This window comes from Equus asinus, chromosome 7 (assembly GCF_041296235.1).
Source record: "Equus asinus isolate D_3611 breed Donkey chromosome 7, EquAss-T2T_v2, whole genome shotgun sequence".
NCBI classification, from domain to species: Eukaryota; Metazoa; Chordata; class Mammalia; order Perissodactyla; family Equidae; genus Equus; species Equus asinus.
This window is the reverse complement of record NC_091796.1, coordinates 82,887,889-83,027,564: the sequence shown is the minus strand read 5'-3', so window position 1 is coordinate 83,027,564 and position 139,676 is coordinate 82,887,889. Positions and strand designations below refer to the sequence as shown.

General features: G+C 51.6%; 3 protein-coding genes across 14 annotated transcripts; 2 read left to right on the top strand and 1 right to left on the bottom strand.

Annotated features, from left to right (window-relative positions):
• Positions 1–23,094: 23,094 nt before the first annotated feature.
• On the top strand, positions 23,095–123,115 carry LTBP2 (latent transforming growth factor beta binding protein 2). 4 transcript variants are annotated; one of them, XM_044774011.2, is made up of 36 exons: positions 23,095–23,726; positions 30,228–30,298; positions 45,078–45,324; positions 70,163–70,353; positions 73,069–73,239; positions 73,772–73,978; positions 74,847–75,133; positions 76,197–76,299; positions 86,748–86,822; positions 89,897–90,019; positions 92,990–93,154; positions 93,407–93,622; positions 94,746–94,765; positions 95,963–96,002; positions 96,899–97,012; positions 99,251–99,379; positions 100,093–100,221; positions 104,450–104,569; positions 109,425–109,544; positions 110,632–110,754; positions 110,977–111,102; positions 111,436–111,561; positions 112,425–112,547; positions 112,647–112,772; positions 113,186–113,308; positions 113,931–114,062; positions 114,343–114,468; positions 115,041–115,184; positions 116,064–116,255; positions 116,377–116,460; positions 117,171–117,299; positions 117,659–117,796; positions 117,882–118,049; positions 118,357–118,638; positions 119,598–119,747; positions 120,206–123,115. In XM_044774011.2, the coding sequence occupies exons 1-36, from the start codon at positions 23,233–23,235 to the stop codon at positions 120,349–120,351; spliced, it is 5,460 nt and encodes a 1,819-aa protein (XP_044629946.1). In that variant the 5' UTR covers positions 23,095–23,232; the 3' UTR covers positions 120,352–123,115. The 4 variants fall into 4 exon arrangements, with proteins under 4 accessions (XP_044629946.1, XP_044629944.1, XP_070370167.1 ...); XM_044774009.2 differs by having other exon boundaries at positions 118,357–118,725; XM_070514066.1 differs by lacking the exon at positions 113,931–114,062.
• On the bottom strand, positions 121,534–126,271 carry ISCA2 (iron-sulfur cluster assembly 2). Of its 7 annotated transcripts, none has more exons than XR_011504677.1 (5): positions 126,141–126,271; positions 125,837–125,939; positions 125,586–125,715; positions 125,026–125,171; positions 121,534–124,066 (listed from the first exon to the last, which is right to left on the bottom strand). XR_011504677.1 is itself a non-coding variant. In XM_070514068.1 (5 exons), exons 1-5 carry the CDS (start codon positions 126,209–126,211, stop codon positions 124,056–124,058), a joined length of 447 nt encoding a protein of 148 aa, XP_070370169.1. In that variant the 5' UTR covers positions 126,212–126,270; the 3' UTR covers positions 121,534–124,055. The 7 variants fall into 7 exon arrangements, 6 of the variants coding, with proteins under 6 accessions (XP_070370169.1, XP_014691185.1, XP_070370171.1 ...); XM_070514068.1 differs by having other exon boundaries at positions 125,600–125,715; positions 126,141–126,270; XM_014835699.3 differs by having other exon boundaries at positions 125,600–125,715; positions 125,837–125,942; positions 126,141–126,266.
• A 134-nt stretch (positions 126,272–126,405) lies between these two features.
• Positions 126,406–134,445, top strand: NPC2 (NPC intracellular cholesterol transporter 2). 3 transcript variants are annotated; one of them, XM_014835759.3, is made up of 5 exons: positions 126,417–126,753; positions 129,917–130,024; positions 132,166–132,338; positions 133,711–133,811; positions 134,184–134,445. In XM_014835759.3, the coding sequence occupies exons 1-4, from the start codon at positions 126,672–126,674 to the stop codon at positions 133,795–133,797; spliced, it is 450 nt and encodes a 149-aa protein (XP_014691245.1). In that variant the 5' UTR covers positions 126,417–126,671; the 3' UTR covers positions 133,798–133,811; positions 134,184–134,445. The 3 variants fall into 3 exon arrangements, with proteins under 3 accessions (XP_014691243.1, XP_014691245.1, XP_014691246.1); XM_014835760.3 differs by having other exon boundaries at positions 126,435–126,753; positions 133,711–133,827; XM_014835757.3 differs by having other exon boundaries at positions 126,406–126,753; positions 133,711–134,445.
• Positions 134,446–139,676: the final 5,231 nt, after the last annotated feature.

Below are 139,676 nucleotides of genomic sequence, written 5' to 3'. Positions count from 1 at the left end.
ACTTCTCTCTCTCTTGCTTTACTCATCTTGTCCTTCCTTCAGAGTCCAGCAGGGCCCACCCCCTCCAGCAAGCTTTCCCCAACTACCCTAGTACACAATGACATCTTCCTTCTTCGACCCTCTGTGATCTTATTGGCAGACTCATCGTCAGAGCCTGTAGAACACAGAGGTTACCAGTGCTGGTTCTGGACTTAGCTCTCTGGGTTCAAATCCCAGTCCTGCCATTTGGGACTTGTGTGACCTTGGGCAGGTTACTTATTATTTCCAGGCCTCAGTTTCATCATCTGTAAAAGGGAGATAATAAAAATTCCTATGTCATTGAATTGTTATGAAGATTAAAAGAGAGAACGAATGTAAGCTACATAAACTAAAATCTGGGATGCAATAACTGCTCAGTAAATATTACTTATCAATAGCTATTGGTCTCAATTAGTAATTAATACTTTATTTTATACTGTTTTATACCAAGGGAGTCAAGGATAAGTTGCCGATGTGATCACAGGAAGAGGTCTCTCAATAATGATCACAACATTAATGTGTTGATGCTGATTATGTGTCCGGCACTGGGTTAAGGGCTTCACTCACATTACCTCTGGGCTTCAGGAACCATCAGCCCAATGATTAACCAATGAAATATTGTGGAAACTGTACAATGTCATGAGGATAGTTTGAAATGAAGGACAAGTGCAAATACTAAGGTTTTAATTTATTGGTTAGTTTTCGCATTTGCTTTGTTTTGTTTCGGTCTTCACAAGTGGGAACTTGGAAACAGAACTGGAAGGTACAGACTTGCCAAGGATTTCCGAGCCTTGTCCAGGAGGAAAAGGGTTGTGATTCTTTCCTGTGCGAGAGCTGAAAACCTATCAGATGGAGCAGTGGGGCCAAGCTGAAACCCTTTGGTTTAGGATCTGGATGGCTTAGTCAGATCCCTCCATTGGATCTAAATGAGGCCTGGAAGCAAGAGGCCTGTCAGCCAGGAGGGCAGTACCCACCATGCCCATAGCCTTTATGGTTAAGAGCAAAGGCTCGTTTGGCTCCCAGATCCACTCCTTACAAGCTGTGCGACCTGGACAAGTTGCTTAACCTCTCTGAACGTGTGTTTCCTTATTTGTGAAATGAGGATAATAATACTTGTCTCATCAGGCACCCTTGGGAATGAAAGAAAATAACATATATCAAAAGCATAGTGTAGTGTCTGATACTTGGCAAAACCAATAGCTATTATTACTTTCCTTATCTTAGGACATAAAAACTGCTTTATCAACACTTCTATTGCAAGATTCTTGGCTTTTTTATATTTTAATTTTGTTCTGTTTTCTCCTGTTTTCTAGATAAGCTCCTTTTGAAAGCCATCATGCCTTGGCTGAACTTTGGGAAAATGAGCACGTCCATCCCTAAAACAGTGAGTGAGGGCTGCCATTTGAGCCTGGCCACCACGGTGGCAGCTGGAAATCTGGGGAAACTGAGGCAGATGGTGACGCGAATCTGAGAAGCGGGCTACTTGGGATGCTGGGGAGCAGTTTGGATTCTGTTCTCTTCTCACCTAGAGTATTAACCCATAGTCTTGCCTCTCCAACAAATTATAAGCCCCTTCCTGAAGATTCTTAATTACCCCATGCCTCAGTTTCTCCATCTGTACAATGGGAATAATAATGGTATCAACTTCATAATGCTGTTATGGGGATTAAATGAGATAATGCATAAATGCTTAGCCCAAAGCCTGGGAAATAGTATGTGCTTAACAAATAGTAGCTTTTTCTGTTTTATAGTGTCCATGATGCTTAGCATTGCTCAGCACACAGTGAGTTTGCTGGGTCCCGATTTCCACTCGCAGGAGTTAGTGCTCTCTGCCCTGACTCCCTGCGGTCTATCCTAAGTTCAGCCCCACCTTGTTGATCCAGTCAAGAGGTGATGTTGAAAGCAGCTGATGCTGTCTTTTTGGGAACTGAATTGTTTCTGGACCTTGTATCAGCAGTGTAAAGGGGGCCAGGTTACAGCTACACTTAACGAGGAAAACAGGACCTAAGAGGCTGCCAGAGGGCAAGAGAGTGGAGAACACCAGCCCTTCCTCCAGAGGAGATGCTGTCTGCCCAGGCTATTGGCTGACATGTGCTATGAGATCTGACTTCCCTCTTTCTGTTTTCTTCTTAATAGGGAATAACTTTCTCTACCTCGGGCCCTCACCACCCGCTATCCAGCCCAGCCTCTAGGTTGCAAACGGGGTTTGAAACTTTTGGAAGCGACCCCGCTCATCAAGCACCCCATCTTGAAAATTCAGAGTCCCCCCAGTCTTCCCCATTTCCTCCTCTCCTCTCTCCCTGTCCCATTAGGAGTATCCATGGATAACTAAATAAGAGCTAAGATCTTTACTTTCATTTTCTCATTCAATCATTTTTACAGTCTTACAAGGTAGGTCTTATTCATCCCATTTTTACAGAAGGGGAAGCAGAGTCTCAAAGAGGTTGACTTCTTTGCTGAAGATGACACAGCTACAATGGGGAGCAGCTAGGACCTGAATTCAGGCCTTCTGACACTGGCTCCCTTGTTCCTCTATACCGGTCTTCCTCTGGGGGAGGATGGCAGGATGGCAGTGTCCCATGCTCACAGAGCAGTGTGCCCAGATGAGTGGCAGCGGGGAGAAGTGGCAAGGAAGGAGGCTATTGTAGCACAGTGTAGCCCCAGGCCAGCCTTGGCTGATGAAACCACCTTCCAGGCCCCAAGAGACTTCTCTCCCCGCAGCTACTCCTGATCTGGCCCAGAGGCAACTGCCTCTGCCTCCTCCTTCATCTTCAGAACCTTCCCACCAGCCTGACCTGTTTAGCCTTTGACCCCTTGCAGGGCTGCAAAGGGGTCTGCAATTCCTGCAATGCCTGCCCCTGCTGGGGGCTTTTGGTCTGGCTGCTGTCTCTAGGCTGGTGGCTGCCTTTGGCTTCTACCCAGGAGCTGCAGACAGGCCAGTGAGGTCTCCAGAGAGGCCAGACCCCGGGGTTAGTTAGATGAGGACCAGCGGGGTTAGGCAGGGAAACCCCAGCCTCAGCTCAGACTCCTGCCACACACCCCCTTTTCCCATCACCAGCTTCTACTTCTACTTTGCGGGGCTGAAGCTAGTATATTTCATGCCCCTCCACCCTACGCCCCTTCCCCTTTCAGCTATGCTTCCAGAGCCAGCTGGCTGCTTCCTCTCCAGCCTGTCTTCCCTGGTAGCTACACTTCTAGCCGGGGGCAGTAGCTATAGATGTCAGGAGGCGCCTCTGTTCCCCAGGGCTTGGGAAAATACCCCACACTTGACCCTGACCCCCGGGTGGAGAGGAATGTTGAGGCCAGAGCTTGAGTGGGATCTGCCGTCCTGGCAGGCAGCCTTCCTGTGTTTTAGGATGAGTGATGAGGGGAGGCCAAGGGGGTCAGGGACTCTCCCAGCACAGGGGTAAAGACTGAGGGCCCAGAGCAGTCAAGGGGCAAAATCCCATCCTTCGGGCCCATCCCTCATGCTGAACACTGGCTCTTGAGACTGCCCCCCTCCTTGAAACATTAAGATGTACAGTGTCCTTGGAGCTTGTCCCCAGATCACACCGGGCCAGCCTTCTCTCCAGGGAGGCTGGGTTAGGTGCTCAGAGTTAATAGAGCGCTAGGAGTGGATAGCCATCACGTCTCACTCTTGGCATCTGAAAATGAAAACCAGGGCCAGTTTAGTGGTTTCCAAGCTGTGTTCTGATGAACCCTGTGGATGTCTTGAGATGTCTCAGATGGTACAAGGCAAGGAGATGTGTGTGTGTGTGTCAGGGGGAGTCAGGGATGGACCCCTTTTCAGCCACAGCATCTCCCGTTTCCTGTTTTCATCCTTGAGCTGGTCCATGAGTCCTTGGCGGTCTGGTCCCTGCATCCTGTCACCATCAGCCTCCACCACCCTGCTTGCCTGGCTTCACCACAGCCAGCTTCTGCAATTTCCTCCAACACAAGGGCTTTCCTGCCTTGGAGATTTTTCCCATGATATCTCCTGCCTAGACCATCCTTCCCCCATCTCTTTTCTTATTTCCTACTCACCCTTTGGATCTCAGCTCAAATGTCATTTCTATGGGAATGCCTTCCCCTCTACCCCCAAGTCTATATTAGGCTACCTAGCTGCATACATCTTTTTCATAGCTCTACTTCAATTTAACTCATTATTGATCTACTTACCTAATTATTTGTTCAATGTCTGCCTACCCCACGAGACTGTAAGCTCATGAAGGCAGGAATCAGGTCTGTATTGCTGCTGCTCTGTCCCCTAGCACAGCACCTGGCACACAGTAGATATTCAATAAATATTTGTTGAATGCTGAAATACTGCACAAAGATTTCTGCTACATTTTTTGAAAGGTTTGGAAACCACTGGCCTAGAGGCTGTCTCAGGCCCGTCCAGTTCTGCACTCACATCTTTAAAACTTGGATGCAGTTACTTTCACCACCAAAATGTTTCTGGTCTTCCTCATTAAAATCTTGCCTGGGCTTTTCTTAACTTCCAGGGTGCTCAGAAGGGAGTAATGTGGATAGTAGTGGGAAGAGAAAGGAATTACAAGAAAGGCAGGGCAATAGCCCCTCCCTACAATAGGAGAAGCGGGTGGGAGTAGGGGGGACAGCCATGTGCTGGAGGAATTGGATAGTGCCCAATATTGAGTCCCAGGGGTTTTTCAGGTCCCAGGGCACGCCTGTCCCACGTCCATCAAGCTGCCTGGCACAGGAGGGGTGGGCAACCGCTCAGGCCACAGTGACCACAGCTCTCAGGCCAGCTGTTTCCTTGCCTTTGAATTGGTGGCTGACCCCATGCTGTCCCCAGCCGGTTCCAAGCAGCCTGGGAGACTTCCAAGCATGTCTTTTGCAGGCCAGATGTGTGTCCACTGGCTGTGAATTCTTGCATGGGGAACAGGTGGGTGGTAATTACTCTAGCAGGAGCCGAGCGTGACTAGAAGCTAAGGAGACAATTCTATCGAGCTGTCAAGAACAGAAAAACAGCGTTCTTTCCCTGAGCTTGCTTTTATAGGGAGAGAGGAAGAGGGACAGAGAATCGAGGGCTGGAGCAAGAGCCTGGCCCCCAGGGCAGATTCTGGAGTGTCCTGGAAATTCCCATACCCCACCCCACTCATCCTCCTTCTCTCTAAATTGACATGCCATGTGTAGTGAACATCTGTTGTGTGCATATACCCAGCACTCCTTCCCTACAACAGAAACTCAATTTTCCTTTGGGGAACTCCACCTCACCAATTCCAGGCATTTCTGGTGGGGCTGTCAGCCATGGGGACCCTCCCGCCCCTCTATCCCCAAAGAGTAGGCACAGGACCCCAGGTAAGTCTATCAAACTCTCTCTTGGGGAATTTTAATCTGGGGTGGAGTGACTACTGACCACAGAAAGCGGTTGGCTTGGAATCATCCAGAACCAGCCAGCCCATGAGTTCCATCCGCCCAGAATCCCAGATCAGCCTGGGGCCCCTGGCTTCCCAGGCCTGGTTGTTGAACACCTCCTTTAGTACCCTGTATCTTTCCAATAAATTCTTTTTCCCCACTTAAGTTTGCCAGAGCCAGCTTCTAGAACCTGCAGCCAAAGCTAATGTGTATCCCATACGCTTGTACTGCTTTCTTCTTCAGCCCTTCCTCTCATTCCACCTGCAAACCTATGTTCATTTTCCACACCCTGAAAACCATTATGCTCCCAGCCCCTTTCCTCCTATCCAGGTCTACCCTCAGGAAAGGGTCTACACCCATCATTTACACTTCAGAGTGAATGAAAACTTTGTCTTGCTCTCCTAGATGCATTTCCAGGCCTACGTCTAACTGTTAACTGAGTGCTTTTGCCTCTTTTTTCAGGGATTAGAAGTATTCGTGAAGAGATGGAAGAGCTATTTTTTTTCCTTCTTCTCCCCAAATCCCCCCAGTACATAGTTGTGTATTTTAGTTGTGAGTCCTTCTCTAGTTGTGGCATGTGGGACGCCGCCTCAGCATGGCCTGATGAACAGTGCCATGTCGGCGCCCAGGATCCGAACCAGCAAAACCCTGGGCCGCCCAAGCAGAGCACACAAACTTAACCACTCGGCCCCAGGCCGACCCCTGGAAGAGCTATTTTAGGGACAGAGCGGGCCTTCCCCAAAACACCCTGAAATGAATGGTGACCACTTCTCCCTAACACTTATCACTTGCTTGTATTGGGAATTGCCTTGGCCCAGCACTGGTGCGTTCAGTAGCTGTTTATATCTGCCCTCCATGTATTATCCCCTGATGCTTGTTAAGTTTTGTCCCCACTGGAGTTGCCTGCTTCAAGCTGTGAGATCTTGATTCGATGTAACTGAGCACTATGGTGTACAAGACCCTGAAACATCTGTATCTGGGCTACAATTCTGCTCATTTGTTGACATGCAGTCTTGTGGAGCAAACAGACTCTACCCCACCATGTCTCTGACATGAGCCAAGTGCTGTTGGAGAGCTGAGCCAATTGCCCTGGGTCCCGAAAGGAGAGAGGGCTGCAGAGAGGAGGGGCCCAGCATTTCATCCACCTGGCCTCTCTCTCTTGGTTTGTATATAAATTAGGGTTTTTTGGTTGCAAGTAACAAGGACTCTGACTAATTTGTACATAATAAAAGAATGGGGTTACCAGAGAGATTTTAGGAGCAAACAGAATAGAAATAAGAACTTAACAGGTAGCTATCAAGAAGGTCAGGAATCTAGGCAGAGATGGGGCTCTCAGCCCCAGGAACTCCTTGGAGTAGGTATGTATGGGGAGCTGCCTTTGGATGGTCCAGTTATAACTGTGTGTCTCTGCTTTAGGGTCAAATCATGGAAGAGAATGTGATTGGCCAATTTCAATCATGTGCCCCATGACAGGTATTGCAATTGGCTGCCCCATCAGAATGATCTAGAAAATGGAAGGACAGTTCCCTAAAGGAACAGGGATGCTATTACTAGAATAAGAAAGAGGAGGCCCAGTGGCGCAGCGGTTAAGTTGGCATGTTGCGCTTCGGCGGCCTGGGGTCCACTGGTTCAGATCCTGGGTGCAGACATGGTACCACTCATCAAGCCATCCTGTGGAGGTGTACCACATATAAAGTAGAGGAAGATGGGCATGGATGTTAGCTCAGGGCCGGTCTTCCTCAGCAAAAAGAGGAGGATTGACAACAGATGTTAGCTCAGGGCTGATCTTCCTAAATAAAAAAGAAAGAAGAGGGATGCTGAGCAGACAAAATGACAAAGCCCACCTTAGTCAGAGGCTAGAGGGTGACACCCCTGCCTGCCGGGTCTGCTTTTGATTTGGGCTGTTCCCATGGCAATCACAGGCTGAGCAAAAGGCTATAACCAATGAAAATCACTGTGTACAGAGCAGGCTCAGTCTCCTCATGTTGCAGGTAGATAAACTGAAGCCCCAAGACAGGACGTGACTTATCCCTGGTCACAGCATCAGTTCTAACCTGCAGCCAGTGCTAAAGGAGGAGCACACAGGAGGTCAGACTGCACCCACAGGCTTCTGCTTCTGGTAGAAAATTTCCATACCAAAAATGGAGCAGGGGAGAGAGTCCCTGTGGAAACCACTGAGAGGGGTCCTAGCATCCTGCACGTGGAAGGTTAACACAGATGCTCCATAAATATTTGTCCAACTTCCCTGGCCCCACCCTGGTGCTGGGAGGCAGAGTTGGCTCCCTCATACTTCTGGTGCCACACCCAGGATCCAAACCTGGATGTTGTGATCGAGTCCCTGGATCCTGGGCCCTGGTGGGAGTGACCTGTCTGGAGCTGTGTCCAGCTCCTGGCTCTGGTGGGGCTTTCTGAGCTGGCCCTGGTGCTCCTAAAGTGACCCTTCCTCCAGGGCCTCAGGACAGTCCATTGCAGAGAATGCCAGGCTCAGGCTCCCATCTCAGCCCTGCCCCTCCCCTGCCAGGCCTAGCCAGATCCCTGCAGACCCAGACAAGCCCCATCCCTCTTGGTGTTTACAGTCTGTGAATACTTGTGGCCATTTCTGCCGCCCTGGCAGGGCTGGGAGGACTCATCCATTCTGCCTGCCCTTATTAAGTCAGCCGACCGTCCAGACTTTGCCTCTGTTCAGTTTCTGCAGGGCCTGTGGGTACAGCTGACGACCCCCCTGGGGCCTTTTCCCTCCCCAAGGTTGGCAGAGTGCCTTCGCAGCCCCTTGGCTCTCTCTCCCCCTATGGCACTGTCCCTTGGCCTCTTTCTAATCCTCTTTCCTCCAGGAGGTCTCATTTCAGCCTCAGCTGATCTCCCCTCACCTCCTAAGTTCCTTCTTCTGGAAGTTCCAGCCTCCAGCTTGAGAATTCAGGGTGTGGAGAGGGGATGGGCCCTGTTCCCACCCTACTCAGTCCTCTGCTGTCCAGCTGGCATGGGGAGGGCCTTCCCTTTGCTGGCTTTTGCATGCTGGGCCACTTCCGCCCGCTTCCAGCTCATTAGTGCAGGTACGACAGGAGCCAGACCTGACTTCTGCCCAACACTGAGCTCACGGCCCCAGCTTGGGCGGGCCCCTTCCCGCTCCCCTGCTCAGCGCCCTGTGTTCCCACCCAGTCTAGAGCATTTGGCATGCAGCATGCAGCCCTCCTCCCCTTGCCCGCCCCCAAAGTTCCCGTCTCTCTGGCTTTCCCTGGCCTGGCTCTCTTTCCAGGGTCTAGAAATGGGGATGCCTTTCTGCCTGGGGACCCTATGGATCTAGCCAACCTTCCTCAGCCAACACTGAGCCAGCGTGAAAGTCCAAGGGCAGGTTTTGTTGGGGTGAACTGAAGAGGTCATAACTCCTAGGGCTGGACAGGATAACCTCAAGCCATCCAGCCCTTCCCCTGTCTTCTGGAAAAAACAAAACCATCCCAGATTGACAAGAATTTCACCAGCTTTTAGGGACAGCTGCCTTCCCCTTGTGTTTACTGGAGCAAGTGTCACATGAGCCTTTTTTTAATATGTAAAATCTCTCACTGTCCTTTCTCTTCACACATCCTCACCTTCAAATCCTGTGTTGAACTGGAATCTTCTCTACTGAAGTTTAGTCAACTCCTCTTCACACCGTCCTCAGCAGGCATGAAGAATACATGCTCACCATTTGCTACATTAAACAAAAAAACATCTTAATATATATGGAGAGCCGAAGGAATCTTCTTTTGCTTTCTTTTACTCTGAGCTGAGGGCTTTCAAGACCTTTCTGCTGTGGCATATACCCTGACCATCCCAGTTACTTCTTCTTGACTTGCCCTCCTGATTTACCCTGAGTTATCCAACCTCTTCAGAACCCCACTGGCAAAGCCTGTACCTCTAGCCTAGATGAGCACTGAAATACATTCGTGGGTTGTGAAATTGATGTAGTGAATCACAATCAGCATTAAAAAAAAAAAATAGAAGAGATGAAATAGGAAACATGAGAAGGCATTGCATGTAGCAAGGTAGGTCGTTCCACTTAGAGATGTACGCCCATGGCCAGCAAGTCATGTTGTAAGGTGTACTTCATACTGTGAGCTGTGGTTACAAAGTTTGAAAGCCAGTGCTCCCAGCTGACCTGTGCTGCTGGTGCCATTTGGTGTCGAAGTAGTGGGCACGGTCATCTGTGAGACTGCCAGGCCCTAGGACTCCGTTGGGGTCAGGGCATGTGGAAGGAGAGACCAGAGAAGGTGAACCTGGAACTCTCTGTCTAATGGAATCTGTGGGAGCAAGATCAGATGGTTGTTGGGGAGTGGATGGGCTAAAGGTTAGATGACCCCTGAGGTCCCTTTTGACTCTGAGATTCTGCTGAGGCCCCACCTTTACACTGTACACCTTCACACCCTTCCTTCACTCCTCCGGCGTGCTGGGGGAGTGAGCCAGGCCCCTTGGTTCTGATTTCTCGTGCCATGAGCTATGGTGTTAGGAACAGGGGTTCTGGTGACTTGTCACAGGGGATGCGGCTGTGGCTGGGCATGCAGCAATCTGGATATCAGTATTGTCATCCGTACAATGAGAAGCACAAACTGCTACAGTCTCCTCCTTCCTCCTCACCCCTCCAGCTGTGGTTCTTGTCCAGAGACAAGAAAAAAGACCGTTTGGTTTGACTTCATGAGGCAGACTCAGAAGCGTGCGCTTAGCTCTTCTTCCTCAGCTCGTCACCCACGTAGGTTGGCATATTCTTGGAACTCTGGGGCAGTTCTCCTTGTACCTCAGAATGAACAGACTCTGTGAGGGGCCTGGCACAAGGAAGATTCCCAACAAATGTTTTCTGGACAAATCAATTGCCTCTTGGATGTCTGTTTTGATGACCAGGCATCGCCATAGCTTGGGAGGTCCACTCTAGGGGCTGTTAAGAAGGATTCCTTCCGCTTTGCCATGGAATCAGAGTTCATGCTGGAGCAATGTCATCAGCTACTGTCATGACCACGGGCAACTCGGGCCGTGCAGAAGCTCCACACAGTTTTCCAAGTCCTTGAAAATAAGACTCTTTCAGCTCCTAGATGTTGGTTTTTATTTCTACACCATGGTGGCTATTCCTGGTGGGTGACTAAAATAGGGCATCAAACAAACAAGCAAACAAAGCCCCAAGTAAGAAAGCTGCATTAAATTCTTCTCGAACCCACTCACATGATGAGTCCCCAGCTCCATTTTGCCCTCAGGGGATGTGCAGATACATTGTGCTTCATCTCCTCCTCTTCTTCCTATCTCAGGACGCCTCCACATAGTTACCATGAACTTCATCTTGCATCCTCTCCTTCCCATGTCTTTTCTCTAGGGGGATGTTGAATGAGTGTGAGGCAGAGACACAAAGGGAGCTGCAGGATTGGCCTTTAGGCACATATTTAAAAATGAGCACTGGTTGTCTCATGCCGTCTCTCTGGCCCCTCAGCCTATTTTCCTCTGGTCTCCCAGGTTTACTCGCTTCTCTGCATTGACTTGGTGAAACTTGCTATTGTGTGACCACTGACCCCTTGGGCCAGCTCATGCCTCAAGGGAGCCTTCAGTGGTGGAAGGACTCCTGGACAACAGCAGCAAGGTCCCTGGGGTTTCCAGAGGCATAGCCACTCTGCCTTCCCAAAGGTCAACTCTCAATGTCTGAGATGAGGAGCCCAAGGCCAAGAGGGAAGAGGAAATCTTGGGCAAAGAGAGGTAATGAAATCTTAGGAAAACCCTAGGCCTTTTATAAACTCAGACATCCCTTAGAAGTCTTCCTCCCATGTAGAGATCCTTTCTACAATGCCCATCCAGCCTCTCTCTGAACGCTTCCACTGTCAGAGAGCTCGTTACTCAGGATTGGGATCTGTCCTATTGCTGGACAACTCCAAAAGTTGCATTTACTATAAATGGAAATCTGTATTCCCATGTTTTTTCTTCTTCCTGACCCTGGATGAAGAACAACATCATGAACCCTACTGTGGCAGAGACAATTTTTAGGTGATATCTCAGTAACTGTGACTAGAGTTGGCTATGCTTTTCTTCTTCAAATATTCTCTTTCCTTGGATTCTGTGCCACTTCCTCCTTCTACTTTGGATATTCCTCTATTATTTCCTTTGCAGGATCATTCTCCTGCCCCAAACCTCAAAGTACCAAACCCTTAACTCTTAAAAAAAATAGTGTTATTGAGGCATATTTTGTTTATCATATAGTTTACAATTTTCAAGTGTACAATTCAATTATTTTTTAGTAAATTTACCAAGTTGTGCAACCATCGCCATAAATCAGTTTTAGAACATTTTTATCACCTCAATAAGCTCTCTTGTGCCTATTTACTGTTAACTCCCCTCCCCCTACTCCCACCCCTGTCCCTTGAGTCTACTTTCTGTCTCTATAGCTTTGCCCTTTTTGTGTATTTCATATAAATGGAATCATACTATATAGTTGTCGTGACTGGCTTCTTTCACTGAGCACAGTGTTGTTGAGGTTCATCCATGTGGTAGCATATATTGGTAGTTCACTCCTTTTTATTGCTGAATAGTATTTCATTGTATGCATATATCAGATTTTGTCTGTCCACTCACCAGTCAATGGGCATTTGGCCAATAGCTAACCTTTGGTTTTTATGATAATACTGCTAAGTCTGCATTATTTGTGTGCAAATCTTTGTGCGAATCTATTAAACCCTTAACTCTTCTCACTCCTAAGGCAGTCTCTTCCATGTCCACAACTCTAAAGCCCACACCCACAGCCTTTTTCTCCTGGGCACACAGTTAGATTACATTTTTCTGCCTCCCTGGTTGTAAGGAATGGCCACAGGACTGGTCAATGGAATGTGGTTAGAGTGATGTTGCCTCTTCCAGGCATTGTCCTTAAAAAACCTGTGCAATATTCCACGTTTTTTTCTCTCTCCATCTATTGGTTGAATGAAAAGGAGGAAGAATCTCTATTTTGGAGCTCCTTGATGGAAGGATCCTAGGGCCTGCATGACTATGTGGATCAGAGCCCTGCTTGATGTGAGCAAAAACAACCTTACTGTTTTGGGGTTGTTTGTTACTGCAGTTAACCTGTTAGGACTAACGCAAACACAGAACAACTGAATCCCTCTCTTATCCAATAATCATGCAAACAATCAAAGATTGCCAGACTCTCCTCCACAAAGATTTCTCTTCTCCAGTATCTCAACTACTCCTCCTGGGTTGTATTTATCGTCATTCAGGTCACCTTCTCCTAGACATGCTTCAGGGTTGTAACAAGCCATTTAAAATATGGCAGCAGAATTAGGCACAAAACTGCTGTTGTGTCTTAACAGCTTAGAATACACTGTTACCCACCCTGTTCTGAACCTTGGATTCTATCCAAGATGGCACTAGACCTTTTAGAAGTTTGCATTGTTAGTTTATTTCAAACCAGTGGTTAACTAAGATCTCCCTTTTGAACAGTCTCTGTACCTCCCACCACCCCCAGCTCAAATAAGGTCATTTCACATGAACTAATATCAAAGCGAGTATTCCCTCATCTTTTAATTATTGCTTTTTTTGGACCACGATGCAAGACTTTTTCACTTATCTCTATTAAATCTCAACTTATCTAGATCAGTTTATATCTTGCTTCTATCATCCAGTTTTATCATTTATTCCTCCGGTTCTATGTCATGTGAAAATTTGATAAAAATGCCTTTTCTGACTTCGTCCAAATTGTGAGAAGTCTTGTACAGGCCACATTGTTGTCTCATGTGCTACCGTAGATCTCAGTGACCTCCATCCATTCTTCCATGTGGGGAATGGTTGTTTAAACATCTATCATGTATCTAACTGCATTACTCTAGGCTCCATATTTTCCCACCCTATCCATGTTGAATATCATTTGAATTTCTTTTGACTGTCATTCAAAAATCTAGCAAAATTTCTCTGATCAGGAACCCCATTGAAAAAGGAAAGGAAGTAGACTCAGGTATGGTTTAATTTTTGTGAACTGGGCTCTGGTAATCATTGGTGTGCCTCCTGCTCACCATCCTTTCCACCTTTTCTGGGCTGAGACTTGCCCTGCCTTCCAGACCCCACTCAGATAGCATCTTCTCTAGCATCTTCCCTGACCACTTGTCCCATATTCCTAGCCTGGAGTGCTCTGTCCTTATATTCACATTGCACCCTAAGCTTATCTCATTCACAGCACTTATCATGACAGATGTTGTTGCCTTTCCTACTACACTGGCAGCTGTTTGAGCATAGAGACTAAGCCTTATTCTTCTTGGCAAACTGGTGCCTGACAAAGGGGTGCTCAAACTGATGGCTGAAATGCACCAGGCACTTCCCAGCTATGTGTTTGACGTCAAGCACATATGGCTTATCTATCTATGGGGCAAAGCTATGCGGGAGGTTGCAGGGTGGGTGGGCTTGGAGAGGTATATATTATGACACCTAGGCATGACATAACTTCAACAACATGAGCTTGTGGGATTGGAGAGGAACCCGAGGCCAAAGAAGAGCGAGACTGGGGAACAGGAGCCTGACTAGGGAGCTGAGTCTCCAGGAGAACCCGGGCCCAGAGAGAGTGGGAACTTCAGACAGTGGAGGTACCTGGAGAAAGGGTTGGAAAAGAAGAGACAGTCGGGTTGGTGGGTCATGGCAGCAGGAGCCCGGGGACCAGGCCAGACCTGCTGCATCAGCAGCTCCACATTTTCTACAAAAGAAGAGCCGTGTCTGGGGACAGGCTGGCTGGAAGCAGGGCTGTTTTTAAGCAAGGCAAGCTCACTGGCTATATGTATATTGGTATTTATTTAGGTGGCTTTGGGTGGGTTGATGGAGATTAAGAGCATGGAGCTTTCTTCCCACAGAAATGACTCCTTGCTATTGACCAGAAGACATCAGTTTCAGAATTCCAGATAAATAGTCTGTCTCCTCCAGGGCCAGCTGGTGGCTTGGATGTGGGAAACAGGTCCATCTTTCTAAGAAAAGGAGCTGACCAGAGCTAAGCCTCCCATAAATTGACCTCAACATGCCCCTCTAGCCTCTTCCCCTTCCACAACCCCCATTCCTATCTAAACTCCAGCCACATAAGCTACTTGTAATTCCCCCCAATAGCCCAGGCTTTGTCTACATCCATTTTTTGTATATGCAAAAATGCATTTTTTTGCATATACAGTGCCTCTCCTTGGCACGTCCCCCTCCCCTATGCAGTGAAGTCTCTCTTAGCCTTCAAGATTCAAGTCAAAGTCAGGACGCTGAGAAGTGTTCCCTAGCCAACCGCCACCCTGCATGGTTAGCAGTTCCTCAGTGAGCCGAAAGACCGTGTTAACTCCCCTACTGAAGCACTTCCCATCACACGGGCAGTGAAGACGTCCTACCCATCCCCAGTGCCTAGGGCAGTGCCTGGCAGGTAGTAGGTGCTCAAAAATTGCTTGTGGATTGAGAGGGCATCAGGATCTCAGCCAAACAGGCAGAGCATTGGAAGGTAGGCAGGTGCTTAGAGGCATCTCAGGCAGTGAGAGGAATTCCAGGCCCCACCAAATGTACCTGAGAATGTCCATACACATCTTCAGACTGAGGCTGCAGGTGACAGGTCTCAGCAGCTAGGCAGGGGCAGAATATGTGTGTGCGTGTGTGTGAGAGGGAGAGAGGGAGAGAGAGGCCAGCCCTCCATGGAGCAGTGGCTCAGTCAGAAATGGGGACTGTTTCCCCTCAATCATCATGGACCCTTCTCTCTTTCTTCTTGCCAACTGGAAGGGGAGATGCTGACAGCTTATCTCCAGCACGCCCTCCCTGGCCCTGACCCCATCCCTCCCCAGCAGCAGCTTTGGCGCTTACACCTACCCTGTCGGAGATGTTCCCTGGCTCTGAGGCCCCGCTGCTGACATGCACAACCACTCTTGGCTTCCACAGCTGACACAGCCAAATGGCTCCCAGCTTCTTGGAGACGTTGAAAGAGACAGAGTTGAGAAGTCTGGGAGTCAGGAGACCCTGGTTCAAGTGCTGGTGCGTCTAATAACCAGTCATGTGACCTCCCCCTTTGGGCCTCAGTTTCCTCAGCCATAAGTTGAAGGACTGGGCTGGCTGGTCTCTCAGGGAGGTCCCATCCAGTGTTCACATTCTGTGGATCCTGCAGTTCTTGGATCCACGCCCACCCCTTGTCTGTCTGCTCCTCAAATCAAAATCTTAGTGTTGACAGGGAATTTGAGTTCCTCCAGTAAAAGCTTCTCTTTTTTATAGATAAGGAAACTGAGGTCCCAGGGGGGCAAGGGGCATGATCAGAGAGACCCTGGGGGCACATATAGCCTGGGAGCCGGTCTGTGCTCTCTGCCATGATCTGACCTTGTCCTAAATGACTGCCTTGACCTGTACTGCTGGAAAATGCAAGTGATTAGTTGTTTACAAGTCTGTTTCTCCTTCACTGTTGTCTTTGGGCAGAGGCCGGGAGGAGTGGAGTGCAGCTGAGGAGGTGCCCATGGCAGCACCATCTTCAGGCAAGGATCTGAGAGGGAGTGAGAAGAGAGTGGGCAGTGGCCAGGGCTTCACGACTGGATGTGGCGGGGAGGGGGAGGAGACGGAGACGCCTTTCCTTCCTCCCTTGGCCAACAGCCTCCTCCGGCCTGAGGTCTGGTCTGGTGAGGCAGAGCACAGAGCATGCCTCTGCTGTCTGTGTGAGTTCCTGAGGAGTGAGATCTTTAATTTTTGTCTGCTGAGCCCTGATGGGCGAGGGGCCAGCCTATGTTACAACCTCCCTGAGGCCCCTGGGCCAAGGCACTCAGACCAGAGTGGACGGAAACTAGGAATGAGTCATGCAGACGGGCTGGGGCCCACTGGGATCTGGCTGTACCTCCTCCCCCGTCGGCCTGGTGTCTGTGCCCTGTCCTGGGGAGTTTTAGGGTCTGGGCCTGTCCCTAAGGGCTTTGGGTCCTAGAGAGAGTATTGGGGGGCACCAGGGCAAACCTCATTGAGTGTCCTCATTCTCAACATTTGACCCAGGGAAATAAGGTCAGAAGATGATAGCAGAAGGTGCCATCCCCCTTTCTTTGCATTGATGATGGAGAGTGACAGGGAGTCGCTTATAAGCCTCTCTGGGAAGAGCTTATTCTAGGAAAAATCCTACAGCAGCCCCTGTTCTCTGTCCGCATGCCCCTATCCTTTGGGGTGTGAGGGATGCCACTGTGTCCCAGCAGGAAGCCAAGGTGGGGACAGGCTGGGAGACCCCAGTGACAGCCAAGGGAAGTTGCTTCTGCACACCTTGGCCTCAAATTCCTGCACAGACATTCCAGAACCCAGGATAGCTCTGCACAGTCCTTCAGCCCGCAGGGCTTTCTCTGTGGGGATTTTGAAAGGCTAATACAGTGTGTGATCCCTCCCCATCCAAATACCGGCTCCCTGCCACGGGGCACTTGAAGCCCCCATGTTCTTACTGGGGGGAATTAAAAGGAGGAGGACTTCCAGGCTGCTCACATTGTTTTCCTGCTCAGATCTTCAGAGATTCTGCTCAGGGAGAAGTTATGCTTCAGCCTCCAGGAGTTCTAGAAGATTCCACTCCAGCCAGAGGCTGAAGGAATTTATGCAGGTCAATAGGAAACGTCGTCTGAGCTTTAGCTAAATGCACAGAGCTTTAAGATCAGCCCACTCTTGTATCAGAGACTGGAAATGAAGGGAAATGGAGTGAAATCAGTTGTTTTGAAGAGCTGCCCATTTCACATCATTGCAGGACGTCCTGGAGCGAGTGCAGCGCGCTGTAGTGGAAACAGCACGGACTTTGGAGCGGTTCAGCCTTTTTAGTTGAATCCTGGCTGGACTCCTAGCTGTATGACCTTGAGCAAGAGACTTTACCCCTCTGGGTTTGTGAAATAGGAATTACAATGCCTACTACACAGGGCCATAGACGGTCTCTCTCTCACTTCTCTTTTCCAGAGAGAAAAGCTGAGGGCAGAGACAAGCCTTACTTAGCAATTGAAGATGACTTGATGTGGAGTAAGCTTGGTCTCTTTCCTTCTCCTTGGCCAGTGGGGATCAGAGTCACTGAAACTCACCATGATGACTTTTGTCTGCCCTTGACCTGAGGTGGACCTCTAGCTGTAAATGAGCCTGAGGAGGGTGGGATGTGCTTGGTGGGGGCTAACTTGTGACAGCTGTCCCACATGGCCATCAGCTCCCCCCACCACACCGCAAACAGCTGTGAATGCATCCGGCTCCCAGAGAAAAGCAGCCGGAGGTACATTTTCAGAGAAATGCTCCTCTGAAAGCTGGCATTGGGTTAGTGTCTGGAACCAGACAAACTGGGCGTGAATCTCAATGTGAATCCATACTACCTTTGCGATTGTGAGTAAGTCATTTTACCTCTCTGAGCGTCTTCATATTATGAAATAATAGTACTTCTTTCTAGATTATCATGAGGATTAAATGAGAAAATGCCTGTAAAACTCTTAGCACAGTGCCTGGTACATTTTAAATGCTCAAGAAATATCAGTTGGCAAGTGGAGTCACAGTAATTGATCCCCTCCCATCACAGGGTCGATGGGGCTGGTTATCTAATTCACCCTGAAGGTCAGGGTGGCAAGGAGAGCACCGTTATCTCTGTTTTCAGAAGAGAAAATAGAAGCTAAGTGTAGCTGAGAACTGAACTCAGATCATGGGAGACAGAAACATTCATGCTCACCCGGAGGAGACAGCACTGGCAGACCAGGGCAGAGTGGTTGTAAGCTCTGGGAGAATGCCAGGCCATGGTGTCTGAGGTGGAGTGGTCTTGGCAGCCCCTGTGGGCCTTGAAGGCCTCACACAGGAGGGAGCTGGGGCCTCCTCATACAGCGTCTACCTTCCAAACTGGAGGCTGAAGCTGCACAGGGCTGGGGTCCCAGCTGCCCAGCATCAGGACAGGAACATCCGAGCCTGTGAGCTGCTCCCATCTGGAAGGCTGGGGGCCCAATCAACCTTCCTTCAGCTTTTCTGCCCACTGATTAACCAGGAAATGTGTTATTTGTTCTGAGCAGGGGAACAAGCTCTCCTGGGGAGAGGAATTCAGGGCTGGAGGTCCAGTCACTTCCAAGGAAGAAAAATCCCTGGAATTCTGTCGGGAGTCTGGGTCTCAGCAAAGGGAGCAGAAATGCAGTCCTTGTTTTTGGTCCTTATTTACCAAATTAGTTCAGGTTCTGGTAGCTCTCTGGCTGCCAGCGTTATTCCAACAAGACATGGGAAAGCAATTAGGTTGCCCTGGGTATCCAGCAGACTGCCATCACCTCTCGTGGTGCACGCGTCCTGGCAAGGCCTTCCCTGCTGTAATCTTTTTATCAACCCTTTGGGGTTCTCTCTTCGAGGTTTCCAGAGATGAGTTCCTTCCCCAGACCCGAGAGATGGGTGAGTAGGCTTAGCAGCATTGTGTGCCTCATTAGAGAAGAAGCTAGGACCAAGAGTAAGGAAATGACACATGGTGAGTCAGGGGCCATGCTGGAAACATTTAGCCCCCCTTCTTTTACTGAGCAAGGAGGGTAGAGGGGGACAGAAAGTTCTGATAACTCCATGTCCCCAGGAAATTGAGTTGTGGGCTAGCAGGCAGGGAAGAGGACTGGGGAATGTGCAGTGGGGGTACTTGGGTGGCGACAGCAGCAGAGGTGGTCAGGAAAGGTACCACTTCAACTGTGAGGGGGGCTATCGAGGCACAAGCCCAGGGGGAAGGGAAGATGGTGGAAAGTTTGGGCTCGGGTGGGAAATGACCAAAGTTTGAATCCTGCATCTACTACTTAGCAGCTATGTGATATTGAGCAAGCCAGTAGCCATTCCCAGACTCACTTTCCTCCTTTGTAAATGTGGAAATCATAGCTCCTCCTTTATTTGGTTAAATGAGCCAATTTATGTAGCGTACCTAGCACAGTGCTTGGACCACAGTAGGCTCCATTAGTTTTGGCAACTTAAAAGAGAAAAACGAATAAAAAATTCAAGTGTTTATGGGATTGGAGATTCTGAAGAGCTGCATCCTCAGGTCCCAACAGTTGCAGGGAAAGGGAGCGATAGGGATTAAGTGAGAGGCAGGACAGGAGGATGGCACTAGGATTGAGGATTAGGAGATGCCAGTCTTAAAGTAGATTAGCCAGTCTGTGGGTCCCCAAGAGAACGAGGTGGGAATTTCCAAGGACCGCTTATCCTCACCAAGGAGTGGGAGAGGTGCCTAGTGGTGAGGGAAGTGTGTCTGCGTGAGGGTTTTGGCTGAGGCGGAGCGGTGAGAGGCTGAATGAGCAGCAGACTTCCAGAAGTGCAGACGGAGGAGACGGAGCAGTAATAATGACTTGGACACATGGGAGGAAAAAATAGCTCAGGGACGAAGATGATGCCAAGGTTTCTGGCCTTGGGAGTCTCTTGGGGATCTGAGGTGAGCATGGAGGGATTCAGTTCTGAAGGAACTGGGCAGGTAGTGCGGAGAGGAAGGGAGCCCGGAACTAAAGAGCTGGGTGGATAATGTGGCAAGGAGAGGGCAGAGTAGAGCCGAGGCTTCCCATAGCCGGGAAGGAGCAGTGTCTGAGGGAGAGAACTGAGCATTCTGGAAATTGAGATCACGTTCATCCCCAAACGCAAGGCACAAAATTCGAGAGAACCTTAGGGACAGCCCTAAAGGCAGCAAGCACATGAACTTGGATCAGTAACTGCTATCAGGAACTCAGTTTATCTCTCTTAAAATGGATCTAATGATACCAGTCCTCCCTACTTGAAGAGACTATTCTGTCATTCATTCAGTTAGCCATCCAGTGAATGCATATTTCTTGGCTGTCTATGAGAGGCAAGCACTGTTCTAGGTTCTGGGGAAACAGTGGTGATCCAGGCAGACAAGGCATCCACTCCTTTTGAGCTATCATTGTGTCTTGGGAAATCAGACAATAATGACTTTATAGATTGTTGAAGAGGATTTTTCCTTTGGTCTTTGAATTTCTGATGAGGCCAAAAAAGCTAGAACAGTAAGGACAAAATATTCTCAGATTCCAAAGAGAAGTACTAGATGCCTTACTGAAGGCAGAACAAGTTCAACCACTACTGAGCCACATCCCTCAGTTCCAGTCTACAAATGGAAGGGGCTGAAGAAAGTCTTGAGTTGGAGAATGTTGCATCAGTAGGCAGGGCTGAGATTTCCCCTGAGAGTACTCCCCAGTGCAAACCAAGTGAATGGGGCCCTAAGAAAACTAGTCCTAGAGATTGAGGGCCTCCAAGAAGAGGAAGCTAGCGTGACTCCCCATAACTCCCTCTCCACAGATGCTGGCTGAGTTGCTGGAAGCTCCAAGTACCCTAGTGCACCAAAGCACAGCAAGAAAGTTCTTGGGAGAATGCAGCATAGGTCTTTAGGAATTGGGGGTGTTCAGAAATGAAGAGACTTATGTGCACTTTCTGTTTAAAGAATTCTGACTGTGGGGCCTGGCTGGAGTGACCTCTATATGGCAGGATGAGGAGCCCACTCACCATTGGTTTGTGGTGGGAAAGCCCCACGGGGGATAGAGTATACAGGGGTCAGTGAGAGGTTGTCCAGAGGGTGCTTCAATAGAGCGGTGCAGGGTGGGGGGCCTGCAGAGCACCTCCAACGAACCCACAAATGTGCCCATGAAAGAGCTAGCGATGGCACCTGCCAGCCAAGGGCACCTGCCTCATAGCACTTTGTCACTTTTCCTCTAACACCTCTCCCCTAACCCTGATACCGAGGAGCCACAGCAGAAAAGGAAAGTCAGACAAACAGGCCACACCCCACTGTCCCCACTATAGGATCTGGAGCCAGGGCCAGGCCTGGCGGGGGGAGGAGTGGAGTATTAAGTTGGATACAAGATTGATTAAATTGGATGAGGTTCTGGTTTGGACAGGACCAGACTTTTTAGTGCCTGAAAATTGGTCTTAATTACAGAAATGAGACTGTTCATGTGATTGGTAGGGACTGACAAGCCAAGGACTCTGCTTGAGGTGTCATTAAGGGTGGGGAAGGGAAATTCACCATAAGATGGTTGAAGGCAGCCAGGTGAGAAAATTATAGCTGTTTCCTGATAGCTCCTCCTCAGGTTCAGCCCATTCAATAAATAAGTTACACAGGTAAACAAATAAGAGAATTTCAACTAATCAGAGCAACAAATGTAAAATAGGGTGTTGGGTTAGAAAGTGATGGCTTGGGAGATTAGGGGGTGGGAGATGGCCACTCCGGGAGGTGACATTTGAGCTGAGAGGAGAAGTGATGAGGAACTAGTCCCATAAACGTCTTGGAGATGAGTGTGCCAGGGAGAGGGAAGCGGGCATTCTCTCGGCTTGCTCAAGGAGCAGAGAGGAGCCACTGTAGCTGCCGTGTGGTGAGTGACCAGCGAGAGGTCAGACAGACCTGAGCGGGGCCAGTCCCCCAGGCCTTTGTAGGCCAAGGCCAGGAGTTGAGGCTGCATTCCAACATTGGGTATTGACTGTGCGGGTCCTTCGCGTAGGGTGGGAAGTTGTAAACCGGCGCCCTGCTGTCTGCTCCTTCCCCCGCCTCTCCAGGAAACAGTAGGCTGCAGAAATGCACCGCGGGCAGCCATGGTCGCCAGGCCTCTAGGCCTGCGGACAGGGGGACCTGGGTGTGAATGATGAGCTGATTGTTGGCGGCATTCCCATGGGTGGCAACTGGCATTCTTGCGGCCCTGCCCTCTCACTGCCAACGCAAGAAGATGTGGGCACACACACTCCAGATCAAAGGCTCATCGAATCCTCCTCGGGAAACTACCGAGAGAGTGAGGGGCTGGGCTGGGAGTCCAGGGAATGGAGCTCTGAGCCCGAGGCAGGAGGCCAGGATTTCGTTCCCCTCTTGGACACGTGCGGTCTCCTTGAGTGACCTTAGTCCAGATCCTCCATGTCAATGCCTCTGTGAGAAAGAGGGCACCTCTTCCAAGATCCGCCATCACCGCCTCAGCCTGGGCTCGACCTGACGCACCCAGAAGGGGATCAAGATCAAGGAGCCAAAGGCCGCTGGCGGCGGCAGGTCTCTCTACCAGCTGTAGGACAGCCAAGGACGGGGTCGGCTCCACTAGAGGGCGCGCGCCCCCAGGTGACCTGCCTGCGCTCCCGCGTCGGGCCGCGGCCGAGGGAGGCGAGCACCCCGCGGGGCCCCAGAGGCAGCAGACACCCCAGGCGGCCGCCCCTAGCGGCCGGGGTGGGAAGCGAAGGGGCTCGGCGCCGGTCCCTCGGGTCCTGTCTCTGTCACGTCGTTCTTGGTACCTCTACAGGCCTCCTTCAGACCTTCGAGGCTGCAGCCTTGGTCATCCAACCGGGAGTTTGTCCCCGAGGTCAGGGGCAGGAGATAAATTTGGGACAGGTCAGCAGTTCGAGCTTGCCCAGGACGGGAGGAAGGTGGCTCAGGTGTCCCTGTCCCAGCAGGCGTCACCTCCCCTACTAGCCCTCGGGTCAGCCCTGCGCCGTCCCTAGCTCCTCACGGGTTAACCCCCCTCGCCGCCCGCTCGCTTCCCGGTGCCAAAGTGGGTGTTGCTGGAATTCCTCTCTCCCTCTCCCGTAATGAGGGGGCTGAGCTGTCCCTCCGAGGAGGGGGCACGGTGGGGATAAAAGAGACGAAAGAACAGGGAGAGATTTCCAAAAATAAAACTGCGGTTCCCCTTCAGAAGGCTACGGGGCAGGGGAGAAGGCGCGAAGGTGCAACGGCGGTGCGCGCCCAGCTGGAGACCCAGCACGGACGGGAGGCGCAGGGCGCGCAGACCCGAGCCGCTCCCGCCGCCTGGCCCTCGCTCCCGGGAGAGCCCCGGCCCGCAGCCTGACTCCGGGGGCCCCTAGACCAGGCGAAGCGGACCGCCAGGAGGTGTCCGGAGCGCAGCCCGCCGGCGGCCAGGCGCACCGACTGCAAGCCCCGGTGCTGCTACCCGCGTGCACCGCTCTCCAGCCGCCCCCAGCGCCATGAGGCCACCGACCACCGTCCGCTGTCCTGGGCGCGCCCGGCGGAACCCCTGGAGGAGCTTCCTGCCGCTCACCCTGGCTCTCTTCGTGGGCTTGGGTCATGCTCAGAGGGAGCCGGTGGGAAGACAAGAGCCAGCGGGCAGGGACGCGAATCGGCTGCGGCGCCCCGGGGGCAGCCACCCCGCAGCGGCTGCAGCCAAGGTGTACAGTCTGTTCCGGGAGCAGGACGCGCCCCTCCCGGGCTTGCCGCCCACAGAGCGGGCCCAACTCGGCTGGGGGAGCCCCAGGAGGCCCACCGAGGCGGAGGCTAGGAGGCCGCCCCGCGCGCAGCAGCCGCGGCGAGTCCAGCCACCTGCGCAGACCCGGAGAAGCAGTCCCTCCGGCCAGCAGCAGCCCACACCTCGAGCCCGCGCCGCGCCGGTTCTCCCGCGCCTCGGGACCCTGCAGCGGCCCCGGGCTGCGCCCCCAACCCCGCCGCGAGGGCGGCTGACGGGGTGAGCACTGGAGAGGGAAGCGTGGGGGCTGGGGAAGCGAGGGCCGGGTCTCCGGTGTGCTCATTCGTGGTGGGATGTGCAGGGGAGAGGAGTGGGCGACAGGCTCGTGCCCTTCGTCTCTCTGGTCTCAGTACTGCAGGGAAACAGCACCGAGGTCCCGAAGCCGGGGCTCAGAGATCTGATGCGCTTTTGAAGAGATGAGGGGAAAGAGAAACACCATGCTCACCCTTTCGAACCCGCTCGCCGAGACCCGACGTTAAATCCTTTCCCAAGGCACCTCTGCCTTCGCCCGCCCTCCTGCCGCCCTCAGCTAACCGGTGCCCGAGGACGCCCGCGGCGCTGCCGGGATCCGAGAGGGAGCCGGGAGGGGGCAGCGGGGTGAGCGTTCCAGGCGCTGGAGGCCCAAGCGAGTTTGAGCGGGCGCAGGGCGCGGGTAGGTGGAGGATGTCTGAGGCTCTAGAATGCAAAAGCAGCTGCATCTGCGGGAAGGGGGCTGCCAGCAAAGCCTGAGCGTGGGGACAAGTGTATCGGTTGGGGCGCAGGACGGCCTTGGCCCCCGGAAGGCTGAACGTGGGAGTGGGCTCTGGGCACCCTGGGCAGGAAGCCTGGCCCCGATGTGGCTGCGGCACAGTGTGTCTTGGAGAGTGGGTCTGTGTGTGTCTGTGTAGTTAGGGGTCAGCCCGACTCACGCACCAGTGCGACTCCCCCCAACCCTGCAATTTATTTTTTCTGCCCTCTCCCCGGGCACAGCCCACTGCCCGCCGGTGATGCCCTCGCAGCATGAGGAGGCTCCCCAGCAACCCCCATCCCCTGTCGGGGATCATCATGGCTGAGGGTGCTGCCTTGACTGGGTATGACAGGTGTTTCTAGAATGGAGGGCACGGGAGCACCCAGCAGTGCTGGGCTGGGTGGGGGCTCTGTCGCAGAGGCTCGGAAGGGCTCTGGCAGCCCCTCTTGGCCTGGGCCCCATTTACCAGTTGGGTTTAGTCTGGCTGCTCGGCATGAAGGGCACATACCCCTAGCTCTACTCCCCAGGACTGTCTCCTCCGGCCTTTCCACTCCAGTTCTCCTTGGCTGCAGCATTCTTCTCCCCTGTTTCAGCAGGATCACCTCCTCATTTAGACCTCTGCTCTGAGAGGCTTCTCCCACTACTTCTGCCCCTCCAGCTCTCCCTTCACCTGGCTTTATAGGTCTTCAGAGAACTTATTCCCAGCTGACTTCCTATATTTCTATTTCTGTTTCTATGTCATTGGTCTGGTCTCCCAGCCCACACTAATGCAAGTTCTGTGAAAAGAGAGGCTTTGTTTTGTTCACTGCTGTCTTACCAGTGCCTAGAACAGGGTCTGCATGTAGTTGATGCTCATTAAACATCTGTTGAGTGAGTGAGGGCCAGCATAAAGCCGGCGGAGAGCAGACCCCTGCATGGCCAAGTGGCTCACACGTAGAATCAGTTAACAAGTGTCACTGGGGCACCTGCCATGCATCAGTGTTTTCCTTCCCTGTGCAAGTGAATACGTACTTCTTAGGAGCAAGTGTGCAGACTTTAGGGTAAAGGATGGGGCCCAGAAACCAAGGCATTGCTCCTGCAGGGAGAGCAACTCAGTTCCTTAAAATCCAGCTGGAGAAATGCAGATATGTACTGGGGAACGTGCTTTCTAGTATCAGCCACTTCATGCTAAACACAAAGGGATGGGACAGTTGTGGCTGAGGAACTCAGAGGAGAAGGGCGTTCTAAGAGATGGAGCCCCTCGGGCTCAATGGGCAGCATGTGGGGAAGCAGAGGGGAGGTGGCAGGAATGGGGTTCAGAAGTGTGGCACTGCCCAAGGGCTTTTCATTGTTGGCACTGGCCTAGGGGCAGGACTGCACCCTGGTGTGGGGAAGCCATGGGGATGAGGCTGGGGCATTGGTTGGGCCAGATCATAGAGGAGTTTATACTGCAGGCATTTAGGTAAGGGTGGGGGTAAGGTGGGATTGTGGAGGGGAGAGGTAGGAGGGTGCACTAGTAGAAGTTGTGAAATGAGGTGGTGATGAGCAAAGCAAATTGTCACCACAATAAGGCTAGTAGATGTGCACAGGTGTATAAGGACATGGGCAGGGTGCCACCCACAGGCACCTGCAGTACACAGGTGCACACATCATATCATATGCTGGGTTTGGCTTCTTCCCCAGATTATCTTCTGCAGCTTTGATAAAGGGTGAGTTCCTCTGGCACTCCAGCCAGCCACTCCAAGTCAGCTGGACAGAGGCTGACTGGCAATCTTGTCCATCGGCCCTTTCTACCCAGGTCCATTCTGGCTTATGGCTTCTGGCCAGGCTGACTGACCTCTCTCGCAGTTGCTTTGTAGGTTGCTCAGGGCCAAGGACCAAGTGCCACCTGCTGGTGAAGCTTGGGATTGCATCTCCGTTAGAGGGGATTCTTTATTCATTCATTCAACAAATATTTGGAAGGCCTCCCATATACCAGGCACTGTGTTGGACTGTAGGAATATAGCAGTGGCCAACACAGCCTCTGTCCTCATGGAACTTGCAATATAGTGGAGGTTTATTGCACACCACGGAGATTTATTAAGCATGTGCCAGGCACAGTGCTAGATGTCTGGGATACAGTGTAACCAGAGCAGATACAGTTCCTGCACTGATGAAATTTACAGCCTACAGGGGACTTTTTAAGCCATTGTTTCCCGATATCCAATGTTTCTTGAGCTAGCCTCACAGCATAACACCTTCATAATATTTTCCTCTCTCTTTTCTCTCTTGTTCTATTATTTTTATTTAAATGTGTACATTGTTAAAATAACAGGTATTTGTGTTTTATCTACTTTAAAATATTTTATATTATGAAGTTTTGCACAAGCGTACAAAAAGGTACTTGAAATAATATAACTAACAATTCAGCTTTTTCAAACCTTAATATTTTGGCATATTTTGCTTCTGACGTTTTTAGTTGAAATTTCCTCTATAAATTTGTCTCCCTCTCTCCCCAGGGTTAACCATTACCCTGAATTTACTCACAATTCCAATGTATGTTTTTATACTCTTATTACAGATGCATGCATCCATAAAATACACAATAATTTTCTGCATATTTTAGATTTAGATAAGTGATACCATACTGTTTTATCCTTCTACAATTTGCTTTTCCCCCTCCCCGTTCGATTTTTGAGAGTTAACCATGTGAATATAATCAGCCCGAGTTTATTCACTTTAACTGTTGTATATTATGCCATTGTCTGAATATACCACAGTTTATTTATCCATCCTCCTGTTTGAGGGCATTTAGATGAGTTACATTTTTTTGCTATTACAAACAGTGCCTGACTCATTTTTCTACATAAATAAATCCATTTTCAAGGACACTTTGTATCCCTCTTATAAGTTGAAAATAATACCCCTTGTAGTGAAGACAAGGTACCTGTAGGAAAATTGAAATGAAAACAAAATGCTCTCAAATTCTAGCCAGACACCTTTCCCTTAGGGAGCTCACCCTGTGGCGTGTTCTCCCTAGTGGAAGGGGGGGGCCTGGCTGGTGTTGTGGGGATGACGTGGCATGAAGACCACCCTCAGACAGAGGCTATTTTCACTGATCTAATCAGGTAGAAGGAGCACTGACATGGCCATCCCCTTCTCACCACTTGACTCAGCAGTGTTGATGCTGTGACTGTGGAAACCGAAACCCCCTCCCTACCCTCAGAGCTGCTCATCCACTTTTTGGGAGATGCTGGATTCCATGAAACAAAGAAGTATTACGTGTATACCGCGTGTCAGGCACTGTGTTAGACCCTAGTGGCTCAAAGCGGAATAAGAAAGAACCCTCAAGATAGTCAAGACGAGACCCACGCATCAACAACCTGAGACAGTCAGTACTAAATGATCACAGTAGGTGGAGAATGGGGAAGGCTGGGTAGATTTTACAGGGGAGGTTTTACACAAAGGAGGTAATGTTTGATCTGGGAGTCTTGGAGTATGCAAAAGATTTCAATCTGCAGTGAAGAGAGGGAAGGCATTCGAGGCAGAGAGAGCCGCTTCAGCAAAAGCATCAAAATGTGACCATATAGGGTGCAATGGGGGTGACAGACTATGTATCCTTGGAGGATCACAGCCTTGGTTGTGCAAGGTCATGGAGATGAGAGAGGAGTGATAGGAGCAATTAGACTGCACAGACAGGTGGAGGCCTGGTTGGCTTTGCAGAGGCCAGTGGAGAGTGATGGGAGGCTTTTTACAAGGGACCAGTATGATCAGATTTGACCCAGGTGGAGCAGCAGCTGTCCTAGGCTGTTAGCCAGATGCATCCCCAAGGGTTGGGCAGTGATGCTGGATATTGCACTAATGTTTGCTGAGTGGTGTCGCTTGGAAGGTTGGGCTCATATCATCTCCGAGTGATACCTTCCAGGGAGTCAGAACCACTGAGTTGTCTGCCCCATTTACTCTTTCCAGCTAGCCAGAGACCACTGAATGGTCATCTCCCAGCTGCCTCCCTCACCCTCGACCCAAGACTCTAATGTTGGCCTAGAAAGGATCCTCAGAGGCCCCCAGTGGGTCCGTGAATCCCTCTGAGTGCCTGCCCAGCCCCTGGTCCCCCTGCCCAGCAGCCTTTGATCCTGGCCAGTCCTCACTGTGGCCCTGACAGCTCTGAGGGCTCCACCATGGACAGGCAGGGCAGGCCTGGCTGCTGCCCACCTACAGTCAGCTGCAAAGCCATCCTGAGTGTATCTGGGGTGACAGCTGGCTCAGAGGACCTCCTTGAGCTGAGCTCCACACCGTGACCTCCCAACCAGGCATGCCCCTCAGCCTGTGCTATCTGGGCTCCCACAGACCCCAGTTCTTAGGAAACTCCCAGAGCATGCAGTCTGTTTCCTCTTGAAGACCTCCTAAGGCCTCTAAGAGGCTCTGTCACCACCCACAAAGGGGAGGGATTTACAAATGGTGGGTAGTTTCCCCTTCCTACCAGGGTACACACTCAGACACCCCAGGTATGAGGATCAGCCCCTTCCCCAGAACCCGATGACTTTGGCCCTGATGTGAAGGAGGACTTCATGGAGCCAGGAAGCTGCTGAAGGCTGTGGTCCAGAGAGACTTCAAGGTGGCTGGGATGGCGCAGCTCTTGGCTGGGAGGACATTCTGGGAGCTCCCTGGGAGGCAGCTCCCTATAACTTTGGGCCAAGGGGCCGGGAGCGGGCCTCAGCTTTCTCAAGCTGAGGAATTTATTTTGAATGTTTGTGAAGGCTCCAAAAGCCACACAAGCTTTGGGGTCCCCTCAAATGTCAAATAAACTCCTAAGCAGGACCAGATGCTCACCATGCTGGCCACAGAGGTCACAGGAATGGCCCCCTGCTCCGTCCTTCGCCCTGTCTCTCTGGCTCTGCACCTCTGCCGCCCCACTCCCCTTAAGTTTCCATGAGTGCCTGGTAGACAATTTCTGATGATAATCTTGGGGTCCAGCAAGCCAGAGCCAGGCCTGGCCTGAGCCATGGAGTCAGGCGCCCAGAGGTCTTCTTCAAGAAGAGCCCTTCTAGGGAAGTCACCAGGTCCAGGCATTGGCTCTTTAGGTGGGGAGCCACGGGTGGTGGAACCTGCTGGTGTTGCAGGGGGCCTCACCAGACTCCTGAAAGCAAAGTCGGGTGGGTTGGCTGAGTGCCTCAGTGGTTACTGCGGATCACTGTCTCCCGTGGGTGCCCTCGGTGCCAGCACCAAGGAGTAGCAGGGGAAGAACCATCCCCCATAAAGTTAGTTCCACTGGCCTGCCCAAATTAAAACAGTGTGTTCGCTGTGCAGAGGCAGCTTAACCCAAATCCTCAGCCCCTCCTTCTTCCCTGCTTGCCACCTCCTGAGCCCCTCTTAAATAGGAATTCTAGAGCCCCCGTTCCTCCCGTCTCCCACCCAGTGCTCAGTCTCACCATGCTCCAGCCGTCTCGAAGGCTCAGGCTCCTCCAGGTGTGCATTTGTTGGCAAGTGATGCATATGTATGTCCTCAAGACTGTTCTATTTGTGTCTTCCAGCTTCCCTTGGGTTGTCAGCATTTGTTGGGCAAGGACTATGGTGTGTATTTTTGGAGCATGACTTAGAGTTGTGCCAACTCAGGTTTGAACCGGGCTCCGGACTCACTTATTGTTCAGCCTTGGCAAGTTGCTGAACCTCTCTGAACTTGCTTTCAGATCATCTTCATGATCACTGCCATTATTGTCCCAGTGGAGTGCCTTCTTTGTGTCAGATGCTATATATCCCCGTCTCGTCTAATCGTCAATTAGGCAGGTATTATTATTTCCATTGTACAAATGGAGAAAGTGAGGTTTCCCAAGGTCACACGGAGAATGGCAGAGTCAGGATTCAATGTTAGATCTGCGGGATCCCAAAGTGCCTGCCCCTGGGCCGTGAAGCCTCCTTAGATAAGGGGGACAGTCTGCCCAGCCTGCAGCATTCCCCCAGGCCCTGCCTGTAGTGGGCTCTGGAAACAGTCCCCCTCTGAGCACCCTGCTGCTGACCCTGTTTTGCTGACCCCACAGGAGGAATGTCTGCGGGGGACAGTGCTGCCCGGGATGGACGACGGCAAACAGCACCAACTTCTGTATCAAACGTGAGTGCCTCCACCCCCTCCACCCCTCTCCCTCTCTTTCCCTCGAGATGGGAAGGGCATGGGGACTCCAGAAACTAGGGCAGAAGTGTCTTCCCCAGGCTGCCCCGTGAGGATGCAGCCCCTCTCTGGAGTGGAGGCAGTGTGCGGTGGAAGGGAGGAGATTTTAAAATGTCTCCAACTGAAAACAACTTCTCAAACAAAATCCCTGCTCATGTTTTTGAAGATTCCTGCTTTCCCCTCCTGGTGTCCACTGTATTGATGCCCCCCTCGCCGTGACCACAGGGTCCCTTAGGTGCCCACACAGCCCTGTGGTCTGCAGAACATGCCTGGCCTCAGAGCCTCGGCATGGCACATTTCCAGGGGTGCCACACACAGCCCGCGCTCTGGGAATCCACCTCTGCTCTGGCCTGTGTGGGGCATCCTCCCAGGATGCTCAGGTGAGGCTCTGATCCTGTGTCTGGAGCAGCCTTCTTTCCTACTGCTCTGAAGCCTGCTGGCTGGCCCAGATGAGTGGAAAGAGAGAATAGTATCTCAGTTATGTGGAAACCAAGGAGCAACTGCACTCAAGCCCCCACTGGTGGTGCCTGAAGTGGGAACAACAATGACAAAAGCCAATAGCTATGCAGCACTCACTTTGTGCAAGTGCACTTTACATATCCTGTGGGGCAGGTAGTACCACTATCCATTTGGCAGATGAGGAAACTGAGGCACAGACTGGAAATTTGCTCAAGATCACATGGCCTGGAAATGGCAGGATTTGGACGCAAATAACCTGACTCCAGGGTCCCTCCTCTTAATCATTACACCCTGCTGCCAGATGGCTTACCTTGTCTCTCTGGGCCTCGTTCTCTACATCCGTGAACTGGGGATGACAGTGTACTACTACCATTACTACTACTACTACTAGCTAACAGCTGAGCGTTGACTATGTACCCAACACTGTGCTAAGCTCTTCACACACATTATCTTGGTTAAGCCTCTCGATAATCCTGTAACATGAGTATTTACGGATTGCCCCACCCACAGATGAGGAAACTGAGGCTCAGGTTGGTTAGGAAACAGGGCCAAGGACATACTACTCCAACGCTGGGGCTGGGGCTGGATCCAGGCAGTCTGACTCCAGAACCCTGTACCTCTATGTATGGACCTTTGTTCCCTCTTAAGACCAACTGAGGCTGGGCCTTCTGGAGTCTGGAATCCCCACAGGTGATAACAGATGTGGGGGTTTGAGGGAGCCCCTTGGATCTTTTTCCCTCACTCCCCAAAGCCCGTCCTGAGCCCCGTCAGCTCCCCAGCTCTATGTGGCAGCCCCAGGAGCTCCACTCCGCTGTGCCTCCTGGAGCTGCCACTACTGTCTGCTGGGCCCTGAGCCTGGCAGCAAAGCCTCAGCCTCCCCAGCACCACTTCCTGCCCAAGGATGAGCCTCCAGGCCCTTTGCAGTGTGAGAGTTTCGCAGCTAATGGTTCAGGTGCATGACAAAATCTACGGTGTTCCCAGCCCTGATGGAGGCTCTCCTCTGGTTCTGATGCCTCTGGAGCTGGGGACAAGCTGGGGATGAGCTGGAGATGAGATGGGATGCTTCCATCCCTGCAGGGATGGGGATGCGGGCTCACCAAGCTTTTGGTTCTGGCTCACACCTCATGGCCCTGACCCTTCCCCCATCTGACGCTGAAACTCAGGCAGAATCTTGCGTCTCTCTAAGGATCTCCAGATAAAAAAACCAAAACCCCAAACTCAAAAACAAGCAGCAAAGCAGATCTTCTGCCTGAAAATTCTTTCCTTTTCAGGGAACCTGGATTAGTGGGGACTCTCAGAGGACAGGCCCTCTGTGGCTGAGGACAGAGCTGGAGGAGAGACACTTGTCCTTCATAATTTTAAAGATGAAGACAATGAGACTGGGGTGACTTGCTCAAGATCACACAGCTCATTAGAGGAGGATCTGGGGCTCAAAATCAGCAATTGCCCTGAGCAGAGAAGCCAGGGGTGTGGGTAGCTGAGTGGTTTTATGCTAAGCAGACTCTGGGGCCGGGACCTGGGCACTGATATACTTTTTAAGCATCCTAGGTATTTCTAGCCAGGACTGAAGATCACTGAGCAGAGTTTGGGGTCAATTATAGGAAGATCTGCCTTGGGGGCCCTAACTCAAATTTCAATGTTCCTGGAATCCTCTGGGATCTTATTAAAGTGCAGGTTCTGATTCAGCAGGTCTGGGGTGGGACCGGAGCATCCGTGCTTCTAACAAGCTCCCAGGAGAAGCTGATGCTGCTCTTTCAGGGACCACACTTTGAGTACCAGGGCCTTGGGGGCCTCTGGAGGCCCAGGAAGGGACTTGGGGTTGGAGATGGGGAGGAGGGTTGGTAAGTTGTAGCGAGCTTACCAGAGAGTGTTGCTGAGGTTTGAGTTGAAGCTGGAGCAGGGAGGTTTCAGAGGGAGTGGTCCTCATACCAGCCACCAGAGGGGTCTGGGCATGGGCCTCGCTGGCCCTCCGGCCCCAAAGGTTGTCAGTTTCCTAACTTGTTCATGATTTTCCAACATTAGTCTCTGCCAAACTAGTTTCAACACTGGAAACTGGAGGTTGGGTGAGACTGCAGATTGTCAGAACCAGCGTATGTGTGCACACCCCTGCCCCAGCGGGGGGCTCCTGCAGCATGCTGCCGATACCCACTCCACCCTGGGGGTCCTCAGCCCCTCTCATTCCTCTCCCCAGCCCTCTTCCCCTGCTGCTCCTCTGGTTGTCCTCCCTGACCCTTGAACGCAGGCTTGCAGCCATCCTGGAGGAATTGCCAGTGGGCGTTAGCCTTTCCCACTTGAAGTCAGCTTGCCCACTGAAGGTCTGTGTGCTCATTAGCTGGGCTCTGTGCTGTTCGCTTGTTGTTGTTTTGCTGCTAATGAGCCTAACAAGAACCACGTGGGTGGTGGGGTGTTGGCCCTGGACGGCTGGGTCCGGAGCTCTGTAGAATGTGGGGCTCTTGGCTCCGCACCCTGTCAGCTGGCTCTCCTGCTTCCCTTAGTGGTTTGTGTCTCCCTCTCCCCTCCCCACAGCTGCTCTCCTGGCTGGAGCCAAGACTGCCAATGCCGGGGAATGCTTATGACTCTGTCCTAGCAGTTTTACACATGTGGGGTGCCTCCGTGGCCAGCAGGAGAGGGGAGCTGACAAGGATGGGTGTGTGACATCTCCGTCTCCCAGCCAAGAATGAAGTCTAGTCCCAGAACCGTGTGGAAACTCAATCTGTCCCCTGGTCTCTCCTAGATATCTATGGGTCCAATGCACTGTCCATGCACAGGGAGTGATGGCCCTGGCCCCTCTCGCCTCCTCTCACAGAATCGTCGGTTGCTGTAACCTATCAGCCCTTCTTCCTGGCAGGTCCCTTCCTTCATCCCTGTCCAGTCACTGGACCTCAGGAAGCCACTGCATCTACAGGTGGCTGTTGCTGGAATCCCAACCCTTCCCTTCACCTTGGCAGGATCGGGAGCTGGGTCCTCGCCACCTCCTCTGGTCTTGGTAACTGCCTTTCCTTCTGTGGCTTTGCCAGCTCTGCCACACCATTTAAGTGTTTATGTGTTTGTGGAGGCAGCTGACTGGGGCCTGCCCGGCCCGCACAGCTGAGGGGAAGGACTGTAGGGTGTGGGGTGACTGGATCCTGTTTATAGTTAAGGCTTTTGGAAGTCTGTCCAGTCTTCCCAGACTGGCTTGCCCCCATCGCCACCCCAGCACACACACAGGCTTTAGGGGCTTCTGAAGGCTCACACTGGGGAAGAGGATTTGAAGAATTCTTTGAATTCTCATTTTATTTCAGCCTAGATGCACAGAGGCTGGGGCTGTTCTGGGGAGGGCAAAGGGAGTCCCTGCAGTTAAGAGCATGGCCTTTGGATCCTGGTGCCAGATCCAAGGAGTCATGGGCTTGAATCCTAGCTCTGTGTCCTCAGGCAGGTGACTGGCCCTCTTCCATCCATAGAACCTCACCCATGAGTATCACAATCCAGATAGAGTTGTTTCTGAGGATTAATAATAATGACACTCTGTAGCTCTTACTGCAGGTCAGGTATAACTCGAAGGATCTTATATTATTAATTTTTATTTTATTTATTTATTTGTTTTTTAAAAGATTTTATTTTTCCTTTTTCTCCCCAAATCCCCCCAGTACATAGTTGTATATTTTTACTTGTGGGTCCTTCTAGTTGTGGCATGTGGGACGCTGCCTCAGCATGGCCTGATGAGCGGTGCCATGTCCATGCCCAGGATCCAAACCGGCGAAACCCTGGACCGCCGCAGCAGAATGTATGAACTTAACCACTCGGCCATGGGGCCAGCCCCTGTATTATTAATTTTTAATCCTCACAACAACCCTATAAGCTAGATATGATCTTTATCCCCATTTAAAGATGAGGTTAATTATTTGTCCAAGCTTTGCAGCTGGGAATCAGCAGAGCCTGGATGTGAATCCAGGTAGCCTGGCTTCAGAGTACAGGGCTTAAGACTGTGTTGCTGGCAAACGAGCAAGTGTGTGTACACAGCCTGGCGCATGGTAAGTGTAGCTGTTATGTAATGCTAGAGCCAGGAGACTGGGCTGTCTGCCTGGGTTTAAATACCAGGCCTGCCACTTAGTGGCTGTGTGACTGTGGGCAAGATGCTTAAACTCTCTGTGCCTCAGTTTCCTCATCTGTAAAATGTGACTATTATTACTCCATGCCTCACAGAATTGTAAGGAACAAATGAGATAACTTGGGTTAAATGTTCAGTTCAAGGTCTGGCATGTTCTATGTGCTCTATCCATGTTTGGCCTTCATGTTGAGGGCAAGGCCTTGTCTCTCAGCTCCTAGCAGGCAGCACAAATGTTCACTGGAGACAAGCTAAAGGCTCAATGAGTATGTACTGAGTAATACAGGGCCTGTCCCAGCACTGTGCTGAGAGGTCCCTTTCTGCTGCCCCGGTTCTGTCACCCCTTCCAGAAAACTCCCCATGGTCCTCAGGAGATCCTGGAGCAGGCTGGCATTTGCTCCTGCCCTCTTAGTCGCGAGCTTCTGTGCACACAGGGCCATTGAAATAGCATTCTTTCTGATCCACATGTAAGTGCTATGAGGACCCCGTCCCTCCTCATCTGGGCCCCTCCTTGGCGTCCCTGAGGGAGCTTACCTAGCCCCGCCCATCCTAGCCCTGTAATGACCCCATCTCATAGGGCAAGACTGTGGCCAGGTGGGTAAGAGCCCCAACCTTGGAGCCAGACTCCCTGGGTTCAAACCCTTCCTCCACCACTTCCTAGTGTGGCAATCACAGGCAAGCTGCTTGACTACTCTCGGCCTTGGTTTCTCCATATGTCAAACGGGGATGAGAATAGTACCTGTAATAGTTATAAGAATGAAGAGAGGTGATACCTGTGAAGAGTTAGCCCAGGGCCTCGTATGGTAAGTGCTGAGCAAACGGGCCAGGGCAGGGCGATGTGCAGGTTCTTCACTGACTGATTATGAACTGCCAGGAGCCAGAGGCCTGAGCCTCTGTGGGGCTCATCTCTGGATGAACCATCCTATGAGCCTCAGTAGTTGGCAGGGAGTGGTGGAGAGGAAGGTGGGAGGCAACTAAGGGGAGTGATCACATGCCCTCAGTGGAGACCTAACTAACATGGAGGGTACAGTCCTAACAAGAGACCATCCATTTCTCCCCCCACCACATCCGGGCACCTTAGATTTTCCTGGTGAGCAGGTGCGTGACTCCAGGGCTCTTTGTTCAAATGAGTAGTATTTAGGAGATGTTCTGACCCAGGGGATCCTGAAGCCCGGTGCCGTGTCCTGTTGATACCAGTGGACTGCCTACTTGGTACACGTTTGTTAAAGGACTGAGCAGGTGAAGGATCACATGGGTGGCCTGGTAGTTTCCTTGGCGCCATCCCCAGCTGCCTCTTCTCACCTCCTTTGCTGGCTTCTCCTTTTCTACCTAACATCTTAATGTTAGGCTGCCCCAGGAATTTCCCCAGATCTTCCAAATCCCCCACACAAAGAGGGGGGCCATGGGAGCCAAGCCAAGTATTAGTTGCCCCCTCTTATTGAGCACTAGTAGGCACTGTGCCAGACAATTAACATGCAACAATAATAGTGGCAATGCTCTCTTTGTGCCAGTGACCACGCTAAGTACTTCAACCCCCTTCACCCTGTGAGTGGCCATCATGTCACTCTCTGTCTTGGCCTCCTCCTCTGTCCCTGGCTGCTGCTTCTCTTCTATCCAACAACTAAATGTTGGGTTTCCCAGGACTGAGTCCTGGGTCCTCTTTTCTTTCTCGCTGCACTGCTCCTGGAATGATCTAATGCATTCCCATGGATGTAAACATCGTCTCTGGGCTGATGACGCCCAGATTTAAATATATCTTCAGCCAGATCTCTCCTCCGACCTCCAGATTCCTTCATCCCACTGCCTACTCCACATCTGCTCTTGATGCCTCCCAGACATCCCAACCCCAACTTGTCCAAATTGAGCTCTTGGTTTCCCTCCCTCTGAGCCAACTCCCCCGCCGGGGTCTTATCCATCCTGTTAAAATGCGTCTCATCTACCTGAATGGTCGAGCCAGACACCTGGGGGCCCTCCTGGACCCTTCCTCTCGCTCAGGCTCTCTATGCAATCCATCACTGAGTCCTGTTTGTTTTCCTTCCTAGATCTCTGGGAACCTGTCTGCTTCTCCCTGCCTCCCCTGCTGCCTCTCTAGTCCAGGGCACTGCATGCTCTCCTGGGTGACTGCTGCAGCCCGCTGACTGCTACCCTTAGCCCCTTACCCTCCGTGCTTTCTCCATAAGTTAGATCACAAGACATTCCTGTTCAAACCTTCCTGCTGTGGTGTATCCAAACCCGCCTCACTCTCCAGCCTCGTCTCTCAGCCTCACCCCCTTGCCTGCTGAACCCAGCCTAGGAATGTGTGCCTCTGGGCTGTTGCACATGCCGCTCTCTCTCTTTGCTTTCCCTCCTCTTTATGCGGCTGGCTCCTTGTCATCTTTCCAGTCTCTGTTTCAAGCTCTCCCCCTCAGAGGTGCCCCCACCAACCACTCTCTCTAGAGCTGCCCCCACCAGCCTTGTTATTTGGGATTCCAGCTCCTCGATTGTTTCCTCCATAGCTCGCGTCCCGATCTCTCTTCTTCTACTTGTTTGTTTACTTGTTTTGTGACAATCTCTCTAAGTTGGAAGCTCTGTGAAGAAAGGGACAGTGTCTGTCTTGCTTACCATCCTAGGCAAATAGTCAATATTGGATGCACAACCATTTTCTAGATGAGGATATTGAGGCTCACAGGGGTGAAGAAACTTGTCCGACCTCACACGGTTTGAATTCAAATGCAGGTCTCTTTGACCGCAGGCCCACTCTCTCTGCCTTGCTTCTGCCCTGGCCTTGCCTAAGTGTAAGCAGGAATGGTTCCTCCTTCCCTCTTGACCATCCTGGGTCCTGGGCATGGAGCCAGTGCTGCTGCAGAAGGGTTTGGATGGCTCCATGTCAGCCACAGAACTGCCTTCCATGCCCGGGAGCTGCTCCCCTAGAAAAGACTGGCCCCCAGGCTTGTCCCCAGTGGGGGCTGACCCAGGACCCCATCCCATCCTTCTCTTGTCTCCAGGGACTCCTCTGTCTCTGAGGCCTCTGAAGCCCTGCCTCCTCCCAGACAAGGCCCTCGAGGCTGTGGAGACGTACAAAAGACTCTTCTGCTTTGGGGCAGCAGCTGGAGGCAAACCCGGGCCTCAGCCCTGGGCCGCGAGCCCTGCCCAGTGGTCTCCCTCTTCAAGCCTGCAGGAGCTGGTGGGAATTGGGGCTGCTCTCTGCCCCAGCCCCTGGCCCCCAGCCCCTGGCCCCCAGCCCCCAACTGGCCCAGCATCGTGGCATTTGTTAATGCAATTAGCAGGGCGGTCCATGCGAGGGGCTGGGAGCCAAGGTCTGACTCACACCTCCCCTTCCTCCCCTCCGGCCGCCAAACGGTAGAGGCCGGCTCGGCCTGCCAGACGACGTCTGCAGAGAGTGTGCGAGGGGCCAAGAACGGCATCTTTCTCTCGTTAGAGGCTTTTATGTGAACACAACTGCTATTTTGGAGCCGGGCGCTTGGCTGGCCCCTGAGCCCCAGTGCTGTTTCCAGCCAGCCTGAGCTGCGGCCCCAGCACAGCTGCGATGGACACAGGGCGAGCCCTTGAGGACCTAACTTCTCCCACAGCCTGGGGGCTCAGGGCTGAGGTCGGGGCCTGGGGGCACAGGCCCTGAGCAGAGCTTGGGTGTGGAGACGACGGGTCTCTGGGTAGATTCTGAGGGTGTCTGGGGGCCAGACAGAGATTTCCTTGGCCTTGGGATCTCTGACATCAGGGACGCATCTTGGGGAAAACCAAAGGTGAGGCTGTGGAGAAACAGCTCAGGGACACAGGTGGACCCTCGAGTAAGCGACTTCCAGGGGCAAACCGAGGCCTCCAAGTGGGGGTCTAAGGTGGGGTGCCCAGGGAGACGCTGAGGTCAGTATTGAGGGTGGGTCAGACTGTCCTGTCTGCAAACACCTTTGAGTGTGGAAGGGGACAGGGCCCCATCCTGAGGAAGGGATCGCGTAGCTCAGTGGGTAGGTTCTTAGCATCCCACTGACACAAATGTTAGGAAAGATGGAGGTTTAATGGTGGAACCGCTGAGCTTCAGGAGTGGGGGTGCTGGGCCCAGAGTCTCATCTGGAGCTGAGGTTCATCTCCAGGGTCAGAGGGGACGGTGCTGGAGGCCCAGGAGGACGGCACAGGCTTAAGGGGCCCACCCCGAAGCCAGTGCCTCATCTGATGGAAGGAGGAGGTGTCCCTGGGGCACAGGAGAGAGAGCGGATGACAAATGCCCTACCTGGGGTGGTGGGTGTGGGGAGGGGCCTGGCTGTGTTTAACACCGAGAAAGCGGCCCTGCCTTGCACCTCAGGGCCTGTCCTTCTCTCTGTCTGGGGCTGTGTTGACATTGCCTTCCTCTGGCAAGATGGTCACAGCGGAGAAGCTCACAAGCCCTCTGGCCTTGGCCACTGGGGGAATGGTGTTTTTTTTTTTGAAAGCTTTACAGTGCTGTTCAATAGAATTTTCTGTGATGATGGAAATGTTCTATGTCTTGCTGTCCAACATGGTAGCCATGAGCCCCACGTGGCTACTGAGTGCTTGAGATGTGGCTAGTGTGACTGAGGAACCGAATTTTAAGTTTTATTTAATTTTAACCAATTTCATTTGAAGTAGCCACATCCAGTGTGTGGCCACGGCCTTAGACTGTCCTGGACAGCACAGCTTTAGGGGGTACAAAGTACTTCCACATCGGTGCTCTCTGTTGAGACTCACAACAACCTTATGAGGCAGGAATTATGAGACCCATTTGATGGGTGAGACCACTGAGGCCCCGGCTGAGGCATCTTAATGAGGTGAGACCCCGCCGAGGTCACGCGGCTGGGATGTGGCTGAGCCAGGGTCAAACCAAATCCTTCTGACTCCCAACCCCATGTTCTTTTGGCTGCCACGTAGCTGATCACAGACGCTGAGTAGATGGTAGGAGCAGCCCACAAGGTGGGAGCTGTTTCCAGAACCTCCCCCAGGCCTGCCCGCTCCGAGTTGGGTCTCCTCCCACAGGTAGGGGTTTTGTGTGGAAAATCTGAGCAAACCTCTGCTTGCCTGTTTTGGAGCAGAGTGAAGGTAGAAGGGGCACGGCCAGAAGGTGGGGGGTTGGGGAGAACGATGCCTTTTATTTCTTACTTTCAAAGCAATTTCGGGAGTGTTCTTTTTATTCCCCTCTCTTTTGGCATCCTGCTAACTCCGCAGAGCAGAACTCCCAAGGCTGAAACTTTCCACATGTCCAGTCCTCAGTGAGGAGAAGAGTGCCAAAGGAGTGTGGAAAAGCAAGGGTTCAGGTGGAGCCCAGATTAGGAATGTCTAAAGACTGGCATTGGTGAGTGGGCCCCGGGAGGTTGGTAACAGGATCGCCTCCAGTGTCAGGATGCTGGCCTCCTGCAGGGAGGGGCCAGGGTGTGTCCATGGCTAAACGCAGACACTGTGACATCATGCTTGATAACTCTTCACCATTAATCAATCAGATGTGGACATCGTGGCATCATGCTTGATAACTCTTCACCATTAATCAATCAGATGTGGACATCGTGGCATCATGCTTGATAACTCTTCACAATAATCAATCAATGAAGACTCATTAGAACCATACACCCATCCTGGGTTGATTTCTTAAGCATAAGGCATGAGCGCTGCACTTGAGGAAAAATGAAAGACACGAGGCTCCGAAAACCTCCAAACATGACGACTTCCAGCCTTTCACGGGCTAGGAATTTTCTCTCTTACAATTCCCGCAGTGCAGGGTGAGGCCGCCCTCGGCATTTCCTTCTTTGCTCTATGCGGCAGCCCCTGCCGTCGGCGATTCAGAGATGGCTCATTTCTTTTCTGATACTTCAGTTTTGAAATCTGTGCTCATTTGACATAGGAATGTTTTGCTTCAGTCTCTTCTAAACAATAGGACACGTGACCACTATTGCCCCCTCTTTCCCAAAGGGGCCTAAACTTTTGGATTTCTTGTACCAATAAAATAACCAAAAATATCTTAGACATCAAAGTACAGTAGCCAGCTTTTCATTTTGCCAAGTGAAGATGTTAGAGAAACAAACTACCATTTGCCAGCACATTTAATTAAAAAAGAACGTTTTAACACCAAAAAAGTAAGAAATATAATCTCAAAAGACACTTTTTAAATGGGAAAAAATAGTATTCGAAAACACTCGGGCAACTGTTTTATTTCCCTTATTTTATGACAGAGCAGTAAAAACTGTCATAAGAATGTTCCTTTCATAGGCAAGCACTTGGAGCCACCATTGTGGCCATTTTGGGGGCAGTGAGTATGGGTTTGTGGAGAGAGGAGAGGAGGTTATGCTCCAATCCCGTAATGTGGATGCTCGGCTCAGAACAAAACGCTTCAACACTTTAGTGAGATGTCACTTCTTGCTGATACTCGTGAAAACAACACAAGAGAGGATGCAAATGAAGTCGGTGAAGGTTGGCTCAAAACCTCTGAAAATCTGAAACCTCGAAGGATCTTTCTTAGTAGATCTAGCCTCTACGCTGTTTCATAAGTGGTTGATCCAGAAAGGTTATCTTCTCGAGCTGATTTTTTCTGCCAAGCCTAGCTGGTTTGGAAGCCTTTTAGAACTTTTATAGTTTCCCCCCAACCACCCATTTTCCACGAGCTGCTCACTGTACCAGCCAAAGTTTGCCAACCCTGGTCCTGACTGAGGACCTAGCTCCCTGTGTGGCAAGGGGCCCCCGTGGTTATGAGAACCCAGGACTGGGCAGAGCTTCCTCCATGCAGAAACCAGTCTTGTTGTCTTTGTACCCCTGGCACTCATCTGACCAAGAGAGGGTGCTCACAAAATGTTTGCAGAATATATTAGTAAATAAGGGAGAACCAGAAGTAAGCGGGTCGAGTGAGGCAGACGGATTCAGAGTCTTGGGTTTCTAGAGAGTGAAAGATCTTACTGTGAAAGTCAAGGAGGGCCATCCTCAGGGCCCAGGAGGGGAGGGGTGGAAGCCAGGTTGGTTTCGAAAGGCTGTCTTAAGGGCAAGGCCCATTCACTCAGAGGTGGAAGTGAGACCGAGGCTGCGTGACCTTCCTCTCGCCCACACCAGCCTTGGGGTCTCTGCCGGCAGAGAGGTGTGGGTCTGAGGGACTAGGAGCCATGGAGCATTGGTGGTCCACGTGGGAAACCACTCAGGCCTTTCCTTTCTACTCCCTCTTAAAATAGGCGAGGGCCAAGGCCTGGCCCAGGCACACCTCCTTGCCCAGCGTTCGCTGGCCCTGGCTTGGCTGTGGGGCTGGCCCCAGCAGACCATGTCTTTGGCGGTGGTGGGAGGGGCCTGGAGATGGTTAGGTAGGCGTTAAGTCTGCTTGGGCAGATGGAGTGGTGGCCAGGCGATAGCCCAAAGCCCTGCTGCGGAGGGAGTTTGTGTTTGGGGAAGTGCTCAGGGTTAGAAGTCTCTGGCATGGTCTGCTTACCTGGAGGCCTGGGGCCTGCCAGGAAGGGCTGCTGAGGCACTGGGGCAAATGCTCTGGCCTCAGGATCCAGCCCGTGGTTGGAATCCTGTGGTGAGACCTGTTATTTTCCCATTCTCCCTTGAGTAGAAAGGCTGCCCTTGAGGGTCCTGGGTGAACACGGTGCCCAATCTACTCATCCTGTGTGTCTCTGGTCAGCATCACCTTCTCCAGGAAGCCTTCCCTGACTTTCCCTACTCCTTGCCTCAGCCTAGGTTAGGGCTCTGGCCAACATATCACATGACCTATGTCCCTGCTTCTCTGTGAGACAGAACGCTCCTCGAGAAAGGGATCTTCTCTACCATAAGGCTTACACCTTGTGAATGAATACTCTACTAATGTTCATTGAATGAATGCATGAGCTGGTAAACATCCTCTCTCATCACCTAAAATTTATTGTGTGGGCTTTGGAGAGGGATGGCGTCCTGAGGCCTCTACCACGGGCCGCTTCCCAGGACAGAGCTCCCAAGGGTGTATTTTGTGGCTGCCTTGAAGCCATAGATCCCTTTTGTCTCATTGTCAGCTCCAGGCCGAGGATCAGAGATGGTAGGGAGGAAGAACTGTACCGGCCCCACTGGGAGGCAATGGGGTGGAAAGACCCTGGGCTTTTCAGTCAAACAGACCTGGATTTGAATCTTAGATCTACCATTGACTAGCTGGGTCACCTCAGGCAAGTCTTTTAACCTCTCTGAGCTTCAGAAGCATTATCTGTAAAACGAGACTCAATCACACTGGCTGCTAGGATTAAATGAGATAGTGCAGGCAAAGCACCATGCCTCGTGTATTATAAGCAACAATAGATAGTAGCTGCCATAATAAAATAATAATAATTGTGTTATTGTTAGGCATATGCTAGGAGCTAAGGATACAAAGAAGTGTAAGGGACAGTCACTACACTTGGAGGGGCTGACCATATTAGTTGGGAAATTGAGACACATATGTTAAAAACCCATCACAGTGATGGTGGCACATGGGGCAGCCCGTGCTACTCCCTGAAATGACGTTACGTTATTGTTTTCTTGTTTCTTATTGGTCTCCCTGACCCAACTGCAAGCTCCATGTGGGCAAAGACTTTGTCCCCAGTGCCTAACACACAGTAGGAGCTCAGCAAATATTTGTTGAATGAATGAGTGACAGATGTAGGAGACATTGGGTTTAGAGTGTCCAGCGTGAGCCCGAATGTGCTCTCCTGGGCTCCTACCTGTTCCCCAGGGCAGGTCCTGGGAGGAGGGGGACAGGGCCCTGCACTCCAATGTGTGCCTCTGCGTGGGCCTCTCCCTTGGCCACTGGTCACTGGAGGTGGCTCTGGATTTTGCAAGGTGATGAAGGATAGTGAAGAGAAAAGTCATGGCCCCAGTGGCTGGTGGTTGCTGCCCAGTGCTGGCTTGGAGGAAGAAGCCCAGATCCAGTGTCACTTTGCCCCCAGGCGGGACCCAGGGCCCAGGAGGCAGAATTCTTCCATCCTGGTCAGCAGTTCTACCATTTGCTGAGGAGGGGAGGCAATTGAGAGCAGATGATCTCAGAAGAAGAGGAGAGACTGTCATGCTGAAGATGCCTTTGACGGGCCCTTAGGATCCCTCCAGCCTCCTCAGCCCACGCCTCACAGGATTCCTGAGGAAACTGAGGCTCAGTAAGGTCAAGCTCACATGGCTCATGGAAGACAGAAAACCCCCAACAACTCAAACCCCCTGACTTTCAGGCCATGTTGAGCCCTTTCCCATAAAAGAGACTCATTCTTTTTTTTTAATTGAGATACAATTGACATATACCATTATATTAGTTTCAGGTATACAACATAATGATTTGATATTTGTATAAATTGCAAAATGTTCACCACAACAAATCTAGTTAACATCTGTCACCACCCCTAGTTACAAATTTTTTCTTCTTCTTTTGATGAGAACTTTTAAGATCCACTCTCTTAGCAATTTTCAAATATACAATACAGTATTATCACCTATAGTCATCACACACTACAGTACATCCCCAGGACTTACTTATTTTATAACTAGAAGTTTGTACCTTTTGACTCATTTTGCCCACCTCCCACCTGCCCCCCGACCTTTGGCAACCACCAATCTGTTCTCTGTTATCTATGAGGTTTTTTTTTAAGATTCCACATGTAAGCGAGATCATATAGCATGTCTTTCTGTTTGACTCAATTCACTCAGTATAATGCCCTGAAGATCCATCTGTGTTGTCAAAAATGGCAGGATTTCCTTATTTTTTATGTCTGAGTAATATTCCACTGTATATATATACTATATTTTCTTTATCCATTCATTCATCTAAGGACGTTTAGGTTGTTTCCAGAGATTCATTCATTCTTCATTCATTTATTCATTCAGTATTTACTGAGAATCTACTCTGTGAGTCTCTGTCCTAAATTCTGGGGCTACAGGAGGGAACAAAACAAAACATCTGACGTCTGACATCTGCCCTCAGGGGCCTTCCAGTCTGGCCGTTGAGACTGACAACCAAAAGCAAACCCTTAAGTTTATAACACGTTGGGGTGTTCTGCTGGAAGTGATGGTGCCAGCCGCTCCAGCCTCTGGTCCTTCGGTCCTTGGTTGTTCAGAGATGACAGGTGAACCTCACCTGAGGCCTGTGGGTGGAGGGGAGAGAGAAATGGCCGGAAGCCTTCTGAGGCCAGGAGCTGACTTCCCGCTGAGTGGAGGAGGCCCTTCTGCCAGGAGGGTGGGGGCCCCGGCCCCTGCCCTCACCCTTCTCTGTCTCCCCAGCCGTGTGCCAGCCGCCCTGCCAGAACAGGGGCTCCTGCAGCCGGCCCCAGCTCTGCGTGTGCCGCTCGGGCTTCCGCGGAGCTCGCTGTGAGGAGGTCATCCCCGAGGAGGAATTCGACCCCCAGAACGCCAGGCCGGCCCCACGCCGTGCAGCCGAGGCCTCCCCCAGCCTGCGCCGGAGCAGCACCACCCGGGAAGGCACCGTGGCCAGGACACGGCCACCGGCACCCCAGCTGCCGCTGGCCAGGTAAGTCCCTCCTCAGTTGGACCTTGGGTCCTGGCGCAGTCTCTCTCCGGAGAGCCTTGTTCCTTAGGACCACTTGGTGAAGACCTTGGCGGAGAAGGCTGCATTTGTCCTTCCTTCCCTCCTCCCCACTCTCCTCCCCTTTCCCTGCCCCCACCAGAGGCAGGGGAGCAGGAGAGCCGGTGGTGGGGTTGGTGCTGGCTTTGCCAGGCTGGGGTGGACAAGGGAGGTGTCAGGTGAAGTCTTTACCCTCCAAGTCCTGGGAGAAGGCTGAGGAGAGCATATCGCTGAGACAAGCTCTCTTGTTTGGAATCCAGGCCTTGCCACTTCCTAGGTGGGTGACCTCGGGCAAGTACTTACCTCTCTGATTCCTTATTGGTAAGGTGGGGACAAGGATGACAATCAGAGTCACGGAAGTGTTGGGAGGATGAGGTTAGTTAACATAACGAAAGCACTCAGAACAGTGGCTGGCACATAGTAAACTTTATAAATGTTTTTCCTCTTCCACCTCCTCCTCTGCCTGTGGTCTCTGGGATGCAGGAAGGACTCCTCTGTAAGAAAAACCCCTTCAGTTCATCACCACCCAGCAGTAATCTCTCTCCTTGGAGGGGAAGTGACGGAGCTTAAGGGGGAAGGAGGTAGAATAAGAAGTGGGCAGGGGGAATGTTCACGGGCAGGCTTCCCTGGCCTGCTTACCCGCCAACCTGTCTAGACTTTTTCTAGCTCAGGACAGGAAATCTGAACTTTGTAAACTGGTCCATTTCTAGGAGCTGTGTTTTCCTTTTGTTTTTTCGGGTTGGTTTTTCCATTCGCTCCCTACTTCTTTCTGAAATGTCACCACGTTGTCTTGCTGAACTAGGGGAAAAGGGATCTGCCCTCTCGGAGGCCAGGAGAACAGGAGAGGAGGTTGCCCTCAAGCTCAGGTAGCCAGGGGGAAAGCTCAGGAGAGAAAGGAAAGGAGCTGGAGATTGTCCAGCAACTCTGAAGGGGGAGTAGGGCAGGCAAGCAGACCAGGGTCTTGGTAAGGTGGGTTCCAGGGCCCCAACCACCCAAGCAGGCGGTTTCCAAGGGCAGCCAGGAACCAGAAGAGCCGAAGGATGAACTCAGATTGAGGTCTAGGGAGCTCCAAGGTCAAAACCAGAAAAGCCAAACCCTTTGGCCAAGGCCCTGGGATGCTGGGGCAGAGAGCGCGGCAGAGCCAAGCGGCCAGGTGGACAATGCAGGGGGCCGGGCAGCCTGGGATTGGCCGTGGGCAGGTGGGCAGGGCTGAGCCTTGTTCTGATTGGTCCTGGCTGCAGGTGGGCCTCATGGGAAGGCACCTGGAGGAACACCAGAGATGCCAGCTCCAGGGCCATCCAGGGCCGGGCGGGAGCAGAGTCCTTCCAGCTGGGCATTCCCCCGCAAGCTCTTTTGGCTCGTGGGAGTCATTCATTGTCTAACGCGCAGATCCGTGTGTGTGCGCATGCATGTGAGTGTTGGGGGTGGGTGTTTGGCAGGTCATTCTGTCCCTTGCACCCTTGAGTCGGAGCTGTTTGACATCCCCTGCCCCATTTTTCCAGCCCATCCTGCTCCTCTATGCTTCAAAGCCCAGTCCCACTTGCTCTAAAAACCCTCACCTGATCACTTCCACCCGGCTATCCGACCCCCTGCAGCGCACACTGGGCACGCATCCCCGTGGGTCTGCAATTAGATTGCATGGACTGTGCCCTGGACCTCCTCACAGCTCCTCCCACCGTCCTAGCTTAGAGAAAGTCCTCAATCTGAACTTGCTCTCTGTCACTTGGTCCAAACTGAAGAGTTAGCCTAACAAAGAGCCTGCTTGGCACTGAACCCTCACCTTGTACCTGGAACCAAGGGCACGCCCCCTGTGCTGCTCAGAGTGCAGGAGGAGGGGAGGCTCCAGGCTACCCTGGTGTATCATTTTCACTTTGCCTTGGGATGCTCTATTCAATGCTCACCGGGCCAGGAGTTCTCTGAGAGCAGGGGCTGTGTCCTGCTCATTCACGACTGTGTCCTTGGTCCGTAACGCCATGCCTGGCACCCTGTGGGAGCTTGAGCAACGTAAGTTGGATGAATAAATGAACGAGGCCCACTGCTGGAGAGAGGAGGAGGCTGGGAGGGAAGGAGGATGAGCTATGTGAGCCTTCCATCCCCCAGCAAAGGTTTTGTATGTACAAGAGGCAGTGGAGGGCCAAGGCCTGGGGTGAGGTCTCCGGCCCACAGCAGGGCCGTCCTCTGCGAGCTTCATGGGCTCCCTGGCCAGGGGCTACTGTGATGTTTTTAATGAGCTGCAGCCTCCAGGCCAGCCCAGTCTCTCTCTGCCCTGGGGCCTCAATGCCATGAAATCTGGGAAAGTCCGAGTGGCCCGCTGTCGGCCCAGCTGTGTTTTGCTTTAGGAGGCCAAATCCCGCTAGCCTGGTGGTGTCAGACATTTCCTGTGAGGTTGGCCAGGTTTCCCAGGCAGCCGCTGGCCTTTATCCTGATAGCGACTTGGACAGGCCCTTGGTGTCCAGATAGAGGGAGGGACATGACACAGGGGACATCCTAGGAGCGAGAGGGGGACACAAAATGTCCAGGGAGGGGAGATGCTGTAGGGCTTGTGGTGACCAGAGGCCCCCTTTAAGAAAGCACTAGACAGAGGCCAAGAGACTTGTGTCTCAGAAGGAAGACAGAGGGAGGGCCAGGAGTCTCGGGCAGCACGCAGCATGCCCTGCAGAGCCAGACGTGGGTTGATGTTGTCCAGCTGCGGCCTAGGCTAGCAGTGGGGGCCTGGAGACTCCCTCTGAGCCCCAGGTCCAGGCTTCTTCTCCAAGGCTGGGCAGAGGGCCCACCCCACCTGGGAAGCAAGAGGCAGGCAGCCAGGGAAGGGCCTTTAGAGATGGGAAGGGGTGGTCACAATGACCTGGGACCAGCAGGTGTTGGAAAACAGCGCTTTACACCAGTGCTTCTCAAAGTGCAGCAGGCACGTGAATCAGCCGCGAACTAGTTAACACGCAGCTTCTGATTCGGCAGGTCTGTGGTGAGCGTCTCTAACGTGGTGTCAGGTGAAGCTGATGCTGCTGGTCCATGGACCACACTTTGAATAGTGAGGATCCGAGCCTGGGCTTTAGATTCAGACAATCCTGGGTCCCAATTCTGGATTTACCACTCACCGGCTGTGTGACATCAGGCAAGCGTCCTAACTTCTCTGAGTCAGTAGTCTCCTCCTGATAGGACTGAAGAGAGGATGAAATGAGACCATGTGAGCAGAGCACTTAGTAGGGGGCCTGATGTGAGTGGGTGCTTGACACATGTTAGCCATCAGCGAGCTGGTTCTTTTTGCCATGAGGACAAGCAGCTGTGGCAAAGAGCAGACAGAAAACTAGGGTGCATGCGTGTGTATGTGTGCGCATGCGTGCGTGTGACACTGCTCTGGGGAGAAGTCAGAGTCCAGACCCAGCGTTGGGAGGCGTGACTAATGGATCCAGCAGTAGCGTCAGTGGTGGCTTTGGCTCGCTTGGGGGTTCCACCAGGACCATTTGCACGCACCAGCTGTACATGAGAGGCGGTTAAAGGGAAGCCTCACAACGTTTCTCAGAATGGCAGGGACCTCCACTGGGTTTGCTCCTTAGCTAGACCTGGCCTAGCGGCTGGGCCCTCGGGACAGCAGGATGGTCAGTACTTGGGCAACAAGGGCCTGGAGGACAGTGCTGAGCCGGGCAGGCGGGGGTGGCGGGAGGTGTCTGGGAAGCTGTGGACCCTGTGCGGGTGCCTCTCAGCCGCGGCTCCCCCACAAGGCAGCTGGGCTCAGCCCTCTTCTCATAGACCCAGCCTCTCCCTCTCCTTCTGGATCTCCTCGCTGCACACCCCACCTCTTTATCCACTGTACTAGTTTTTTATGGCTGCCGTGACAAATTGCCACAAACGTAGCAGCTTAAAACAATGCAAACCTATTACCCTACAGTTGTATGGGGCAAACGTAAGACGCGGACCTCGCCAGGCTAAAGTCCAGGCGTCAGCAGGTCCTAGAGGCTCGAGGGGAGAAGTTGATTCCTTGCTCACTCTGGTTGTTGGCAGAATTCAGTTCCTTGCAGTTGGAGGACTGAGGTCCCCGCTCCCTTGCTGGCTGTCACTTGAGGGCCATTCCTAGCATCTAGAAGCTGCCCACATTCCTTGGCTTGTGGCCACCTTCCTATCCTCAAAGCCAGCAACTCTATTTTGAGTCTCTTCGTCTGCCTGCCTCTTCAGCTGAATCTCTCTCACTGGCTCTTCTGCCTTCTTCTTCCACTTTGAAGGACTGCACTGGGCCCTCTTGGAGCATCCAGGACAATCTCCCTATTTTAAGGTCAGTCAATTAGCAACCCTTATTCCATCTGCACCCTTAATTTTATTCTACCATTTGATGTAACATATTCAAAGGTGTCACTCCAGGGGACAAAGATCAAGAGGGCCAAAAACACCCACCCACTGTAGCCCCTTCCAGCTTGATCCTCCAACTGAAGTGTAACGGGTCCCTCTTATCAAGGGCTTGCCACAAGGGCGACCCTCATGATCTGGCCCCCAAACATTTCTGACATCTCGGATGTTGGTTCTTGCTACTTGCTCCCCTCATCCACTGTGCTTCTGCCACCCTGGCTGGCAGGATTTTCCTCCAACCGGCCAGAGATGCTCCCACCTCAGGGCCTTTGCACTTGCTACACCCCCCTCCATGGAATACTGTCTTAGTGTCCTAGAGTGGCCATAACAAATTACCACAAACTGAGTGGCTTCAAACACCAAAAATTTGTTCTCTTCCAGTTCTGGAGGCTAGAAATCCAAAATCAAGCTGTGGGTAGGGTTGGTTTCTTCTGGAAGCGCTGTGAGAGAATCTATGCCTTGCCTCCCTCCTAGCATCTGACGGCACCCAGCAATCCTTGGTGTCCCTTGGCTTGTAGCTGCATCACCCTAATCTCTGCCTCTGTTGTCACATGGCCTTCTTCTGTGTGTGCATGTGTGTGTGTGCGTGTGCATGTGTGTGTGTGTGGAGTTCTTATGAGGACACCAGTCATTGGATTTAGGGTCCACCCCCATCTAGTATGATCTCATCTAAATCTAACTAATTACATCTGCAAAGACCCTATATCCAACTAAGGCCACACTCACAGGTCCAGGGCTTAGGACTTCTTTTTGGGGACACAATTCAACTAGGTCAAACGCTCCTCCCAGACACTCTCATGGCTCTCTTCCTCCCCCTTCAGTCTTCCTTTCTCGGTGGGGCCTCCGTGTTCACCCCTAGACACTCCCCCCGCCCCCCACCTGGCTACGCTTCCCCACAGCACCAACGTCTGACATATTTTCCTTATTTATTGGATTTAGGGCTTTTCTTACTCCAGTCAACTGTCAGGCCCAGGAGGACAGGGGATTTTATCTGTTTTCTTTGCGGATCCGTCTCCAGGGAGCCCAGGAGATCCTGACTCTGGGCCAGTCTGAGAGCTTGCTGGGCCCTCTGAGCCTGGCTGTTGCTCCAGCCACCTCCCGCCGGCTCGCTTCCTCTGCGCTGGCCTTCAGCGTGCAGCCGCGGGCCCCTGCCTGCTCCTGTTTGTCCTCTCTCCTCCTCCTTCCACTCCCTTGGACCCAAGACTGTTCTCTGATACGCCTGGGACGTGATGAGAGGCCAGCTTACGCTAGGAGAACTTGGAAAAGTCCCTTGCCCTCCACGAGCCCCGGTGTCCACGTTCGTAAAGCAGAGGGCTAGAGTGGGTCTTCTCTGAGGTCAAGAGTTAATGGTCTCAGATTCTGGCCTCCAGCTTGGCCATTTTCTGACCCTGATGGTGAAATGTGCTTACTCCTCCTTTACCCATTTCCAAGGTTGTGACAAGGACACGTGATGCTTTTCATCATGGCAGACCTAAGCTGTCCCTGACAGTCTGGCCTCGAGTCCCCCTTGGCAAGGCTGCACTGGGGTTAAACAGCCTGCATCTTTCGTCCGGTGTCACCCTTCCTCGGGGCCGTGGGGTGGTCCTCCTGCTGGGTTGACTCAACTCCACGATCCTGACTGAGTCAAGCCTCGGGGACCTCTAGGGGTTGAGCGCCTTCCTTCCTTTTCTTTTTTTAGCCTTGTTTTTTTCTGATTTGTTTTTATAACTCCGAGCCACAAGCTTGCTCCCCTGAGGTTTCTCTGGAATTCCCCAACCCTTAGGATCTTGACTACACTATTTTGAAAAAACTTAGAATCGGGGACCCAGTTTTGCTTCCAAGCTGGGCCACTAACTAGCCGTATGACCTTGGGCTGGCCACTTAACTTCAAGAAGCCTGATGTCTCTATCTGTAAAATGGGAAGGATAATCCTTTTCTCACTGGGCTGTCAGGAGGATTAACCATAACATTGTGAGTGATAGATTGCTTTGTGGGCTAGAATGTGCCTTGCAAGATGCTGGTTATTGTTACTCAGCAATCCTGACTGGGCTGGGGTATTTGCTTATGTCCCCTGTATGTACATGTACATGGGTTACTCTCAGGAGAAGCTCCTCCCTGAGGCCCTCCCTGACCACCTTTTTAAGATTTTAACCTTAGGGTTAACCTTAGCAGCTGGACACCCCACCAAGGGATGTACTTCACATCATAGTCTCTGTGGCGAGTACCCCAACAGTTGTGCAGTGCACAGCCTATGCAACTATATGTGGTGACCCTGGACCTGGTTCCTTCCCAGGAGGGAGATGTCTCCCATTTTCTTATATTTAGTTATTTAATATTGTAAACCCTCAACTTGAGAGTCTCTTCATCTGGTTCACTTTGTGTTCCCATGGTATTTTTTATTTTTCACTTTCTAACAAACATAATTTACTTATTTATTATGTTTGTTGTTTTTTGTCTGTTTGTCCCCAGCTACATTGTGAGCTTCTCAAGGGCAGGGATCTTTGTTCTGTTCACTGACATATCCCAAGCTCCTAGAACTGTGCCTAGTCTAGCAAGCACTCAATAAATCAGTATCCACTGAATGAGCATCCCTGCCACAATGTATCCCCCGCTGCTGCCTGGAGCAAAGATGGTCTGGGGTGCATTCCCTTCTGAGCTGACACTCAGCCCATCCCCTAGCAGGTCATCCGTCAGGAAGGGGCTCTCCCAATCCTCCTCGGGGGTCTGGAGCCAGGGCGAGCCTCGGGCAGCACTTCTCTGCTAAGAGGGACAGAACAGGAATGCCAGGAATGGGGTCCGGGGCTGCAGCAGCTGTGCAGGGGTCTCCTCCCAGTTTCTCCATTTCTTGGGCCTTCGAAGGACCCCTGAACCCCCTCCCGCGGGCCTGTGGGTTTGGGAGAGGGAGGGCTCAGAGAGGAGTAGTCAGAGGAGATGCTCCGTCGTGGGCCTCCAGCCAGAACAAACAGAAAGGGTTTTATTTCCTAAGTCTGAAGTCCCAGAAGCTCTGCTGCTACTTTCCGAGGAGAGCAGGAGAGATCTGGGTTTCCGCTAAGAACGTCCTTCACTGCCCGTGCTCCCTCTCCCTGCCATTTGCAGGGGTTGCTGGAAGTGCAGACAGGCCACACTGAGGTTTGTGCAGGGTCCCTTGGAGCTCAAGCCCTGCCAGTCCCGCCCCTCCCTGCCCAGCAGGGACTGCTTGGAGTGACTGGGTGGGTCTGAAGACGCCGTTCCCATCTGGGAGAGGAGGGAGACAGGCTGTTCTGTGCTGGCCCTTTCAGTCCCTGGATACAAGACCAGGAGATGTCCCCTCACATCATAATCTTTAGGACAGGTGCCCAAGAATTGTGCAGTGCACCGCTTGTGCAGCTGTGTGTGGGGACCCTGGACCTGGCTTCTTCCCAGGAGGGAAATGTCTCCCATTTCCCCTACAGAACACGTTGCTTTAATGCAGTCCTTTCCAGCTGGGTTTGGCTCCTGAGGCCCCTTCTAAGGTTTCTCTGAAAGGGGAGTGCACCTCTGGGGTTTGCAGAGGGCTCATGTGTACCTCCCCAGCCCACACAAATGCCTGAGACCCGCGGAGCTCAGGGCCTGGGCAGGGCCATGGCTGGTCTTAGGGTACTGGTATGTGAATAACAAAAAGACACTGGTTGCGGGCAGATGCAGCTTGGGGCACGCATCTGGCTATGCTTTGAGTCTGGGCCTAAAGGTCGTGAGGAAGGTGGGGCCAGTGTGCCTTCTCTCCGGGCAGCAGAGTCTGCAGGCCTTGTCCTTCCACCATACTTGGCCCGTGCAGACACCTCTGGGCAGAAGAAGCCGGGCTCAGGACTCTCAGTGCTCAGGGGAGAAGAGGCCCCGGGCTGTCTAACCCCTCTGCTGCTCCCCACACAGGCAAGTCGGTGCTTTCAAGGGAAATGGTGTCTGCTTCCTGCATCTTCCTCTCGCCTTCCTCCTTCTCCTATTTAAGCTTGAAGGTGGACATGTGGCCTGTGGCCCCAAAATCTCTGATGAAGACTGCCTGACTCCCTTTTCCAGGATTCTCCCAGAGCTGAGGAGAATTTAGGAGCATTTAGGACCCCTCCCTAGGTTTGGTTCCAGGAAGGGACTCCCTCGCAGCCCAGCCCCGGCCCCAGCCCTCTGTAAATCTCTCAGAGAGGAGCTGGTTGCCTCCTGTTGCCCACGGCCTGCAGTGAAGTGCTGGAGAAAGCTGTGGTCCTGCTTCCTCTTAATCCTCCTTCCCCACCGCCATCAGCAGGGTGCACTGTACCCCTGCTATATCTCAGGCTCTGTGTTAGGGGCTCCACCCTCCTCTCCTTGTCGTCCCCACACCAAAGTCACCAGCTCAGTGACCTGTGGGAAGTGGACGTTGCGCAGTGTCTTTCGGCCGGTCGTGTTGAGGGGGGCACAGGGCTGCACTGTGCCGGGATGGGGCCAGCACTCAGGAGTAGAGGGCAGGGACTCCCTACAGCCTTGACCCTGGCCTGACCCTGAAGAGGGGTCTGGAATTGTGGTTACAGTGGTGAATATTTGGGTTAGGATGGGGTGGGACTAGGCTTGTGGTTGAGGTGACATTCCATTTCACAACAGGGTGGCGGTTAGGGTAGGATTAGAGAACAACTCCAGTCTGGCCTGAGGGTGAGGTTTTAACCTTAGGGCTGTGGTTAGGGTTTGGTGAGGGTTATGCTAGAGCAGAATTTAGGACTGTGGGTTTTATGGAGCCCTATTGAGTCAGCCAGCCCTACTGTGCGAAGCACTTCACAGACAGCACGTGACGACATACCCGGGAGGACACAGCTGAGTGGTTAGGAGCGAGGGTCGTGAGTCGGCCCTCAGTCTCATCTGATTCTATCGCTCACCAGTTGTTTGATGCTGTGTGAGTTTCTTCCCCTCCCTGAGTCTCAGTGTAAAAATGATGATGCTAATACTGGCAGCACAGGGTTGTGGTCAGAATGAAATAAAAGAAAGTGGATAAAGTGCTGAGTCACATAGCTCAGAGCTCAGTACCCAAGAGCTGATACTCTTTTTTTTTTATCTGCAACAGTCAATTCCAGCAGGAAACACATGGCACACTCAATGGGGATGGTTTAATAAGGAGTCTATTTGCAAAGGCATGGATAGAGTTAGAGGAAACCACAAGGGATGGTGGGGTACCCTGCAGGTAGCCATGTAGGGAAGCCCTCAACCTTCCAGGTCTAAAGGGGCAAGGTGCCAGGGGTTACTGGAACCCAGAGTAGCTCCAGCCATAGGACAGGGCCTCAGCAGGGCTGCGGCCTCTGGTAAAGGAACACAGCCACTGCCCACTGGCAGCTGCCATCATGAGGCAACCGGGAGGATCAATACCTCCACTCCCTCTGCTGCCTTCTGCCCTCCTGCTGGGGTCCCATGTGGGCAGAACAGGACTGGAAGGTAGAGGCCAAAGGGCTGGAGAAGGGTGGGGAGGGGCAAGTGGAAGATGTCCAGCACATTAAGGAGCCTTCACAATGACCCTATGAGGAGGGGACTCCTGTTACCCCCACTCCACAATGAGGAGACAGAGGAAGGGTGATTCCAGCCCAGCTCTGCTCAAGACCCCAGAGTCTGTGCTTGCAGCCATTCTGCCGGGCGGCCCCTGGAGCGGGTGAGCACAGGCAAGCGCAGATCAGCAGGCCTGGTGCGGACGCCGCAGAGGAACCGGCCAGGCAAGGCCCCCAGTGTCTTTTCAGAAAACTGCAGAAACCTGGCGAGCTGAGCAGCATTTCCCCACAGCCCTGTGCAGGGAGAGAAGGGCACCGGTTGGGGTCATTAAAACGTTAATGTATGCCACTTCCAGCGTCCGACTTAAAAAAATAGTAACAACAAACATTTCAAGCTTGTGGCTGTACTCATAGCATTTAACTGACCTAAGTCCTCTAGGATTTTTGTTTGAAAGGAAAAGGTTAGGGAGAGATGAAGCAAGAAGGGAATGGAAAGACAGTCAACGCTCTTTTTCAGATGCCCCAGGGAAGGTCCATCCCATCCGGTTGCTTAGTACAGAACTGTGGCTGCTAAGTGAATGTCACCCTCTGGGGTGGGGTGTGTGTGTGTGTCTGTGTGTGAGAGAGAGACAGAGAGAAAGAGAGACAGAGAGAGAGGGAAAGAAGGAGAGACAGAGAGAGAGACATGGGGTGTGGGTGGAAAGCTGGGCTGAGAGAATAAGCCTCAAAAATCATAATGAAGACTTTTCAGGCCCTGTGAATTCTCCTTTTGAGCTCAAGGTTTTCAAATATATATCAGGTTTCACCCCTTGTCTGGGCTGGAGAGGAAGTTTCTGATTTATGGGTCCAGTAGTTTTTCCAGTTGCGTGATCTTTAAATCTGCCATCAGTTAATTAATTTGCCACTGTCAGGAACAGCCGTGTAAGCTTCCCAGGTGAAAATCGCTTTACCAAAGCAAAGCCGTATTATGATAACAGTAATAAAAAAGGACTCTGCAAGGTATCCTTGTTTCCACTTGTGGAGCTCACTGAATCAGTGTCTCAGTGCTCTCATCCTCCCCCATAGCCAGAACACGCGCACACACTCCCCCCACCCCCGTGCACACACACACACGCGCACACATCCCCCACTTCTGGTGAGGGGCTAAGCAGGAAGATTTAAGCCTTGCAGGATAATTTCCCAGAAAAGGATTAGAAAGAGAAAATGGGTTACATGCAAAGTCATCTAATGACCTTGGTTGTAAGATTGGCTGCACTGGACACAGAGGGGTGTGTGTGCGCGTCTGTCTGTCTGTCTGTCTGTGGATGACATAGTGAAGATTGCTAAATGATTTCCAATAACAAAATGTGAAAACACATAGTTCCTTTGTTAGCCACATAGCTGTGGTTTTGTGTTCGTGATTCATTGTGGAAGTGAGTAGCTGCAACAGGCATTTTGTGGGGGTTTTTTTTTCTTCTCTTTTCTCCTAGAAAAATATTTGTGAAAAGTCTAAAATTCAAGGAAGTCCAGTGCTTTTTTAAAAGAAAAACCCCCATTCCTTACAAAATGAAGATTGCAAATCAAAACCTCTGGAGCGACCACATTTCTGCTTCCAGCCGGTTGCCTATACTGCATTTTCTTCTAGAACCTCAGCCCCTGACCACGACATGTCCACCCACCTGTGCACCCAGTGGGGGGTGGGGGGTTGGGGGTTGTGTCAGGGACCTCTTGGGGGAATCTGGTACTTGGTGGGGGCAGGGTATCCTCTTGAGACTCCAGCCAGGCCACGCCCTTGGGGAACAAATTGATTCCACATTTCTTTCTTTTTTTGAGGCTCTTGGATGAAGGTCAGAGCCCTGACCGCAGGCAGTAGTGTGTGAGGCAGGAATGTGAAATCCTTTGTGTCTTATAGTTAGGTAAGTTTGGATTTGAATCTCTGCTCAGCACTTGCAGCTATGCTGCCTAGAGCACGTGATTTAACCTCAGGAGCCTCGATTTTCTCATCTGTAAGATGGGACTGCCCATCACTACCTTATGACTTGTCGGGAGGATTACTAATGTATGTAAATGCAGCTGACACCTTTTAGGTGTTCTATGAACGGCACCCACTCTTGTTTGTCCCTAGACTCTGGGGTTATCTGAGCCTCTCTGGGCTTCAGTTCCTCTTCTGTAAATTGGGGGTGATAGTTCCTATAGCATAGGGTCGTTGCACTAAGCAAATGCGGTATCAAATGTCAAGAGCCCAGCTAAAGCAAAAAGCGGAATGCCTGTAGCAGATGTCTGGCGCATCATTGGCTGGCAGCTTTGGGCTGCTACACTGCTGAGTGAAGACTTCTCAGGTGGGGGTCACAGGTCCCACCAAAATCTCCTTTTGGGGATGGTCCTGGGGTAGAGTTTCAGCCACTGGAAGAGCAGCCTGGCTGCAGGCCCCCAGGACTTTGGCCAGCCCCTGAGGAGTGTGTCCTTGACCCAGGCCCGCAGCTGCCTTTGTCCACACGGGCCTGTCTGGGCAGGTCCAGAAGTGGGGTACTCTCACCTGAAGTCATAGGCCTGTGTTTGCCATCCCTCAGGGCAGGCCTGCTAAGCTCTGTGTGTGTGCAGGGGTGAGGGGTGGGGGTGCTTTATGGAGGGTAGAGGGGGCCAAAGGCCACAAGCTGGGGACTCAGGGGTTCAGGAGGTGGGCATCTTGTGACAATTTGGTGGTGGCAAGATGCCTGTGTACCACGTTCTCCATGGCTTTGGGGAATGATCCTAGCTCAGTCCCCTCTGCCGAAAGGTCTCTTCTCTCCTCCTCCTCCTCGTCTCCTGGAGCAGCTGCCAGGTGCCCACAGGCCCTGACTTGTGCTGTCATTTCTTTACGATGGCTCCACTTCTCCAACCGCTTCCTTTTCCCAGGCGCTTCTTTGGAGCTCGTACAGCGCCACATACAGCTTGTGGGGGGCATTAGGCGCGGGGGTGGGAGGAGCATGATGGGCTTTAGAGTCAGGAGACCTGGGTTCGAATCCTGGGCCTGGCCATTCATGACACCTGTGAGCTAGGGCCTGCGACCCGCCTCCACACCGTGGCCGTCTCATGGGTGCTGCGGGGTCCTCTCTGAGGTGATGTTTGCTCAGTCCTTGGTGCCCAGTAAGCAGAGCAGGGATCTGACAAGGTGGGCTGTGTGGGGGCTCCAGCCTCCACCGCCTCACCCCTGCCACCCACTCGGGACTGTAGGTACCCTGGGATGGACTCTGGGAGGTGGGCGGGGAGGGGAGCACTGTCGGCCAGGCAGCCTGGGCCACAGGGGCAGGCAGGGGGCCCCCAGGGAGGAGTTTTCCACAATCACCTTCTTAAGAGACCATTTTTAGCCCTGTTCCTTCCTGGTAAAAACGCCTTCCTTCAAGGCCTAGTTCTCAAGCCATGATATAGTCTAGAGGTTTGGAGTACAGGCTCTGGAACCAGAATATCTGCAGGCTGTCTGTGCTTGCTTCCCAGCTCTGTGAGTCATTGGCTGTGTGACCTTAGTCAGGTTGCCTAGCTTCTCTGTGCCTCATCTGTAAAATGGAATAATAAGAATACCTACTTCCTCATTTTAATGATGATTAAATTAGTTAATATACATAAAGTGCTTAGAATAGCGTCTGGCACATAATAAGCCCTATGTAGCTATTTGCTATTATTTATTGTCATCCTAGGTCCCTCCCATTTTCCTTTTAACCAAACAGATCTCCTTACACTTGAACGCCACCACCAGCACATTCCTGAATTTATCCCTTCGCACTCATGGTTCTCCCTGCCTTGGGTAGACTCCGCCCTCCCCACTTCTGCCTCCCATTTACATCATAGGACTTCTAGAGAGCCTTCTCCAGGCATCCAGCCCCAGGGCTGCCCCTGCCGAGGGAGGCCTGGAGCGTCTTGGCTGGGCAGCTCACCCGGCTGAGAGACTCCCGGCACCTGCTGCCTTTCCGCTCTTGGATTGTTATGAAATGCTCCTGTGCAGGGTCTTGTCCCAGGACCACTGAGTATGGGTATGTTGCACCCTGCACCAAGCTGCTGGTCAGGGGGTGAATGAGGCTAAAATCTAGGCTGCATTCTGCTCCCCCACCCTCTGCCTCCCTGCCTGCATTGTACGCTCTCGGCAAACAAGATGCCTTTTCCGCAGAGCCCACATGGGACCACGCGTGCACCTTATGAGTGCTCATAAGTGCACCTTGGAAGGGGTCGAATGATGAATTCATAGCATCCAGGTTCCCCAAGAGCTGACAAGTCTTCTTGGGGGTACTTGGAGTCAAAGCTTCAGGCTGCCTGCTGCCCCCGGCTGGTGGTATGGAGTGAGGGGGAGCGGGGGTGGGAGGTGACCCCAGCCAGGGCTGGGAGATGGCTCCAGGGAGGCAGGAGAGCTGGGAGAGGCCACAGAGAAGTTCAAAGTTCAATGTGATGAATATTTTGGGGGCAGCAGCTGCGTGCCCAGCACTGTGGTAACTCCATGGAGAATATAAAGAGGGTAAGCCCCAATCTCTTCCTTTCCCCTCTCGGGCTCTGTGTTTCTGGCCAAGCTGCAGCCCTTTGGGTGGTCCTGCCGGACCCAGAAGGAGGCAGAGCAGCTCTTAGAGGAGCCCTTCCTCCTGGTGAGAGGGAGAAGGTGAGGCCAGCAGTCTGATGTTTGGACAAAATGACACATGGGTAGAAAATGAGGGGCATTTCCTGAGGCCCTGGGCAGCCCCTCAGGGCACCTTCCCTCCCATTTCTGCCCGCTGAGGTGCCCCAGGCGCGATCCCAGGACCTGGCAGCCCACTCTGGCTTTCTGCCCTGCTCCCTTGCCTACCCAGGAAAGATGAAAGTAGAGGGACAAGGGCCTGGCGGCCTGGCAGCCCATGAAGCAGGCAGCTCAGGGGAAAAGTATTTGTAGCTGACCAGGCATGAGGGATCCGGAAGGTGGAGGAGAGTGATGGGCTTCAGAGGGGTCTGGCCTCTTGGCAGACAGGCAGCACCTACTTCAGGGCTGCTCTAGAAGCGGGCATCAGGCCTCAGGCCGGAGCTCGGCGCCCCACAGACATTCCCTGGGCATGCGCAGCTCCCATAAACCTCTGCCTCTTATTTACTTGCAAGGACACAGGGGTGCTATGTTCCCTCCCAAGCTGACTGGGAGAGCAGAGCGCGGTGTGGTTCTGAGCAGAAGAGACACCCCCAGGGTTCTGTCCCCTCCCCACCCCCTCAGCCTGGCAGGGCATCCTCTGGAGTCTGTGCCAGAGCTCCAGAACTCTCAGACCTGGGTGTGGCCATACAAAGAGCTAGAGGCGCAGACCTCAGAGCAGGGGATGTGACTCACAGGAGGCTGCGTGGGGCTGGGTGGGGGCCTCAGGCTGATCAGTGAGGCTGAAGGGGTTGGGCAAGTGGGCACAGCAAGATCAGCAGCAGGAGAGGTCTTGAGACACTTGAAGGAGGCCGGCTGTTGGCCCTTTCAAGAGGGCACCAGGGAGTGAGGGTGCCCATGTTGACGATGCTGCATTGGTACTAGGCAGCGGGTGGATGCTGGGTCCCCTGGGGTGTGGCCCCACAGAGCAGGCCACCCCTTGTCTCTCAGAAGTTGTGCCCAGAGCCCCATCCAGAGCAGGAATGCCTGTTGCTTCCCTTCTGGCACATGGGGACACAGGTCATCGATTCCAGGGACAGGGAGCTCCTGCCTCTCCAGGGGCCACCATGTTGCTGGTCAACTCTGGCTCTTTAGAAGTCCTTCCTCACGCTGTGCTCAAACTGCTTCCCTGTGACATGGTCCTGGGTGTGTCCTATGGAAACCAGCCTCTTTCCCTCCACAGCCCTCCTGACATCTGATGACAGATAATGCAGTTTGGGGGCAAGACAGCAAGGTTTAGGAGGGTGCAGATTCCCCCAGGCCAGAGCACTCAGGGAACCCAAGTGCCTGGGTTATGAACAAAGCCTTCGAGGGACAAAGAACACAGTGAGGGGACCCAGGGGCCCCTTCTAACCACATAGCTACAGGCTAAGACAGACTTTCCGGGTTCAAATCTCACCTCTCCCATTTTCTATACTGCACTGTCCAATGCAGTAGCCACCAGCCTCATGGGGCTATTTAAATTTAATTTAATGTAAAACTCAGTTGCTTAGTCACACCAGCTGCATTTCCAAGTGCTCAAAAGCCACAGATCGCTGGTGGTTAGTGTATGGGATAGCACAGACTATAGAGCATTTCCACCATCGGAGGAAGTTCTATTGGACAGCACGATTCTAGATGAATGGCCTTGGACAAGTTCTTTAACTTTCCTGTGCCTCAGTTTCCTTTTCTGAAAAATGGGGTTAATAACAGTGCTTAGCTCTTAAGGTGGTTGTAAAGAGTAGAGAACATCATGCCAGTGTAACAATCAATACACAGCACAGAATTAGTGCTCAGAGAATTCTCATTATTATTGTCTAGGACAAATGAGGCGGGGTTCCAGTCGTCCCCTCCTCACAGTGACACCTGGGCACTCACCAACCTGGCACCTCTGATACCCAGAGGCTGGAGAGTGATGGCCGCTGTCTTAGCGCAGCCTGGGTCTCACCTGCCCAGCCCCCAGGCTATGCATCGCCAAGGCCACAGCATCCCCTCCCCTTCACCCACCAGGACTGGGTGCGTCCTTTCCCCCCCAGGGCAGGGCAGATTTGTGGCAGGGGCTGCAGCAGGATGTCTGGAAACACTATCGTGTGTCCCTGGGAGTTCAGCACAAGGGCCATCTGACCATGGCCTGAGCATGAGGCCTGCCTAGCCAGCTGCGAGGAGAGGAAGAGCAGAGCCTGCGAGGGCTTCCCCCTGCCTTACCAGCACCCAGATTCTCAGGGGAGACCGAGCCACTTGGGAGGTGCCAGGGCGTGTTCACCTGTAATGAGCTGGGCCTGCAGTCACAGGAAGGAACAGACTCTGCCTCCGGCCAGAAGCAGAGACAGAGTTCTGGGAATGCCCTCCTGTCTTGGGGCTCTCTTCCCGCTCCCCTCCTGCCTCTCTGGCCGCTCCCTCCCTGGCACCTTCACAGCCTCTTCCTCTGTCTGCCCTCAAGCATTGGTGCCTCCCAGGCCCGCTCCTTCACTCTTATTCTTTCTTCACTCCTGTATTTCTCAAAGTTTAGGTGTCAGAGCGCCTGGAAGTCTTAAGGAATACCATGAGCTATCAATGTAATTAATTCTGTGATTAGAGCTGGGAACAGTTTTATTAGCAGAAAGTATGATGATCGTGTGTGTGCAAAATGAGAACCCTGCTATAGGCACACGCACGTGTCTGTGAAAAGAAGAAGCTGTCAAGCGCAGTGTGACGATCTGTTGCCACGTTTTTCTGTTAATATTCGTTTACTGCTTTTTCATTTGTTTTATCGTGTGCTAGCAGACAAGTGGGAGCAGGCGCCAAAGGCTGGAGACGAATTTACAGGAGCAAAATCTCAAACTGAGACCAGTCTGTTCATTAACACGCTTTCCTCCTTGAAACTGGGAAGCGTTAGCAGAGTCAGCACCTCAGGCCAGGGGCAGGGGGAGCTCTGAAGTGGCTTACTCTGTAGGCTCTCCCTGAGGGATACCATCTCTCCCCTACACTCTGTAACCCCCTCCTCCACACGGATGACTCCCCAGGCAGCCCCTTCTCTCGCCTGAGTGCTGCCTTCTGGGTGTTTCCATCTGCAGAGCCATCGTGAGGCGCTCAACACCCAACATGTCCAAAACTGAGCCACTTCTTGGATCTCTCAGTTGAGATCTTGGCTCCTGGAACTCCCTCCACCCATTTGTCTAAGCCACAGCTGGGAATTCTCTATGTCTTAAATATCTCTTGAATCCATGACTTCTTCTTGGTCCCATCCTTGGTCCCTGCTAGCCTAGACCACAGCCAAAGCTTTCCAGCTGGCCTCCAGCCCTCCCCTCTCTGGTCCATCCACCATCAGGTAATCTTTCACCAGAGTAATAATCATTCGAAAAGGCCCATTCCATCATGTCCTAGACCTGCTTGAAGATCACAAGCATCTCAAAGCTAATAGGTGGCTCCCCTTGTATCCCCACATCTTTGCTGGAGCGCTGGTCCCTTTGCCCAGCCTCCATTGGATCAGAGAGGGTAAGGGGGTCTTTGCCATTCTTGGGCCTTAGTGCCTGGCATGTGGCAGACTCTCAGTAAGTGCTCCTTGAATGAGTGAAAGAGAGTGGGCTGCTCCAACATCTCCAGGGACTCTCCTTCACCCGTTCAGTACAGGCCAGACACCTCCCCGATATTTCAGGCTCTCCACCACATGGACCCGAACCTATTCCTCTTTAATCCCTCAAAGCCTCAGTGTCCTCATCTGTGAAATGGGGAAAAAGAAACACCAAATGGTGGGCTGGCTTTAGGATGAACTTAGCTGGTTTGGTAACCTGGCTTCTGTACTTGGGAGTTCTGCAACCTTCAGCAAGGCATAGAACTTCCCTACCCTCTGTTTTCTTGACTGTAAAATGAGGATAATGAGTAACTCTTAGGGTTATGGAGAGGCCTACATGAGATAATGCACGTGATGCGCATTGTTGGGCCAGAGCCTGGCACAGAGCGCACATTCATTAAACTGTAACACCAGTTGATTCCCCATCCACCCACTTCCCACTCCCTCCCCCGATCCCCTACCCGCTACCCCCACATACCCGTAGGTAACCACTGTTATTAATTCCCAGGGTATCCTTCCAAGGTTGCTTTATGAATATGCAAATATATGTAACACATATCCTTATCTTCTCTTTTATTACACAAAAGTTTATATGCCCCACACCAGGAGTCAGCACTTTTTCCATAAAAGGCCAGATAGTAAATAGTTTAGGCTATGTACGACATATGGTTTCTGCAACCGCTCTGCTCTGCTGTTGTAGAGGAGAAGCAGTCATAGGCAATGAGTGTGGCTGTGTTCCAACTACACTTTATTTATGGAAACTTAAATTTGAATTTCGTATCACTTTCTCATGTCGTGAAATATTATCCTTCTTTTGATTTTTTTCAACCATTTAAAACTATAAAAAACCATTGTTAGGTCACAGTTCGTACAAAAACTGTCAGTGGGCCAGATTTGGGCTTTTTTTCACTTTTCAATCTATCTTGGAGAGCTTTCCCTGCGCATGTAAGGGAAATGTAAGGAGCTGTTTCTCTCTGTTTGGAGGGCATATGACTCCATCCTGTGGATGTATCCTGGTTTGTTTAACCAACCCCCTACTGAAGGACACTTAAGTTGTTTCTACTCTTTACGAAATGTTTTGCTATTACAAAATAGTGCTGCTATGAATAATCTTGTTCATCCATCATGTTGGACATTTACGAGTGTCTTAGGTCAGATTTCCCTAGAGGTGGAGTTGGGACATGGATCTGGGTGTGTATGTGATTTATTGGGGAGTGCTAAGGGAGGGAGGGAAGCAGAAGGGCAAGGTGGAAAGAGCCAAGCGAGGATTGGTTCCCAGGAAATCAAGCCAAGGCCTGACTGAAGGTGGAGCTTGCAGAGTTGTCCCACCTTAAAGCAAGGGGGCTGGGCCTTTGAACTTCCGTGAGGGCAGTCACTGGCTTCAAGGTCATGGTGGTGGGAGGAGCTTGTCAGGTAGTTGCCATCAGCCAATAGCACTACTCAGAAGAAGCCAGCCGGGGTGCACCAGCTGCAAAGGGGACCTGAGCAGGCAGTGCCCACCACAGCAGGTTTATGGGCAACATAGTCTCGGAGGTGAACCTGCAGGGGCAAAGCGTAGATGCATTGTGGTGTGCATAGACATTGCCACATTGCTCTCTCCATAAGGGCTGTATCAGTTTGCATTCCTACCAGCAATATCTGAGAGTGACTGTTTCAGTCTATTTCAAGAAATTAGTCTACTATTAAACTTTTGGATTTCTGATGGATAAAAAAAATGCTACCTCAGAGTAGTTTTCATTTGCACATCTCTTAGGATGAGAAAGGTTGGGCATATTTTCACATGTTTAAAAAAACATGTATTTTTTTTCCTGTAAACCGTTCATATCACTTTGCTAACTTTTCTTTGAGGGCTGTTGGTCAGTCTTGTCTGTTTTTAAGAGCTCTTGATGTATTATGAAGATTGGTCCTTTGTCTGTGATATGAGTTGCACATATTTCTCAAGTTTTGTCATCTGCCTTTTTACTTTGTTTAAGGTAGTTTTGGCCAAGCAGAGGTTTTTGATCATAGGGTTGTTTGGACAAGTAGATGATATATTATGTAAAACACCTAGCATGATGCCCGCACTGAATGGATGTTATTTCCCTCCAGCCTTCTCCCATCCTCTGCTATAATTAATGGTACTCATTATTCTTCCTTAAATGTGGCCCATGCTTCCCACCTCCATGCATTTTCTTATGTCATTTTTCTTATGTGGAATGTCTTCCTCCTCATTTTGGACTGTGAAAATTCTAGCCATCTCTTAAGCTCCAGCTCAAATGTCACGGTCTTTCTTTCATCTGAACTCTGTTAGCCATCACAGTCCACCTTGGAGTCTATTTATTTGCACACATTTACCATGCTTTTCCTGAGCCTCAGTTTTCTTATCTATAAAGCGGTGTTGCTGGGGAAAATAGAGATTTATTTCTGTTACAAAATGATGCATATTTACTGTAAAAATTTTTCCTGAAAATATTCCAAAAATGTAGAAACATATAAAGTTTAAAACGCTAGTTACACATACACTCTCATTCCCAAAGGGAGCCACTGTTTACAGATTGTTCCAGACTTTTCCTATGCTGTATCTATAGGGGAAAAGGGAGAGTTTTTCTTAAAACACAAAGCGGGAAGCATACTATCCATATTATTCTGCAACTTACTTTGCCATTTAATAAAATAATGTCGCTAAGATGATGCATTTCAAGCTCCTGGCTCAGTGCTCAATAAACGGTAGCTATAACTATTATATGCACCTTGTAGTGATGTTTCTAAACTTTCTTTTAGCAGCAGAACCCTTTTCAAATCAAATCGTAGTTGGAAGCCCAATTTATAAACGAGAGTGAAGCCGCCGGGCTAGGGTGCAAATTACATGACATGGTGGGCATGGAGCCTGTCACCCACCTGTCTCTCCATTGCTGTTTGAAAACCTCAGCATGCTGGGCAGGATGTGGGCTCACCATATTTAACCAAGTGGCATCATTGTAGGTATGCACTGTCCAGGCAGTTTTCCCTTGGGCCTGCAGATCCCAGCCAGCTGGGATGGGAAGTTTTTCTTCCCAAATTGGTTGAAAGAGCCCAGGAGTCCTCAGGCTGGAACAGACCTTGGTGGATCACGTGACCCAGTGGCTCCTCCTTGGCTCCATGCTGGTCTGTGATGGAGTTTTCATTGGTCTATGAAGAAAATAAAGTCCATGTGGTGAGACTTCCATAAAGTTAAGCTTATTCAAATGTTTCTTTTGGGCACTGAAATGTCTTTTCTTTCATGAAATTATGGTGGCAGTAATTGGTAGTTGTGTGCGTTTTAATGTCTTAAATAAAAAGTTGGCAACTTTATGCTGTTCCCTTAAATTTGTTTCAAAATTTTACTGACTCATGAAATCCTGAAGTCTAGGGATGGCTGTTCTGATCCATCATGGAAGCTTTGCCAGGACTTCCCTGGAACCATCTCGAGAGATAGCAAGTTCTGTTCTTGTGCTACGCATATCTGAGAACCCCTGTCCTTCAATGAAATTGTAGCAGCTCTTCCAAGGCTGGGAGTGGATGGAGCCTCTCCCGGGGGGACTGTGGCCCAAGAAAGTCCCCTTCTCAGTGAAGCTTTTGCTTGCCTCTGTTGCCACCACTCTCTGGGAGCCAGATTTGAGCTGAGAGCCCACAGCCCTCCACACACGGAGGGCCTCCCTCCCTGGCCACCCCAAGGACTGGGCTGGGGTTTATGAAGGGAGACAGCTGTGTCCTTAAAGGGTGCTTTCAGCATAAGAGGTAGGACCTATCCAAGAACCAGGGCTCCCTCCTCTGCTCTGCTGCGAGCCCCTCAGAAGGCAGGACTTTTTGATTTCTGTCATTTAACCCCAAATCCCCGTCATAGCAATAGATGACAATGGATGGGGCTCAGAAAGCTCTGGTTGTTAAAAAGGTGTTGACACCAGATTAGGCTCTGGCCCTTTATAGGTAAAGATGCTTAAACAGTATAACAATATTTTGGGGGGGAATCTTTTATTTCCCTTAGATGAAGAAGAATTTTTAGGGCTTCAGGAGACGTATTTTGTCTGAACTGTATCTAGTATATTTTTTTCTTTGTTCATGTGATTTTAAAATTCTGGCGTAGTTTTCAACCTGTGATCATTTACTAATATTTGCAAAGTAATCACAGGGTTTCTCTGTCCTTCTTAGTCCTCACAGCGGCCCAGTGAGGTGGATGTCGCTGTTCCCATTTTACTTATGAGGAATCTGAGGCTCAGGCGAGCTAAGTGACTTGCTCAAGACCATTCTGCCAGCAAGAGGCGGAACTGACATCTGCCTGGCCCAAATCCTGCCCTCTCTCCTCTGTACAGCCAGCTCCTATCTACCACGACAAGGGGATACTTGGGTTTTTGTTTTTGTTATTTTTCTTCTCTGCAAAGTTAACCACTGGCCCTTAAGGGATTTGAACTCAGGAATCTTGGGGCCATTAGCATCGAGTTCCAATTAGAAAAACAACCGACAGCAACAATAACAACAATGACAACAAAGGGCCAACAAAGAACCCTTTGATTTTCCATCTGGACCAGATTGGAGGGCTCTTTGTCAGGGTCAAGTTCAAAAAAGTACCAGGTGGTCTGGGCAGAGCACTTGCTACTCCCTCCACCTCTCTCTGGTGCTTTGTGGCGCTGGCACTAAGGTGAGCTGTGGTACCAGCCTGCTACCACCAGGAGGAGGCTCCACTGACCCACCGGCTCACCCCCCTCTCTCGGGCACCCTCTTGGAAGCGTTGAAAGGATTGTGTTTTCTGCTGCAGCTGGTTTTGCTGACCTTCTCCTGGGAATGAGGAGCAGATGCTCGGGGTTTGGGCTCCCAATGCTGGTCCATTACAGCTCCAAGAGCTTCAGGGTGGCTAACAGGGCCTCTCTCTCACTCTAGCCCCTAAACTTGGGAAGCAGGGTGAGGCATGGTTGGGGCCTGTCAGGGTGAGGATTTGCTGCTGGTAGCACCAGAAGGAAGAGCAATATTTGATGCTCACGGGAGCCAAGTCCTGAGCCAACAGAACTGGAGTCAGGATGGCAGAGGGAGAGAGTCCCAGGACCTTAGCCCATGTGGGCAAGGAATCCAGTGGAGAGGATAGGGGTGGGACCTACTGGGGGGAGGAGCACCCCTCTGGCCTGAGCAGAGGCTCTAGGCTGAGCTTCCATCCTGGTCTGGGCTGGAATGCCCTGGGTTGGAATCCCGGGCCCTGATTTATCTGTTGTCTAACCTTGGGCGAGTAATCACCCTCTCAGCTTTAATGTGTTCACGCCCACCACAGTCCAGACACTGTCGTGTAAGCAGTGGTTCATACACGTTGTGACAGCGACAGAGTATCAACGGTGGAGGCTGCTTTGTAGAATGCACTGCCTAATAATAAACACATAAAGACGTGTTCAAATTTATGAGAAAACTCAGATATTTAAGATATCAAAGGATATGAGCAGAAACTTTTGACAAGTGGCAAATAGATGTATGAAAAAAATGTAAACCTCAGGAGTAATAAAAAAGGGAGATAAAAGCAGCATTGAAGTATCATTTTATGCTTATTTAATTAGCAAAGTATAAAAAATTAATAATATGCAGGGCCAGCCCAGTGGCATAGTGGTTAAGTTCATGTGCTCTGCTTTGGCAGTCCGGGGTTCACAGGTTCGGATCCTAGGAGTGGACCTACACACTGCTCATCAATCCATGCTGTGGCAGCATTCCACTACAAAATAGAGGAAGATTGGCACAGATGTTAGCTCAGTGACAATCTTCCTCAAGCAAAAAGAGGAACATTAGCAACAGATGTTAGCTCAGGGCCAATCTTCCTCACCAAAAAAAAAATATATATATATATAGATATATATAAATAATATGCTATGCTGGCAAGATTGTGCTGTAAGTGGTACATTTATATTTTTTATGTGACACTTTCAGAAAGCAATAGACTCCTGTGTACTTAGAGCCATAAATGTTTATAACCTTTGATATGTCATTCTAGTCCTTGGAATTAATCCTAAAATAATAATCCTTTTCAGAATTTCTATTATAAGAATTTTTCAAACATACAGAATAAAATAGAATAGCATAATGAATCCCCCTATACTAAAGGAATATTTTAACAGAAGAAAAAAGCTGAATGAGTAAGGATGTGCACAGTTAAAAACAATCTAAATATGTAACAGAACAATGTCTGAATAAATTGTGATTGGTCTTCAGATAGACTGTCATGTAGCAATTAAGATGATAAATATGAAAATTATGGAATTGTATAAAGTATGATCTAATGTTTAGTAAAAAATCAGAATTTAAATTGTATCTATGGGTGATGACAATAGTGTAAGAACAAACTTGAGCAAATGTTAAATGGAAAAAGTATTTGCTGTGTTAGGGAGGACGATGGGTTCATTTTTCCTCCTTGAATATTGTTGTTATACTATTTTTACAATAAAATAAGCGAGAAGGATATTCTAGGCTCCACCCCTGAATCAATCTGTGAATGTGTATTTATTGGGCACCTATTCCACAGGTATTTGTATGAAGAGTTGTATTAAGAATTGGCAGGGAGTAGGCACAGGACTCAGTTTGGGGGCAGACACTGGTCCATAAGAGTCTTGAAGACTCTTACAATGTCAGAGCTACATGGGACCAGTCTAACATTTTGCAGTCGAGGGCCCTGAGGTCCAGAGAGGCTAAGTGACTTGTCCAGAATAACCAGCCAAAGCTCAGTGATTCCACAGAGAAGTAGACATTCCCACTGAACTAGCTAGCTCATTCCCCCTGCGTCAGGGCACCTCCATTTTCCAGGAGTTGGCAAGAAGGGAGCCAAACAGAGAGCACTCTTCCGTGCAGAGGCAGGGGTGGGGAGCACCCTGAACAGAGAGGGCACAGAGACACCGCTCCCAGGATGCAAACCCCATGTCACGGTTGTCTCCACAGGACCCTGAGTGGGCTCAGCCAGACCCAGCCCTCCCAGCAACACGTGGGGCTGTCCCGGACAGTCCGACTGTACCCGGCCCCTGCGGCCAGTGGCCAGCTGACTTCCAACGCCCTGCCCGCGGGGCCAGGCCTTGAGAGGAGGGATGGCGCCCAGCAGGCAGCATATCTGGACCCCCTGTCATCCCCCTGGGGTAAGGACACCTGGTCTCGGGATCTTGGAAGAACAGGACATCTAAATCTCTGACCTTCTTCTCCCCACCTTTGCTTCCCCCTCCACTCTCACAGAGGGGCTGAGTCATCACCTTGTCCCTCATGCTTTCAGTCAATCAACAAACAGTTGTCGAGCGCCTGCTTTGTCCCGGGCTCCAGAGGTCCCAAACTCACCGTCAGCACTTAGCCCCCTTAAGACCCTTGGACGTGGAGTGCTCCATTTCCACCCCATCTGTCACCTGTCCAGCCTTTGCTTCCTTCACATGCAGCCATGACCCTCACCTTCCCAGGCCTGGTCCTTCCACCTCCTCCTTCCTGCACATCCCTATCCCCTGGACCAACCCCACCACTTGCTTCATTAGCACCTACAGCTGGGCCTCTGCTTCCTGGAGAAGGGAACCAAGCATCCCTTGGATTCGTGCCTCCACATGTTCTTCTGGTTCTGCTCGCTGCGCCGCAGTCCTTCCCTGTGCGCCTGGACACTCTCTCTCTCTCATTCCTCAGAACGGCTACTCCAGCTGCCCCTGCTTTCCCATCAGCACGTGGACATACCTGCCGCCTCCCAGGGAGCCCCTCACCTGTCTGCCTGTCTGTCCCACCACACACACCACTCCCTCACCTAATCTGTGCCCGAGCTGACCTCCTGTCTCTGTTTTCCTTTTAAAATTGAGGTGAGGGCTGGCCCTGTGGCCGAGCAATTAAGTTCACGCACTCCGCTTCGGCAGCCCAGGGTTTCACCGGTTCAGATCCTGGGTACAGACATGGCACTGCTCATCAGGCCACGCTGAGGTGGCGTCCCATGTAGCACAACCAGAAGGACCTACAATTAGAATATACAACTATGTACTGGGAGGCTTAGGGGAGAAGAAGAAGAAGAAAAAAAAAGGGAAAGAAAGAAAGATTGGCCACAGATGTTAGTACAGGTGCCAATCTTTCAAAAAGTAAATAAAATAAAATTGAAGTGAAATTTACATAACATAAAATTCACCATTTTAAAGTGTATACTCAGTGATTTTTAGTATATTCATAATTTTGTGTGACCGTCACCACTATCTAATTCTAGAACATTTCCATCATTCCAAAAAGAAACCCCATACCCATGAAGCAGTCACTCCCTATTCCCCTCTGCCCCCAGTCCCTGGCCCCACTAATCTTTCTGTCTCTATAGATTTGCACATCCTGGACATGTCATGTGAGCAGAATCATACAACGTGTGGCCTTTTGTGTCTGATACAATTCAGTATAATATTTTTGAGGTTTATCCGTGTTGTAGCACGCATCAGTACTTCAGTCCTTTTTATAGTGGGTGGCCTTTCTTGTCATCTTGAAAAGGAGGTGTCCCTCTTCTTGTCTAAGGCACACCTCACTTCTTGTTTCTCTGGAATGCTAGGCCATGACTTGTCCTCCTCTTGCCCCGTCTCTCCTCCCCCTTCAACCTGTCGCCTCTCTCAGCCCCTTCTCATCAGCATATGCACCTGCTTGCAGCCCTCTGATTCCCTTTCTCTCTCTCCCTCTCACACACACACACACACAGAGTTATTTCTCCACTTCCCTCTGGCTTTCTCTCCATCACTCCTGCCAACACAGTCTAGTTTCTTGAACGCGTGGTCTACATAGACTTTTTTTTTTTTTAAAGATTTTATTTTTTCCTTTTTCTCCCCAAAGCCCCCCGGTACATAGTTGTATATTCTTCGTTGTGGGTCCTTCTAGTTGTGGCATGTGGGACGCCGCCTCAGCGTGGTTTGATGAGCAGTGCCATGTCTGCGCCCAGGATACGAACCAATGAAATACTGGGCCGCCTGCAGCGGAGCACGCAAACTTAACCACTCGGCCATGGGGCCAGCCCCCTACATAGACTTTTTATACTTCCCTCCTCAACCCGTCTGCCTTCCGGCTCCCCTCCTGGGCTCCCTACACTGAATGTACCCCTCCTTTATATTTCCACCGTCACCACCCATATTAAGTGAAGTGACCTCAACTTGCACTGTTGCAATGACCTGCCAACTGGTCTCCCTGCCCCCCATCCACCTGCACCCCCCAGCTGGGAGGGCATTAGGCCCCCCACTTCCTCTTTGATCTCTTACTGAATTTTTCAATGACTTCCCTCTACCAACCGAATGAAGCGCCCGATCCTTGTTCTGGCGGTTAGGGCCCCCAACCTGACTCTAATCATTCTTTCAGGCTTTATCTTCCTCTACTTCTCTTAGAAAACTTCACTCCTGCAAGTCTGAGCTCCACTCAGTTCTCTGCCCTTGTGTTCAAAGCCCCACTGCAGACTTGCTAGCTGTGTGACGTGGGGCAACCCAACCGTCTCTGGACCTCGTTTCCTTAACTGTGAAATGGGAATATTATGATGGATATAGGAACATCACCTATATTCAACCATTTCAACCTACAGAAATGACAATTTCTAATGGTTCAACCTAAAATAATCCTCACTCAAGAGGGTTGAGAGTTAATGTGCATAAAGCCTGAGCTTAGTGGCCAGTATGTTGGCGTCGCTCAATAAATGCTGGACTGTGAGCTTCTCAAAGATATGACCCCGCCCCCACCATGGGATATGGAGCCCGTAGGTGCTTAGCAAATGCCCTTGGGATGGATTCACCCCTGGTCCCATGGGCCTTTCTGACCAGCCTCTGGAGGTCCTAGCTGTGCCTCTCAGCCCTGCCCCCTGGACCCAAGCCCTCTCTCTGCAGGGCTGAACCTCACGGAGAAAATCAAGAAGATCAAGATTGTCTTCACTCCCACCATCTGCAAGCAGACCTGTGCCCGGGGGCACTGTGCCAACAGCTGTGAGCGTGGCGACACCACCACCCTGTATAGCCAAGGCGGCCATGGGCATGACCCTAAGTCTGGATTCCGCATCTGTGAGTCCCTTCCCCCCCCAGATGGTTTCCGGCTGACCCTGGGAGGGCAGGGGGTACAGAGGGCGGGCCTGCCTTGGGCAGGAGCCCAGCTCTTCTGCAAGAAGGAAGCCCACTGCTCTCACACCGTGGCTTCTGTGATTTGTCCCCAGTCACACAGAAAGCTGAGTCCTCACCCAGCTCTGCCATGGCCTAGCTGTGTGACTCTCGGCAAGTCACATAACCTCTCTGAGTCCAAGTTTTCTCCACAGAGAAGTGAGGGAGTTAATAGCGCCACTGCTCCCCTGCCCCCCAGGTTATTGTGGGGTTGAGGAAAGGCGTGGAAGGTCTTTGTAGAAAGGCAAAGGCTGGTTATTGTCTACCCTTCTTCCTTCCGGGCCTCCTGGAGAGTCCCTGCCTTCCAGGGGGTGCTGGGTTCCCCAAGCCTCCAGATTTGGGGTCCTGCTCCCCCTGCTCCTCTGTTGTCACCCACCGGTCACATGGTGGGTACTGCTATGTTCTTCCACCTCCGGTCACCTTGAGGTCACTGTCGTAGATTTCTGCCAGATCCCCTGCCTGAACGGCGGCCGCTGCATCGGCAGAGACGAGTGCTGGTGCCCCACCAACTCCACCGGGAAGTTCTGCCATCTGCCCGCCCCAAAGCTGGACAGGGAGCCCTCAGAGAGGGGCTCCCGTCACAGGGCCCCACTGGGGGGCCCCTTGAGGCAGTCCACCTTCACACTGCCTCTCTCCAACCAGCTGGGTGAGTGCGGGGTGGGGGCAGCACGGGACTGGGAGGTGCCCCGGGTCCCCGTACGGCAGGCGCTGGCACCATGGTGGAGGGGACGAGAAACTGGCTCTAGTCCTTTCTTCATAGTCAGACGTCCCTCCTTCTCTTCCGCCCTCAGAGCTCAGTTTCACTCTCTAAACTTCTCTTTGCCCTTCCATCCGAATTCATCAATATTTTTTTGCCCTTACCCCTCATGGGGTGCTATGGGTGAGACAGCAGAGTATGAGGGCAGGATCCTGCCCTCAAGGAGTGCACAGTCCTGGACATAGAGGGACGATGGACAGGAAGGAGAACACCATCATGGAACATTTCATTTCCCTTGCCTTCCATTATTAGGTGCCAAACAAAGGGTACAGAAAAAACCAGAATTCTCCAGGAGCTCTGGGGGTGGAGAGCTCTGTGCCCAGGGTGCTGGGGGAAGCCTGCGTGGAGGAGGAGGGCTTCAGTCAGGCCTTAAGCAATGGGCAGCCTTTGGTCAAACAGAGGGCGGTGGGAAGGGCTCCTCTGCAGAAGGACAGGCTGAGCAAAGGGGTGCAGGTGGGACCATGCAAGGTCCGCGGGCTGGAGCTCAGGGGTGGTAAGGATCGCAGGGGAGGTGGAATCAGGAAGGGAGTGTGAAGCTGATATTGCAGGTCCGTTGTTGAAAGGTAGGGAGCCAAGGAGTTTGCGCTTAGTCCTGTCCCTGCTGGGGTATTGTTCGGGGTTTGAGCAGAGAGTGAAGAAACGGAAGGAGAGGTTTGTGGAAACACACAGCCAGTGGCCTCCTGGCGCAGGGCTCGGGGGCACTCTTCAGAGGGTGGGGCCCTGTTTCACCGACTCTGACCCCAGCCCCTGTGCGCAGCCTCTGTGAACCCCTCCTTGGTGAAGGTGCACATTCGCCACCCGCCAGAGGCCTCAGTGCAGGTCCACCAGGTGGCACGGGTGCGGGGCGAGGCCGAGGAGGCCCAGGAGGAGAACAGCGTGGAGACCAGACCCGCGCCTCGGCTTCCTGCCAGCCCCAGCCACAGCCAATGGGACAGCAACAGCATCCCTGCCCGGTCTGGAGAGGCCCCTCGGCCGCTGCCTCCAGCAGCTCCCAGGCCTCGGGGGCTGTTGGGCCGGTGTTACCTGAGCGCTGTGAATGGCCAGGTGAGAATGTAGCTCCTGCCTGAGCCCTGGGGGCTTCCAGAATAGCAATTGTCCCCCACTCTACCCCTTCTCCTTCTCTCTCTCCTTCTCATTCTTACGGAATGTGTCTGCAGAGTCTCCCATTCTCCAGATGGAAAAACTCTGGGCATAAAAGTGCCTGAGTGTGGAGAGGCTGGGCCTCTGCCTGGGCTCCACTGGGTACCTGTCAGTGCCAGGCACACCGAAGAGGACCCAAGAGAGTGCCCCTCTAGAGGGGTCACCAGTGTCCTCCGGTCCCAGTAAATCCTGGACTTTCCTGGAGCTGAGTCCAGGACCCCTGGTGCACAGACAGTGGGACTGTTAGATCTGGCAAGAAGTAGTTTGGTATTCAGTTGAGATTGGGGTCACAGAGATGTGGAATTAGCAAATGTGGGTTAAACTCCAAAGCCTTGGGGGTGTGAAGATGAGAGACAGCCCCTCCCGCCCTGGAGTTCTCCACAGTCGGTGATGGGAAATCAGGTGAGCTCTTCCGAGTCCAAGCACCTAAGACCAGGGGCTGAGCCAGACCCAGGACGGTTTTTCTCAGGGTTGCAGTTTGGTGTTTCCAGAAATCCCTCCTGAGGTTAGGAAGCTGGAGGAGGTGGCAGGTGGGAGCGAAGGGATAGAGGCTCTGAGTCCCCAGACCCTCCCTGGCCTCTCAGCTTGTGGTGTCCCTGAGCCTGGACACTGCCCCGGGGAAGGCCTGCACCGTAGGTGACCCTGGAGTCTGACAGAGGAAAGCCCGTCCTTTGGGACCCTCTGTGGGTGGGGGACATGGAAGCTGGCAGTTTGCAGACTGCACAGAGCAGATGTTGTCTTGCCTGGGATATGTCCCCACTCCCCAAGTTTCAAGTCTGGTAGAGTGGACCACAGGTTTCTCTGCTTCCTTCTGGGGCATCAGCTGACCCTCTCCTACCCTCCATAGTTGGGGCATCCTCTGGTAAGAAGCGGGGGGTGAGCTCTTGTCTCAGGCTTTCCTGGAACAGCCCTTGGCACAGCAGGGGAGGGCAGAGGCGGTGATGGGTGTCCATGGCCTCTTTTCCAGTGTGCCAACCCCCTGCTGGAGCTGACTGCCCAGGAGGACTGCTGTGGCAGTGTGGGAGCCTTCTGGGGGGTGACCTCATGTGCCCCATGCCCACGGAGACCAGGTGAGTGCTGAGTGCCGAGGTCCCGGGTTGTGGGGGAAGCTCTCCCAGGGCCTGGCCTCTGCTGCCGGGCACCCTCCTCCATCTCGCACCAGGGTCTCAGAGGCCAGGAGGGTAGAACAGGCCATAAACCAGGCAGGCTTTCCAGATCTGCCCTGAGGGTGCTTCTGGCTGGCAGCTGAGGCTCCTGATGGCTCAGACAACTCAACCCTTCTGCCGGGGGCAGCCTGGCCTACCCACTCCAGCTGACTGCCTGGGAGGGGTTCCTCTCTCTTGCCAGTTGTTCTTGCTCAGATTTTAGGGATCCCATCCTATGCTGGGCCCTCTCCTACCCCTCAGCCTCCTTCCATATACCCCCAGCCCAGGTACCAGGAGTCCAGAGGTCTCAACTGGGTGACTGGTGTTTCCTTCATTCTCTCCCTGGAGCGGTCCCCATGTGTCCTCCTCACCTGTTTCCTGCCTTCCAGTCTTTGAATCAGAGTTAGGTGTCTGTCCCAGAATGTCCTCAGCCATACTGAGAAACCCAGTTCCCTCCCTCTTTTGGATGGTGGGAAAGCCCAACATGTATTCATTCATTCACTCACTCATTCACTCAGCAAATACTCATCTGGTGCCTCGTATGTGCTAAGCACTGAGAAGTCAGGAGTGAGCACAGTATTGCTCGCGTAGGCATTGCTCTTACAGCTGGGAGGTGGTGACGCGGTGCCCGGGCCTGAGTTTGGTTTCTGCCGGCTCAGGCTGCCATCCCCCTCCAGGCCTCACTCCTGGCCCGGGCCTGGCCTGTATTTCTTCAGCCTGTCAGCAGCCGACGCGGTGAGTCGGCTTTGTGGGGGGCCTGGACCGGAGCCCAAAGGGGGGAGGAGCAGGGCTGTTCCTCACTTCAGACTCAGCTGTGGAGCAGTGACCATATTTTCCAAACTGAAAATAAGTGTGGGCGGTTTCACAGCGGGACGGAATTTTTGGTGAAGCTGCACAGGGTGGTATGAAGCTCCCGGACTGGAGCCTCCAACACAGAGCAGGTACCACTTCCAGCTCTGCACGCCAACCTCTCTCTGCTCTGTGTCTGACCTGCAAAATGCAGACAGAAATAGTGCCGGGCCTCACCTCACAGGGCTGCTGTGAGCGTAAATGAGGGGATGCCTGTGCTTAGCGTTAGGTCTATAAACATAGCTGTTATCATTATTATTAGAAACTATCCCCCCAGAAAGGGAAAAGGGAATGGATCTACTGCCCTACTGGGAGGAGGGGGCCAGCTGCTCAGCATCTCCCCCAGCAGGCCAGAGATGGTTTTGCCACTTTTCTTCTGTGGATTTTCCTTCCTCCTTCTGGGTCAGGCCCACACTTGAGACTTCATATCTCACATTCTATCCAGTAGACAAATATTTACACTGATGGGGCAGTTTAAAGTGCCCTAGTGTGCAGGCCCTGGACACACGGTGGAGAATGAGGTGAAAACAGTGCCTCCTTCTCCAAGCTTACAGTCTAGTCGGGGAGAAGGGACATAGACAGGTAGTGGGCATCCAAAAAAGAGAGCTAGTGCAGCAACGAGACACGTACCAAGTGCTGTGGGAACACAGACAGCAAAACCGGGGCCACTGATAGGTCCTGTCGTCCTTTGTGCAAATTAGAGAAAGGTGTCCCTTCCATTTGCTCAAAATAGTCTTTACCAGTATACAAATCTAGCATGCCAGTGATTCCCTTAAATGTGGTGCTTTTGTGCAGTACACAACCTGCACATATGTACACTCTAGAGTAGGGGATCCTAGCTCAGACCGGTGGATCAGGGAACACTTCTTATAGGAGGTGACACCCAAGACGAGATCTGAAGAATTATTAGAGTAGGCCAATCAAAGAGATGGGGAAGAGCTTAACAAACCAGGAAACTGCACATCCAGGTGAGCCAAGAGAGGGAGCAGCATTTACTGGAGCACGGCACACTCAGCCTCCCTGTCCCAGGTGGCACCTCCCACCACCCCTCCCCAACTGGTGTTCAGCACATCTCGGGAAGCTGGGCACCAGGATGCAGACCCTGGAATGTCAAGCATTCCAGCACCCTGAGCAAGAAATAACAAAGACCAGGGCAACATAAACATTTAAAACGCATTATAGTGCGGCTGGGCATTGTATACAGAAGGGGCAAGACACTGGGGAAACTTGTTTTTGTTGACAGAGTGCCAGACACCTAGCTCCATGCCCGAGCCTGGGGCCAGGGTGGGGGATGTTTCTTTAAGTAGGCATGACAAGCTAGCTACTTTACCAGAGTCAGAGGAAGACAAGGCAGCTGTGGGGTGGGTTTGGGAATAGTGGGCTAGACAGGCAGGACTTCTGGGTTCTAGAACATTCTCAGGCCTCATGGCTTTGCCCCTCTGAGCCTCTATTTCTCCTCTGATAAAATAAGGCTGTGCCCTTCAGGGAAGGGCTTTGTTATCCCAAAAGAGGTGGTCTAGCAGGATCAGGGAGTGAGGGGAGGAATAAAACCAGCAGCTGGAGATCCACGTGACTTCGTGGATTCCTCTAAATCACCTTCTGGCTTCTGAGTCTCTGTGCCGGACTGTCAGAGAAGGTCCCTGCAGAGCGCTGCTATTTCTGACATGGAAAGGGACTGTTCTGAAGCCTCAGTTACATGGCACGGACAAATCCCTTTCTTCCAGAAAAATCCTCAATGCCCTCTTTCTCAGGGAGATGGCTCAGGGAGTCAATCTAGGCCAGCCTGTGGTTCCCCCTTCTCCCTTCACTCTGAGTGACAGGTGCAGCAGACCCTCCAGGACTCAGCCTGAGCCACGTCTTCCTGACCTTTTGGGAGTTGTCAAAGGTCTAAGCTCAGGCCTTCTGCAGTCCCCCTGCCAGGGTCTGGGGAGCACCCGGTTCTCAAAAGCCACTTTGATTGAAGTCACATTTTTGAGTTTTTGTCTGAGAAAGACAGACATCTGGGTTGACTGGAAAGTTGGCCGCTGCCCCATCTGGCTTGGCACCGGCTGTGTCAACCCCAAGGCCCCTTTGCTGGGACAGGCAGGGCTAGCACACGGCTCGCCGCCCGCAGTGGTGGGCTCCAGCTGTCTGCCACCAGATCATCTTTCTGTCTGCCTGGTGTGGGACGAGTTCACCTCAGAACCCAGGCCCCTCCCTGTATCTCCAGGGACAGCCGATTCTCTTGCTCGGCCCCTTCAAGGAATTCTCATCTTTCCCTCTTAGAAACAATAATAGCCCCAGTTACTGAACTCGTACACTCTACTGGGCTCGTCACCTGCATTATCTCATGTCATCGTCACAACCACCTGCCACGTAAGGATCCTTACACCCATTTGACAGATGAGGAGAATGAAGTTCAGAGAAGGCTGAGGACCTTGTCAAGGTCACAGGGCTAGGACAAGTGAAGCTAGGATTCAAACCACAGTGTGTCTGATTCTCAGCCGACCACGATCCCCGTAATCATTCTGGGGAGGCCCGTACCTGCCTGAAGACAACAAAAATCAGGACATTTCACAGCCAGAAGGATGCACCCCAGGATTGTATTTCCTAAGTTATGTGTGCGTGGAGGACAACGTCCCTCGAGAAGATTCGGTTGAACAGACAGGCAGGGCAGCACCCAGCAGCCCAGGCCTGAGTTAACAGAGATGAGCTGAAAGAATTGTCCCAGGGAGAAGCAGGTAGGCTGTTCCGTGATTCCGGAGGGCGAAAGTCGATGAGTGAGTGCTTCTGGGAAGCAGAGCTCAACTTGAAACTGAGCACCAGGAGCAGCTTATTAAAAACTGCAGCTGCCCTGCCCATAATGGGGTATGCCTGGAAATACTGAGCTCCCCACTATGAGAAGTGTGGCTACTAAGGACAGGTTTGTAGAAGGAACTGGGGAAGGAAATTGATTGTTGAGGGATTGCAGGTTTATATATATGTCTGAAAATTTATTTGAAACCCTCAATAGAAAGACAGCTTTGGCTTGGCTTGGTTTTGCTGTGGCACTCCACGAGGAGTGTGACAGGCGCAGATCTGTGATGCCAGCCCCGGGGAGGGTGGCTGTGTGAGGGTGATGTGGGCACTGGGCGAGGTTTGGAGCAGAGAACCCTAGGGCAAGTCACAACAGCAACATCACTATCATCACCGTCGTCCTTAGCAACCGTTTATGCAGAGCACTTCATAGGGGCCAGGCACCATGCTTTCTCGTCTCGTTGTATCCTAACAATATCTCCAGGAATTGGGTGCTACTATCTTCATTTTACAGATGAGGAAATTAGGCCTGAAGCCCCAGGTCTATGGTACCCAGACCCCTACTTCTAACCCCTCTGTCATCTGCCTCCTTGGATCAGGCATTTGCTCAACTGGAGGACCTCTGGTGGGGAACAGCTGTGCTGGGGTGGGGCTCCTGTTCTCAGGACTCCTGGTGAGACGCCCAGTCTCCTGCCCTCAAGAAATGGGGTTTTCAGAATTCTAGTTGCTGGGCTGAAAAAAGTGCTGCTTTGGCTTGGGGATGTTTTGAGAGCTTTCTCCAAGGGACTCAAAGCCTCCTGGGAATTGTGCCTCAGCTCAGCGCCCTCCCTACCCCAGCAGGAGTGTCACTGACATGTGGCATCCCTGGCCTGGAGAGCTCCAGGGAGGGTGGGGTAGGGTTGGATGGAGCGGCACCTGTCTGAGCCAGGGGTCTGAGTGGACCCCTCTCCACCTCGCTGTTTGTGGTGACCAAGAGTCCCAGTTCAGCTCTCATGCTGCCCTGAGGAAGCAGTCAGAGCCCGTCTTTGGTGGAATTTCCAATTCATGGCAGGAGTCCTTTAGGACTTCACCAAAGAGGAAAATCTGGAATAATGGACATTATGCTAATTACCAATATGTGACAAGGATTGTGCTCAGAGTTTTGCATGCTTGTTTAGTGTTCAAAATAGTCCCCTGAGGAAGGAATTGTCATCCCCATTTTACTGATAGAAAGTTGAGGCTCAGAGAGGCTGAGTGACTTGCCCAAGTCTCTCCAGCCAGTGAGGGGCAGCAGGCCAGCTTGCTGTCCTCAAGACTATGTTGCTAGAAGGAAGGAAGGAAGAAGATAAGGAAGGAAGGAAGGGAGGGAGGGAGGCAGGAAGGAAGAGGGAAGGAAGGAGAGAAGGAAGAAGGGAGGGAGGGAGGAAGGAGACAAGGAAGAAAAGAAGGAAGGCAGGAAGCGGAGAACTAAGCCCTGGGGAGCATCTATCTACAGGGGCTGTGCCAGGCTGCCTGCTAGCTTCAGTCTGACACTGATTATTTCAGGAAAGTTAATCCGCATAACAACCCATGAACTGAGTTTCTGTCTCCACTTCCACAGATGAAAAAAGGAACACTGAAAGAGGATAAGAAATGTGCCCCAGGTCACACCGCTCCTCAGAGTGGAGCCAGGAATTAGATGCAGGGCTAGCTGCCCTAGCACCCACACTCTTCCCACTGCTCTGGGGGAGTGGAAGTTTCTCTCCAGCTTACCCGCCTGAGGTTTGCAAATCGGGGGTTCAGCTCCAGCCTGCTCACGTGCCCCTGTGCGTCGAGCTTAGCCTCATCCCGGTGTCTGTGTGTGTCTGTTCTCTGGGCGGAGGGGTGTATGGCAGGGGACCTTCCACATCTCCCTGGTGCGGCCATCTGTCATCACAGGCTGAGATCAGCATGGCTTGTAAACAGCCCAGTGGCCAACTATATGTCTCCACCATCTCCTCCCTGAGCTCTGTCATGAAGTCAGGGCCAAAACTGTCTCCAGCAATTAGTTTGCCCTTGTTGAGGCCTCTTTGGGAGTCCCGGCAGCCAAAGGGGAGAGTTCTCAGGGCGGGGGTAGCCTGCAGCCAGGCGCCCCCTGCTTGCTTCACCATCTGTGAGCAGGCTGAGGTGCGGCAGTGTGTGGACAGGGCTGAGGTCAGGGGCAGAAGACCTGAGTTCCAGGCCCACAAGCCCTGGGTCTCCTCACCAGGAAAGTCAGGCGTGTTAGCCGATTTTGTGATGTTCAGACTCCTTGGAGTTCAGGTTGACCCCAGCTGACCCTCAGCTTTCTGAGGTCTAAGAGTCCCAACTGCAAGGTGGTGGGCAGCTCCCCAAGTCTCTCCTTGAGGCACCTGTGGGAGTCACAGCTTAGCCACCCCCTCTCTCCAGATCTCTCATGTCCTCTTCTCTCTGTTCTCCGGTCCCTCGTTTTACCCTTGATCTGGCTGAGGGCCCTGAGGGGTGGCACGGGCCCTTCACTGTCTCGTTTGTCCATCCTGTGTGGCGCTTTGGTTGTATACATTGTATACGTTGTGAAGCATTTACCCAGCATCTGACTGGTTCTTCTGACCTCCTTCTGGGTATCCCTGCCTATTTTCTTCCCATTCACTCTCCTGATCCCTTGTAAAAAAAAAAGGGAGGGGAGGGTTCCCAGGTAGGGTGATGCTCTTCCTGCTGGGCAGACATCTCCCTGTGGCCTCCAGACTTGAGGATTCTTAGCCTAGACAACTCCTAAGGCTCATTGTGAATTCATTCATTTATTTATTTGGAGGCAGTAGAGAGGAATGGTTCAGAATTTATCGTCTGGAGGCAGACTGCCTGGGTTCATAGTCCCAGCTCCATCCACCAGCTGGTGACCTTGGGCACCTTTCCTAACTTCTCTGTGCCTCAGTTTGCTTATCTGTAAAATGAGGATAATATTAGTAAGTATCTCCAAGGGCTGTTATAAGGATTAAATAAGTTACTACATGTGAAGCCTTTATAATAGGTCCTGGCCGATAGTAAGCGCACTTTTAGTGCTTGCTATTATCATTCATTTCATTTAGATTGAGTGCCTGTACTATTCCGTAGCAACGATGAAGAAGACAAGGTCCCTGTCCTCACAGAGCTTACACTTTATCGGGGGAGATGGACAAGCAACGGGCAATCACAGCCCAGCATGTTAAGTGCTATGACAAGAGAAGTCCTGTGGGTGTTGGGAGCACCTGAGAGGCATGCCTGGTGTGGGTGGCAGGGGTGGTGCCAGCTGCCCTCCCCCATCACCGTGACTCACACGGCTCACTGGCTGCCCAAATCTCACACAGAGCTGTGGGTGGGTGGTGAGTTCTCACCCCGAGCCAGGGCGTCTCCCTTCCATGTGGCCATCTATACTTGGGCTTTCTTTCCCCAAAGAGATTTAGGCTGATTTTTCTGGATTGGATGCTGCACTTGTTCTTACAGAAACTGGGAACCAGCCCCTTAGAGACAGCCTCAGTGAGGTGTGAGCAAGGACTCTGAGGGCCCTGGTTTGGGGTGGGAGTGGGACTTGTGGGCACAAAAGGGAATTTCACCAGGAACAGTGGCCTTGAAATTTATTTCTCTCTAGAAGCTGCCTTCACAAAGGGTTTCCCATCTGACAGTTTTTCTTTGGGCCCGTGAGAGGGCTGAGTCCTCTCAGGAGGGAATCACTGTACAGAAAAAGCATGTGTCCAGACTAACGAATGAACGCAGCTCCTCTCCGTTTACGCATTCCTCGGGTTCTCACAAGCAGGTGCCAGCAGCTGGTTCCTGCTCCCGGCTCACATCCTAGCTCTCTGCCACTCCGCTCCTGCTCATTAAAGAAGCAAGGTCCTTCTGCCTAACTTCTCCCTCCTGACATCACCATGCTGCCCTGGCTCCTGTCTCCCCGTCTCTCCCTCCCTCTCTCAGCAGCAGGGTGGATGGAAGGGATGTGGCCTTTGCAGCCAGAGGCTTGAGTTCAACTCTGACTTGGCTCCCTCTGAGCTTCATTTTCCTAATCTGTAAAATGGGGATAATGATCCCTGCCTTACGGGGTTATCGTTGTGAGAAGCAGACAGGATAACATGCACCAAAGGCCTTGCAGCTCCCAGCACGGCACAGATGTTCCGTTGTTAATGTTCCTCTGCCCTCTGGCAGCAGCCTCGCCTCGTTCTTTCCCGCCTTCTGCTCCTCGTAATGTTCCCGGGTTGCATCTAATCAGCTTGCTTTCTGAGTTTATCCAAACAACTTCTCCTCTTTCTTTCCTCTTTCCTGTCCTCAGTTCATACTCCCGGGCCCCAGGCCAAGGGTGCTCACATTTGCCAGCCTCACTCCCATCCTTCTGCCTCTGTGTCAGCATCTGCAGAATCCTCATTTATCTCCACACAGCGGCCTTTTAGGCTGGAGACTAGTTCCCACGGTGGAACAACATGCCAATCCTTAGCAAGACTGTCCGTGGCAGGAAAAAATATTACAACTGCAATTTACAATTTTTTAAATCTTAAAAAATTTAAGCCTTACTAATTTATGTCCTCACTTGATCGGTATGTCAAACTGTCACATGTGTTTGGCACACAAAGTGTCCTCAGGGAAGAGTGGGAGTTCCAAGAAAATGTGGCACCTCCTCACGTTTGTCTTTGGGATGTCACAACATACGGCATAAAACAATACTTGATTTAGGAGATTTTTCAATTATGTTGTCTAGTTTTAACGAAAGCAAGCCTTGCCAAGGGGAGAAGTGACTCTAAAAAATTCTCGCAAGGAAACAGGATTCAAAATAATATTAATAACATAATTTCATAATTGTATTAAAAAATGCAATGCTGAGACTTCTCCTCTAACACATAATCAGCCGTATTCCAAGGTAAAAATAATAATGACCTCTCAGAGTGATCCCAAATGGACCCCAGGATCGAAATGATCAGGAAAGCTATATTAAATAGTTTGTATCTACTATCCTTAATAACAAACCTTGCCTTATGTGTATAATGTGCCCAGAAATAGTAGCTAATGATTGAGTAAAAGCTATCTCAATTAGAAAAACTTTGGAAAACACCAGGACACTCCAACTTTGCTGTAAAATTAGATGAAAGTATTGATATTTCTAACATATCTCTTGGTATTTGCAAGAATCTATTTCAGCAACAAAATACATGAACTAGCTCTTTGTAAGCTACTAAAGAAAGGATGAACCAGAAGACATATATTCTTGACAATAAGTGACTTTTTGAATAAAAATAAACTTTACCAAACAACCATATAAGTGTAGCGGCTGATGCTGTGGCTGGTAAGGTGACGGAGACAGAGAAAGCATGCAAAATTCCCTCACTGCAGCATTCACAAGCAAGCTACTGCCACAAAGAGGTCAAGCAAGAAGACAAGTTGCTAATAGAAATTATCATGTGCTTAACTTTATAAAATAAGACCTTTAAAGTAACATGGTATCTTAATGGAACTTTGTATTGGAATAGCATCTGTGAAAAATCCCTTGAACACCTTGAGAATTGCTGGCTATGTCTTCGCCATGGAATTGTCAAACTTAAAGATAAGTTATTCTTTTTTTTAAAAAAAACTGAGCGTTCCACATTTACTTCCTTTTTCTGTGATGACAGGTGGCTGCCAGTAGTATGCTACCTGCTAGAGCTTTTCAAGAAAAAAAAAAACCTTCAGAAAAAAAAACCCTTCAAAGCATTAATTTGGAAGTTGGCATACCAGTTTGTTCCTCCAAAGTGATGGAGATGTTTTTCCTCTTTTTATTTAATGTAAATAGGTTTTTTAAAGCACATTTTTCTTCCTCTTTAACGTAAGAGGAAGTGTTGTGAAATCAAGGTAGGATGTGTGTCAGCACCAAAATACTGAGAATTATTTCCTCGTTGTCAGTCTGGACTCAGACATCTGCCCAGTTTTGTCTGCTACACACTTCCAGCCACACTGCTTCTCAAGACACTTGTGCCACGGAGAGAAAATGGATGTTTGGAAACAGTTCCATCATTGCATGATTTGTTGCTGGAAGCCATCTCTATTTGCACACTTAAAAAACTTAAACACTGGAATTTTCTAATTTATTTTAAATTGGTAAGAACAACTAACTGACCTCAGGGAAGACGGAAATTTACTAGCCAAACTTCAACAACAGCATCACATGATTGGTGAATGTGAGTGCAAAATGAATATCATGGTTTTATAAGTCAATTAATGACGAGCTTTTTCCATCTTGATGGAAGATACCTTGTCAGCTATGGCAGCATTAAAACCAAGTATCAAAATAAACTGAATTTAGAACCAGACTGTGAATTCTTGTATCCAGATCTTTAAAAACTAATAAAACAGCTATAGTGATGTAAGATGTAACCATTAGGAGAAACTGGGATAGACGCAGGGGACCTCTGTGTACTATTTTTTGCAACTTCCTGCCAATGTATAATTACTTCAAAAACAAAAAGTTAAATAAATAAAACTTGTACAATCACGTGTTATTGTATAACATAACATTGATATTATATAATATTTACAGTATATAATAAAATTATACACAAGATATGTGGTCACTTAGTGTCATTTTTAGGAAGAGCCAGGTGGACTGAGAGTAGCCTGGTGAGAGCCAGGGCAGGATTTTGGCCAAGGAGGCATGGCTACCCAGGGTGATGGCTTGGGGGAATGGGGCCTCACAGCTGCGGAGTGGGCTGGACATCCAGACTGCACCCCACCTCCCAGCATGGGTGACAGAGGAGCCCAAGGGCCCTCCAGTGAGACCTGTCTATATCTTCCCTCTTCAGCCTCCCCAGTGATTGAAAATGGCCAACTGGAGTGTCCCAAGGGGTACAAGAGACTGAACCTCACTCACTGCCAAGGTAAGGATGACCAAGGCCAGGGCTGGGCCTGGGGAGGGGAAACGACAGAGTCCTGGTGGTGCAGCGACACCCTCCCCCCCATCCCCAGACAGACAGAGCAGCGGTGACTTGAGTGATCTCTGCTTGGCACTTCTAAGCCCCAGTTTGTGGGGGCTGTGGGAGCTGCTGGTTCCAGGGGCCTAAGGAAGTCAGAGGATAGTGATTGACTGAGCTAAGAAAGGGCCTGGGAGCTAAGCCTGTCCCCTCCTCCCCATCTCCACCCACCCCCACCTGGACCAGATGCCTCTCTAGGGCTATGTGGGCTGTCTGAAGGTATCCCCCCCGCAAGTCCCCGCACATCCACTCACCTCTTGGGCCAATCTCCCTGAAATGGGAGGACTTTTGACTCCAGGGTGGGAGATCAAGTCAACGTGAGTTGATGGGGACCTCTGTGGACTTTCCCCAACAAAGCACCTTCAGCTGCTCAGACCTCCCTCCCACGGTCAGGAGGGATAAAGGGGAAGGCATATGCGGTCGGGAAGAGGGGAGCTCTGAGGCCTGGGGTGCTCTGCATTAAAGAGCTCCCAGAGGGGCAAGGCCTAGGGGCACCTTGGGACGGGGGCGTGGGAGGAGGTGCTCAGCTATGGCTTTGTCACTACAGGTGATTCCAGTGGGGGTGGGGAGTAGGACCAGGATGACCGAGGGGGCCAGAAGCCTTCATTGAGGGGGAAGCTGCTGCCACTGAGCAGAGTCAGGCTCTGAGCAGGGAGTCCCTGTTGCTTGTGGGCCTGGCAATAGGTGTGATATAAGCAGGGCCTTCCAGCCAGTGGGAGGCTCCTGGGGCTGGCAGAGGTCCGTGGGGAGCTGAGGCAGCTTCCCCTTTGGAGAGCTTTGAGAACTGGACAAATCACTATGCATATGGCATGCTTTGGGTGAAGCTGGGTTAGAGGCAGGGGATTGACCCAGATGGCCGCCTAGGTACCCTCCCCCTGGAGGCTTCCTCAGGAGAGAGGAGTCTGAGGAAGCCCTGAGGTGGCTTGGCACCATGGATAAGGTGCTTGGACTAGGTAAAAGGGTAGGCCTCTGACCCAGCCAGGGTCAGCCTCCCTCAAGGGCAATGGGCCAAGGGCCTAGTGGACAGTGGCCATTGAGAGAAGTCTATAGTTTTGCCCTTGGAGGGTGCAGTAGGGCTGTTCATATCTAAACTGTCCCCAGGCACCTCTCCTCCTGGCAGGTTTCCCAATCTGGAGCACTAAAATTATTCCCAGGACCTCAAATGAGCTCTGTGCCCTCCCTCCGCTGAGCCCTTGGGATACAGGATGCCAAGGGGCCCTCCCCAGGAGTCCCTGCCGCTGAAACCTCCCTCTTCCCATATCTGTGGCCATGGTCTCAATATCTGGGAAGGGACCTGCTCACCTCTGCACCCATGTGTGCCGTCCCTCATCTCTCTCTCCATCCTTCTCTCCTACGTCCACAGGGTAATTTTTGGAGTGTTGCTATGAGCTGCATTCATTGTGTTAGGTGCTAACACACAGGGATGGGTAAGACACAGTCACCGCCCTAGGTGAAGACAGACACCTGAACGATTACCCGCAATGAGAGAAGTGCCCTTGATGCTATGGGATGCCATGGTGGAGGCACTTCCCAGAACAGGTGATACCTGACCCAGACGTAGAGAATGAGTAGAGTTGGCCCACTAAAGGGGATGCGGGCATTCCAGGCGGAGGGAACAGCATAAGCAAAGGAATAGCTTGAGCTGGCTGGAGTATAGTCTGTGTACACACAGGAGATTACCCAGGTATCCCGGTGTCTCATCAGAGCCACCAGCTCACCATTTGGGAAAATGGGAGTGGGCCTTGGATACTGTGTGAGGGTTTAGGGGCTCCCTCTAAGAGGTGATGGGGAGCCCGGAGGCTTCTCAAGCAGAAGGGAGGCCAGTCAGCTTGGTATTTAGACATATAGCTCTGGTCATAGTCTAGAGGCAAATGGATCAGTTCCTCTTCCCAGATTTCAGCAGCATTTCCCCAGGTGCCTCCCTCCCTATAGGGTGTCCTGCCAAGGGGAGTATTTGGGTCTTCTTTGAGCCCCTTCATTCCTGTGCTCAGCACCAGTTTCCCTAAAGCCTGCGGGGGAGCAGGTGGCTCTGAGGACACTGAGATGCTGTGTGTCATCTCCTGCCGCTGGGGGTGGGTGCCCTCACAAATCTGTCACGCTCACCATCCTTCCTGCCGCTGTGATCATCATCAAACGTGCCATCACCAAGAGGGCCCCGACTTCTTGGAGCTTAGAGTGTGAGGCTTTGGATTTCCATTCAGCAGGAAGAAGTTTCCAGCGTGAAAAATTTTTGAGATCACAAAGGAAGCTATGGTAGCTCCCTTGTTGGAAGAACATCCTGAGCGTCCGCTGGTCTAGGGGGATGATGAGGCCTGCCTGGACACGTGCCTCCTAACCCTCTGCCCCAGGGCCTGCCCCCAGCCTCCTGCCTCTTTTTCCCTTCCAGGGTGCCTCCATCCTGCAGCTCAGTGCCGACATGTTCCCCAGATCTTGGGCCCTGCAGAGGTCCTTCGGGGCCTCTCAAAGAAGGCTGACTAGGAGGGACTGGGCAGCCCGTTCTCCTCACTCCAAGCCAAACTGTGCCCCATCTGCTTCCCCTGTTTGTGTCCCAGCACACCACTTAGTAGCTGAGTGACTTTAGGCAAGTTCCTCCTGGAGCCTCAGTTTCCTCACCTATAAAAAGGGGACATGTGGACCCACTTGATAAAATTATTTGTGAGAATTAAATGAGGTATCGTATGTAAAGGACTTGGCATGGTGCCTGGCACTCAATAATCTTTGGCTCTTAATATTGTGATCATTATCACCTGCTAGTTATTGGACCAAGTGATTTACAGCTTTACCTCGTTTTATCCTCCTACCTCCGGTAGTTATTATCATTATCTTCTTTTTACAAATGAGGAAACTGAGAGGGGCCACACTTAATAAATGGCAACTCTCCTATTGTTGTCCTGTTAGTATTTGGAGCTCTCTGGCCCAGCCCCTCCCCTCCATCAGGCCTCGGAGGGGCGGGCGCTTGGTCATCTCCTCCAACCCTGCAGATATCAACGAGTGCTTGACCCTGGGCCTGTGCAAGGACTCGGAGTGCGTGAACACCAGGGGCAGCTACCTGTGCACCTGCAGACCTGGCCTCATGCTGGACCCGTCGAGGAGCCGCTGTGTGTGTGAGTGCTGGTGGGGACAAGGGGTGGGGGACACTGGGAAGCAAGATGAGACCTCAGGGTCCACGGGCTAGGCCCAGAGCAGAAATTTTGCCCAGGCCCCAACCCAGGGTCCAGTGTCTGCTACTCAACCTGGAATGGGGCCCAACATACAAAACCTGATCTGTGCCCTCCTGCTGGAATGGGGACAGTTACTCCATCACTTTTGGCTTTAGGCGTTGCTTTGGGGGCTTTGCTAAGTTAAGGATTAATATTATCTAAGTCTTCTGTTTTTGCTCTGACCCTTTCTGCCCCATCTGTTGCCTCATTTACTTTGGAGGGTGTGCAGTTTTGTCTCTGCCCTAGTGTCTGGCTGAGCTGTGGCTGCCTCTTCCAGCACCTGAGCTTAGCAGCTGGGTCACTTAGCTGCAGACCTTTCTTAAGGGCCCTGTCTGTGCATTAATGGCACTCCTGCCTGGCCCCAGGGCCTTTTCATAGTCCTCTGGTCCCTGTGGTTCTGAATGTGTCTCTGAGTTCATGAACACACATGTATTGTGAGTCATATTAGCATTCTGTCCGTGTGTGTGCATGCATATACACACAGGCAGCTGTTTCCAGCTGGGAGAAGCCCAGACTGGCAGTCCCAGCAGATGGCAAAGCTGGCGCCGCGGCCCAGACAGGGCTTTCCTTGGGCAGGGAGGCCTGACCAGAGCTGAATAAAACCAGTCCCATCTGGCCTCTGCAAAGCGCCAGCCCAGTTCAGGCCCGCCACCCCCGCCTCCACAGAGCTCTCTGTGGCCGGCCAAGCCCTCAGTCTGCAAACCGACAGGTACTGGGTCTGAGGAGGCCACAGGATGAGCAAGACTCCAGCGCCACCCAGAGGGAGCACCCCATGTAACAGGAGAGACTGGACCCAGTGAGTGTCTCCAGGGAGAGGACACAGTAAGAGCCTTAAGAGGGGACACCCAGAGAGTGAGGGAACATCAGGCTGCTCTCAGGAAGACTTCTTGGTGACAGAGACACGTAATCAAGGCCGTGAGGGGCATATAGCGCTTCCTTCTGCCCCCACCCCACCTCACTTAAAGTTCCTTTATCAGGGGGCATGTTTACATCGGAGGTGACTTTTATTTATTAGTGCCTAAAAGAGATCCTTAATACAGGGAGGCAGAGATGGCCCTTGGGTGTTCTTTATTTTTTCTCCCTCCCTGGTGTTAACCCCTCCAGCCTTCTCTGACGATTCATCTCCCTGTAGGTGGGAGGGGGCAGGCACGAAGTTCCTCTCCCCTTCATTTCTGACCTTTGCCCTTCTCCCTGCGACATGACCAGGGCCAGTGGAGCAGCCTACAAGGGCCCTTCTGTGGTGGGGCAGCCTCCTGATATTCTCAATTGGGTCACTTCCACCCTGGGGCTCAAAGGGATGGAGCCATTCCCTACAGTCTCCCAAAGGAAGTGGCCGCTGAAGGCAGAGATTGCACCTGGAGACCCAGATTCATAGACTGGCCAATAATTGACCAATGCATAACACACGACCTTTGACAAGGCATTTTCACATAATCACTGTGAAGAGGTTTATTAGTCAGGAGTCATTGGGTTGCAAGTGACAGAAACCCAACTCAAACCTCTGTAAGCAAAAAATAATTAATTGGTCCACACAACCAGGAAGTCCAGGGGTAGGTGAGCCTCAGGCTTGGCTGGATCCAGACACTCACAGTGTCTTTAGATGTCTCTTGCTCTGTCTCTTCTGTATTGGTTTCCTAGTTCCTTCAAAGGTGGCCGCCAGACACTCCAGGCCTACTTCTCCCAGCTTGCAAACTCAATTTAAAAAATAATGGAAAAATAAAAAGCAACTCTCTTCTAGTAATCCAGGAAAAGCTGATTATTATCATTGGGCCTACTTGGTCAATCGCCCATTCCTGACCCAATCACTGCAACCAGGGGTATGACCTACATTCCTTCGGCTAGGAAGTGGAGTCAGTCTCCATTCCAATGACATGGACCAAGACTGGAGGAAGGGATGGATCCCATAGGAAAACCAGGGTGCTGTTACCAGAATATAGGGGTGTAGATGCCAGACAGGCAGAAATATAAGTGTCCACTACCTGTGGAATTATCCTTGACATCCTTATTTTACACATGAAGATAAAGGCCAGGGAGGCCATGTGAGCAGGATTTGAACTTGGTCTGCTGAGTCCTGGGCCCTGACCAGGACTTCCCAAGGGTCATCAATTTCTCATCTCCGAGTGTTGTCCTCTTCCCCCTACCCCTTTTCCCCTCATCCAGCCCTCTAAGGATTTCAGTCTCTTCCAATGTGGCACGGCCTCCTCATCTTCCACTGAGGTAATTTACGAGAGAATAGTCTTTAATATTTACTCCAAAAGTACAAGAAAGGGAACAACGGTGGTGGTGGTGTTTTCTAAACCCAGCATAGCTCACACTCACTGTGGTCCACATGGTTTTGATTCGTGGATCTAGCCATCGATCCAGCGAGCATTTACTGAGCATCTGCATGTACCAGACACTGCGCTGGGTGCCTGGGTTACAAAGATGACCAAAACAGGGTCCCTGTCCTCAAAGCTCCTCATCGGGCCTTTGGTTCTCACTTCATCTCATCTCCCCAAGGAGACTGTCGTCCCCAGAGCACACTGCTCCACACTCCACCCCAGGCCTATGTTGGGCTTTTCTAAACACTTGTAAACTCGGCACCTGGACACAAGCAGCTACATCCCCATTTCCCGCTCTTGGGTTCTCCACGTGGGCATGGGAGTCATTGGTCCCCTCAAACAGGTAACATGAGGAAGTGCTGAAGTGTTCCACTGCAGCCATTCCTCCTGCCATTCTTGTGAGCGTTTTCACGGCCCCAGACTTCCAGACTGAGGCACAAGCCAGGCCAATTTGAATGCATGCGGCTGGCCGCTTCTCCACTCATTGCCTCCCACCTGTACTTTCCCCTCCCGCTGGCCCCCTGCCCATTCCCACCTGCCCTGTCTGTTGCAGCGGACAAGGCCGTCTCCATGCAGCAGGGGCTGTGCTACCGGTCAGTGGGGCCCGGCACCTGTGCCCTGCCTTTGGCCCAGAGGATCACCAAGCAAATATGCTGCTGCAGCCGAGTGGGCAAAGCATGGGGCAGCAAGTGTGAGAAATGCCCCCTGCTTGGCACAGGTAACCCTCTGTCCCCGTGTCGCTTCTGGACACCAAGGGGCTTCCTCCAAGCCGGTGGCCATTTTCCCCCACCTGGACCTAACCTCAGGCCAGAAGACCCTTAATCTTCCTTCCTGCTCAACACTTACCCCATCCTGGTGTCCCCCTCTCCTTGCTGCCATAATTGCCTTATTCCCCAAAGTGGGGTGGGGGCGTCCTGGTTTCCTACAAGAACAGCGTCTCTCAGCTTGTCCTCTGGCTGTGATCTTGCAGAGGCTTTCAAGGAGATCTGCCCTGCTGGCCATGGCTACACCTACTCAAGCTCAGACATCCGCCTGTCCATGAGGAAGGCTGAGGAGGAGGAACTGGCCAGGCCCTCGAGGGAGCAAGAGCAGAAGAGCAATCGGACCCTGCCTGGGCCAGCAGAGAGGCAGCCACTCCGGGCGGCCACCGACACCTGGCTGGAGGCCGAGACAATCCCTGACAAGGGTATCTGGGCTGTGGGGGTGCCTGAGGGATTCCTCTTCCTCCTCGGGTTACATCTCAATAGGCCACTGGGTGTTTATCCTGGATCCGTGGGATCCTATCTGTGGGGCATTAGGAAAGGGAATGTGGGGCAGCAGCACCCAGCCCTGAGAACCGGCTCTCTTGGCTTGGCATGACAGCAAGCCCTCACCCCCTTCCTCTCTCATATGGGGTCAAGATGTGCCCACATCCCAGGGAGTTGTGGAGGTGGGAGAGGTCAGCGGCAGCCCCCCCAACCCAGCAGATCAGGTCTTTCCATCCCCTGCCCCTGGCCATGCAACTTCTGGGGTGCTTGCTGCAAGGCCTGAAGAGCTGACAGGTGGATCCTGGGGAGTCTGAGTGCTTTAGATCCCCTGCCCTGGCCTTAGAGTTAGACCACTAACTCCAGCTCAGCTGCCTTGGACCCAGGAGGCATGGGGCTGGAAAGACTCTGGGCTTGGGGCACTCCTGGCAGGTGCCTTGGGAAACCATGCGGAAGGCACGCTCAGGTTACAGGTAGCATGGAGTGCAGGAGGCCAAGGACGTATTAGGACCGGGACAACTATGTGGTGGCCAAAGTTGCTCCAGGAATCTGGAGCAGACAGAAGGGAAGTCTGGACAGAGCCCCAGTCGTCATGGAAACCAGACACTGGCCAAGCCAGGAGCAACTCCTCTCCTTCCTAGAACTGTTCCCCTGGCCCATAGCCCAGGGCGGGAGTGGAGTGACTGGGGTGGCCCGGAGGTTGGGAGCACAGAGGTGGCAGTGCAAGGAGGAGGGTTACAGCTATGACCAGTAGGGTGGACTGGCCCTGGAGGAGGTGGGACTCCTGTCACCGGAGGCCTTAAAGGAAAGCAGGAGGTTTCCTCTCACCACGGGAGCCACCTCATGGGCCCTCCAGACCTGGGATTCTGGGATCTGTGGTGGGCAGTCCCATCATGGCGGGAGGGCAGAGACAGGTAGGAAGAGTCCAGGCTCCCTCTGCTGCTGACCGCTGCTCTGGGGACAAGGTCAGGAGGTCACAGACTGGACCAGGCCTGGCCGTGGCGGGAGGGGAGAAGGCAGCCAGACTCTCCTGCCGGAGTTCATGCTCTCACCTTTCCTTCCCAGGTGACTCTCAGACCGGCCAGGTGAGTGAGTCCTCCCACCAGTGAGCTGGGCAAGCGTGGCAGAGAGTGGGACCTGATAGCCACTGAGGCTGCAGGGCAATGTCCTGTGAGGGAGGAGAGAGAGAAGGATGGAGTATGTGTAGGACTTTACTTGGAGAGATGCTGAAGTGGGAGGGTTGATGCAAAGACCCCGCTTTACCCTAAGGGAAGGAATAACGACAGCTCCTGTTTCTTGAGCAGCTGCAGTGCAAGTGTTCTCTCATTTGGGATGGTCTTGGGCCCCTTCAGAAAGGACCTAGGAGTGTGTTTTGTTGGTCCTGGCTGTCACTCAAGCACTGTGGATGAAATCTAGAAGTGGCTCCAGATTAATTCCAGATTAACCACTTCCTGAGCCTGATTTGCTTAAACCTCCATGTCCCCTCTGTGAGTGGCTCCTGGGAAGGTAGCAGAGCTGTGAATAGCCTCAAACCACTTTACTGAGAAAGGGGGATCCCACTCCCTTCCCTGTGCCAAGGATTCCCCCGTAAACAACTGAGTGTACTCCTAGAAAAGCATTCCAGAAGAGTGAATTGTTTCTTCCTTCACCAGTCTGCCCATCCCTACCCTGTCCCCTGCGCCTCCAACCTGCACAGCTGACTGTCCCCAAGCTCTGTTTCTGCAGTGAGATTGTTCTCTCCCTGGAGAACCACGGGTTGTCCTCCCAGGCCAAAGTTCTACTTCTGTGTCCTCACAGTGCCCAGCCCTGCTCCTAGCCCTCTGTCATCCTCTGCCCACTCTCCTCCAAGTTTCCCATGACTTATCTACCTCTGCCCCTGGGCTGTGGTGAGGGACACCAGCAGTGGCTTGGGGGCCCGGCTTCACCACTGGCCCTGGGACCCTGGGTAGGCTAATTAACCTCTGGAGCATCTGTTGCTTTATCTGAGGTCATAACATCGATACAATACTTGCTGGTATGACACTGAGCTGGGCACATTACATACATTGGCTCATTTAATCATGGCAACCTGCTGTCATAGGATAGTTAAGCAGATTAATTAGGACAGTGGATGTAAAGTGCCTAGCAGCATGTGGTAAGAACTCATCAATACCTGGAATAAATGAAGAAGTGAATGAGCGAGTTGGATGGGAAGCCTGGAGGCAGGGGTGAGTGCGGTGGAAGGAAGCATGTCATGGGGATGACAAAGGAGCCAAGAGTGACCTTCTCCCATTTCTGTGCAGGTCACTACCAGTGTTACCCAAGTACCTGCCTGGGTCCCAGGTGAGTACCTCCTCCTAGCGGCTCCTGGGAAGCAGAAAAGGGAGGGGAGGAGGGACCTTGACCTAGTAGTGGAGTTAGTACTCTTGACCCGATGCCTGGGGCTCAAGTCAGATGAGGGCGTGGATGATATGACAGGTGAATGTTCTATACACCTGAGGTGCTGTAAGGTCAGCGAAAGACCCCTTGATGCTGTGCAAACGTTTCCCCGGCCACAGCACTCTGTCTGCATTCCGTGGTGCCCTCAGCATAGAAGCGAGACCAAAGAGGGTTGAGGCCCAAAGCAGGGGCTGCTCAGCTCTCCAGAGCCCTGCCCGCAGGCGCCTGTCTTCCCTCAGGAAATGGTTAGGGCTCTGCAGAGCCCAACTTGCTGGTCACTGGGGTTGGGGCCAGGGCACTGTTCAGAAGTCAGACAGCTGAGCTTCCGCTTCGTCTACTGTAAAATGGACGCTAACGCCTGCCCTGCTGCCTCTTGAGGCAGATGAGATGTTGATGTTGGCAGCAGAGCTCTGTCAACTGTAAAGCGCTTTGCAGACAGAAGTGGGAACCAGGAGACTGGGCTTCGGCTCTGTCTCTGACAAGCTAGCTGGCCTTGCACAAGTGGCCATCTCTGCAGGCCTCAGTCTCCTGCCTGTGAATGGAGAGTGAGATTGGATGCGCTAAGACCCGTTAGAGCACTCAGATTCTCTGACTCTCTTCAGAGCCAGGTTAAGTTCAGGAGACTAGGAAGCAGAAGGCGTGACCCGCCCTAGGCTCCACCCCTGGTTCTCAGAGTCTGGAACAGTAGGACGAGGGAAGGGCTTCTGCCAGCATCTCTGGAGGGAACACTGCCTAGGGGTGGGAGGCGGGTGGCCAAGGGGCTGTGGCCCACCTGCTCCCTCCTCCCTGCTGTTCTGCAGGAGATGCCACAGGAAGACCAACGCCATCACTGCCTGGACAGGGGACTCCAGAGACCTGGCAAGAAGAGCAAGTGACCACCCCCACCGATGTGCTGGTGACCCTGGCCCCCTCAGGTACCTGCAGCCAGCCCCAGGAGGTGTGGCTGGTGAGAGCCGACTCCAGGGCCTCTCCAACCAGTGAACAATCTCTAGTGAATTCCTAGCCAGGCCCACCACCCCTGGCTTCATCTCACAGAGAGCACAGGGTGCCCTTAGTGAGCACAGGAGTCCTGTCCAGAGGCCCGGCGAAGCCAGGAAGGAGAAAGAGAAGGGATGTCTTGGTGGAGGGTCTTACTCAGAGGCCTCCCAGGAGAATCCAGGGGGCCCTCTTGAGGAAAGCATGTACAGCCTCCGGGAGCTTGGCTCCTCCAGGCTGTTGACCCTGAGTCGGCTGAGTGCCCTGGCAGTGGGCAGCCTCCTGCCCACAGGGAGGGCCGACTTTCGGGAAGAAAAACAGTTCTAGTTCTCAAGGTTGTTTAACTGCTTGGGAGCCCGTGTTCCCTGCCCCTGGCCAGCTCCAATGGTGAGGGGGTGTGGTATGGAGGAGATCCCTGGCAAATCCACCTTGTTCTGGAATGTGCCCTCCTCAAAGGCTCATTGTTTGGTGACTTGGTTCAAAAGAAGCTGCTGCTGCTCCCTGTGCACGTGTGCGCTCACGTGTGCTTATGTGTGTGGGCTCACGTGGGCTCACACGTGCACCCTCACGCCTGTCTTCATCAGGGGCTTGCTGATCTCTGAACCTCACAGACTGAGGTCCCCTTGGGGGAGAGGGGTATTTCCAGATTTCCTCTGGCAAAGGAGAGACCCTGAAGCTTGGTGGAACAGTCCAGAGAGTGTGGAGTGGGGTTGGGGGTTTGGCTTTCCCAGGCCAGGACCACGGCGTCCTCTCTCAGGACCTCTCTCTTGGCTCGGTACACTGCTCCAGGGAGGGTCCTCGTCCCTCCTCTGCTCAGCAGGCAAGATGAGCTGGGTTAAGGGGCTCAGCTGGGAATTCTGAGTCTCTGACAAGGAAATGGGGCCTGGAAGCAGGGACGGGGGTGCAGGAGGAGGAGCTGAGCCCAGGCCAGGCTCAGCAGCAGCTCTCAGCCATGTGGGGGGACAGAGTCCCCCCCAACCACCACCCACAGTCTTTTGCCTGATCCCCTTTCTCCCCTACTGTCCCCAACCTCACCCCTTAGGAGGATATTTAGAACCTGGCTGGGGATCCCCACAAGCCCCCAGGCTGACACAAACTTAGAGCCCAGGCGAGGGACTGGGTAGCCTTGCAAGTAGGCCAGTGTGCACATTCAGTTCAGTCCAATGGTTACATGCTGTGAAGCTCCCCTGGCTGCAAACACAGGCTGCATCCCTACTCATTCCCTTGGGTCTCCAGGGCTTGGTCAGTGCTGTGGGCTGGGCGAGGGAGCCCTGGGTATGTGGGCTTCTGGCTATGACCTCAGGGCAGACCCAGAGGTAGAAAGCATCACTCATTCATACAGTCATTTGTTCATTCAGCATGTTCTAAGTGCCAGGTTCTTTTCCAGTATTAAGGACACAGTTCAAAAAAGCTAGAGTCTGCCCACTATGCATCCCCAGCCCCGACTCCTGGTGAGTCTCCAAACTCATTCTGAATTCAGCATCTGTCTCCCTATTTTTTACCCCATTACCACCACCCAAGACAGTCCTCCTTTAAATTATTCCAGCAAGTTTCTCAGGGCCTCCTGTGCTTCCCCTCCTAGTCCATCTGCCATCTTGCTGCCTTTCTGAGCAAGATGAGTGGTGTTTCTGAGACGGCTATGATCACACCCCACCTTGCATGACTTCCTTGCTTACAGGCCTGTCGCTACATGGCATTCAAGGTCATGCTCAGGTGGGCCCAGCTGACGTCTTCTCTCTTCCCTTGATAGTTCTCCCCAAGCCTACTCACCAGATCTGTCTATCTGTCTAGGAGAAACTTGGCAGGAGTTGCCGGGGAAGGGAAGCACTGGGCACTGTGGGTGCGATCCGTGTCCATATTCAGGGTGAGGTCAGATTGGAGGCCTCAGAGGGGAGGCCCTTTGCTGGGACATGGGACATAGGTTACTGGAACCCAATGGGTCTCAGTCAGAGGGATGCACTACTGTGAGCTCCATCCTGGTAGGGCTCAGGGCTCTGGAAGGAGGTACTATGGGGTCTCATGCAGGCCATGCTATACATGGATGTGGGAGGGCCCAGCAAAGGGTGGAGTGAGGCTTCTGTGGGTCCTCTGAGGCCCCTGGGCCCTGGCCCCCTGATTCCATTGTCTTCACCCATCCCCTACCCACCATAACCTCTGCTTTTCACTGTCTCCCACAGGCATTGACAGATGTGCTGCTGGAGGCACCAACATCTGTGGCCCAGGAACCTGCGTGAACCTCCCAGATGGGTACAGATGCATCTGCAACCCTGGCTACCGACTGCACCCCAGCCAGGCCTACTGCACGGGTACTCACTCAGGGGTTGGGGTGGATGAGAGCAGGGCTGGGGGACAGAGGCAAGAGTCCAGGCAGCAGAAGGTCCAGACAGTGGTGTGAGCTGGGAGGTCGAGGAGGAACACAGTCTCGGTCAACAAAGCTAACCTTAACCTTGAGGAGACCACTCTCTAGGAGCACCATCTGATGAGTCTCCAGGACTCCAGGAGAGTAGAAAGTCAGCCCAGGGCCCCTGACGGGTGCCTGGAGCCCTCAGCTCTGACATCAGCCCACCCCTCAAACGGGCCATCTTGCTGCCTGCAGAGCAGCCCCAGGTCTGCCCTAGGTGTGCACAGCTCCACCGAGGCCACCCTGGGGAGAAGTTTGGGGCTAAGACAACAAGTGTGGACCTGATCCCTTCCAATATTTTTATACAAGGGAGATACATCCACTGTGGTCTTAAAGGAGAAAGGAAGTGATCTTGGGGCCACTGGAGGAGGGGGTCATGGGGCAGGAGGGAGGTGCTGGGCAGCTGCCCCAGGCCCTTAGTACCTGAGTGGGCCCAATGGGCTGACTTCGTGGCTCCCAGTTTTAGAGATTTTTCATTTCCCTGGCCTCCTCTTCTCCTTCATCCCTTCCTTGCACCCTAGACCATCCTCTGTCTAGCCCTGGATGGATTGCTGGAAGGTGCCCAAAGAAACGCACTGCTGGCTTCCCTGACCTCCCTCCCCACCTCTCTCTGCTCAGATGACAACGAGTGTCTGAGGGACCCCTGTGCAGGAAAAGGGCGCTGTGTCAACCGTGTGGGCTCCTATTCCTGTTTCTGCTACCCTGGCTACACACTGGTTTCCTCAGGCTCCACGCAGGAATGTCAAGGTAAGCCGAGCCCACCCTTGCCTCTGGGATGGGCACAGGACCCTGCAGATAATGTTGGGGTGAAAGAGGATCCAGGCATTCACAACAGCCAGCCACAGTGCGGCAGTGTGGGGAGTGTGGGGGCCGCAGGAACAGAGACCTCAGCTCTGACCTGGACCTGGGAGGAAGCCGACCCTACGCTGAGACCAGAAGGAAAGGTATGAATCTGAAAGGCAGCCACATTCACAAAGGCTCCAAGGAACTGTGAGGGGGAGCCAAGAGTCTGAGGGGGTCCAGGAACATGGCTGGAGATGAGGACCCAAATTCTGAGTGACAAGGAGCTGCTATGATTTAGGTAAGGATGGGACTCCTGGCAGACCAGGGAGCAGGCATGGCTTTGCAGAAGAGCAGGGGTCCTCAGCAGCTCAGAGATGCCTGCGAGGCTTTGAGCTTCCCTGGGAAGCTCTGCATGGCGCCTCTGGGTAAAGATGCTCCCAACACAAACCCTTTATTATGCAGCATCTATACTATTGTACAAAACACTCCACACACATGTTTGTGAATGAGCTCACAGAGAACATGATGCAGTGCCTTCTGTAAGATCCGTAGCCCCCTGGGAACCCTTCACCTGGAGAATGACACTGCTGTTCTTGGGGCTCACATTACTGGTTCGGACTGGGTCAGGGCAGCTGAGGGAGTCATTCACAGGCGCCTCCTGGAGGCGGGGGAAGCTGTGTATCCTGCCATTGCCAGGGTCTCCTCAAGTTCTCATCCCCCAGAGATCTGGTCTGCAGAGAGCAAAGCCACCCAGGTCTCCTAACCTGATTATGGGGGGAGGGCAGTGAAGGAAAGAAACCACCTAACTGAGGAGTGGGAGAAGTGCGTGCATCGCTCATTCTGCACTCAAGTCTTGAGCAGCCACGCACCAGGTGCTGTGTAAGGTCTGGGGATCCTGCGATGAGCGCAGTGTGAATGGCGCCTCTGGGGGATGAGGAAGCAACTGGTTCTATATGGAGGAATGTGCGGGGCTGTGCAGGCTGGGACAGAGTAATAATGGCTACCATTTAATGAGCACTTCTTCTAGGCCCGCACTGTCCTAGCACTTTATTTGATGAAGTTCATCATCCCAACCCCCTACGGTGGAAATCCTTATCCCCATTTTATGGTTTAGCAAACTGAGGCTCAGAGAGGTGCATTGAAACACTCAGGGACCTCATGACTCGTTGCGGCAGAGCTGGAAACAGAATCAAAGTCATTCTGGCCCCAAGCATGGTTGGCTTCCAACAACACACTGCTTTACATGCATAGTGAAGGAAGGGAGGGGGAAGAGGGTGTGCCAGGGAAAGGGAACCATTTTTGCAAACAGCAGAGGAATGGACAAGCCTGGCAGGCTCTGGGAATAATGATAAATCCAGTGTGACTGGAGCGTGGGGTATGTGGAGGAAGTGGCAGGAGCTGAGGCCAGTTTGTGAAGTGTCTTGAGTGCCAGACTGAAGTGGTTGGACACTGGCCTGCAGGCAGTGGCAGCCAGGAGAGGTCTGTAAGCAGTGGATGGCAATGCGGTGAGCTGGCTCTCGGGGAGGTGACTCAGGCAGCAGCGCTCTGAACAGCCTGGAGTTAACGAGAGGAGAGGCTAGGGGCAAGAGGCTTCTCTGGGCTCTGCAGCCTTGGCAAGTTTGGGCCAGAGGTACCGTTCGCTGCAGGCCCAGCCCGGGGTGCTGGCCAGGACAAGCAGTGGCTGCTGCAAGGAATGGTGTTGCCAGGACTGGCCCAGACAAGGGGTTCCGACAAGTGCCAGCCTGGGTGTCTGGGATGTCTCTGCCAGATCCAACAGCTGGGGGAGGAGGGAGGCAGCTCAAGGTCAGCTGTCAGTGCTTCTCCCAGTGGGGCCTGGCTGCCATCTAATGAGACCTTCTCCAGGACAGCCTCCACTCTCTAAATTTTCCCAGTCTTGTAAAACAATATCTCATTATTTTAATCATTTATTTTTATTTAGGAATTATTTCATTAATTTATATAATTAGTTAAAATAAATGATTACGATTCCTAGAATTCAGATTAATATAAATGTAAATACTTGGTTGAAATAAATTATTTGAATATTAAATATTTAACATTTACTTTACTAATAAGTACGGTATCTCTTTGTACGTTAGCTGTTGGGTTTCCTTATCTGGAAATAGTTTACTCCTGTCTTTTGCTCAGTTTTTCAGTGGTGGTTGCTGTTTTGTCTTGTGGCTTTTTAGACGTTCTTTATTTATTCCAGATACTTGGCTGGGTTTAGATATTGCAACTCTCCCAGTTTGTCCTCTGTCCATTAACCTTATCCACACGTCCTTCTTTTAACAGAAACCCTTAATTCTGATGTATGGAAATTCACCTTTTTGCCTTATTTTTTTATGCTTTCAGGGCCTTATTTAAGAAGTCCTTCCCCATCACTGTCACAAAGATATTCTCCTATACTTGCTTTTATTGAAGTTATAGTTCGCCTTTCATGGCATGCTTTAATCTATCCAGAGTGCATCTTTTTATGGGTGTTAAGGTCCCGTTTTTTTCTCTGTCCACTTCCATTTTTCTCTGTAAAGCAGCTCGGTTTTCCCAGCCTGATCTACTAGGCTGTCGTCCTGACCCCACCGGTTTGTGGGTCCCTTATCATATTCCCACACATGGCTCCACCTCTGAGTTTCCTTTTCTCTTCCATTGGGATTAGAGTTTCTCAAAGGGAGGGCCGCTTATTTCTGAATTGCCTGGCAAGTTATTAAAATGCAGGTGCCTGGGCCTGCCCAGTACTGCTAGGGCAGAGTCCCTGGATGTGGACCTGAGAGTGTGCATCTTATACCTTCTGCCAGCGACTCCGCTGTGCACTAAAGTTTTATGAAGTACTTCTCAGCTGAAAACCCTGTGCATAAACAAATTGTTATTCTATTCATGCAATAAGCATTCTTTGGGGTTCTATGCTAGGCACTGGGGACACTAGGATAATAAGGCACATTCTCAGCAGTAAGGGAGAAAAAAGCAAGTAAATGAACAGTTACTATAAGGGCTGGATCCTATGGCCCTGGAAAGGGGCATATGGATCAGAGGGGAGAGGTCAACCTCACCTGAGAGATGAGTAGGAGACAGCCAAGCTGGTCGATGGGAAGCCACTCCAGGCAAGGGAACTGTACATGCAGAAGCTCAGAAGCAGATCCTGTGTGGCTGAGGCTAGGAGGTGGGTGAGAGGCAGGAACCAAGCTGAGAGAAGTAGGCAGGGGCCAGATCATGAAAGATCTCACCTGCCAGGCCGAGGGGCTTGGATTTTATGAGATAGGTTTAATGCCAGAATAATAATAATAGCTAACATTTCTTCAGTGCTTACTTTGTGCCGGATGGGCGCTGTGCCAAGCCCTTCACCTAGATTATCTCATTTAATCTGTACAAGGACTCTGTATAGTGTTTGGACCAGTGCTGGGGGTGAGGGGCAAAGGTGAATCCTCCATCAGTTTGACTGTGGGGGCACGGAATGGGGAGTGGCCAGAGCAACCTAGAGTTGATCAATTGAACCAGTCCTTGAAATGGGAGTAGCACTCTGCTGGCCATCAAACCAAGCAGAGGCGTTTATGTGAACAAAGGTTTGGAGGCTAGACCAGTGGGGATCAGCAAATCCAGCAAGGCTGGAGTCAGGTGGCAGTGGCCTTGTGAGTCCGGCTGAGCAGCAGGGAACCCTGGTAGGTGTGAAGCAGGGCAGTGCCATGACCAGGGTTGGGCTTTTGAGTCATTGTAGGGCACCAGCATGCTTTGGGACAATGGAATAAACCACATCGATAGATCCACAGCTGCCTAACATGCTGTCTCTCACTGGCTGCTTAATCTCTAACCTTTGAGAAGGGCCCTAAGAACTCCAGAAACAGAGCTCTGGGGGATGTATTGGGGTCAGAAGGGGGACTTTGTTGGCCTCCTCAGATCATGCCATATGGTCTGCCACCTGACCTCAAGACCAGCCCTTATATCAGGGTAAGGAGACAGCAGTGAAGGGCCTCAGGCCCCACAAGTAGCATCCCCTGGGAGAAAGGACTCAGGGGTTTGCAGGGGCCTGAGCTAGATCAGTCTCGGACCCGGCATAGGAGCACCCTGCCAATCATGGCTGCAGCAAGGATGTCTTCCTTGCCTGGGCCTCAGCATGGGCGTCCTTGTCCTCGGCCTCTGAAGGGACGCTCCAGGACCCCCTGCAGGGCTGACCCCAACTTAAGACTTTTCTGTGTGTTCACAGACATAGACGAGTGTGAGCAGCCAGAGGTGTGTACTGGGGGGCGGTGCACCAACACGGAGGGTTCGTACCACTGCAAGTGTGACGAGGGCTACATCATGGTCAGGAAGGGACACTGCCAAGGTAAGGAATGGGATGCCCCCCCGCCATCTCCTGCTCCCTCCCCACCCTCTCCCCTTCCAGCTTATCCCAGCCTGGGCCCCTTGATGCTAAGCCCACGCCTAGGGACAGAGCCCGTCTGGGAATTCCAGAGCCCTTCTGTCCTCTCAGTGAGATTTTGGCATCCTGTCTGCCCCTGCAGCAGGGGAGCTCAAGCAACTTTATCTACATGAGACCCTAGGAACATCCCTTCTCTGCCTCTCTACCTTGAGTCACGTGCTCTCCTCACGGGGCAGAGGAAGAGTCGGTCTATCTGGGATGCTCCTGGGCTCTGGCCTATTGCTAAAGCTTGTTAGGGTGTGAGTGCCTCAGGGCTGGACCATATCCTTAGATGACCCATGTGTGGACGCCTGATAAATGTCCATGTGTTGGACACCCCAGCAAATGTTAGTTGAATAAATGAGTGAATGAACCCTGATCCTTGTCCCCTTTCCTAGGCCCAGTCAAAAGGTGGCTGTGACATTGACAGCTGGTCTCCTTGCAGACTGGCTTGGCACTATCATGCCAGCTCCAAGCAGCTGTGTCACTATCACCTCCCTCCCAGTTTGGGTGTCAAATGCTTAAAAGAGGACTGGGTCATGTTCTCCCAAGACTGGCTAAGACAGGAATAAATGAGGGCAAATTAAAGCTCTCTTTGGAAAGAAATCCTGTCCCAGACCCAAGATTAGGCCAGACTCCTCCCAGCCTCCAGGTTTTTCCTGGCCAGGACTTGCTTGGATTCAGAGGGCCCTGGAGGTGAGGCATGAGCTGGTGTGCCTCCTGAAGGGAGAGCCCCCCTTCCCAATACCACTGCCACAGAAGCAAAGTTCAGAGTCCTAAAAAGTCTCCCCTTACAAAGGGGAGAGGTGGCTGGGGTGTAGGACAGACAACTATCTGTCTGCACCCCCAGAGTGTCACCTTCCCCTCTCAACGCCTCTCCCTTTAAAACTCAGGCCTCCGCATGATCAAAGCGAGAGCCCCTTCCCTTGTTCTCATGAGCATGATGGAGACAGCAGTCTAGCATTTTCCAGGAGAAGGGAGAGGAAGGGAGTTCGCATTTGATGGCACCTCCAGTGCCACGTGCTGTGCTAGGAACTTGATAGATTACCTCGTCGAAGCATCACAACAACAAGAGGAGTTTGACGTTAGACTTTATTAAAAAGAAAAGCAACATGAAAGGAAATGGACCAAGAGAATACCAGACATTAAAAAGATCAGACTTACGCGAACTACTGTCTGTGTAAAGGGCACAGGCTCTGGTGGAGACAGGCTTGGGTTTGGCTCTCGTCTCGACATCTGAAATGGAAACCATAATGCCCATCTCAGAGGCTCATGTGAGGACTGCGTAACCTAACACCCACACCGCACGCGTACAGCCCTCAGTGAATAGGGACAGTGTTACTATCTGAGGGCCCCGTTCTTTTTCACGTCTAGACTCCTCCACACCCTGGCCCACACCTCTGGATTGCCCCCTTCCCTTCCGGAGGAAAGGATCCAGACACACACCTCGGCTGAGAGGTCAGGCCGAGTTCCCAGCCCAGGGCAGACGCTCTGAGTCTGTTGAAAGAAAGACTGATGTAGCCTGCACACTTCTCCAGGTTTCCATCAGTAACCACAGACCCGGCCCATCTCCCTGGGAGCCCAGTCAATTTCCTCTCCCTCTTTCTTCTTTCTCCAACTAAGAAACCACTCTCTCCACTTAAACTCAAAGTCTCTGGTGAAAGGCCTGAGTGGTCTGGACAGCGGCCCATCCAAAGGCTCAGTGGCATTTCCGTTGTACCAGGACTCTGGGTTCCCACGGAAAGGGGTTAGATTCCCCTGCAGACTGCCAGGGCTTTGCTGTCCCCTCCCACATCCAAGGTCACCTGAGCTTCTGGCCCTGACTGGGCACCCTCCCCATCCTGTGAGCTCACACGGACCAGAGGCGGGTGCCCTTACATTCCTCAAGCAAAGACTGAGGCGCTGGTCAGAGAAACTCCAGGATCCTCCCATGTCCAGACAGCAGGGCGGCACAGTGGTCCCCAGGGTGGCTGTTTCCATGGGTCGTCTGGGGTTTCTTCAGCAGCCTCCTACGAAGAGGGGGTGAAGTTTTTGTCACATGGTCTCATTCCTTGGTCAGCAAACACTTGTTGAATGCCAGCTGGTCCCAGCCATGGGCGAGGAATATAGCAATAAATAAAACAGCTCCTGCCCCTGACCACGAGGGTAAAACCTACCAGAACATACCATAATCTTAGGTTAAAATTCAAACCCTGGACCAGGCAGAAAAATCTGGCTCCAGTACAGGCACCAAGAGGTTGGTGGAACAGCCTCAGGATATCTGGTGACATTAGAGCGTCTGCCCTTAACACGGACTGATTAGAAGCGGAATCCACATCCAGAACCTTCATCTGGCACCTTTTGTCTGGTTTGGCTAAAGGCTCTGTTATATCCACTCCCATGAAGAAGTCCACTCCACCCTGGCTCAGGTGGAGACTAAGGGCTGCTTTGATCTGCCCTCCGTCTCCCACTTGCTGACAGACCTCTCACATATGACAGTCCCTGGCTGGGCCTCTGGTCCAAGGAAGGAAGCCAGCAGGGGTGTGCCAGGATAGACCAGGTTATGCTGCATTAAGAAACAATCCCAATCTTAGTAACTCAGAACGCAGCAAAGTTTCTCTCCGATGAATGTCACAAGTCCATCGTGGGTCAGCTGGGGGTCCTGTCCCACGTTTCCTCATTCAAGAAGTAGGCTAAAGGAATAGCCAGCATCCTGAATGTGACCTGCCTCCACGGAAGAAAGGGAGAGAACTCTGAGGGTTGCACACAATTAAATGCTTTGGTCCATAAATTACACACATCATATCCACTCTTAGCTCTTTGGCCAGCGCTAGTCCCCTGACCCCACCCAACCACAAGGGACCAGGAGGCACAAGCCCACCTTGGCCCAGACAATGGAGAACTGGGATATTTAGTGAACAGCATTAGCACCACACGTCTTCTAATGCCCAACATAAGATGCTTCATGTACCACCTCCACAGATGCACCCAGAACATCTGGGGCAGGACAAACCTCAGGGCTCTTTGCTTCTGGTAAATCTGATCTGTCCTACACTGCCTGATCCCTGTGGGAAAGGTCCAAGAACTTCATTTTTTTCTCAGTATGGTCTTAGAGGAGGACCCTTGCCTCATTCTCTTTCTCTTCATTTCCGAAGTCTTGCATCCCTGAAGCAGGGATTGCTTATCATTCCCAATGGCTTTGCCCACCCTCCTTCTGGTACCTCAGGCAAGGCCAGCAGGCCATGGTGCTGGCTGTTCTCTCCTGGGTGGCCAAAGTTGGTGGTCCTGGATCCTTCATTCCCTCCATCTCTGTCTCATTCTCTCCATCTCCGTCTTTATAGAAGCCCTTAGAATAATTAGGCTGGTATTGCCACAACCCAGCTAGGGGCTCTTGGCTGCTGTCTTCCAGAGATGAGCCTTATCTCAGTGTTCCCAAGATTACCTAGGAGTTCTGGGTAACTCCTTGCAGATACTCACCTGAATAACCATCTGCCCTGTGTATGTCTTACTCTTCTGGACCCTCAGGGTGAAGTTTTGGCCTTGAGAGGGCCCTGTTCCCTGGGATAGAGGGCCTTTATGTGTCCTGTCTTCTGCAGACCAAACAACCTCAGGGCAGACTCATTTTCACCCTCAACTTGAGGGCCCATGTCCTGCTCTGTAACGACAGCTGCCCACTTTAGTCCCTTTGCAGCAAGCCTGTGTTCTGACCCTTGGCCCTGCCTCCTGCATTTCTTCCTGGATGCCGAGTGGGTCTTCCTCCCAGGCAGTAGGGCCTCTGAATCTGTGTAAACTGATGGACTTCCTCCAGGAGAATGACAATGACTCATTTAGGAAGAGTAAATCCTCCTGTTTCCTCTGGAGCTCAGTCGAACTGTCTGTCATGAGTAGTGACTGGGAGCCTCAACACTGGGCCAGAGGAGCGTAATGTCCTCCTATGGTCCCAACCCACAGTTCTGTCCCTGCGATATGACCTCCCTAACTCCCTAGGTCCCCGGATGCCTTGGATGATGGACTCCCTGATATGTCAGGTCACATGGGGAAGAACCCTGCCTGCAGTTCCTGGGAGCAACATCTCCCTCCTCCTCCTTGTTCTCACTCCCTGGTTGGGCTCCTCCTCTCCCTCCACGGGTCCCCTCTTCCCTTGCTAGGCCAGTGGGTGCTCAGGCTCATCTTTTCTGGCTGACTTTCCTGGATCTCACCAGAGTGGGTACTGGTAGCCCTGCATGGTTCTTGGCTGGAAGCAAAGTCTCCTCTCTAGCAGAGAAGCCTTGCCAGCCTCCACCTTAACTCTGCAGCAGCCTCAGGGCTGGTCTTGGCTGCATCCAAGATTGGACTCACCCTCAGTCCCTCTTCCCAGTGCAGGGAAGCCCCCTTTGCCTTCATTGCCCAGTTGGTGATCTATGCTGGGGCCTCTGCTGTGCCAAGCACAGCCGATCTTAGTAATTGTCACCACTGTAATGGAACAGGAGTCACCAAGGGAGATACAGAGGCCCTTCCCAACAGTCCACAAATAGAGCTCTCTACCCTCCCATACCTAGTGGTAACCACAGCCTCCTGTACCCACCCAGGGAGTCTCCCTTTCTAAAGTTCTTCCATCTCTCTCTTTTGTCCAGGACAGTGGGTGGGGGGTGGAGTTGGGAACACAAGACAACACTCACTTTTTCCTAGTTTCCATCTGTACAGAAACTGACGTCCCTCCCTCTCCCCAGCCAAGGGCAGGGTCAAGGATTTGCTTCCTCACCGAACTACTCATGTGCTGTGGTTCCCAGGGATGACCAAGGGAGGGGCTGTTATTTTGCAGATATCGACGAATGCCGTCACCCTGGCACCTGCCCTGATGGGAGATGCGTCAACTCCCCTGGCTCCTACACTTGCCTGGCCTGCGAGGAGGGCTACAGGGGCCAGAGTGGGAGCTGTATAGGTAAGGGCTGCTTGCCAAGGCACAGAGAGGGCTGTTTGGCCTTGGGACCTCTGGTTAAGCTCTCACACAGGGAGGGAAAGAAGTGGGCAGAGGAAACGGCCTAGAGGCTATTCTCCCCCATGATCCAGCTGGGTTCCCAGATGACGTCGGGCATGAGATGGGTGTGCTTCAGTTACTGCTGCTCTGCCCTCTGAATCAGCTAGGGTGGGGGCCCTTTGGCTCCTTGGCCATATCTGTTCAGAAGCAACAGCCCAAGGTCCCAGAAACTTCTGTGGCTGGATCCTGCTGGGTAGAGAGAGGTGCCGAGCATCTTAGGAAGAGGCTGACTTGGGTGGTGTGAGCCAGCAGCCAGTCCCTGCTGTGGTTCCCACAGAAGAAGCGTCTTCTGCTCTTCGGCATCTCCACAGCAATGTCTAAATAGCAATGCCTAACTGAGCTGTGGGTACTCTTCTCCCTCCAGAGGGGGCTATGTGTCAGCTGTAGGAGGAATGTTCTTTTCCCTCAGCCCCCTCAGGAAGAAGGGCCTGGGGTTCAGAATGCCAGCAGGGCCTGAGTTGTGAATAGATGCTTTGAGGCTCTGGAGAGGGCAGACATTTCCCAGGCCTTTGAGACTGCCACTCGGCCACCCAGGCATAGCTTGGCCTCCCTCTGCATTGCCCACTCACCTACTGATGCTGGTTGTTGGGCTGGAACCTGGGATCATACCAGTTCAGTTGGCAGGTAGGAAGCCAGAGAGATTTGGACCCACTGTAAGGTGAGTCACGGGTCTTGGACACCTCACTCTGGGTGTCCTCAGATGGGCCAAGCCAGCCCAGGGCTGGAGGACCTGGCCCGCTTTTCTAGGACATATGCAGGGTGCTCTGTGTTACTAGATAGAGCTGAAGTGAGCGTAGGGGGCAAAGGCACCCTGGCCTGCTTAGGTGGGTGGGGCAAGGAGGAGGAATGACCCCATGGCCTTCCCAAGGTGGCCTATTGCTCCTCTGAATGCTGATTCCCTGGCCTCATAATTGAGATGCTCTAAGCCTGACAATGGGGGCTGCATGAAGGAGAGGATGTCAGCCTGCCCTCTTGGACTTCTCTCCCACAGATGTGAATGAGTGTCTGACCCCCGGGGTCTGCACCCATGGAAAGTGCATCAACCTGGAGGGCTCCTTTAGATGCTCTTGTGAGCAGGGCTACGAGGTCACCTCAGATGAGAAGGGCTGCCAAGGTACTAGATGCTGAAGCACCTTCATCCACAAGCAAATCAGCCCACAGCTCCTTCCCTCTGCACACACACTCCTAATCCACCTGTAGTCCTGCATCCCTAACCATACTGACCCAACACAGCCAAGACCTGTCCTTTCCCCTACCCTGCCCTCCTGTCAGTCTCTGGCTATCCTGCCATGTCTGTCCTGCAGAATCCCACACAGAACTCAATGGCCTGTTTCAGATGTCGACGAGTGTGCCAGCCGGGCCTCGTGCCCTGCAGGCCTCTGCCTCAACACTGAGGGCTCCTTCTCCTGCTCAGCCTGCGAGAGCGGGTACTGGGTGAATGAAGACGGCACTGCCTGTGAAGGTGACACTGGGAAGGGGGTTGGCAGAGGGGAACTGAGAATATAGGCCTTCTTACTTCCCAAAGAACCCTCAAGTTTGGAGGTGAGGACAGGAGGAAAAGGGAGTCACAGAGCCCAGAGGGAAGCGGATGGTAGAGCTGCCCAGGAGCATTCTAGGGAGAGGGTGCTGGGGTTGCCCTATCGAAGGCCCAGAGCCAGGGCCTGACCTTCCCCAGGGGCCCAGAGAGAATCCTACAAGCTCAGGGAGGGAGGCCAAAGGTATGGGGAGGCTCCTGCCTCATCACGTGGAGGGAGCCCTCCCAGGCCCTGGGTAACTGGCTGGCTGTCTGCCCCAGACCTAGACGAGTGTGCCTTTCCGGGAGTGTGCCCCTCAGGAATCTGTACCAACACTGCTGGCTCCTTCTCCTGCAAGGACTGCGAGGAGGGCTACCGGCCCAGCCCCCTGGGCCATACCTGTGAAGGTGAGAGCGCCCCACGGGGGAGGAGAGCATGGCTAACCCATCACCCTCAGAAAAGGGAGTGACCAGGACCCACCAGGGGCTGTTTTAGACCAGGGGCCCTTCTGTCCATCTCGGATGGCGGGCCCACTGGGGATACCTATTCTCATCCCTCCTCCAACAGGAGTCAGAAAGGTGACTGCAGACCTGGGTCTAGGGGGCCAGTGAGCCACTGGCTTACAAGCTTCAGTGTGTGTCAGCATTGCTGGGGGAGTTTGTTCAACGTGCAGCGTCCTGGGCCTTGTCTCAGACCTGTTAAATCAGCTCTGCTGGGGGCCTACAGATCTGTTTTCTAACAAACTCCCCGAGGGTTCCTCATACATGTGCGTGCTGAGACTGTAGTTTGAAAAGCATTGGCCTGTACCAGGTAACCTGTAGACCAATCTGAAGAATCTAATTTCTGTTACCTTCTCAGGTTCTCTGAATCTGTTTCCTTGATTTATTTCTCATTTGTTTTCCCATTGCTTCTCAGTAAAATCTAAGCCATCTCAGCCATGACAAGGGAAGCAAAGTTTGGCCACTCTAGACCAGGGTTGCTGGGAGAGGCTGAGTGTCCCTAAGGTGGGCATTGTGCGGGCAGCTGCAGAAGCCCAGCCAGAGGCAAGGGGAGCCTGCTGGGCTGGGGCAGAAGTGCAGGGAGCTGCAGTCACTCTGCTCCCCAGAGTCTCCCTCACCAGCTCCTCTCAGCTGTGCGGCTTTGTAAGGGGATGATGCCCCATGGGTCCAGTCTCCTCAGGCAGGTGACAGGCCCTCTGGAGACCTCCGCATTGGTTCTTGCCCTTGGGAGTTACTGCCATCGGCTGCCTTCCTCCCTGTGTGACCTGCAGATGTGGATGAGTGTGAAGACCTCCAGAGCAGCTGCCTGGGAGGCGAGTGCAAGAACACAGCTGGCTCCTACCAGTGCCTCTGTCCCCAGGGCTTCCAACTGGCCAATGGCACCGTGTGTGAGGGTGAGTGGCTCAGGTCTCCCCACTGGAGACTAGGGCAGTGAGTGTGTGGGGAGGTGGGAACATCCCCAGAAGGTACCGCTGCCTATCTTCTCTCTGCAGACGTGGACGAGTGCATGCGAGAGGAGTACTGTGCACCCCGCGGCGAGTGCCTCAACAGCCACGGGTCCTTCTTCTGTCTCTGCGCTCCCGGCTTTGCCAGCGCAGACGGGGGCACCAGCTGCCAAGGTGAGAAGCCAGCTTGGCCATGTCCACTTGCCAGCAGCAGGGGGCGCTAGAGGCTATGTCTAGAGTACTGAAATACAATGCTCACCAACCCAAGGATGGGAAGATGGGAGGCTGAGAGTGACTAAAGAAAGCCAAGTGTCAGGGAGGGACTCAAGAGTCTTTCCCCAGGGCCTCTGAATGATGTCTACGGCAGGCATGCACCCTCAGAACTCTCTGAGTGTCACCCTTTGACAGAGGCCCAGTTCCGAGCCTAGCCTCTGGCTTCCAGCTCTGGACTCTCTCTCAGATCTTTCAGCCCTTTCCTACTCCAAGCCACTCCCTGGCCCTCCTGTGGGTTCCTCGGGGCCCAGAAGAAGCTGCACAGAGCCCTGGGGACTCATGGCTGGGTCTGCTGACAGACGTCTCTATTCTAGATGTGGACGAGTGTGCAGTCACAGACCGGTGTCTGGGAGGGCACTGTGTCAACACGGAGGGCTCCTTCAACTGTCTGTGTGATACTGGCTTCCAGACCTCCCCAGAGAGCGGGGAGTGTGTGGGTAAGGGCTCTGCCAGGGGGAGCGGACAGGGCTCTGCCCTGCCCCTGCCCATCTCCACCCCTGCCTGGTCCTCAGCTCCCCGGGACCAGGAACTGCAGCTTCTGGGAAGCAGAACTCTTTCCACAGATTAATCATGCAACGGATAATGCAATTACTGAGCCTCTGCTGACTCAGGGACTGTCTGAGGATGACAAAATGAAGACAATCATAATCCTTGTGCTAGCAGAGCACACAATCTATTTTTTAAAGCCAAATTGATTCAACAGACATTTATTAAGCAGCTGCTGGGTTCAATGTCTTTTGCTAGGACAAATAGACAGTTATGGACAATCTTGAAATTGCAAAGGAGATATATGAAGACTACTCTCTGTAGTAATACACGTTGGTGAAGGTTTTATATAAAATATAAAGTCTGCTGTAGGGAGAAAGGGGGAATGTCACTCATCCCCCTGGGTCAGGGGAAATGATCCTGAACTTGAGGTTTTGGGGTTGAGATGAGCACAGTTATTTGGAACAGATTAAGGACCCCAAAGGTTGTGGGGCATGACCTTGTAATGCCAGAGAGGTGGGGCCAGAGCAGTGACCTGGCCACTTCTGTCCCCTCTCATGGCTCTGGGGACAGATATTGACGAGTGTGAGGACTCCGGAGACTCGGTGTGTGGGGCCTGGAGGTGTGAGAACAGTCCTGGCTCCTACCGCTGTGTCCTGGGCTGCCAGCCTGGCTTCCACGTGGCCCCGAATGGAGACTGTATTGGTGAGTAGGGAGGGGTTGTTGGAGGTGAGAGGCTGAGGACACCTATTTTTCACATGACCAGCTAGAAATTATTTTCTCCTGAGGACACTATTTTTGCAGTTTGGATATTTTCTATACACAAAAACTGAAGATGAATGTTAATGTTAGAGTTTTCTTGTCCTGTGTTTAGAAGTTACTTTCCACAGATCTTGGTGTTCATAAATTAATAAGTATTAATAAGTATTGCCAGTAAATAGAGAGCGAGAGCGCACCTTACACTCTGGTCCCCACTGTCCCACAGACATAGACGAGTGTGCCAACGACACTGTGTGTGGGAGCCATGGCTTCTGCGACAACACTGATGGCTCCTTCCGCTGTCTCTGCGACCAGGGCTTTGAGACCTCGTCCTCCGGCTGGGACTGCGTTGGTGAGAAGCCTGCGGAGTAGCCAGGCTCGGGGCCAGCGAAGGCCATTGGGCCCTTTATCCCATCTCCACAGATCTTGGCCATCCTGGATAGAGGCCCTAGGGCCCTCCTCCTGAAATGTTCATGGTCACACGGCTCTGTAAGAGGTCCTCATAGAGTGGGCGAGGAAGGGAGAATTCAGCTCCACCCTACAGCTGGCACCTTGGCCAGGCCGGCAGAGGAAGCATGGCCACATTCTACCAGCAGGGGGAGCAAGCACACTAATGAGGGCACCACCCTTCTCCACAGACCTCAGGGTCTCAAGAGGCACGTTTCCAGAATGTGCACAGAGGGAGGAACCCTTCCTCTTTGTCCATTTAGTGACTCTTATCTGCCACCCTTCTTCTCTCCCTTCCCGTGTCCTCTGTTCATCCGTTCCTCCTTCCTGCTAACTCGGCCACCTCTGCTCTTCCCCCAAGGCCTAGCCTGTTTCTTTTGGGGGATCTAATAAGGATCTGCCCGCTGGGCTGGAGGCAGGGCCAGGGGGCCTGGGCTGCCTCTTCTCTGCCCGTGAGCCTGTTCTCCTGCCTGGCAGACGTGAATGAGTGTGAGCTCATGCTGGCCGTGTGTGGGGCGGCGCTCTGTGAGAATGTGGAGGGCTCCTTTCTGTGCCTCTGCGCCAGCGACCTGGAGGAGTACGACGCTCAGGAGGGGCACTGCCGCCCGCGGGTTGCTGGAGGTGAGCACAGCCCATACTCCACCCTGTTATGCACGACCACTCTATGGCTGACAAAGCGCTTCCACTGCCCCAGCCCAAGAGGGAGCCTGGGGGGGGGGGGGACCTGGGGCAGTGCGGGCAGGGGTGCAGCTTAGGAATGGAGTGTGGAGAGGCAAGGAGTCTGAGTGTGGCAAATGTCAAGACAGGAAGGGGCTCTGCTCTAAACCAGGGAACAGCCAAGAGACTACAGGGCTGTGATGACCCTACAGGAGGGTCAGGAAGCTCTGATGCCACTTAGGGGGGCCCCAGTGATCTCAGATTGACCTTGGAAGGACCCTCAGTCCAACGGCAGGGAGCCCTCGGGCTGAGGGAGGCCTTGAAGCTGAGCTAAGCTCGACTCTCCCTCCCTACTCCACCCCAGAGCTGCCGGGTTCAGCCTCTCACCCCAGGCTGGACTAGGACTCAGCTGGCCTTCTCTGACTTGGGGAAAAGAAAGCAGGACCAAGGATGAGGCCGGGTGGGAGGGGCTGGGGTACGGTGTGGACAGAGAAATGGGCAGAGGGCTGCGCACATGGTATGCAGGGACTGTGGGCACCCCACTAGAGTGGAGGAAGACAGGGTGGAATGCTGCAGAGAGGAACTGGGGTCAACACCCTGTGATGCCACTTAATAGCTGGTGGCTGTGGCAAGTCACCTGGCTTCTCTAACCTCTGTAAAAGGGAGCTGATGATAATAATACCCACATCATAAGGTTGCTGAGAGCATCAAGCGAGGTAATATAGGTAAAAGCATTTTGTACACTGCAAAGTGCTATATAAATGTTAAATTTTAAAAATACATTCAAAGGCTAGGGTGCCCCAGAGAGGAACAGACAATAAAAGGGGCATCTATCACACATAGGTCAGAGTATCCCCGAGGCCCCGCCAGGGGACCACCTCCCAGGCCCCACCCGCATGGAATGCTACTCCGGGCAGAACAGCCAGCCACACTGCTCCAGCCTTCTGGGCCGGAACACCACGCAGGCCGAGTGCTGCTGCACCCAGGGCGCCAGCTGGGGAGACGCCTGTGACCCCTGCCCGGCTGAGGACTCAGGTAAGTCCCCAAGGGTCCCAACTCCTCTCAGGGTCAGCTCTTCAGGGTGACACGGAAAGAAGGGGAGAGAGGAAGGGGGCAGAGCCCTTCTCTCTCTGAGCTTGGATGCCTCCCTGCACAGTCGAATTCAGCGAGATCTGCCCTAGTGGTAAAGGCTACATCCCTGTGGAAGGAGCCTGGTTGTTTGGACAGACCACGTACACAGGTAACTCCCTCTTCCCCAAACTCCACTCACCTGAGTGGGCCCAGCCTGGTCCTCCTGGGGAAGCTCTGCATGCAGCCTCAGCCTCCCAAGCCGCTTGCACCCTTCCTGTCCTGCAGGGCCGACTACCTACAGACTTTTAGCTGGAAGTTCTGACCTGAGCTCCTCCTGGAGTGTCCCCACAACCCCACCTCAGTTTCTCTGCTCCCCCGAGGCTAAACCTTCCAGGAACAAACTATGATGCCTTGACTAACCTGGGCAGAGGGACAGAGCTGGGAGTACTGCTGTACAGAGGCCAGAGACAGCTGCTTACCTCCCTGGCCTCGCTTACACAGCCAGAAACTTGGGGGAACCCATATCAAAGTGGGTAGTTCAGGTACGAGCCCTTCATTGCCCTGCTCCTGAAGCTGGAGAAGGAAATAAGCAAAACAGAAGTAGCTTCTCGAGTGCTTGCTGTGTGCCAAGCACTACTTGAGGTACCTTACGTGTATTAACCTTTAATCCTCACAACAACTGTAAGAGGTTCAGCAGCAGTGTCCACATTTGTTAGGTAGGAACTGAGGCAAGAACTGAAGCAACTTGCCCAAGGTCACCCAACTAGCAAGTGGCAGGGTCAGGACTCAACCCAGCAAGTCTGGCTCTGGAGCCCCTAGCCTTAGGGAGCGCTCAGACTGCTTCTCACCTTCCCCTCACCTCAGCTCTGCCCCCCACAGATGCCGACGAGTGTGCAATGTTCGGGCCTGGTCTCTGCCAGAACGGCCGGTGCCTCAATACGGTGCCTGGCTACATCTGCCTGTGCAGCCCTGGCTACCACTACAATGCTGCCCACAGGAAGTGCGAGGGTGAGGACACACGCCACCCCTCCCCACCCACCTCCCCGGCCCCTGGCTGAGTGCTCCCCCAGCCCTTGCCAGCCAGCCCCATTCTTGCTGTGAGCTCCCCGTCCTGGGGAAGATGCCTACTGCAGCAGGCAGGTCTGAGGTGAGGGGAGCTCAGGGGCTGTCAGGGATTGCACAAGGGGACCTGTTGGAAAGGCATCCCTGGGGAGGAGCCTCCCAGGCTGACCTGGGGCAGGGGAGGGGGAGGCAGGGTGCTACCTCTTCATCATCAGTCACTGGAAAACCCCCTTCCATAAAGGTGGTCTGTGGGCAGGTGCCTTGGCACTGCCCCACATGTTCCTCCCGTCTTCCTGCCACTGCAGATCACGACGAGTGCCAGGACATGGCCTGTGAGAACGGCGAGTGTGTGAACACGGAAGGCTCTTTCCACTGCTTCTGCAGCCCCCCCCTCACCCTGGACCTCAGCCAGCAGCGCTGTGTGAACAGCACCAGTGCCATAGGTCAGTGGGCCTGGGGCGGCAGGGCAGTGGGGGGCGTGGACCTGGGCTGGGGGTGCTCATGTGCCTCTGTGCCCTGTGCCACCAGAGGACCTGCCTGACCACGACATCCACATGGACATCTGCTGGAAAAAAGTCACCAATTATGTGTGCAGCCAACCCCTGCATGGGCGCCGCACCACCTACACAGAATGCTGCTGCCAGGATGGCGAGGCCTGGAGTCAGCAGTGTGCTCTGTGCCCCCCGAGGAGCTCTGGTGAGGGGGCGGCCGGTGCCTGCTTGGAGGGAGGGGGAGACACCTGCAGAGCTGCGCTGGGCCCATAAGGGCGGATTCAGAAAGGAGTAGGCCCATCAGAGTAGTGGCCCTGTCTTCCACCCCTGCTATCTGGGGACAAAGTGGGGCAGAGGGTGGGATTGGGAGAGAAGCACTGCCAGGAACTCTCAGAGGTCACCAGTCCTAGCATGCTGCTTTCTCCTAGGGGCAGTGAGCTGGGGGAAATAGCACAGCAGGCTTTAGCTGGCAGGGGTTGTACCCAGCTCCCTCTCTCCCTCTTCCCTGACAGAGGTCTATGCTCAGCTGTGCAACGTGGCCCGGATTGAAGCAGAGCGGGAGGCCGGGGTCCACTTCCGGCCAGGTTATGAGTATGGCCCCGGGCCCGAGGACCTGCACTACAGCCTCTACAGCCCAGATGGGGCCCCCTTCTACAACTACCTGGGCCCCGAGGACACCATCCCTGAGCCACCCTTCCCCAACACAGCCAGCCGCCCAGGGGACCACACACTGGTCCTTGAATCTCCCCTGCAGCCCTCAGAACTCCAGCCCCACTATGTGGCCAGCCATCCAGGTCTGTGTTGCTGCAAAAATGGGGACGAGGTGGGCACCGAAGCTGTTTCACTTCCGTCTCCTCCACCTGCTGATCACTGCCAGCAGGGTGAGGACGGGGAAGGGAAAAGACCCACTGAGCCCTCTCACGGGTCACTCAAGGGACAACTCAAAATGCCTGAGTCAGATCCTCACAACTCCCCCTGATAAACCAGCACAGGGGACACAAAGAAGTGCAGGCCACCGTCCCAACCTCAAAAGCTTCCCTGTGGGATTGAGAGAGCAAGAGACAGCGGGTACACTCCAGTCTGTTGTTCTCCCTCCACGCCACTGAGAGTATGCAGAATAACCTGCTCTCCAAGTGAGCTGAAATGAGAAGGACGGACTTCGAATCCCTTTAAAGCCCCACTGTGCTGACTCGGTTTGTAAGTGGCAGTGAGCCCAGCACTCAGGACTTGGATGGACGGACGTGGTACCTGCCACAGCCATAGCCACCGTGTCAAACTGATTAAGACTGCACTGAGATTAGGGAGGGGGTCTTTTCCAGGGGCGGGGGGTCACTTAGAGAGAGAAGAGGGTTAGGTATATCTCACAGAAGTTTTGCTGTGTGTCATGAGGGTAATCCCCTTTTGCTGCCAATCCCCTCCCCACAAAAAAAAAATATGTAAAGATTTTAAGGAAACACCCTACCACCAACCACAACAAAACCAAAACTAGAGAGACACCCAACCCAACATTGTGGAAGCAGTGAATCCCAGCCTGCCTGGAGGCTTCATTTAAAGGCCTCCCCCACCTATAGTGACACACAGTTTTTTAAAAGAGTATTGCCTTTTGTTTTAGCATCTTTCTGTGAGAGTTTTTTGACTCTCCCCACTCCCACCCCAGAGTTCAATAGGAGCTGCCCTTTGCAGCAGAGGGTGAGGCTCCCAGGGTTGGGTACAAAGCCTCAGCTTCCTTCTCTCTCTGACCCCCTCCCACCAGAGCACCAGGCTGGCTTCGAAGGGCTTCAAGCAGAGGAGTGCGGCATCCTGAATGGCTGTGAGAACGGCCGCTGTGTGCGCGTGCGGGAGGGCTACACCTGTGACTGCTTTGAAGGCTTCCAACTGGACACGGCCCACATGGCCTGTGTGGGTAAGTTTAGAATCAGAGTGGCAATGCAGAGGGGCAGGTTGGCCCTGATGGCTCCATGTGGAAAAGTCAGACTGGCCCACTGCTCACTTAGGGATACCCACTGAACTTAGGATAACTGGAAAATCCACTGCTGCCCCCTAGTGGGGCTGTCTGGTGCCAGGCTGGGTGGTAAGAAAGCTCCAAAGGTCTAAGGCTGTATTTAGATAGCCCTTTCCATGGAGGTTCTTAGAAGCAGGGACAAGAGAGCATGCTCACTCTCCTGGGCACAGTGTGGGCTCACTACCACCTGCTTTGTGTTCTTGAGTTGCTTATTTGGGGGCTGTGACCTCTGCCTCTAGCACTTATAGCTAGGATTCCACTGCAGGGCGGGGGCCAGGGCTTCGTGAACAGAGGGGCAGAGGTAGCAGGCAAGAGGCACTTATGTTCCTACAGCTCTCTCCTCCTTCCCTTCCTCTTAGATGTGAATGAGTGTGATGACTTGAACGGGCCTGCTGCGCTCTGTGTCCATGGTCACTGTGAGAACACGGAGGGCTCCTACCGCTGCCACTGCTCCCCAGGTTATGTGGCTGAGGCAGGCCCCCCACACTGCATCGCCAAGGAGTAGCAGTGAGGGATCACTGTGGGCAGCTACCTGGAAATGGCCCTAGCCACAGGCGGGGCCCTTGAGGAAGCTTTCCTAGCTGGGAAGTCACCATGAAGACATCAGGCAGGCCCCTGCAGCCAGCTCCTGGCCAGCCTTGCCTGCTATTCATCTTCCAGCTTAGCCTCTGGCTGTGAGCTTCTGTCATTGCCACCACGCTGCCATGCCCTTGCTTGGCTCAAACACCACCAAATGCTTTAATGCTTCAGCCACTGGCCATGAGGCCCAGTCTGCCATCTCTCCTGGCCTTGCCATGGGATGCTTACCAAAGGATGGCCCTCATCCACCCCCTCAAGCTATGCAAACATGCAAGGTCCTCCAGCCTCACATTGCAGACACCCTTTTCCAGCCATGATCCACGTGTCATCCTGATGATTCCACAACTGGGTTAGAGGCTACATCTGCCCTTGGATGGTCCTTCAGAATCTATGGAGTGAAAAAGGATTGGAGGAAGTTTGGGCAGTGACTCCAATGCCACCTCCCAAGAACCATCACCGCCACTCAGCCATTCTGGTCTGAGCCAGATTTTGCCCATCCTGTAGCCAGTTCTGTGGCCCCAGGGAGAGGCAGAAGATCCCCTCATCTCAGAGAAGCAAGACTGCTACTAGCTTGCTGAGTGTAAGAGACACAAATGAAGGGGGGCAAGGAGCCTGAGAAAGCAGCAAGAGGGCAATATGAAAAATACGTGGAGTTGACAAGAAAGGGGAGCCAGGGTTTTATGCAAGTCTGAAGAAAATATTCAGTAGCTTCAGGTAAATAACCATTCAAAATCCACTCAGCGATAGCTCCTGTGCACCACAGCATGGGCTGCCACAAGGCAAGGCGCCCATCTCCGAAGACCTGTTTTAAACACATACCGCTTCTTACAGGAAACAAATCTCTCCTGGGCTCTCCTTTTGTGGACACCAGTTTGATGTGCTAAAAATAAAGAGGTCTATTTTCTAGCTTGTGAAATACAGTGTAGTCTTGTTTAGGGGAAGCCAGATTGCCCACGTTGTTTCTTCTCTCTACTCAGAAGCCTCTGCCTTCTCCCCCTTCATAAAAAGGATGGCTGGCATCCCTCTGAGTTTACAAGTAGAGACCCTCTCCAACCTGGGCTAGCTGGGAGTTTAGAACCACGGTGGAATAAAGAAATGCACATCTGGGTTCTTCTGTTTTTGTTTTTATTTCATCTTAAACCAAATTTCTTACCATGTTGCCTAAGTCTAAATATTAGAGATGAGGCCGTGCCCACCCCCTTGCCAGCTCTGCCAATAGCCTATGATTGGGTCCAAATGGGAAAAGGTTCTTTACTCTGCTGAGAGAAGGGAAGCTCTGACTTTGCATTTCTCTGAGGAATGGCAATGTAAATGAACACGGCTCTGTGCCAGAAGACATGCAGATGAATGCTATTTTCTTAACTTAATCAGTCCTGTTCTACTGCTGCTCTGATTGTCAGCCGTCACATCATAACTTATTGAATGCTTGCTACGTGCCAGGCACCGTGTTGAGTGCTGTACACAAATTTCATTTAATCATCCAACAATCCTACTTACTATGTTTATTCCTAATTTACAGATGAAGAAATTGACAAAGCTTAAATAATTTGCTCTAGGTCACTATACAAGTTGAGGTGTTTTCAGCAGACAAAAATATATACTTCTTAAACACAGGAAAATATTCTGACTTCATTCATAATAAAAAGAAATGCAAGTTAAAACCACACGGAGACACTTTTAAAAAATTGTCAGATTGGCAAAGATCAAAAAGTTTGTTAAGGCTCCTAGTTGGCAAGCTTCTGGAGAAAGGCACTCATACATAGGCTGACAGGAGTATAAATTGATACAACTTCTGAAGAGGATAATATAACAATGTCTTTCAAAATCACAAAAGCACTTACTCTTTGAATCAGTAATTCCACTTCTAGGAATTTAACCTTCAGATATATTCTCACTAAGTGTGAAATGACATATGTATGAGGTTATTTATTATAGTGTTATCTGTAATAGCAAAAGATTAGAAACAATTAATTGCTATGGAGCCCTAAAAAGAAGGAAAAAAACAGCGGCTCTAAATGCCTTGATAAGATAGCCAAAACAGATTGAGGTACAAAGGGAGGTTGTATAACAAAGTGCAACATATGCTGCTATTTGTCTCAAGAAAGGAGAATTGGATATCCGCTAACCTCATCCTTGCCACTCCACCTTACACCCTTATTGCAGAGAACTTACCATTCCTCCATATACCCTGCTGGCACTGCCCCTCCTCCCAACCCTCGCCTTCCTGCCCACCCTTCCAGAAACATTTCATGTATATACACATAGTTCCTTGTATTAAAAACACAAATAGCATATGATCCATGCTGTTCTGCACTTTGCTTTTTTCACTTAATACATACTGGCACATCGAGAGCTGTCTCATTCTATTTTATAACTGTATACCATTCCATCCAATGGATAAATCATAACTTATTTAATCAGTCCCCCTGTTAATGGACATTTCCATGGTTTCCTATCTTTTGCTATTATAAATAACGCTATAATGAATATTCTTGTGCATATGTTATTTCACATTATATCTACGGGATTATGCCTGTGGGGTAAATTCTTAAACAATGGTGGTTTGTGGGGAAGGTGACAGGGTGGATGGGTAGAGGATTGGGAGACTTTTCACTGTATCCCCTTTTGTGTCTCTGTGTTTTGTACCATGTGTATTACCTATTCAAAAAAATAAAATATTTTTAAATACAGCTGCTGGCCATAGACTACTTAAATGTTCCCTCTCTTTATATATTTGACTATATTTTACAATGAAAGCCAGACAATAATTATTTTAAAACTTCTAAAGCAAACTTCCCTTAAGCAGCCCTGGGGCACTTCTGTGGAGAAATGGCAAACAGGGATTTTAAAAGAGCAATCATAAACATCAATGCCAGATACCCAGGAAAGCAGAGGAGGTGCCTGCCTTTGAGACGAACATGCAAAACCATAATAATGTTGCAGCGGACAGTGTCAGGCCCTGCTTATTGCATGACATCAGCTCAGGTCCAGAGTTCAAGTGAGGGCTACACCATGACGACCAATGCTGCCCACTTCTCTGTATAGGATGCTCCTGCCAAATGTCAACCTGCACTCGGGTGCTTTGTAACAAAAGACCAAAATAGAACTCAACTCTCAGAAGAAAGCTAGAGAAGGAAGACTATCTTCTTGGACAACCACTTTAGTAGTCCTTCCTAATCTCTTACTTATGATCCTGTTTTCTCCTAATCCCTTGTAATCAGTCAACACGCCCACACAGAGAAACTCAGGGTGGGTGGGCCACAGATAGTTTATATGTCACTAGTCACCATCAATCACAAAGCTGAAGAGTGTGATTCCACAAGATCTGGCCTTGACCAACAACATACAGCAGATTCAGGGCTCCCTTGCCTTTGGTTCTTGCATGCTCATGTTTTGCTAAAGCAGAGGTGGGGCATGCTGCCCCAGGTACTCACTAGCTTGCACATGTTAGATAAAACCAATTCTGCAGCAAACAGGGCCTTGATAACCTCCCCTCGAAAGTAATGGAGAGGCAAAAAAATCTCCCAATTGATACTGGAAGAGGGTAGTTTTCCTCAATGAATTTGCAGTGAGCAAAATTTGTGAAAACATCTGCTGGCTGTTATGGCCTGCCAGGAAGAAGGCATCTGGTCAGAAAGGGTCTGCAAAAGATCAGAAACCCGTTTTACTATTCTGTTTATTCCAAGCAAACCACCCACTTTTCCCTGGATGCTATCATTTCCCTATGTCCTGCAGTCTTAAAATTTCTACATCAGCTCCCTCCAACAGAGACTTCTTTTTACCATTTCAGGTTTCCCCACGAAGTAAGGTGATTTTTCTCAAATCCACCCTTTCTAAACACAAAATTCCAATTCTATTAACAGTAGGTACTTACATATACGCATTTGAAGGGACTCTGCAATGTTATGGTTTATTGAGCAACTAAAGCTATTATACTTGTGCTCAGTATGAGTTTTAAAATCACCAAATCAATATATAACCCACAAAAATATTCATGAAGAATAGGTTCTAACAGTTAAAATGTAGCAAAATCTCTTTTTAAGGAGGGTAAAAGGACTTAGTCTGCATAGAAAATAAGGATAAGTCAACTAGCACATTCAGGAAGAGTAAGGTGAAGAAAACATTTCATTGGCCTTTCTCATCCTCTCTGGCCTAGTAACCAGTGTTTAAGTTACCCAATCTGTGATCCTGATGCAAAACAGAAGTACATAATGACTTTCTCTAAAATGAAGCTTTTATCCATAGCTTTACACATATGTACAAGCAGCTCTGAAGGTCAGAGAAGTAATTCCAAATTTTGGAACCTTGGAGGCTTGACAGAATATACTGGGTTTCAACCAATTATTAAATCTTAGGTAACAGCATCTAGAGGCTTGGCCTTAGACTTGTGTAGGAGAAATTAAGAGTAAAAGCTTCATATTCTGAAAACAACGGTGGTAAAACACTCCTGGATTGAGGGACATAACCTTGAGAGAGGAACATGATTGGAAGGAAACCTCTAGAATTGTACTAATCCCAGGTTCCTCAAACTGGTACAAACGGTAGCAGGCTCTGGGTCCCTAGTCATCGCATCAAAGTTTGACAGAGAAGGATGACCCACAGGAGCAGCCTTGCTGCGCTTGAGGATTGTTCAACACTTGAAATGAGCTTCGGATCAGTTCTTGGCTGAAGTCCACCTGGGCCCCCTTCACGAAGGCCAAGCTATCAGAGTCCACCACCACTCTTGCCCCACCCTGTTCAAATACCCTGAAACGACAGGAGGAAGGCATTAATGAATATCACAGACGCCAAAAATATGACATCCTCTGAGCCCAGAGATGCACATTCTCTGTTTACGGAAATACAGAGGAAGCATCTCTTATTACCGCTAACAGGTGCTGATTTTCTTTTACGCAAAAGAGTCAACCAAATGAATACTGGGAAATCTCGAGATTTAGGTCTGGAATCTAGTCCAGCCTGGCTCTCCACCAACTACCCTACGGACCTAGACAGGCCAAATTTCCTCCTATAACTTAGTTATTTTGAATCAAGACAACAAATCTTCACAGTACTCCACTATGTAAGAAGGATGTGGTAAGCATCCTTAGCAGACCTTTTAAATCTGGAATAAAAGTGCACCTTACACTGGAGACACTTCCCGCACATTTTCTGACGACCCACCCCTTCCTTCTTGCCTGTCGTCGGGGTTGATAACTGTATCCAGTGAAAATTTGTATTGGAATCCGGAACATCCACCTCCCTCCACCTCCAGCCTGAGGAATTCTGACCCTTCGGTGATTTCCAGAAGCCTCTGAAATGCAGGAAAGGGGATCAAGAATGCTGGGAAAGGGGAGGAAGAAGGGTGGGCCGAGGAGAGGGCCCGCACTCCCGGCCCTCTCCAGGGCACCGGCCCCCCGCGTCCGACCTCCTACCTGGACGCAGCTCTCGGTGAGGTGGATCTGCCCTTCGTCCGCCTCGGGGCTGGAGGACGACGCTTCCCGAAGCGCCTGAGGTCCGCGGGAGGCCGCGAGGAGCCTGCTGAGCAAGGGACGAGAATGAGCCCGGGGGCAGAGGGTTGCCTGGCGACCTCCAGCCGGACAGCCTTGCCTGACCTGACGACCTCCACCTGGACAGCCTCACACCAAAGCCCCACCTCCCCCGCCGGCCTTAGTTTCCCCTTACTTCTCGCGGCGCAGAACCTAACACCCCTCCCAGAAGCCTTTCTAGGCTTGGTACCTGCCCCTTGGCCAGGGGGCGACCGCTCTCAGCGCCGCGGCCGTTAGGGATAACCGCCAGGTGGCCGCCATTTTCTTCCCCAAGCCCCGCCCCTCGCGTCCCCCCAATCCCCTTCTCCACCAGGGCCCCGGGAGGCTGGACCCACGGAGACCCCGCCTTCGAGCGCGCCTATTGGGTGGCGCTGGAGGAGAAGAGATTTGATTGGCTAGAAGTGCATTGCGGCAGCAGGGACGCACCAACGAAGCCCAGGCGGAGCGCTGGCGACAGGGGCGGGGCGGGGCGGAGTTGGATCCCAGCCCAGCGGGGAGCCGAGCGGAGAAGATGGGCGGGGATAGTGGGCGTCTGGGCCGGGCCGGGCCGAGCCCGGCTCCCTGGAGCCGGGGGAGGGGCGGGGCGCTGGCGGGCCTCGGCCTTGGTCGCTGGTGCCGGGTCTGCTGACCGGGCGCCTCCCCGAGCCCGCCCCAGCTAGTCTATCTTGTGACCGCGGCGGCCGCGGCTTCCTTCCTCGCGTTTGGAGCCTGCTCAGCTGCGATGCGTTCCTTGGCCGCCGCGTTCCTGCTCCTGGCGCTGGGCGCCTCCGCCCTGGCCAACCCGGTGCATTTCAAGGACTGCGGTGAGTCTCGGGCCAGTCCAAGTTCCCGCGCCCTCGGCGGCAGCCCCCGCCGGCACCGCGCGCTGAGACACGCGGGCTGGGTCGGGCGGGTCCCGCGGGGGGCCGGGTTCAGCCTCGGACCCGTGGTGGAGTGGGCTGGAGTGGGCTAGGGTGGGGGATTCGGTGAAACCCGACCCCTCGCAACTTTGTCTTTCCTTGGAATGCGTGTTTGGGGTCCGTGGACTGTCCCCGAGGTGGGGCTTTTGCTGAAGTTTCCTGAAGTTTGTAAGGCAGACAACCGAGGGTCCTTGTGCAGCGCTGGGGGTGAGCGGTGGGAAGCAGAACTTCTTTTTGTTTCTGTCTTCTATCTTGGGTGACTTTTCACTCCCCACTCCATTTGCGTTTCCTTTTCATTTCCCTTTTGCTGACAAGTCAAAACTAAATTCCCCTTTTCATGATTTATTCCGTTAGCGCTTTCTTTGGGCTATGGAATTTTGTGGTTCTTAGTTTTTCCTGCCTACAAAACTCGTGTTCCTAGTCACAGTTTGTGACACATAACCCACTCTTGTCGCTGTGATTAGAATCTTTGTTGGGAAATACAAGGGGTGGGGGGAAGGGTAGAAACTGTGAATTCCATTAGTCAAGTCTATAGAATTAATTGTTCGAGCAGAACTTTTCTAAGGTGGAGAGGTGTAATGATAAATGAAAGGGGCGTGAAACTGAGTTTATAAAATTTGTGAGCTGGAAGGAAACTTGGAGCATATAGTCAATCATAGAATTCCAGAGATATTGGGTGACTTACCCAAAATCATACAGCAGAATAGGAACCAGAATAAGTTTGCTCTTTTATATCCAGTGCCCAGGTAATAGTAACTGCTCAATAAATATTTGTTGGAAAAAGTAAATGAGGGAATAAATGCTCTCTCTGCTATGTCATCAAAATTCATGTTGAGGCAAAAGCAAAGTTGGGGGCTATGGGACAGGACTGGTTCAGGAATAAAGACTCTTGGCCTGTTAATATGTAACGAATGCTGTTCCACTGAACTAGGAGACTGGCACTTGAAAGGAGCTATCACCACCTCAAATTACTGCCTTTTTCTCCATTGAACTTAGTGGCCAACACTTGGATGAACACACTGTGTTAACCTTAATGACTCATTCAATCCTCACAGTCCATTTTACAGATGAGGAAGCAGACACAGAGTAACTTGCCCAAGTTTTCACAGCTAGCAAACGGTAGGAAGCTAGTGGGTGTTGGTGAGCCACTTAGGGTTTCAACTGTAACATTAACATTTAAAAATAAAACAACTAAGGAAACTAAATCCAGACACTGTTCTACTCATTTGGAAAAAAGGCGGTATACACTTTATGGCAAGAACTTCTTAAGGGAAGGTTTCAGTTACAGATTGTCACTTCACTTTTGAATTGGGCAATACAAGGTAAAAAGCCTGGGACCCACATCAAAAGGCTTTTGAGTTCCACTCTATGCCTCCTTTCCCCTGGAGTGGCATTTCCTCAAGTGAGAAATGGGGCAAGCAAACTAGTTTTGTAATTTTTCAAGTTAGAACTGAGGGGTTTGTTCCATCGACGTTGAAAGTCCAAGAACCTCTTGTCAGCAAAAAACTGGATGAAGGAGCTACAAGTACTACCGTTTACTGAGTTCCTGCTCAGTCATGTGACCCAGCCTTGCAAGAAGCAGGCAGAGGCTGGACGTTGAAAGCTTTAGCATAAGCACTAATTTCCAACAGGTTGTTGATTGAAGTCCCAGATGTCCACAGAAGATAGGACGGAGTGGAAGAGAGTGCTTAGAGAAGAGGTTCTTGCGCGTATAGTTTGAGGACTTTGCTATGGTGGAGAAGCAAGCCAGGGGATAAGGGACTGCAGGGTATTATTTACAGACCTAGCTGGAGCAGCGTTTGTCAATATAATGAAACTGTTCCACCCAGGAGCAGGCCCGGGCTGAGAAAGCAACGTGCCTCTACGTGAGCTTCTCAGTGCATTTCCTGCCGGACTGAGCTGCCTGCTGACTGCGAAGCAGATAATGCGCTCTCACCCTGCAGTTTGCTGTCTTTGTGCATTCGACTTTTGAGACAGAAAGAGTCCATTGTATCCGCTGGATCCATAATTTCTACCCACAGAGTATATTTGGAGTGAGAGGCCCACCTTTTGTGTCAAAAGGGAACTTGCTAACCCACCCACGGGCAGCTATTCTAGATTAAATTCATGGACTGAATCCCAACGTGATGATAATAGTGAACACTTACGTAGCATTAGTCTGTTCCAAACACTTATCTAAGAGCTCTGTGTGTGTTAGCTCACCTACCCTCTGAAGGAGGTACTCTCATTAGCCCCAGAGAGGTGAAGTATCTTGCCTTGAGGTTACACAGTAAGTAACAGAGTCAGTGAGATTTCAAGCCCGGGCATCAGGTCCCAGCGTCTCCCTTGCAGCAATGTTGGCCAAATGGCAGAGCTTAGCTTCCCCTGTTAAAGGCAGTGTCAGCAGGCGGTTTGCTTGCATCCTCTCCCATTCACCTGTCCGCTTTCAGGGCCCTGGATGAGGTAATGGGATTTTAAAAGATTTGTACTTAACTTTTTTTTGATCAAGCATCTCTTTTGTGAACAAACGGCACTTTTATCCTTGTTTAGACTGAATTTTTTTTAAAAAAGACACACACCCTGCCTTAAAGACACTTATTTTGAAGAACACAGGTTTCCAGAGCACACTGTACATCTGTATATCGCAGATGCGTGCTTAAAATTGTTCTCATCAGTAGGAGTATGCGAAGTGTGGAGACCACTGATTTGGAGAGACACCAGGGCAGAAGTGAAAGATGGAGGGGGAGAGCAGTTTGGGAGCAGCCAGTCTCAAGATTCCAAATGGCAACAGTAGCACAGAGACTTGAGCAGTATATGTGCTGCTTTAAAATCCTGGAAGGAGGGACGGGGATGGTTTTCCCGGGCATTGCCCTCCCAGGATGTAGAACAGGGAGGGTTGGCTATGTATGTGTACTTAATAATTTCCTTAATTTCCCTTCACCTATCAAACATGAACAGTGTCCTGGAGACACAGCTAGAGGAGAATGAGCTCACCCTCATTGGGAGAGCAGAGCACCTTCCCATTAGGTAGGAGGCAGCCGAGGTGGTTTATTTTCCCTCCTGTTCCAATTCCTTTTTTCTTTTGTAGGTTCTCAGGTCGGAGTTGTAAAGGAAGTGAATGTGAACCCATGCAGCACCCAGCCCTGCCAGTTGCACAAAGGACAGTCTTACAGTGTCAATGTCACCTTCACCAGTAGTGAGTAAATGTGGCTTTACCTTCAAATTCATCTTAAAGCATAACATCAGTCCCAAGTATTGGCATGAGCATGGGAATGCGGAGGAGGGAATTGCAGTCAGGAAATCTGTGACCTCCCTTCCAACTTGTGCAAAGCTAGGATTCGCTACACCCTTAGACACCTTTCTCATGCTGGGTGCACATATGTCTATTCCCCTGAGTCCATAGCTGCCAGACTCCCTTTAAGCAAACAGGGAGATTTCCATGTGTTCACAGGCTAAAGAAGACGAGTTGATTTCCCTCTGTCCTATTTTGGTCCATTTTACACAGCAGGCTTTTATGGGAATGTCAACTCTGTTTCGCTACGGACTGCAGGGTGTTAGTACAGACCCCAATTCTATAGACTTTGGAACTCCTCTAAAATGTTATTTAATTTGCCTTCCAGCTATTAAGTCTGTGTTTTGCCTGAAAATACAGGAGCAATTAATACTTAGTTTCTGTAAGCTCTAGGGAACCCATTGGGGACCCATGAAACACTCAAGAAATCTGACCTATCTTCCTCAACTTGAAGAAATATTATTGGAACTTCTTGCTTTCTCATACTACGTTCATCACCTTCAGATTCCCCAGGATCTAGACAAATGCAAAGTCTTTATTTCTAGAAAGGGCATCTACCTTGAATCTTTCCCTCATTTTCTATCCCATGGAACTAGATTAGGCAATCCAATAAGAAATCTCAGGGCTGGCCCGGTGGTGCAGTGGTTAAGTTCACGTGTTCCGCTTCGGTGGCCTGGGGTTCGCCAGTTCGGATCCCAGGTGCAGACATGGCACCGCTTGGCAAGCCATGCTGTGGCAGGCGTCCCACATATAAAGTAGAGGAAGATAGGCACGGATATTAGCTCAGGGCCAGTCTTCCTCAACAAAAAGAGGAAGATTGGCAGCAGATGTTAGCTTAGGGCTAATCTTTCTCAAAAAAAATTAATCAATTAAAAAAAAAGAAATCTCAGAGTTTCTGTCATCTCTTTTTCTTAAGCCTAAAGACAGCTCTAAGTACTAGAGTTGTTTTTCTCCTGGATGATACCCTGACTCCCCTATTGTTCCAAACAAAAAAGTACCTTCTAAGCAAAAATAACCCCCAACCCAGACAGAAACACTTGGATTTGTTTTTGGTTTTTTTTTTTGGAAGATTAGCCCTGAGCTAACATCTGTCACCAATCCTCCTCTTTTTGCTGAGGAAGCCTGGCGCTTAGCTAACATCCGTGCCTATCTTCCTCTATTTTTTTTTTATATGTGGGACGCCTGCCACAGCACGGCTTGACAAGTGGTACAGAGGTCCGCACCCGGGATCCGAACCAGCAAACCCTGGGCTGCTGGAGTGGAATGTGCGAACTTAACCGCTGCGCCACCGGGCCGGCACCTAGCCAGAAAGAAACAGTCAATACTCTGAATCTCCAGAATAAGCTAACAGCTTGTGACTCTGGTTGCCTTCATTTTATTATATTTATTCTTTCTGCCCATCTTGTGAGATGGAGAGTGGAGGTTAGCGGGGACTGTAGCTCTGTCTAATCTTACCCAGTTTCTAAAGGGTTACCTCTTTCACTACTGTTACAGCCCATGGCATTTCTGTGGAGATGCCTTATTCCCTCTTTTCACATAGCCTTGCATTTTATTCTTGATTGCTAATAGAATACTTTGGGCGGGTTATTTGAGAATTCAGAGGCCAGTCTCCTAAAACTCTTTAAGATGTACAATACACTTTGACAGAGCTGATGTAAATAGTAAACAGAAAGTTTACTGCCAAAGATGAGTTGCCTTGTTGGATAAGGTTATTTATCCAGGTGTCTCTGATTCTCTTGAGAAACTGTGAAAGGCAATGAAGAGCAAGGTGGTGTGAAGAGCAAAGAAGAAACCCCCACTGATTACTTCTTATTTGCATAATTCAGTAATTTTTCAAGTTTTGGAGTGAATGCTTGCTCTGTAACATTCACAGAGGTGCTAAGCATAACTACAAACAGACATAGACCCTAGGAATTAAAGGGTAGAGACTTTATGATCTGCTGTCATAGCAGTGCTGTTGCTTAAGAATATATCTGAATTTTGTGTTTAAGAGTTGGGAAATAGGCTGTTTCCTTTACTCTCTGACTCTCTGTTTTTTCTCGCAGATACTCAGTCTCAAAGTAGCAAAGCTGTGGTGCATGGCATCGTGTTGGGTGTCCCCGTTCCTTTTCCCATCCCTGAGCCTGATGGTTGTAAGAGTGGAATCAGCTGCCCCATCCAAAAAGACAAGTCCTATAACTACGTGAATAAACTGCCAGTGAAGAGTGAATACCCCTCTGTAAGTGACATTATCAAGGACACTGGAGGCCTTGTGACTAGATTAGAAATCTGGGGGCTGGCCTGGTGGCATAGTGGTTGAATTCGCATGCTCCACTTCAGCGGCCCAGGGTTCGCCAGTTCGCATCCTGGGTGCAGACCTACACGCTGCTCATCAAGCCATGCTGTGGCGGCATCCCACATAGAAGGACTAGAAGGACTTACAACTAGGGTATACAACTACGTACTGGGGCCTTGGGGAGAAAAAGAAGAAAAGAGGAAGCTCGGCAACAGATGTTAGCTCAGGGCCAATCTTCCTTGGGAAAAAAAAGGAAATCTGAGGAGAGGGGGCAGGAGGAAAAGATTGGAGTAGGAGTCCTTCATCTCTGTGATGAAGCAGCAAAAGCCTAAGGGAAAGGAGATAAGTTTGAGTGTGGGAATCATGAGGTAGGGCAGATGTTTTTCATTGTGCCTCTTTGTTCTTGTCTGTAGCCTAATGGTTAGCCTGTTTCTAATGGTGCCATTTTTATATACAGTATGCTACTGGATTCTCACGAATCTCTTTGTAGAGGTGATGTCATCCCTATTTTACAGATGAAGAAATTTGAGCCTTCATGTCATGCAATATGAACAGAGTCCACGCCACTAAGAACTACTACAGCCTAGATTTAGAGCCGGGTCTTGTGACTCCAAAACTTGTGCAATGTTAAAAGATTTTAGCAAGAGTTCAAGATTTCAAGTTGTCATAGCATTGTCATCAGAAAATCCTGGTTTCTCCAATAATCTCTTGATAAGAGAGCGGTAGTTTGTTAGCTCCACAGCTGGGAGGTAGCTTTTTCCATTCTTTCTCCCCTCCACACCCCTCCTCCTTCACCTCTCACTGACCCTGCTATACCTACTTCTTTTTCTACAAACACTTGTGAGATAGAGCCTGCTGGAATGGGCCTATATTAAAGATATGAATCTTGGGGGCCAGCCCTGTGGCCGAGTGGTTAAAATTCCATGTGCTCGGCTTCAGCAGCCCGGTTTCACGGGTTCAGATCCTGGGTGCGGACCTACTCCACGCCTGAGCCATGCCATGGCACCACCCACATACAAAACAGAGGAAGACTGGCACGGATGTTAACTCGGAGCCAATCTTCCTCACCAAAAAACCCAAAAATACAAAAAGATATGAATCTTGATAAGAATGGGGTAAGTAAAGGGATTACTTTTTTCCATGAAGAAAAAGCTGCATTCTTGAAAGGAAATCAAATAGAACCCAGGAGCAGTCTGGCCGTTTATTTTCTAGAAATAGCAAGTAATTAAAGAACATTCTAAAGAGACTTTAATGTAGGGCGTCTGTGCTTAAAGGATGTCAAGAGTTTTTCCCTATTGTTTTTCTCTTTCTCCAGATAAAACTGGTGGTGAAGTGGGAACTTCAGGATGACAAAGGCCAAAGTCTCTTCTGCTGGGAAATCCCAGTGCAGATTGAAGGCTAGAGCTGTTTGCTGCAGTATGTCCCTCTGGGGGTGAGAGAGCACGGGTGGAGGGACGCGAGGAGGAATCAGGTCCAAACTAAGTGCCATAAGATGAAAGGAATTTCTAGATACTGTTTTATGCCTCTCAAACTCCAAAAGCATCTACGACCCTGTCTCCTGAGAGCTCAGAACTGTCGCCCTTGTGATACCTCTGCAAAAGGGTTGAAGGAAAGGAGAGAGTGAGACTGTAGGGCTTGTTTTCATTGTCTTGAGTGTTTTTTGCTGTTGGAATAAGAAGGGTCCAGCCAGACAGGACCCAAATGAGGCTGCTTAGGGATAGTGGATAACTTGCCCGAGGGTTATTGGCCCTTGCGGCAGAGAACAGATCCCAAACCGTGTCCTTCTAGCTGGGATGTTGCACCTGTAAGTCCGTCATCTCCACGTGCCTCCTTGAGTTCAGTGCATCTGGCCAACGGTCCTGCTGACTGGACAGCACCTCCAGCTCCCTGCTTCAGCCGTGGTGACGCCCTCCGGAGGTATCCAGCGTTTCAGTCGAGGGGCGGTGTTCTGTGGCAGAAACTCAACTCTGGCTGCCTGGTTCGCTGTGGTTATCTCATGTCTCCTTTTCTGTCTTAGATGGTTTTCATTAAACTCAGCACTTGATTAGCAGATGTTTGATTTTTTTTTTTTTAACAACGTTAACTTGTGGTCTCTTTATGCACCTGGAAATGTCCCTTTGAATAAATAAAAACTTGGCAGTGTTGTCTTCTGCATGTAGGCTGTGGTCACCTGCTTCTTGCAGATAGAGTGTGCTCTCTCAGATCCGTGGAAGGCAGACCCCAGTCCTATGGGCCCGGAGTGCAGTAGAGACGTGGCTCTTTCAGAAACTGCCTTTTCTCCTCTTTCTGCCCAGTTAGACATTACCTATCTATTTTACATAAAAGGACCTTCTTGTTTCCCTTTATTTTGCACAATTTTATACCCCCAAGAGTGCTTGAAAGAAGCAGTGAAAGGCTGAATAGTAACAAGATCTGAAAGGTCGAGGGAACTGAATTGGGGAGGGGGCAGTGAGTAAGGTTACAAGTTGATATGAAGCATGGTAATCTTTGGGAACCTGCCATGAGGAAAGCCCAGAAGCTTAAAAATGAAATGTGAAGTTGTAGCAAGTAATAGCTAAGTTAATTAAATCTTGGAAGTGCCTGCTTTTGAAGTCCATGTATAAATGTGGGGCATATATTTTGCTGCCTGTTTTATTTATTTATTTATTTTTTGAGGAAGATTAGCCCTGAGCTAACATCTGCTGCCAATCCTTCTCTTTTTGCTGAGGAAGACTGGCCCTGAGCTAACATCCGGGCCCATCTTCCTCTACTTTATATGTGGGATGCCTGCCACAGCATGGCTTGATAAGCGGTGCATAGGTCCTCTCCCAGGATCCAAACTGGTGAACCCGGGCCGCCAAAGTAGTAAGTGCACACTTAACTGCTGTGCCACTGGGCTGGTCCCTGCTGCCTGTTTTAATCAATGTACCATCAATCAGCTTTTAGCTGTCACAGGGATTACAACCCTATTCACAAGTGAATTAAATAACATGGACCTTGGAAAGCCATCTGTTTTGGGTTGGGGTGTTTATGCAACAAATGACTCATTTGGTCCAGTTATTTTCATCCCCCCATTTTCACAAACCCTTGGATTTCTTGGGCTCATGAGTTTCCCAAGAAAACCACCAGGGGACAGCCATAGATCGGGAATAAAGTTATCAACAGCCAAATTTACTAGTTAATTCCAGGAGCCAGTCAATCGCTGGACTCTTTAGCTAAGATGTTTTGTGTAACCTATCACATTGCATGTAGAGGGACAGCCCCCTCTTGTCTCACCATGCTGGACCCTAGGTATCTCGGTTGACTGCTGTGGTCTCTGGCTTCAGACTCCTGGGAGTCAGGTCCTGGCTTCATCACTTAAGAAGACTACCAGTGCAATCTTTAAATTCTTTAACCTCTCTGTGCTTCCGTTTCCTTATCTATTTAAATAGGGAGAATAACAGTAGGACTGTGAGGATTAAATGAGAGGATGCTTGTAAAACTAGAATGACCCCTGGCACATAGTACACAATCAGGAAATACTAGGAGACAGATATTGTTCCTCATCTAGAGATACTAGCAGGAAAATCAAAATTCAATCTGAGTGTGATATGTCACCTCAGAAAAATGAGACTCTGTGCACGGAACTTTTCGAGGTGCCTGGAAAAGCTCAGTTCTTATGTGTGTCTTCTCTCTCCCTATTCCCAGAAGACTCCTCATGTCATTGAGCTACCTGCCCTGCACTTCACAGTCCTGCCCTCATGTGTTAAAAGAAGACAGAAGGAAAGCAGTTCAGCTAGTGTGTACCCTTCAGTCAGAGCAGAAGGGTAACGCAGCAGCTTATGACTGTTTACCAGCCATCACGAGGCGCGTGGAGCCTGCTGCGGTGAGCTGGATACGGCTCCCGTGGGGGGATTAGTTTGAAAGGTCGTCTTCTGTACAGACGGTTCCCAACATGCCCCCGAGTCGTTAAAACATTGAGAAGCACTGAATCTTAGGCTATATAAGAAAGGTCATGCTCTTGCCAGTGATGCTGTCATACTTTTCTAGGCCACCGAGCAAGCCTTAGAGGCTTGGACACGGCTCCTCCTGCATGAATTCCAGGGTAGAAAAACCCCAAAGTCCAGTCGTTAAAAAAATGTGAGGGGGACCTCTGGTTCCAGGACAAAGGGAACCCAATACCTAGTATCTCCAATTTGGGAGAGTATTAGAGGGGAGGCCTGGCATTTAGTCAGATCTTCAGGCTAATAAAAAGCAGGAAGCATGGAGTAACCTTCAATCCTGTATGTTTGGTTTTGAAACCTTAGTTGATTTTTTAAAAGAAACAGATTGATCTTAATTACGTTTTGCAAAGGTTAATAAAACAGTCTGTTCTCTGAGGACACCCACAGATGTAGGAAGGGTGGCTTGGCATAGGTGAGGTCTGAGCAAGGGGAAGATGATCTGAAATTAGCCCTTCACGTCAGATAACCCAAAAAACAAATGGTGCTTAAGTCAGAAATAGAGGTTGGGGGACGTAAAGGCCTGGGATCTCCAGTTGAGGGATGCGTGTGTGCACACGCACACGTGTGCTGGGAATGGGAGGGACAGTGTTGTGTGACCTGAGGTGAAAGTGGCGCTGGACCTCCACAGATGTTGCCTAAAAGAGTCTTTAGAGGAGTTGAGTCATTTTGGGTGATTGTGTCTTTTTCTATGAAGCGAATCCCCCAGCCTATCCCTCAGATTCCAGACTGAACCCTATTCACTTACAGCTGTCAGTTGACTAGCAACTAAATGGTCTGGGTGTTGGTTGCCATGGAAACATCTAAAAGGCCCATTGCTATAGGAACCTACCATGCTCTCCAAACCAGGGATTTGGTTCCTAAAAATGAGTGGAGGGGAGGGTGGGGGGTGGAGCCTAGGAGGTGGGCTCCACAGGTGGTTTGGGGTCCTAGAAGAGGTGAGTGATGTGGGTGAGCGGGCCTGGCTAGCTGCTTATGACTAGGGCAGAAGAAGGGCAGTGACTTCTTCCACTTTCTGCAGGCGTTCCCACCTGTTCTCTGCGGTAGCCACAGAGCACAGATGTTTGCCGTCCCAAATGGGAAGTAAGGTCCTGGGGCAGACCTAGCACGTCCGTGCTGCTGCCCTCATCTGCAGGGGCTCTGAAAGGGAAAGTCTTGGTTCCTCTCTGCACGGCAGGCTGTTCTCCATTCATCATGTGTCCCAGATAAGCAGCCAGCAGGTCACAGGATCAGCTTAGCTCTGATTGCCAGTGGGTCAGGCTGATAAGGAGCCTGGCAGACAAAATGGATGGCTGCTGGCCTTGAACATGGCAGAGATGCTGGGGGTTCCAGGTGAGGAAGCAGGAGGCAGGCCAGCAACAGCAGTCTCTACTCTGTGTTAGAGAATTGTATTGCTCTGCTCTATCCTCTACCCACCCGCATGCCTCTACCACAAAAGGCAGTATTGCAGATGGAGCAAAGTATTAAAGACGAGGTTTGACAGAGACTCTCAATGGATGCACACAACAGTTGTAAGATTCTTTTCTGAGGGGCCAGCCCAGTGGTGTAGTGGTTAAGTTCGTGCAATCTGTTTCAGCAGCCCGGGGTTCATGGGTTCAGATCCTGGGTGCGGACCTAAGCACCACTCATCAAGTCACACTGTGGGGTGGCCCACATACAAAACAGAGGAAGTTTGCCACAGATGTTAGCTCAGGGACAATCTTTGTCACCAAAAAAAAAAAAAAAAAAAGATTCTTTTCTGAGTTTTGCAATCGAGGGAAATAACTCACATCAGTGTTTAGTAGTAAGATGACCTTTTACTGAAGCAAAGAAAAAATGTCCTAGTGGCTCTGCCATTAACTACTGTTAATATGTAATGTATAAGTTGAAGGGATTGGGCTAGATAATGTCTAAATTCTCTGTCAGAACTAACAGCTTGTGATTCATTGAGATGCTGAGGGGAAGTTTGAGTGCCACGGGCAAGCGGACACAGACTAATCGTCCCTGTGAGAGCGTGGAAAATCCTGGAGTCCAGAGGGGCTTAGGATTGAGTCTAAGGCCAAGACATTTGATTTAGAGACCATCTCAGATATGTTTGGCCCAGGGGACTTTCATCTGATTCTCTACACTTCTGAGGTGTGTGGTCTTCATTTTCTCTCCTGATCGTGACTTCTCGTGCCTGGAGTTGTTGGTCTCAGCCAATCCCAGGGAACTTTAGAGTCTAGGAGCCTGGCACCAGAGAGACAGTTGCCTCCCAGGATCTAGGCTGCTCCACAGGACAGTTGAGCATTTCCTAGCATCTGTGGGGAGGTTTTCACTTTGGGAACACAGTAGTTGTTTATAGACTTCTAAACATTTAAGTTTTAAAAACAAGCTGGGTTTATATCCCACCTCCAACGCTTTCCAGTTGATGCACTTTGGATAAGTTATTTAACTTACTCTTAAGACCTCAATGTCCTCAGCTGTAAAATAGGATGATAAGAATGCCCATCTCGGGGCGGTTCTCGTGATGACCTGAGGTGGTGTCTGCAAACTGTTCAGTGCGATGCCTAACTCTAATAAGCGCCTGATTATTATTATCCTCCTAGATAAGCGAAGGTTGCAGCCATGGAAACTGCTCAGTGGCCTAGAATCATAGGCATTTGCCATGGATTTGTCTTCCAAATTTAATTCCAGGTGCCATTCAAGATTGATGGGCTCCCTGTTGCCCTCCCTGTGGTTTGCCTCCATTAAGGCAGATTCTGATCCTCTTTTTGTGACACTCAGCACATTCTTTTTCACGTGTAATTTTTGCGTGTCAGCTTACCTTCCTACTAGGCTGTAAACATCTTGAGAATAGAGACTGCCTTTCATCTTTAAGCGAATGCCTAGAACTCAGCACTCAGCAATTATTTAGTGAGTTTTTTTGATATGGAGGAACGTCATGATTCTTTTGGTTTTGAATCTGACCACTTAACCGTATAGTAGCCTCGGTCTCCAAAGAGGGAAAGAGTAACCTTTGATTTGGTTTCATTCTCCTGAAGAAGGCCACATAGTTCCCCATCCTGGCTGGGGGGTAGTTCTAGAGCAGGTCTCTGGCTCACATCTTGTAGAAGCCAGCTGTCATCTGTGTCCAGGACTCATTGACAACACCAGCTTGTAGGCTCCCGGGCCCTGGGCTCAGGAGGAAATGGCTCCCGCTCCCATCCTGGCTGCTGTCTGTCCAGTTCAGTTGGGCAAGCCTCCCAACAGCTCCTGGCTGCTCCTGTCTGGGTCAGGATGATGGCTCTGGAGCTGCACGTTGTATCGGCTTGCATCTGAGAGGGTGAGAGAAAGCGGACCCAGCTTACCCAACTCTCTGCCC

Bases quoted from the DNA above. Each gene is read 5' to 3' on its own strand.
- LTBP2 (XM_044774009.2), top strand. From the start codon at position 23,233: ATGAGGCCACCGACCACCGTCCGCTGTCCTGGGCGCGCCCGGCGGAAC. The intron at 45,325-70,162 runs GTAAGTCCCTCC...TTGTCTCCACAG, and splicing joins CCCCAGCTGCCGCTGGCCAG to GACCCTGAGTGGGCTCAGCC. The intron at 114,063-114,342 runs GTGAGTAGGGAG...ACTGTCCCACAG, and splicing joins CCCGAATGGAGACTGTATTG to ACATAGACGAGTGTGCCAAC.
- ISCA2 (XM_014835697.3), bottom strand. From the start codon at position 126,211: ATGGCGGCCACCTGGCGGTTATCCCTAACGGCCGCGGCGCTGAGAGCG. The intron at 125,943-126,140 runs GTACCAAGCCTA...TCCCTTGCTCAG, and splicing joins GCCCCCTGGCCAAGGGGCAG to CAGGCTCCTCGCGGCCTCCC. The intron at 125,172-125,599 runs GCAAGAAGGAAG...CTGTCGTTTCAG, and splicing joins GTTATCAACCCCGACGACAG to GGTATTTGAACAGGGTGGGG.
- NPC2 (XM_014835757.3), top strand. From the start codon at position 126,672: ATGCGTTCCTTGGCCGCCGCGTTCCTGCTCCTGGCGCTGGGCGCCTCC. The intron at 126,754-129,916 runs GTGAGTCTCGGG...TTTCTTTTGTAG, and splicing joins GGTGCATTTCAAGGACTGCG to GTTCTCAGGTCGGAGTTGTA. The intron at 132,339-133,710 runs GTAAGTGACATT...CTCTTTCTCCAG, and splicing joins TGAAGAGTGAATACCCCTCT to ATAAAACTGGTGGTGAAGTG.